Source organism: Haemorhous mexicanus, chromosome 1, assembly GCF_027477595.1.
Source record: "Haemorhous mexicanus isolate bHaeMex1 chromosome 1, bHaeMex1.pri, whole genome shotgun sequence".
Lineage (NCBI taxonomy): Eukaryota > Metazoa > Chordata > Aves > Passeriformes > Fringillidae > Haemorhous > Haemorhous mexicanus.
Window position 1 is genome coordinate 47,085,673 of NC_082341.1, and position 127,746 is coordinate 47,213,418.

General features: G+C 40.2%; 1 protein-coding gene across 1 annotated transcript; it reads left to right on the top strand.

Moving 5' to 3' along the window:
* The first annotated feature begins 35,791 nt into the window (after positions 1–35,791).
* SEPTIN7 (septin 7) lies at positions 35,792–99,084 on the top strand. Its single transcript, XM_059839628.1, has 14 exons — positions 35,792–35,803; positions 38,708–38,810; positions 72,138–72,244; positions 78,243–78,343; positions 78,951–79,085; positions 82,039–82,156; positions 83,843–83,935; positions 85,184–85,280; positions 87,319–87,370; positions 88,207–88,332; positions 92,464–92,484; positions 94,745–94,880; positions 97,395–97,534; positions 98,070–99,084. The coding sequence occupies exons 1-14, from the start codon at positions 35,792–35,794 to the stop codon at positions 98,107–98,109; spliced, it is 1,281 nt and encodes a 426-aa protein (XP_059695611.1). The 3' UTR covers positions 98,110–99,084.
* The last annotated feature ends 28,662 nt before the right edge of the window (positions 99,085–127,746 follow it).

Sequence of the window (127,746 nt, forward strand, 5' to 3'; positions counted from 1 at the left end):
GTACTCTGGACACATTCAAGGATCTTCACATCCTTTTTAAGTTTTGGGGCCTAGAGCTACACAATATACTCAAAATTAGGTTGCAGCAGCTCAATACAGTGGGATAATTATTCGTCTTGGCTGGTCAGTTGTGCTGCGTTTGATGCACTCCAGGATGAGGTTTGCCATCCTGACTGCCAGGGCACACACTGCTGGCTCCTTTTGAGCCTCCATTCAATTGGCACCCCCAGGCCCCTTTCCGTGGGGCTGCTCTCCAGCCACTCCTCTTCTAGTTTATACTTGTGCCCAGCAATATTCTCTCCCAGGTGCAGAATCTGGTATTTCAGGTGGCTAAATTTCATCCCATTAATCATAACCCAATGTTCCTGTCTATCCATATCTCTCTTCAAGGCCACTTGTCCTTCAAAACAGTCAACAGCACTTCCCAGTTCAGTATCATCAGCAAACTTACTAATGGTGCATTCAACTCCTCCACCCAAATCATTAATAAATATATTGAACAGAACTGTTCCTAGGATTAAGCCCGGAGGAGCGCTGCTGGTGACTGATCTCTATCCAGATGTAGCCTCATTCCCTACAACACTCTCAGTTCTACCCTCCAGTCAGTAAAAGTTTGAGTAAAAAATATGTACCTTGCCATTTTTTTCAAAAAAGCAAGCAATGATCTGCATTTTTTTTCTTTGCCAGATGAATTTCTGCAGTAAATGTGTGCTCTTCACACTCTGTCCCCTCAACTGATCTGAGTTTCACTTCAATTTTCAAGACAATTACATCATCCTCTTTGAGCCAAGTATCCCTGGAATGGTAAGGAAGGAAATACAGTGATTAATGGGGTTAAACCCTATCCTGCAGAAAGACAAAAAGAAAAAGATCATTGTTCTGGTTTAAAGCAGTGACTGAATGGGGAATCACTAAGCTGCAGGGAGATATGTTCTGAGCTGTATGTATTTGCCTTTGCAGCTCAAGAGATGCATAGCTATACAGTGGACTGGTTAATACTTCTGAACAGCTTTCTGGACATTTCAAAAGATAGAACATTCCTATCTTCCATTTTAGAAATAGATACAGGGATAAATACCTCAGCCCCAAGAAGCAGGTTGGATTAAGATGGAAGGTGTGTAAGATGGCTTCATGGGTGTTCAAACCCTTTTCAGAAGTATTACCTGGGTGGTGGTATTCTTGATACTCTCTTATATATAATCTCTCCCTAGCAACTGATGAAAGAAGGGGAAAGTCGTGATTTCCTTGAAGTGCAGTACCATCTGTCAGCTCTACTCATCTTTTCTTCAACCTTATTTTGAGATAGCTTCTTTTCTCCTTCTGACATTCTCTATTCCCAGACTTGGCTATAGCTGAATGATTGTTATGTTCAGTTATAGATTATGAGATACACAGACCTGTCCAGTTGAGAAATCTGAGGTATCTCATCAAGTGACATCTCATTGACACAAATGTTGACAACCAGTTTTCCACGAGGGGATGTGAAGCAAGAAGATAACCAATATGATTCTCTCAGATACTTCTGCAGGGAGTACAGATATAGCATGACCCCATTGATACCAGATAGCTTCTGTAGAAAAGCAGCCAGATCTGAAGTTCATTTGTGTTGGGAGCTGATGATAAGCCTTGCAGACTTTCACAAGAGATAAGAGGATCATACTCTGCAATGGCCATAAACCAGGCTAAAGAAGGTTTGTATTCCTGTGAAAGGAACTGAACCTGTTTTTTTCATATTTTTCTTGAACCTAAAAAATACAGTGATTATGCAACACAATAAATAGATTCTTGTATATTTAATTGGGATTCTTTCATTGAGTAACATCTGGATCATGTGTGAGGGAAGAAATTATACATCTTTTAAAACTCTGTGTCTGTTCTGATAATTTTAACCTTGCAAAGACTGGTTTTGACTTTTAAATTTTCTTCTTGCTGTTAGTAGGACTTTATTTAGGGTTTTAATTATTTTTACTTGCCCGCTACAGTATCTCCAACAGACCATTAAGGCAGAAGAGGTTAAAATGACAAAAAAAGGCACACCCTTATACAATCAGGATGCTAAATCCAGCTGAGTAAAGCAAGCAGAGGGAAGAAGCAGGACAGAAATAAAACATGCAACAGATTCAAAAGTGAAAGAATAAAGAAGTCAGTGTGGCAGACAGTGAGAAACTAAGCAAACACTGAAAACACAGCCCACGAAAGAAGCAAACATGCAGCACATATAATGAGGAAGGAAAAGTCAGGCTCAGGCCATCCCCACTCACTGGCAACACATGAAGAGAGTCAGCGAATGCAAGTTGTATGGGTTTCTCTGAAAACAAAGGCTTGGTTTTCAGAAATGGAATTTTCTTCTTCCCATGAAGTCAGTCTCTCCAAAGAGTCAATGTGAATATCAGAATGTGGTTTAGGGTTTTGTCTTCTGGGGAAATGTTTATCCTCACTAACTGGGGGTAATTGGAAAGGAATCATTATAAATTATCTGTGGAGCTTTGAAATTTATCTCTTGCATTGTGTCATGTCCTGGCAGTAAAGTGAAAGTAAGTTAATGCTGGCGGTTCAGGAAAAAAACTGGAACAGGAAATCTCAGGAAAAGTGAAGGCAGTGAGCAGCTACTCAAAGCATAATTTACAATGTGTGGATGTTACACACATACCTGGAGCAAGATGTGCACATGTACACCTTTGCCATGCAGACACTGAGGCAAGAGGCAGAAAGACTGAAGCAGAAAATAGCTTAAATACTCTAAGCCCATGTCCACATGTGGTAGACCTCTGTCCCAAGCCCACCCACACTGAGCCCTTTTTGTTCACTTTGCTAGTCTTGAAAAATGTGACGAAGAACTCAGGCATGTGGGAAAAAGCTAGTGGTTTGCTAAAGCTCTTATGGGTTTGTCTGCTTTTTTAATCCTTTGTTAAATGTGATTGCAGCTCAAAATTCAACCTTTTTTATGTTTTGCAAATTGAATTAAAAATAAATAAATAGATAAAAGGAACTTTCTGGCAAATTTATTTTATGTCTGTGTTGTTATAATTCAGCTAGCAAACACCAAGTTTTTCAGAGGAAAACATCCAGAGCTCATGGCTTAAAAGATCAAAAAGCAGGAACAAGGGATCAAGGAGCTACATCCTTTGCTACCAGCCCAGCATCCATTACTAAGATTTTTATTATTAAGTTATACAAAGGCAGGAGTGAAAAATTATGAGCTCAGGAAGATCTCATATATCACATTGATGGAACTAACAAAATTTTAAAATATGTGTCATTTTAAAGGGTAATGAATAAAGATAAATGTGTCTCGTTCCATACTCCAGAAATGAGCAGCTATTCAGAATGGGGAACTGAATAAACCTATAGTTTCACATCACTTTCAATTCTTCTACCATAATTTTCACAGCCAGAGTAACTTAATGGGAAAGTGACACAGGTCACCAATGTAATAAAAAACTGAACGTCACATGGTGAGAAAAAAATCCTCAGTGGTTTTAACAGTATCAAGAGTATCAGAGGCTTGACTTTCCTGAAGTCAGGGCTATCTGCAACCAGCTCTCACAGCATTGGCACTGGGGGAACTGCTGGTGCAAACCAGGCAAAGCAAAATGAAGTTCAAGTAAAGACCTGTTTCTGAAAGGTGGAAAGGTCTAGGCACAACAGACGCCTCAGCCTGACAATGTAAATTCTGTAGGGACTCAATTAGAAAGAGGCAATTACTGCCTTAAGCTCAAGGTCTAATCTTAAATTATAGGATAGTTTCCTAACAAGGGGGGACACTGCCGGAGACAGCTGTGGTGGATGGAAGGGAACACTGCTGTAATTACAGATCCTTGCACATCAGTGAAAGAAGTTCCCAAACTCCAAGGGGAAACATCTTAATGATGTTTGTTTTTACAGAATCAAATACCATTCTAAGTTTGCAGTGGAATGGAAACATTCAAGTATGGGAACCTTAAGACTGGATTTCAGCCCTACATTACACAAGTTAGGAGCTGGACTGCTTTGGCAGAGGTGAGTTAGTGTGCTGGGATCTTAACTTTGGCTTGGGTATGATAACAATGGTCAACTAGAGAAATGCAAGATTTATCAGTGGCACTGGAGAGGAAGAAAAGAAAGAAAGCCAGCAGACAAGTCTTAGGCAGAGCATCTGATAGGGCATAGTCAGAACAAACTTGTTCCCTTCTTTCAAGATGACTGCTAGCAGCAATGGCATTGAATATTTCATATGCTTTCTTATGACACAGAGCATGTTACCGGACAGACTGAAAAAACGATTCTTGTTTTAACACTTGTTTTTTGCCTTTGTGAGCTATACAGTCATAGACAGCAGTCTAAAACATGTGATCTGCAGACTCCCATGGTTCCACAGATGACTTCCAAGGGCTGCAGCAGAAATAACTAAAGAACAAGCTGTTGTCTAGTCACTATTCAAGGATCTGCATGTCTCCAGTAAAGTTTATAGGGGTCTACAGGTGAAGAAAGCTTAAAATCTTTGCATTTACACTATTACTATTACATGTGAAGAAATGGATGATATTTTTCCAATTAGTACTTCCATGGATGACTCAGCTCCTACTAGTATGATACACAACTATATTTTCAAAGTATCTTTGCTTCAGCCAGTACACAGAACAAGACCTGATTATGTAATTAGCAGCTGTTCAATGATTTGTGTTCTACTGGTTGTTTAATGGGGCTTCACACTTTACTTTGCTGTATTCTTTTGTAATGAAGGAAGTATTTTTTTGTTTCCCAAGATGCTTGTTTATTGGCATTTAACAGTATAAAATCTGACTACTTCACAAATATTTTTTTAAGAAAACTGATGAGTGGATGATAAAAAAATGGGGGGGGGAAATAATCTTGGCAACCAATGTGAGATATTAAAACCTGATCCTTTAAAGCACTTAATGTTTGGGATTTTTTTTTCTATATACAAAAAACATAGCCCCCATTGACTTTGGTTACAGCTCTGAACACAGCACTTTCTCACATCAGGAGTCACGCTGAGCACCAGGGAAATTAGGAGCTTCCGGGTAAACATATACAAAGTTTGCCTGGAATGCAAGGAGTTCTGGAGCAGTGGGACAGAGTCCAAGGCAGCATTTAAACCCCAGGGGCCATTTATCCATACCATATCGTCTCTTTGCCCTCAGCTTTGAGTCCTGTACTTCTGATTGATCCGGTCCTTACCTCCACTCTGTAAACTTCCCACCCAGTCCTAATCTTCTTGCACAGAAAAACCTAGGCCTTAGTAAATCCAAGATTAATGGACCACAGACATCAGCCTCATGCACAGCTTGTTTCTTGGACCAGCACTATTCCCCCTCTCCTTGTCTCAGCATCAGTGTTCCCATTGCCTTTCTCCCTTTCTCCTGTGTCAACTCAGCCATGTTCAACCACAAGTTCTCGCTGTGGGTATTCCCAAGCTCTAATGATCCCTTCCAGCTCCTGCATTGCACTTTACTTCATCACCAGTGTTCTCCCCCATCTCTGATTCTGGTCTAAAACTTTCATCCTTCCTCCTGCCACCTCCAGGATCACTTTCCACTATTCTGAGGCGTCTGCTGTGCAGCAGCTTTCCCTTCCCTCCATAGTGCTAGCCAGGGGAAGCTGGCTGAAAACCAGGCTGTGCCCCTCTCAGTTCAGATCTCACCATTAGGTGTGACCTGACACAGAGCCAGCTTGGTAACAACCATACTGGTGGAAAAGTTATCTTAAATTTGGATTGGAATGTGCTCAGGGAAGACAAGTCATCAGGGAGGTTAGCTGCAAAAACTGTTTCTGTTGAATATTTGTGAGTGTCAAACCTCCAAGGGCCTCCCTCTGACTGAGTGAACTGTAGCTGCATTTGCTGAAGGAGTGTAAAAGAGAGAGCTCTTTCAGCAAGACCACTTCTCCCTCCTCCCCCCAGCCTTCCTGATGGCAAAAGCCAAATCTCCACTCCAAACACCTTTGACCTGACCAAGCCTTTTAGGCTGGATCTGAAAATTACAGCCACGCGTACGTAGGTGTATCCCATAGAGCCAGTCAGCTCTGAACAGCTCAATTCTAGGAGCTGAATTCAGAAGAAATTATAACTGGCTGCAAACAGGGCTTTGTGAGGTGCAGACAATTTTAATAATACCTGGAGCCACCAGACTCACCTACAATAACTGATTTCATTTGAAGAAATCTATACTAAAACTGTTTTGGTACAGCCTACGGTAAACAAGCTTTTGTTTTATCTTCCTCCTCCCCATGTTAATTGTGACAGATACAGCCTAACATCATTATAATCTGGGAAGCAGATCGTTAGGAAAGGAATTGCAGCCACACCAGCACCTAGCTTTCATCTGACTTCTTTCTGCTCTTTGATCTCTTAGGTGGCTAATTAAGAAGCTTGAATCAGCACCCTGCCAAAATAGGTTGTGCCTTTTTTCCATACCTGTGACCCTCAGAAAGAACAGTGTACTCACATTCAGTGAAAGAGGCATTACTTATGAGTCTTTCAGCTCTGTTCATTTAGATGACCATATAAATGTGTGCTGTGCTCTACTGTGGACCCTCCTCTTTCTGCATTTCCTATTCAAAGATGAATTGAGGGGGAAAAATACAAGCATTGACATCACATTTTGCAAGGGAAGCAAATGCGCTCCTCCCTAAATCTAAATGAATGGCCTTTTAAGGTGACTGCTGAATTAAATTCCTGTATGATGAAATCAACAGGAATGAGAAAGTTCTTATTTCCGAAAAAGAAAAATGTGGCAGGGGAGGAAAAAAAAAAAAAATCAGCCAGTATGTGATTGCAGGGCTGAGAGCTGAATAGGAGCTGTTTACACTAACTCTATAAAGATACTTTACTCAGCTTTAGGAGCAAGGCAGCTTCACAGGCTGAAGGGAAATGGGGATATACATACTCTGAGCCTGCTAAGCTTCTCTAATGTAAGACATGTGCACTTCACTGAAGTCTGAAATACCTCACTTAGAAGAAAGATGATTGAAACCCCGAGCCCATCTTTCTGTTTATCATACATTACATATTTCTGACATACTTTGAGCAGTACTGTATGCTACCAACACCGGTCCTTATATATACGCCTGTAAGGTCTGCAGCTAAAACTTAATTTCTGTGAAGATCTAAAATACCCTTAAGACAGAGTAAAAATAATCTCATTAGGGGAATGGGGCATGTCTGGACATTCTCAGAATAGAAGCTCTACCCAAGCACAGCCTGTCACTTTACCCTTGTAGGGGGAAATCACAGGGAACCAAACCACCATGAAATGCAAAAATTAAACTGTCTCCCTGCAGTCTTGAAAAAAAGAGCCAGAGACCTCCACGAAGGCCATAAATTTTGTAGAGCTCAGGAGGTCACTAATGGTTAATTAACAGTTCTGAAGCATTTTTGTCTAATTTTTCTGTGATATTGCAGAAATATGAGAATACAATGGACATGAAAACCTAGCTCCAGTTTTTTACCTCTCCTTATACCTGCTGCCTCCATGTAACCCTAAAACTTGGATCCTTCCTCCACGTCTTCCATTGTTGGGACTTCTCCTGTGGCTGCACTGTTGATAGAAATAGTAGCTTCAGGGCAGGAGAGATCCTTTAAGGTCTTGGTATTTTTATTATTATTCCATCATCCAGACTTGCATTAAGTAAGGTTAGACCAAACAGTGATAAAACATTGATGTCTTAGCTTAATTATTCTCAGTGTTGCTACAGGCAATGGTGCTACACCAGAGATACCTGAATGTTAGGGGAGGGCTGCTATTTCAGACAAGCCTACATGTGCAGGAAGAAAGGGAATGTGACACCTCATTACGGATTTAGTTTTGAGGTAAATGAAGCACAAAGCAATGATTTTCCTTTTTTGAATGCAATTCCTCCTCCTATCACAGATTTACAGGTAGTAAATTAATTATTTGGGCAGTACAAATAAGGAATGGAGAAGGCACTGAATGATGGATTGAAAACCTTTCAGAGGCAAGTGACTTCTCTCACAACAGGCAGGGGAACACTGCAGTCAAAGCTACTTTCTGTGTCATTGTCTGGAGCTAACCCTGAACTGTATGTCTTAGCAGGGGACATGACAGCACTACACCCTTTTAACTTCTCCTGTCTTCTTTGCTCTCTGTCTACTAAAAGAATGAAATCTGAGTTTTGGACCCTACATATATCTTATCCATAGCAACCACAACACTTCCCTCAGATTTGCTAAAATGCAAATCTTGAATTTAGATGAAAGAAGATGGATCTTCCCCCGATACTCTAATTCTGAGCTTGGCTGAAATTTAGAGGTAAACATCTTTGTCAGCATCAGGGCTTCCTGATGGCCCTTCCCATCTTACAGCCTCCAGACTCTGGCTTAGCAACCCATGACCTTTGCTAGCAATCAGTGGGAAAGCACTGAAGAGAAATTGCTGAGTGATGACTCACTCTACCAGAGCTTGGTTGCTCTATCATTTTCTAATGCTGCTGATGGGAAGATATTTTCTATTGTGAGAGGCTTGTTTTCCTGCTCCATAGGAACAATGATCCATAAGGATTTCCTGAGGAGTGACTTCTCCTAAGAGTAAGTCTTCTTGTCTCTTAGCCTCTGGAAGACTAACTGAATTACCTATTACCCAGTTACTTATAACCTTCCTGTGTTTTCAACACCTACTTTAATGTAGAGGAGTCCTCATTGGACACAGGCTCTGGGGAACAGGGAACTAATTAAAAACTTTCATACATCAGTAGAGGAGGTGAAAACATGTAGGACCCACAAGAGGAATCAGGGGAACCCATGTAGAATACAGCATGGGGGATTGCAGTTGGAGTTGAGCAACACAGTCCTGGCAATGCTGGAGTGTGAAATCCAGCTTGGAACTGCTGACCCTGATGAGGGTCATGGCAGCAGACTTCTTTCTTCTCTGATCAGGAATAGCACTGGGGCTTCTTAAGAAAGCAAAGGCACAACGGCAGTCAAAGTTTATCTGTTTGGGCAGAAGTCCCAAAGCCACTACATTCTTCCCCTTTTATTTACAGCCTTCAGCGACAACTCCTCTCTGATGGCTGCAGACTGTAATGTTTCACTGCAAGCACAGCTGGCTGTTTGGGGTGGCTGACACGCAGAGCTGCACCTGCTAGAAGAGACACTAAGAAAAGAGATGTGTTCTGGGAGATACAATGGCATTGTCTGACCAATTGCGCAGGAAAAAGAGTTTGTTAAGACCATCCTGTGTGACCTCCTGCATTGACCATCTGCTGGCTTTCTGGTTGGGTGACAGAAAGCCTTTCAATATGCTACCAAACCTATAGAAATTACTCTGATTTGATGGTGAGTATTGGTAAATATGTGTGTGTGCCTTTAGATTGAAAGAGACGTCAGTCACACTGCATAGCTCACTATTGTCCCTTTTTCTACTCTCCCAGGAGGCTGGGAGAAGCAGCTGTACTGCAGAGATGCCAACCATCAGCAAAATACAGCAATTGTTTAGGAGTTTAATGCTATTTATCTTCTAATTTATTTAACAGAGATACACGTAATGTTCAATTTGCTGAGGAGAAAATTCTTAAAAACACCCATCCATTTGCTAATGTATTTTTCTTATTAAATAGATTTTTAAAATTTTTTTTTAGAATATTTAGCATCATTAAAAAAAAATAAAGGAACAAGCAAGTCAGGGTGGAGAGCTCAAGCTGAGAGAAGATGGGAGCAGGCAATGGAAAGCAGGCCAGCCAGGTCTCATCTTCTAGTTTCTAATGACTTGCCCACCAAGGACAGGGCCCCTGTTGGCCTGGAAGTGTTTGTGCCTGCTCCAAAGGCTCACATGCTTAGGGGTGAATGGTCACTTTGTGTAACTGTGTCTGAAGGAGTTCACTTTGATCTCCAGATACAGGTGAGAAAGTTGCTGGCTTGGTATTTGCCAGCACAGGTACTGCAATCTCTTCTGTCTTTACTACAGGTATTTGTAAAGGCTGGGACTGCACAGCGAGCACTGCCAGCCTCTTCACCAAATGGAATTAATGGCAGGATAGAGGCCCACTGCAGAACAGATAAGAGAGTTCTAGAAAAATGACAGAGGCCAGGCAGCATGAGATAAATGGTGGTGAAAAAGCCTGCATTAATAGCAGTAATGTCACTGTGTTTCCTGAAATGAGAGCAAGAAATTCCCTAGTGTGGACACACTTCTTGTTGGCCAAAACGTTCTGAATTCCTCAATAATCAGACAGGAAGTGGTAAAATCCATCAGACAAAATGAACAAGATGTTATTTTTTCCAACATTAAAAATACATTTTAGGTCATAACTATTACAGAAAAAACATTTTTATGGCAAATCAGGTTTATTTTTTCTGCCATACTTAATTTTTCAGTGATGTACACCAAGTGGAATTTCTGTACACAAAGATGTGTTTTCGGAACTTTGTTTCCATCCAGATCACTACTTTACCTAATAGGTGCATTATTCAAAAGTACTCACTGCTCTTTCAAAAATTTGCTCAAACAGAAATTATGTTTTAGTAGCTTCTTCATCAAGTAACCAGAGAGAAAAGCAGAATTATAGTAGCCATGAGTTTTGTGCTTCATGTAAACAGCCGGAGTTAGGTAATTTCTGATTTATTTTTGTCACTTTGTGTGATTTTGTCTGGCTTGCACCATTACTGAAGTCAGTGTTGACTCTGTACCACAACAAGTCTACAACCTTGTACCTGCCTTGCCTTGGCTGGCTGTTCTGAGAGCCTCCTACCAAGATTTCCTGTTGCCTCCATTTTAGAGCAGTTCTGTCGTTTCTCCAATGAGTGGAGGTTAATAAGACCCAGCAGATGCTGCTGCCTGAGTGCAGTCAGCAGAGGAACACTGTGATTCCTTCCAGCTTCTTTGCTTGTACATCAAGAGGAAGGAGGATGCTAACTTTAACTTCTCCCCATTGTGCCCCAGAGGTTAGGCACCTTGCCATATATAGATGTTATCAAAAATGGAATCATTTTATAAATAAACTGTGAAATAACAACGGACTACATAAATGTATGCTTTGGTTCAAGACTGATGTATTCCATTCTTTGAGAACATTCTCTAAATAAACTGAATATTTTCATTTTATACTTTGTTATGATTTATCACATTGTGGTTTATTTAAGGCTTTCAATGTTCTCTCTTCCATTTGCTGAACTTAAGATATGGAATTAAAATACGTTTGACTGCACAGTCTTCCTTTATATTCAAAGAAGAAGCCATGTAGCTATCACAATGGATTAAGACATACTACATTAAAACCCTGTCACTTTTGCAACTGCATTTATGCAAGAAGACAACAGTAGCTAATGGGTCCATCTAAGACATTGAGTTGAATGGACAATTTTTTCATAGCTGTGGTAATTATGAATACTCTGAAAAAGGCTGCTTTGCCAGTTGTAGCCAAAGAAAACTGAATACTGTTCTCTTGCAAAGAATGCTCTGAAAGTATTCAGCCATCTTATTCCATTACATGCCATTACAAAAAACAGTGATTTGTTTATTAATTGGAAGTTCATGCACATACACTACATCTTTTGACAGTCCATAAACACTGCTTTAGCCTGCTTTCTGTCAGAGGCACAGGCTCAAGCTAAGAATCTTTCTAAAGGATTACTTCTCCATTTGTCCATGATGGACAGACCATTGCAGTAATAGAAGCATGACCCCAAAATTAAGTGATCCACAGTCTTTCACACAGGTCCCAACAGCCAGCTGTGCTGTCTGGACTCAGGCACAACAGAGTTATGGGGTGATACACCCATCTTCAGGGAAAGCTTTTCTTTTGGGGTACATCCACCAAAACATCAGGACCAAACATTCAAGTCTGTCCAAACCAACTCTTTCAAGAAGTAGGGGTTTCCAGGAAAAATATTAGTGGTGTTGAGGTATCTTCATAATAAACTCTTTCTGCTGTTTCCAAACCTATCGACTTCCATTTGGTATTAAGTTATGCCTTAAATAATTTATTTACTGTCTTGTAATGATTCATACAACTATATAGTGCTGCCAAGTGAATTCCATTACCATGGGGACATTTGCAGACATTTTAAATAGTTGAGATAAATACCATAAACTAGAAAAACCACCAAGAAATAAATTGATATAAAATGGGAGATCACTGGCTTATGATCTGGACACAAATACACTACATTTTTGAACCAGCTAGCCAACTCGACAGTAACTGCACAAGTTGCTTAATAATACACTACAAGTAGAACAATACTGCATTCTTTCTGCAATGAAGGAGGCAAAACAATTTTTAAAGAAAGGTAATGTGGACAAGTATCTGCTTCCTACACAATTGAACCCTCTTTCAATAACATTCAATTTTCCAGCTAGATATTTTAAGGAAATAAAGAACACACAGGAACTGGCATGTAAGTGTCAGTCCAATAGACTATTTCTATCACAGTATCTTTGGTCAAAGTGATTAATATCTGAAGACAGGCATAGCCATTACAAATACTACTAAATTTATAAAACATGAAGTCATACATGTAAGCATTTCTGGTCTGTCTGTCTGTCTGTCTATCTATCTATCTATCTATCTATCTATCTATCTATCTATCTATCTATCATCTATCTATCATCTTTTATTTAGTTTATTATATAGCAGAGACATTCCCATGCACTCCACGAGCACAAGATTAACTACCAAAAAGTGCTATCAATTTAAAACCAAACAGTATATGCTTCCCATATATTTGACCAGTTTTTTTACCATCGTTTTTACAGAACTTTGGGCATTACATTGGGCTGTTAAGGGAAAAAGAAAAAAAAAAAGCATTGTCAAGGAGTTTAGAAACATCCTGTGTAGGAAAAGTCCATGCTGCCAGTTTATCCAAGAAGGACACTTAATGAGCACATGACCCAGAAGTTGTTTCAAAAATATATATATTTATGATATTATGTAAATAACCCCAACCCTTATTTTTCCACACTTTCATGCAGACTATGCGTGTTGCATTAAAATTTACACACTGTAAGGAGTGTGTCTGAAGTCTGGCTCTGTAACAACCACATAATTTCTTCAAAAAACTCTCTAACAGCTAACTTTCTGTTATTACAACAACACAAGAACTTTCCTTATTTGGAAGACTAAGGATAAGTTTTGGGTTATGCTAATGGATCTACTTTGAAACAAGCTCTTGAAATATTCTTGGCTTATATAGAGTATTCATCATCAAAAAGACCATTATCTCCCATTATGAATCCCAAATGTCTATGTAACTGATTCTTTCAGAACTGTGCTCTATTTCTAGTATTGATCAGTCATTATAGAAAAATCACTAAGTATTTTTCTCCTTATGTAAAACAGAAGTTCAGAATGTTGCAATTCGGGATATAAACACAAAGAAGTAATCTGAATTAAGTTGCATTATATTCCTTGTTCTATGTTTCTAGGGTTTTTTACATTATTCATCAATAATTTAACTAAGTGGATTGAACCATAATGTATTTTGAGTATTTCTATAATGTTATATTCATATTTTATCAGTTTGTGGTTTTCTTACAAAATATAGTTTTGAGATTTTTTTTCTGTTAATAGTGAGCTTTGACTGAATAACCCTTAAGTTGCAAAACTCCCACTATCACCAATGGCAGTAGCATTCAGTCAGACCCTATGTGTAATCAGATGCCAACTGTCACACATGGTTTAAGTAAAAAATAGAAAAGAGTTTGCTTTTTACTTATTGCTAAGTATTTAATGTCACCTTTTGTTGCAAAAGACAAGTGAGTAGCTCTACTGGATTAACTGGAGCTATATGCATAGGTGTGTTCAGCTTATGACTGCCACTAAATAAACTATCAGCAAAGCCCAAAAGACAGGGACAAATAAGTCATCCTCTGACAAAAGCAGGAGACAAAACCAAGCAGTGAACTATAAAAGCTTCTGTTTATTGATTCTAGCCCAGGGGTTCAACAGCTGGGTTTAGGCTGGAACCTAGAGATCACATGCATAAGGAGAACCTGAAATTTGCAACTGAGTGTCTGAAAGGTGACTTTCAGGAGGTTTTGTAGGGTTGATGCTCTGGTGCCGAGACATCAATAAACTTTTTTCATACAGAGTAGCTACTCAGAAAAACTAGGAAGGATTGTCTGACTACCTTGGACAAATTACATGTGTTTGTGTGGTAGATTAGACAGGAGTGGTGGTACAAGTCCTATTCTGTGTGAAATCCTTCGCTCCTAAAGGTTGTGCCAAGCAATTAATTTTGCTTAATCAATTCATTAAGTGTCAGGTGCAGCCTCCAAGGCCAGATCTGGGAGCCAAGTCATGTGCTAAGTAAGTAGAGTGGCACAAGGGTAAGTGCAGTGGTGGACTCAGGACCTGCTTACCCAGAGGGAGCAGAGTCCAAGCTGGTCCAGCTTGAGGCACAAATGAAGAGATTCGTCACTTCGGAATGAACTTGGAGAGGATTCCAGATTGTAGGCATGCCAGTAACTATAACAGAAGCTACAGTCACATTTTTGCAGGTAAAGGAAACAGAATGAAATGACAAAGTGATTAAAATGCCAGTAAGTGGCACAATCTGCTGCACTTGGCTTCAGCTGTTCAGCATTTCTACCCAAGGCCTTGATGTGCATACTGCTACCTCAAGTCTAGAGTCAAGCACTTAGATGTACTGCTGCTTTAGTGGGTGAAAAGACAAAGCCCGATTCAATGCTCCTAGGCTGATATTGATGACCTTTAATCGAAAGGGGACAACTGCAAAACACAAAGCTAGACACCAGTGCCACAGTGGCTGGGGCCACAGTGGCATAGGGCACACAGTACTTGTTTCCCATGAGAATGTGTCATTCACTTTACTTTTTATAGAAATGTCATAATATGAGTAAAGAGAATAAAGAACTGACTACTGTACACACAGAATTGATGTTTTAATTAATTTTGTAATATTTTATTTATTCTCTAATATTTTCATTCTGTAATTTTTAAAAAACCCACTGTCTTGTGTTTATGAAGGAAATTAATTTTTAGCTCATTAATTCATTTTAAGAAAAAACACTTTTCTTTGGGAAAACATAACTCTTTTCCTGAAATTAAAAAAAAAGGCAATAAAATGTCACATTACATTGCATGTCTAAGTATTTTTTCCCCCCTAATCTAATATGCAAACTGTGACAGCAGTACCTTATTCTGGGCTAGGAAGCACTTGCTAATGTAAATAGGCAGCAAGCCCAGCTGCCCAAAGGCCTGGCTCTCTCAGCAGTGGCAGCCTGAGCAGCCCTTCCGTGCCCTGCTCAGACACAGCAGCCCCTCAGCCCACTCACTGCAGCACTGCTCATGAACGATTACACAGCTGGCTACAGGGAAAGCCTCGCAAGGATCTACCCAGACCTGCCCAACCCCAATGGGGTTTACTTATTAACAAATAATCAAACGGAGAACAGGAATTACAGGACACGTGGCACACACGATCACCTTGCTCCTGGTCATACCAGCAGTTGCTGCTGCTACTGCCTGCAAGCAGAGGGGTGGAAGAGCGAGAGGGGCCTTTGCTCAAGGCTCTGATTCCCTAGAGTAGGAAATGTATTTTTCAGTCTGTCAGCTCACCTGCTTGCATCTGTGACTCTTGTACAAACAATGCATTAGATGGTGCAGTTTTCAAATAGCTTAATACTACTCGAAATGTCCTATGTCTTCCAAGACAGGAGACTTTCACATGGATGAAGAAAACTGCCATGAAGTTTTCATGTATCTCACCTCACTTAAGAAAGTAATAGTTGTCAGTGTGAGTATGGGGCTAAGGGTTAGGCTGCCTTCCTGCTTCTACTGAGCTATATTCCTGCTACACCACTAGAACTGCACAAAGCAACCATTTTCTACCTTAAACAATAAGTGCATGTGTGTGCCTCTCACAAGGATCACATCATTGGGTCATAATCTATCAAAGCCTCTTTCTTTAGATAATTGAAGTAATGGATGTATACCAGGACGATACAGTAAACACACTACAAAACAAGAGATGCTGTATTTTTCCTGTAGCAATTGTTCAATAGAAGCTTGTGTTCATAACTTTTAAAGCATTCACTTGCTGGTGAATGTGGCTCTTTCCTATTGCTGCAGAACACTTTTTAAAAAAAGCAAATGGCAAAACTTAAAAGGGGGGCAAGAGGTGAACATTTTATCTTGCTTTATTTGTGCATCTGCAGAATAATCTTGTAGGTGGCAGCCAAAGACAGCAGTTATGTTGCAGCAGTAGTGATAGGATAGAATAATAGAATGGCCTGGGTTAGAAGAGGTTTTTAAAGATCATCTAGTTCTAAACTGCCTGCTATGAGCAGGGACATCTTCCACTAGACTGGGTTGCTCAGAACCCCATCCGATCTGGCTTTGAACACTTCCAGGGATGGGGCGGCCACAGTTCCCCTGGGCAGCCTATTCCAGTACCTCACCACTATCACAGAAAATAATTTTTTCCATATATCTAATCTAAACCTAGTTTCAGTTTGAAGCCATTCTCTCATGCTCCATCTTCTTCCTTGTAGGCTCCTTTCAAGTACTGAAGGCTACAATCAGGTCACCTGAATCCTTCTCTTCTCCAGGCTAAAAAAAACCAATTCTCTCAGCCTTTCCATGTAGGAGAGGTGCTCCATCCCTCTAACTGGTTATTGTGCTGCTTGTGAGTTCGCAAGGGTTGTTTCATGACAACCCTCCTCCTCTGAGAACAGAAAAGTGCCATAAATACAGGCCTGACTCTGGAAACATTTATTCAGGCAAGTGACCGTACTGACTTGGTAGGTCGCCAAAGGACAGGGTTGAGAGACAAGACAGATGTGACACCTGACGCCTCACACTACTCTGTGAGGCATAATTTGTATCACTGCTGTTTCTTGTGCTAGAGAACAAAGTAGAATGGCAGCATTTACAAAGAGATCATCCAATGTAAAGGGCAACAGGTGTCCAAGAGGCAGCACAGTACAAGGACAAGAGACACTTCTGGTCAACATGACAAGCAGGGGTCAAAGAGTGGTAAAGATGCTGGTAGGCATTATTACAAATCTGAAATGTAAGGATGGGTTTGAAGGAGGATGCTGTGCTCATTATTCCCCACTGAGTATCCTCAGCCTCCTATTTTGCAAGAGTTAGACTGTAGATAGGAGCAGGAATTTGGGACTTCACCCTGTTGCTGTAAAAAAACTGTTGTTTCGGCAAGACATTGCTTGGTACACAAAGATCTGTCACACTTGCACAGCAGCTCCAAAGGATGCTGCATAATTTGGACTGACTGAGCAAACATGACTCAGTCTGGAGATGCACCATGTGCCCTACAAACCCAGGAGGGGCTGAAGTTGCCATGCAGGAGCAAGTCAGCAGACTACAAGCGCAGTTATTCCACCACATCTCATGCTGGAGCTAATGCTGTGTGCAAATTCACCTAGTGAGTCACATCTGCTTGCATTAAAAGAAATAGAAAAACAAAATAGTCTTCCTATGTCTCACTGTCAAGGAGAGACTGAAACTGGCTAGGCTGGTTGGGATCCAACAGGGAGGCAACCCTAGTTAGTAGATTTCCTAAATAAGGTGAGTGGTTTTTGTTCCTGTATCTGGGGAAAAGAGGGATAGAGATGGGGGTTGAGTTACGGCAGGTAGCGTCCTGCATTTAATTTTGCAAAGCTTTTTATTAATTTCACAGAAAGCAGTCACAAAATTGTATCTTCCATATTTGAATCAAATAAATACAATCTACAGAATCCTGAAATTTACTTGTTGAGTTCAGTTTTTTAAAGTTCAATGACATATTTAATGAAGCCTTTGCTTTTGAAGAGGAGCAGCAGATAACTACAGGAATGGAGAAAGTTTGGCTTTATTATATTGTACACAGAACACAGTATTTTTCAAACTTCAGGGACCCATTTGCATTTGCTTTATTTCTCAAAATGAACACAATTTTGCAGAATCTCCCAAAGCCTGTGAATTGCTGTATGAAAAGAGACACCCCCCCCCGCTATTCACAACCCAGAAAAATGGGACATTAACCTCACATAAAACCCTTTGGCTTGCATCTTGCTTCCTCATTAACCCTGTGCCAGTTTTGCAGTAGGTTTCAAAGGTGCAAGCTCACTTTTGTTTTTCCAACAATCAATACACAAAGTAATCTTTTAGTTAAAAGGGAATTCCCCAAAATCATGATTTCCTAGTTGAAGACATCCCCATCAGTTACATGCTATTTTCTCAACATTACATATCTGAAAACAAAGATAAATATTTTTAAGCAATATGAAGCCCTTACTACAAGAGAGAAAACAAGTCTTATTCGTACTGTTTGTTTTCCCACAATGTATTTTTATGGGAGAGCTGTGGGGACCATATTTTGAATTCAGTGAACAACTTCTGTGGTGTAAAATGTGGTATTCTTCGGTACTCGAATAACCACAAAAGCAATGTAGCTCTATCTCATTCCCGTGGACATTACCACCTAAACCAACCAGAATGAAAAAAAGGTTATTTCTTACCTCATCCATTGTGAAAGACATGGATTTACGAGATAACATTTGGCAGTCCTGTGACCAATGATAATAAAAATCTCTTTCCCTTGGGCACCCAAGAACCACAGCATATTGTAACATTTCCAGTTCTTAAAGAGTGCTGAACCACATTGTGAAGGGCTGCATACCTTTCTGAAAAGATTATGCATTTTCCTTGTTGTCATAAAAAGTATTTGTTTATCAAATGCACAAAAAAAAAAAATACACTAGACAGGAAAGAATTGGACGGAACTCTGTGAGAAACAAAGGCAAACTTTGTGTCTTCATTGTTGCTCCTGCCTGCCTGGCTATGAGTGCCTACAGAAATATTGCATTATTGAAAAATTTCCTTTTGCTGCTGAAATGAAAATTGCTATTTTCATCCTCCCAGAACCTGGGCATGATGTTAAGATGTACTTTTAATAATGGCAGCAACAAATTATATAATAAACAGTAAATTAGTGTATTTTTACTTTTTTGCTAACCACGTTTCCCGATTAGAGGGTTGCACGGTGCCTCATGTGAAAGAAAAGGCCAGGAACGGACCATACTTGAAAATCCGTGACACAAAAGAAAGTATGCTAAGTTTCAAATCGCACATCATAAATACAGGTCTCCAGTATTCCAGTTTGGGCATAAAAAATCCCAGATTTTAAAAGGCTCTTGGAGCCTTTGTATGGATACCTGTCCAAAACGTAAAACGGAAACAGAACGTTGAGAGCTCTATAGGAATAGGAAAGGCAAAAGGCATGTTTCTGCCTCTCTTGGAATCCATGTTGTCACTTCTGTACTGCAGTGGATGTTTCTCTCGGCTGGCAGCAGCTTTTCCGAGGAGCCAGTGCAGGGTCTCAGGGACGTAGGGGACAGACCAGCCGAGGAGGCAGGGCTTAGCACTGGGATTCCCAGAGCACCCAAGCATCCCTTCGGCCCCTTAGAAAAATTTTACCTGGCGCCTGCCAACAGCTGCATTCAAATGGTTTGGTTGTGTTTTGGTTGGTGTTTTCTCACTGAGCCCTCATTCATTACGGAGCACTTGGGCACCCAATCGTGACTATGTGGGGGGAGCAGCGAGTCGATCGCCGCAGTGCCGCAGCCCGAGGCTAAGCCCGGCTGAGGGCCTCGCTCTCTCTGCCCATCCCGGTGCCGCTCTCCCGCCGGCCTTTCCCTACGCTGTCTGTGTGGGCGGCCGCAGGCGGCTCAAGGGCCCCGGCCCGCCTCAGGCCCCGCCAGGCGCGCACGGAGCGGCGCCGCTCCGAGCATGGCCCCGGCGCAAGGCGGGGGCGGCGCGACCGCCTCGCCCCGCGCGTCAAGCCCGGCGGACATCTTTGATCCGGGCAGAGCCCGCCGTGCGACCTTCGCGCTCCTGCAGCGTGCGCCAGGTTCCAAAATGGCCCCCGAGCGGTTCCTCTGTTCTCCGGCGCGGCGCGGGAGGAAATAACAGCGTGACCGACGCCGGGCTAGGAGGGGCGGGGTAGAGACGTGGGGACAGCGCCGGGCGGAGGGGCTGAGCCGGAAGCCGCTGTGTGCTCGAAGAGGCGGGCGGGGAGCGTGTGAGGAGCTGGGCGGAGGCGGCGAGGGAGAAGGAGGAGCAGACAGAGGCGGCGGCGGGAGCGGAGCCGCTAAGTCCGTCCGGCCGCGGGAGCGCGTAGGCGCCGTGTGCGGAAGGGCCGCGGCCCCTCGGCGGAATCGGCGTAGGGGGCGTTGGAGAATCGCCGCCGGGTTGGCTAGCGGGAGGCGTTCGGGGAGGAGGGGGCGGCCCGCTCGGTGCCGCCGCGGCTGAGGGAGGCAGGGCGGGAGCACGAGCAGCCAGCCGGAGCTCAGCGTCAGCAGCGGTAGCCGCACCGCCGCCGGCCAGCGCCATGGGTGAGTCTCCAGCCCGGGGCCGAGGCGTGGCGGGGGGGCCGTGACAGTGCGAGCCTGCGGCCGTGGGGTCTCCGCGATGGGTGGGCTGAGAGGCGTCGCGGGGGGGGATACAGCGGGCACCGCCGAGGCTCCCATCCCGGCGGCCCCGCCGCGGGGCCCCCCGTCCCTTTGGCCGCCCCCCGCCTTCCTCGTCCTCCTTCTCAGATGCGGCTCCAGCCCCCCTCGCCGCCGCCTCTCCCCCCCACCCCCCCCCAGTCACTTCCTGCCTCGCCGAAATTGTATAATGCCTGCGCGGGGCTTGGGGAGCCGGGCGGCGAGAATGCCGAAGATATTTCTTCTCCCTAGCTTTTCTCCCCTTCCCCCTCCATCCCGGTCCCTCCTCCCCTTTTTTTCCTTTTGCGCCCAAATTTGGGAGGGAGGAATTTGCTGCTGCAGGAATTAAAGCAGCCTTTCAAATATGCGGGAGAGGAGCGGGTGGGACTGGAATCGCGGGAGGAGGGGGAAGGAAGGAAGGGGGCGCCCGTGCGCGGGTGGGAGCGTGTGTGGCAGCGGGAGCCCGCCAGCCGCCTGCCCGCCTCGCTTGCTGCCTTCTCTTGCCCTTTTTTTTTTTCCCTTTTCTTTCTTTTTTTTTTTTTTTTTCTTCTTCTCTAGATCATTTTTTGAGGGCTGTATCTCGCTTGGGTCTGGCTTTTATTGTCCCCCGCACGGGCGCCCGCCCGTGCTGCCCCGCCGGCCCAGCCCGTGCCCCTGCAGCCCGAGGGGTCCTCGGCCGGTCGTTTGTAAAAAGGAGAAAGTAGAAATTGCAATTTTCGAACAGCTGCCCCGGGAGTCTGCATGAAACGCCTTTTTGAGCAGTTTCTGTTTGATCCGCTCTTAGCGAACCAGTCTTGCAGAATAAATTGGAGGGGTGCTTAGTGTTTCAGGAGGGTGGCTGGGAAAAGGGGCGATTATGCACGAAGATTGTTTTAATGGACGACTTAAGGAAAAACAGCTAAACTTATTTTAGCGTGAAGTTGTTGGCTTCACGCTGAACCAGTTATGTGCAAATGTAATTCCAAGAAAAGACAGCGTTCAGGAATCTTCTGCGTGCAGTTCATGTGCCGCCTCCTGCAGATGAAATATCACTGAACAGAAGACTGTCAGAACTACCCATTCACTGAATGTTTTTTCCTGGCCATTGTAATCTCCCTCTGACTGACAGTGGCTTCAGGTTAGGCTCAGTGCAAGAAATGCTTCTATGTGCAGTAATACCTATGGTCTGTATTAATATCTTGAACGAAAAAATGTCAGTTTATGTAAAATATGCAGGTTTAGTTCCCAGGAAAGTTAGATGAGCCATTGCTGTGTATCTGGGCTTAAAAGGTACACCATACCTTCTTATGGAAGTGAGATTTTTTTTTTTTTCTAGTAATAGCTACTCAGTGCTAAATGATAATTTAATTTATGTCTAGAACTTTCACTGAGGTATCAAACTAATATTATTTCTTCTTTATGATTCTATATATATAATAAAGTTTTTACGTGCTGACATGCTAGGAAATAAGGGAAGATATATTTTTGTGTAGCGTTTAGCATCTTTCAGTTGATACCTGCTTAGTTTGTGAGATTACTAGCATTTTTAGCTGTTGATTTGTGAACATATGAGCAGTAATTCAATCTGACTTTGGATGACTGCATTTTTTTTTAAGCTGACTCGCGAATAACAAAAATCAATAAATAGAAATTTTTTACCTTAGGAGAGTGGGTTTCAAGAAGCCATTTTTTTAAAGTTAATTACTACCTTGTCTGTGTTGAAACCTGAATTGGAATCCAAGAGCGTCACCTGTTCTGTGTTTGCTACTATGGAAGAAAGGGTTGTTACTTAAGTCATTTTGAAATTGAGGCACAGTAACAAGAACTGTGCATATCATCCATGCACTGATGAAAACTCACAGCATTTCCTTCTGCTTACCCATAAGGACGAGTAACTGGTCTCAGTTGAATCAGTGCTTCAGATATGTACTCAGTGCGTGTATGTTTCTGTGTATATGGATAAAAACTCGATTGTTTACCTTGTATAGAAATTAAAGGTCTGTTTTGTCTGCTTTGTAAGCTAAAATACAAGAGGTTTTGCTTTTTTTCTTGCATAGAAATGTCTAAATGTGCACAGCAGAATTTTTTTTTCTTTAAGTGGCTGTCAACTTAGTGGTATTTGGTCTCTTTCATGGGGCAGGCTCATACTTCGTGTGCTTTATTTTCTTCAGATCTAGTAACTCAGTGCTGCTATGGTGGTTTTTTTTATTACTATCTTAAAATACCCATTAAGACAACAAAGATTTGCAAAATACAATGGCTGCAGTTTCAAAACCTCATTTTAAGCATAAAGTCAGTGAAGGGAAATTTGCCTCAGAGAGGGTGTAGGAGAGAGGACTGTAGTATGACACACATTTTTAGCTTCAGTTTATTGCCAGACTCTTCACTTAATCTGTCTAGACCAGAGATGCGTATGTATGTATGAGTGATGTTCTCTTTTCTCTAAGTTGGTGCTCCAGCTCCTGAAATGAGCTAGTTAATTGCAAATGTGTGCTCTGTAATTAGAATGGCATTTAGTCACCATTTAAGTAGTTTAGTTAAGCCTCGTTTAAATTAGTAATTCAAATTTGGGGTAGTGTTAAACTGTAGGCGGTCACAAACTATTCCCTGGGAGGGTTTGAACGTCTTGAGCTGATGTTTGTGGAGTAGATATCTTGCAGAGATGGGGATGGTGGCACAAGCGAGGTGAAGGCATTTCTCAACTGCAGGGGCCAGGAACTCGGCTCACAGAAACCAGTGATTTCCTGTTCACCTTGCCGGAGTGAGTTTCATGTATGTCAGGGATGAGTCGATTTTTTTTTTTTCAGACCTGGTTTAATGGCTGCATTACTGATAACTCTGTAATGTTGTCAGGTGGCTCCTTTCTGTTATGTGGGGTTTTTAAATAGGAAACAATCAGGTCGGTATTTACTTTCATAACTTTAGTTTAATGCAGCAGCCCTGTGAAACCAGGTATTGGCTTCATTGCGTGGATGTGGCTGTGAAACTCCTGTAAGCCAAGGCCTCCTTACTTTGTGTTAAAAAAATCAAAAAGTAGCCAGTAGGTTCATAGGCCCTTCAGAAGCCAATATGTATCCACTTTCCTTTTGACAGAGTTTGAGTTAGAGCAGTGTAAAACACACTCCTGACTAAACCTTGTTCTGATGTACGTCCTGGACTTCCTTCCCCCAAAAGCCACTTAATCTTCTACTTTTTGTGCATCAGTGCAATTCCATGCTTCAGATGTGCCTTACAGGAACCTGCTGGTCTCAGGGGCTGGCAGGGCTGCTGCTCACAGTCATTGCCCAGCAGCCCTTCTTAAAGCCACTCATGAGGAACAGAATACTTCTGTATCTTATTTTCAAATGGCTCTTTGTGTGGCTGTTTCCACGGCACATTTCTGTCATTTAACGCAGTGATAGCTCAGTACGCATTTGAAAATAATTTTGGAAGCAGTATTGCTGAACAGTATCACTCTGGGTGTTACATTCAGAAGCACTTAAACTAAAATAGAGCTGAATTATTTGTTAGTGGCACAGAAGCTTTAGAATTTTTTTTTTGGTCAACATTGAAAATAACATCTCCAGATACAGCTTTTCTTAATTGCCTTTTTTCTTTTTTTGCTTATTACAATTATTGTTCTTATTACTTAAAGCTATTAATAGTTGTGTGCTTCTTATTTTTTAATCTGAATACTTAAGGTGTTGACTTACAAGCAGGGGGAGGATTGATTAAAACATTAGGTAGATTGCTTCCTCCCATGACCCATTGTAGCTCTAGAGGAATGAATTTAAGATACAGCACATACTTTTGGTCTGACAGTTTTAGAATAGAGCTTTTTAAATGGAAAGATTGCATCATACTCACAAAGGATGTGAGACCTGAAGAAAAGAAAAATTACTTTAGACTGCTATTTTGTTTGACAAAAAAGATAAAAAGATGACAATGGTCTTTAGAAGTGTGCTCTTAAAGTAGAGAATACCCCATATGAGGCTTCTTTCCAGTGCTGTGAGTAAAGCATGACAGGAGAATGGCCAGAAAAATAGAAATACAAACTAGGTATATGAGGTGTACTCTTCAGCATTGTTAGTGAATGTTGAACTATGAAATAGTAGTTTATCAAATTCTAATCAAAGCAGTCTCAATATATGCAAGAATCAGCCTATCATACAGTGATGTTATTACAAAGAAACCTTTCAAAAAGGCAGATGAAGTCCTTGATGGCAGAATTTCTGGGGTGACATTTGTCTGAAAAAGCATTGTAGGTCAATGGAGTTGATGCTGAGAAAAATGTAAGATGGCATGGAGGTTGGTACTGCTGCCAACAATTGTGACTGAATTATGGGCAGGTAGATTCTTAGAAGAATATTGCATTAAATACTGCCTGGTTTTATATCTTGTGCATTTAAAAGACCATTCATGTAATAATTCATACTGAACTTTAAATAAAATAAAACTTGACCTAGTGAGGTGGTCAAAATTGCCAAGAATACTTAAGTTAACATTAACATAAATCTTAAATCAAACCTTTTCCAGTGTTGGCCAGTTGCAGTTTTGAATTTCATTTATGTGTAATTCTGTTACAGTGTGCAGAAAATTCTAGTGTGCCCAGCAGTATTCTCTGCTTTCCTTTTTGTTGTTTTGTAAGAACCTTACCATATGATTTTATAGCCTAGACTGATATGTGACTGCACTGCAGTTGAAAAATCCTGTCTTGATTGTATGTGTTTTCTGTGCACAGTGTATGAAAACTTGCAGTGTTCATACGGTGGTGTGATTAGATGAGCTTGCTGATGTAATGGAAAGTTAACCTTACAGTAGAGTAGTTTTCAGCTGGGCGTGTGAGCTATTCTCACTTGTTCAATATGCACTTATCAGAACTGATAGGAGGGCAGCCTCAGCTTGCCCTGGTGGTACAGTTCCTGGTGAATCTTGGCCAGCTCCTTGAAAGGAGGCAGCTCTGCTGCTCTGCCAACCCTGGTGCCTCTTCAACCCAATAGTGAGTCAGTTCGTGGAGCTCAGCTCACAGGGTCTTCCTACTTTTTCTTCCTCAATATGGTTTTTCTTTCTATTAGTTGAGCTGCCCGAACCTTTCATACCATGTGGTCATAGAAGCGTTGGCATGGAAAAAGAAATGCAAGTGGGTTTGAGGCGAGAGCTGGAATTTCAGCTGACCACTTGGGCAGTAGAGAGCCACGTGCAGCCTTGGTTTAGGATGTGCTTTAGGCTGGTGTGACACAGCACTGCTGCAGAGAGAAGAGAGCTTCATTTGCTGTTCCCACCCAAATCTGAATCTTAACGTAGGCTGTCAGTTGCTGTGTTGGTGTGCCCAAGGCAGCAGGGATAGGTGGTAGTTGATCCAGTTGTACAGCTTGTTTATTTCCACTCTGCCAGTGGTTGAGATAGGGAAGGAGGAAGACTGTATCCTGTTGGAGGAATTAGTGCTAGTGGTTGAGAATGTAGTACTTTCCTCTTGGTGAGAGCTGGTGACTTATCTGAGGATAAACACAAGTGGGCAAAGTTTAATGGCCTTTGTTTCAGCTCATGTTGCTCACTCCTTGATCACTGAATGGGTGAGGTGAGGCTTTTTATTACAGGCCGTTGAATCATTGCCTATGACATTTATGGTAATATTATATTAGCATTAGGACTTTTCTAGAGGGATTTGCAAAACTGAGGCCCTCATTAATGATCGCTGCAGAAATCTCACAGTGCCGAGAGTCTTGTAGTCATGACCAGATCCTGTCTGTGGTGCTGTCACAGTTTTAGCTGACTTCCTGTTATAAAAGGAAAAAAAGGAAAAAAAAAAAAAAAAAAAGGCAGTTTTGAGGCATTAAAAGCTGTTGCTGGAGAAATCTAATTCTCTGGAAGCTTTCTGACAGCAGAGGACTTTCTGAATGTGTGATCTTAGCAATATGCACTGTTGTAAAATTCCAGATGCTGGCTTAAATGTAATTTATTGCTTTCACATTTGGGACAGCAAATGTGAAAATTTGAAAGTTTCTAAAGTAGACTGATGCCAAGAAACCCATCATCTTGTTTCTCCCCATCCCTTGCTTCTGGGAGCAAGCATGTCCTTATTGTAGTTAGTAAAGGTATATTAACAAACCAAGAGATTCAAGATTATCTTAAGTTTGTTCTTGGGAGGCTTTGCCAGATGGTGTGAAATCAAGGTCTTAGTAATCCCTTGATGATGGGTAAAGGGAAGGAAGCCATCCTATTGCCTTCTGTGTTCTTTATTTTTGTAGCACTTAGTTGAGGGAGAACTTAGAGGAGAATAGACTGCAAACTGCTGCAATATGGTACTGAAGTTTGCAGTCACCTCCTTCTGTTCAGCTGTGCCAAATATTGACCTTCAGTGCTCTTATTTGCAATTCTGTGGGCATCTGCAAACCAGTAAGTTCTCAGAGCACTGGAAAGAACCTGCAGTTTCTATCTGAGAGACTGAAACAATGAGGAACAAGACCTTAAAGGCACTGGGGCAAAAACCATAATATGTGGTTGTTGTACAGTTGAGGATTGTGAATTAAAAAAAAAAATCTCCTTTTCAATCAGTTAAAAAATGGCTAAATGTTGCAAATTCAAAATAATGCTGAAGACTAGATGCTTGACGGGAGGAGAAGGTAGGGCTAATGAGCCCCCCCCCCCCCCCCCCCCCCCCCCAAAATTTGGCAAGGAAAGCTGGGAATATCAGCAGGGAGTTTTTCCTTACCAGCAGTTTCAAATTCAGCAAGTTAATTTTTGAGCTGGGTGGTGGTGATCCTTTTCATGTATTTAATAACAGGGACTCTATAAAAGGTGTTTTGAGGTTTATTCTGTTCGGAATTCTTGAACAGTTGAAATTTTCAGCTGGGGAGGTCAAAATCATATTAATACTCAGTATTTTGTGCAGACCAAGTTAAGTTATTTGAATGTCAGTATATTAGTAATATACTGACATTCAAATGTAATATACATTATTATGTACTCTATACATTAGTAATGAAGGGTCACTGACATGTTTGTCCAAACTCATGCAAGAGTTAATTTGAAGAAGACTTTGATAGTGATTAAAACACAGCTTCTGCAAGGAAGTATTAATGGATGGCCTCTAACTTGGTTGCTGAATAATGATTTTCAGTTGTCCCTGGCCTTGTGATCTGCCTGCAAGGCATCCAGTGTCCCCCTAGGTAAACGTGACTGTTTTTTGGTATGTTCAATTCTGATGTTCAATGCTGTGAGCATCAACAATGTTCCTGGGTTTCTTGTTGCTTTGAATTGTGTTTCTGGCTGTGCATCTTGCCTGTTGAGTACTCTGGTGTGGCAGCAAGGTGTGGAGAGGATTTAACTCCCACTTGAAAATTTGACAGAGCTAATCATGCAGGATAGCTGCTCAGCTGGTGTACATGTTTCACCATGTAATGCATGCTCTTCACAGCCAGCTTCCTCCCTAAAGCCAAAAACAAAAGGATTTGGGAAGTTGAGAAATCAACAGCTTTGGTGCTGTTAATCACTGGGATGGTTTGCAATCCAGCTGTGGCTTCACTCCTTATTCCTCCTTAGTTTTGTCATCCAAAGCAGTTTGACTGCTGGTGATTTGGTTGCTCTCAGATGTATTGCTTTCCTCTTTGAAAAACATGTGCAGTAAACAGCAAGTTAAAAATTAAATCTTTGACGTAGAATAAATGAAATAAATCTTTAGGATTTCAAAATGCCAAACTGTTTTACAGATCAATGGTAGTTTTATCAACTATATATTGTAATAGTCTTAATATTAAATGAGGATGGTAGATTTTACTGTACATGTGGACCATTCTTTGTATCAGTTGCCACTGCAAGTCACATGGAACAATCTTAACTTTTACTTACTATATTCCTTACATAGTAATTATAATGGGAGCTATCTTTCTGTGGTATCTTTCTAGCTTAAAAATAAAGATAATTAAAAACAATGCAGCCAGCCAGCTGTGTTTCATAACAGCTAAATTTAACACATGAAGTGGTTTTTAATACTTGACTTGGCATAATTCTTTGAAATAACACCTGGGTCTTTTTTAAATCATCTTGGTCTCATTAGAATTCTTTATATTCTAAATAGAGAACTCAGTGTGGAAATAGTTAAAAGGTGAAATTCTCCAAGCATTAGTAATGTAATAATAATCCCTATGGACCCCTCTCAAGGTTTGATAAACCTTGTAGTAGAAGAATTGAAGCATATGATTTCAGCATATCTTGAAAATTGTAATTAAAAGCCTAAATTCTGTGTTTTGGTATCATTGAAATATGGTCTTATAGTGGGAACAGGGACATATGCCTTAGAATTTTAGCTCAAAATATCTGTCGTGGTGAAACCAGCAGGACTTACGAAAGCTTCTCTATGGCAGAGGGTAAGGAGTTCAGCATAGAAACTAGTAGCGGAAAATATGGATATACAGAAAACCAGATGACTTCCATATTGGAACAATATGCATGCACTGAACAGAAATGTATGATAAAAGCCCTTCACCCTAGTTACTTCTCAAATGAGAATTGTCCACGTTAACAGAAGAATCAGGATGAAATACTGTAATTTCTCTCTTTAAGGGAAACACACTTCATTTAGACTATGCTGAATGTGCTTGAGTATTTTTGCATGAATGATTCACCTCTCATTAGCATTTCTGCACCTACGTGTTCAAGAAGTTTTACTAGATCTGATAGTAACCCTTTGGGCTAGAACTGTAATAATGCTGTTTCTTGTCCTGCCATCCTTACAGCTGCTTGATGAGAAGGCAGAATGGGATGTGCTGCTGGGGAGTTCACTTCTGTGGGAATTCCAGGCATTGAACAGAAGGAAGTGCAAAGTGCACACCTGCAAATGCGTTTTTCAGAGTCCCTTGGTTGAAATACTGCCAGCTGGATAGTAGCAATCTACTCTTCCTGAGAAACTGACTTTTGTAACTGCCCCTTCTATAACTAATTGTAGTTATAGAAGGGGCAGAGAGGGAGGAAAGTTGTCAAACTATAAGAGATACCTGTGGGCTTATATGAGATACCTGTGCTGTTGCTACTGCTTCACCCAGAGATTTGGTATGGAATCAGTTGTTTTGGGTTTGTTCCTGGGGTTCTTTATTGGGTTGGGTTTTTTTATTTATTTTTATTTTGGTTTTTTTAATCATCTCCTGCTGATTCTTTCAGTTAACTGATCAATCTGTATGCAAATTTGTAAGGAAAATGCGATGTGAGGGTGAACATGAAGGAACTGAAAAAGGAAATGACAAAGGAACTAAATGATACAATGTGGCAAGGCATGTTAGTTTGTTTCTTAAGACTTACTGTCCTTTTTTCCTTCTGTGTTTCCAGTGCTAAGTGAGACTCGAAATGGACTCCACGTAGAGGCACTGACCTACATGGGGGAGAATATCCATTTATTTAAAAATGGCTCTTTTCAAAACCATAGTTTGGTTGATGTCATAGGAGATGAAAGTAGTGTGAGATAAAACTGTCTGAAAGATGCCACCATTTTGGTATTGGTTGGTAGGGTTTTTTGGGGGGGTTTTAAAATTATCTTAAAATCTTTTATTACATGTCTTTTGGGAAATATCAACAAGCTAAATAGACATGAGACATGTTAAATATGAAGTTGAATAGCAGATAGTTTGTTTTCATTTTTGTTGGAGTTGTTTGTTTGTGTTCAGTGGTTTTTTTTTTCCCTTGGAGGCTTTGTATCGAGAGATCTTGCAAACTAGGGTTTGGGGTTTTTTTTTTTTGTTTTTTTATTATGTTTTTCTATTGTTTCTTTCATCTTCAGCCCTTGGTTCAGTGTTTGTATTGGAATAAACATTCAAGGACAGCAAAACTGAGGAAGAAGAGTTAGGGAGGTTAATGGTTTTGATGGACGCACCAAGTGATGTGTGGTTGGTGCTGTTCTTGACATGAGGTCCCCAGCTGCCATTTCATTTCAACCCCGACTTTATAGAGTGGAAGATAATCGGTCACTTCACTGTCAAATGTGATTTCTAGTTGGTCATTTCAGTTGGCTGCAAGTTACTGTATGATGGTGGTTTGTGTGCTGCTCTCTGCAGGCAGGCAAAGGGGTTTTTAAAACCAGAATAAAGGGGGAAATGCACACTCAAGCAGCTTTAAAGTAGTATTCTTGTACTTTAAAATTTCATCTAAAATGCAAAAAAGGTTTACTTTATTTTCAAGGAATTCATTGCCTAGCTAATTCTAGTAGATGTTGAACTATTACAAAAAATTGTCAACATTTGTGGCTGGCCTGAATTATTCTGTAGAGTCATCATGGGTAGAACTTTTTAATATTGTATGTTTTAGTTATACAGGCTTGCTTTTATAGTTTGACAACTTTCCTCCCTCTCTGCCCCTTCTATAACTATAATTAGTTACTACTTAACTGGCTTCATTTTGCTGTAGTTGTCTGCTCTCTTGCACTTTGGCTGCTCAAAGAAGTGCAGCACTGGCTGTGTTGGCTATAGCTGCTGTGCGTATTTATTGTACACTGCCCCTGAAGTCTCTCAGGTTTCTTTTTACAGAGAACTTCAGCTTTAGTAGTGTGCCTACTACATCCTGTTTGTCTTTTTTTGGGGGTTTTCTGCTTTCCTCCTGGACATGCTGCCTGTAGCTCAACAGATAGATTAAGCTGTCTACTCTTTATAGTGCAGAAATCACATGTATTTCAGCACTACTTTTAATAAGCCAGATGATGGTGTCTGGTATAGGAAAAAGAGGGAAGCCTAAAGCTCATTCTTCACCTGCTCATTCACTATGCCTAGTGTGATTTTGAGGAACAGTGGAATTAGTGCATTCACTGGATCAGTGCTTGAAATTATTACTTATTGACTTCTTCAGCTTGCTACTAGAGACCAAAAGAGATCCTAATTTCTTAATTGTGGTTATGCATTGAAAGGATTTTCTTTTTTTTAATCCTTTATGGAAATATTTTTTATTTTTTCTAATGTTGGCTATACCCTCAGTTCACACTTGGAAACCAAGTTGTTGTCTTGTGAAGAAAGGCTGCAGCTGATGTCTGTTTGAGGGAATAGAAGTGCTCATTTCCTTTCCATCAGTGCTAGACTTCTGCCATGCAGATTACAGCAGATGTTACTGACCCAGCAAATATTTTTACTTTATTTTGAATAGTGAAAGGACAAATGTGTTCATAGATGCTCAGCTTAAGTTTAACTTTGCAAATAGATCTAATGAGTTTCCCTTTTATATTGTTATTTCCATACTTTTTTCTTTTGTTATTTGGATTTTTTTCTGTTAGTTGTTTTTTCAGTATGGATTGTTTTTATCTTAAGGGTTTTTGCAGAGAAAAAAGTCAATGCTGAGGTACTCCATATTATCTTAACAAGTGCTCATGGATTGTAGAAGCATTATTACACTAAATACTGCTACCTAAAGCCTCTATTTTAAGAATACAATAACAAAAACTGTAAGTTGCAAGATGTGCAGTTGTGTCTCTGATGTGGGAGTACAAGATGGGGAGATGTCTGACTTGTTTTATGTATTGCCTCTATATTGACAAGTTGAAAAAATGCAACATTATATAAACTGTAGAAAATTTAAAGGGTTTTTGAAGATGTTGGTAAGGCCTTCTTGCAAGTTTTGCAGGCTTCTCTCTATTGATGTGGAGATTTAAATAACTAGCAGTGTTAGAAAGAAGAAAATAAAAAGTTACCATGTCAGGGATAGTAGAGGAAATAGAGGTAAACAGTGCTCATAGACCAGCCATTATGCATAGAACCAGAAACTGTCAAACTGGTCATATTCCCAGCATGGTGGTAGGATATTGCATAGAAATACTGTGGCTAAAGGGTTTGCAGAAATTCAGTTTAAAGTTCTAAAAATACTATTTTAATTCTTGAAATCATTGTTAGAGCAGGTGCAAATTCTTATGTTTTAGCAGCACTGAGTCAAGTAAATTGTATATAAGGAAAACTTGCCCTACATCTAGTTACCTTACCAAAATAAATTGACACCATAGTAAATATAAATTTTAGAAAAAAATACGTGTTCAGAGGGTGCTTCTGGTTCCAGCTGTGTGAAATGCGTGAAGAATGATCAGCTTTTCTTTTCATTGTTGATGACAACAAACATTGCTATTATATGCCAAATGCAGAGGGTATCTGCCCTTTTTAATATCACTTTGTGTTGTGGTCAGATTTCAACATTTTTTGGGTTTTCTGTGATATTCCTGGGTACTTTTAAAAGCAGTATTTCCTAAGAGGTGACTAAAGGAAAAAGAATTATTTCTTTTTCTTAGAGTAAGTTTGATTGAGAAACACTAAAGGCGACTTTGATTGGAAAGGACAGTGACTCCCTAATGTCACACTGCTTTTCTGTTTGGTCTTCTATTTTCTCTCCAGCTGTCTTCATTAATATTTGCTGCTAGTTTGGCTATGTCATAAATCCTCAAAGAATTTTCATAACATCATATTGCAGGCTGTTGGTTGCTACCAGTGCACAGAAGCTGCACTTACCCGTGTTGAGTGTGAGCTGAACTCTCAGGTTGCACATCATAGAGTTAAAAAATGGCTTTAGCTCGCCTTGGACCTCCTTTTAGTCAGAGGGATAAGGTGTGCTCTTTTGTCAGGCGCTGGACCTTAGGTCAGAGGCTCTGATCTTTTGGCCCAGATGGAAATATCTGAAGAAATACTTTAAATTTATCACTCCTGAACACAGTCATCCCAGAATAAAGGAGAAGTGTAAATTACAGTGTCTGGGCAATAACAAAGATGACAGACTTCTTTTAAAGGAAACTACTTGTTTTTTTTAATATCAGTCATCTTCTTTAGAACTGCTTGGGAAGCCACTGATGCCTTGTTTCTCTTTTCACTCATTTGCATAGTTAGAGCAGTTTGCTGCTGGCTATTAATTCATTGATTCAGATGATGGATCCAAAAACACCAGCTCTGCAGCTGGTTTATGTGGGCTGTGACATTTTGCTTGAGGGAGACATACATTAAAGCAACATTGAGTACACAGAGTGTATGCACTGAAAGTCATCTAAGGCCAAGTTTATAATTGTATGGCTTGCCTTCATTTGTGCTGAGTTGGATTGGAGATAGCTGACAACTACAAGAAGATGAAAATATTTGAAGACTTGATATACAGTGATAGCTGGAATGCATCATGGATGAATGTAAAGTGATACATGTGGACTGCTGTGCTGCATGCTCAGTGACAAGCTGTGAATGTTTTTTAGAGCTCAGGAGTGAGGTCTTGTGTACAGTTCACAGTGTCATCAGCTCAGTGCTTGGAAGGATTCAAATAAGTTTCATGTTGGGAATTGATAAAAGAATGGGAGAGTAAGAGCACATGATCAGACATTGGATTTGTGTTTTGCCTCTTGGATACTGTGTGTAGCTCTTGCCCTGGCTGCTTCAGAAGAGTACGGAGCTAGAGTAGAGTTATGTAAGAGCAGCAGGAGCAATCAGAGGCATGAAATGGCTTCTTTTGAATGCAGTACGTTCGATGATTAGGGCTGTTTTCCAATGAAGATACAACCATGCTAAGAGGAGGCAATTTTGAAATTATAAAGTCATCCTTCTAACAATGTACAGAGGGAGTCCTTGCTACAGGGACTTTTGTGGTTGCTGTTTTTGTGATTATAAGAAGAGTGTGCATGGAAGAGAAATTGGTCAAATGCTGTTTAAGTGAAGAAATACCCTATCCTAAATGCTTGTGAGGTGGATCTTTGGAGGCTGTGGAGGTGTTAAGAGAAACACTGCTGTATTCTGCTGTATGTGCTACCTTAGATGTATGTTTCTAGCTATTGGTGAAGGCAGGAACTTCGGTGTGACCCATGTGGCAGTTCTTGCTGGATGATAGGATTTGAAATAGTACTGTTTTTGTCCAGGGACAGAGGCCTCTGTGTTCACTTGGTGAATTGGTGCTTGATGATTTTACCTTCTTTCACAGTTGAAAGTAGTGATGTGTAACATGATACCTGATAGTAATGTAGTACTTAAGGTGGTTGATATTAAAATCTTGGAGTACTGGGACTGCTGTGGGATCTGCAGTATTAGTTATGTTCCAGCCTGTACAGCTTGCTTCAGTTCTGCTGCATATGCATCTGTCTTCCTCCCAAAACAAAGGGAGCTTCCTCCCAGAGCCACCTTTCTATGAGGTACAGAGAAGGACTGGCATTATTCAGCAGTGCTTTGCTTTTTTTTGTCCTCTCAGAAGAGTACAGCAGCAGTGTGCCTAGTGTGCTGAGCTGGTATGGCTCTGGATGCTGATAGAACATGAAGGGGGCTGTATAAGCAGAAAGCTTATATTGCATTAGGTAGAAAAGCAGAAGGAGACTTCAGTGCCACTTTGAACTGCAGTTTCTATCACAGTGTAAAGTTTCTAAAAATAAATTCAGACTCTGGAACTATGGGATTGATTAAAAATTAGATATTAAGGTGCAGGAGCATCTTAACTGCTGGCCTAGAATTTGATATTAAGATTTTTTTTTTACTTACTTTTTTAGTATCAATGTATTGAAATACTCAAGCATGGGAAGATGTTTAGTGACAAACAGAATCTTTGTGATACACCTTTTAGTTAAGGTATTGTAAGCGGCATGTTGTAGAACGATTGTCGACCTCTTGTCGTGCACAGAATTAGATGTTGCTGAACAGACGCTTAGCTTGTGCTCCCTGCTTTGTTCTTTATTTTCTGGCTGTTGAACCAGGGCAGTTGTGCCCAAAGTTGCAGCAGTACTCTAATGCTCAGTGTTGCAAATGAAGTGAATTGACACTGTTCACTGAATGTGTAAAGTGACTTAGAAGCCCAAAATCCTGGGAGACATTTGCGGGGATGATGGCTTTGATTTTTTGTACCTTTTCCACACTGAAATAAAGATGCTATGTAGTGGTGTGCTGAAATGAGATTGCATATTCTAGTGAACACCTCAGAAGAAGAAACACGCCTGAACCCATTATAGGTTCAGGTAGCATATGGCAAACAAAACCATGTTGAATAACTGAAGTAAAAAGAGCTATTGTATAGCTACCTATATTGATCATTAAAGGGCTGGAGTTCATGTAGTATATTACCATGAAGTTAGGTTGTCTTGTGTATAATCCAAACTAAATTCAGGTTAATAACAAAGTCAATTAAGGAAGCCTGCAAGAAAGGTGAAGCGGGATTTTTAACAAGGGTATGAAGTGAGAGGACAAGGGGCATAGCCTTCAACTGACAGATGATAGGTTCAGATTAGCTATTAGGAAGAAATTCTTTTTTGTGAAGGTGGTGAGGCACTGGAGCCGATTGTCCAGAGAAGTTGTGGGTGCCCCATCCCTGGAAGTGTTCAAGTGTTCAATGGGGCTTAGAGCAGACTGACCTAGTGGAAGGTGTCCATGCCCATGACAGGGGGTTTAGAAGTAGATGTTCCTCAATACCCCTTCCATCCCAAACCATTCTGTGATTCTGCTTAAAGTGCTGCATCCTAAGTATACTAGATGGACAATACTGTGAGTTACTTTGATCAAATGTAAGTAACGTTTTCTTCTATTCTTTTCTTTCTCACACTGCCCTGGTCCTCTCTCTCTGGATTGCGGCTGCACCTGCATGGACTTGTTGCTGCAATGGTTCAAATTCATCATTTTACTGGACTACTTCTGGATGTATTCTCTTGATATCTTCAATTGTGAAAATGATGGAAATGTGTTGTTTACAAAGTAGCTGTAAGTATTACCTTGATGCAGATGTTTTACAGCTAATGTAGGAATAGAATTAGCATTAGGTTTTTAGTAGATGAACTAAAATTGAGCTAAGGTAGCAGCTGGTTGAAAATTAGGAAGGGATAAAAATTAAGGGGAAGGTATTGTAAGTATTAGAAACATGAGATCTCATTTGGCACCATGTTCAAGACAGTAGAACTCAACTCTTTTACAAAAAAAAATACTAAGTTCTTTTAAAAGCTGTTGTGGTAATTAAAGAAACTCAATTCCTAATTTGTTTTGGTCTCTTTAGAAGTGGCAAGTTATGAACAAAGGCAACCATTTAAAAACCAGGATGTTGAAATCTTCAGTTTTAGTTGGTGTACCAGTAATCTGAATTTGGCATCCAGCTGCATTTTTTTAAATTGCAATTTTTTAAAAGGCTTTTTCCTCTTGAGGGAAAATCTCACATTAAACACAGCATTAATGCCCAGTGTAACATTTCATACATCTTTCTCTTTCTCATACTACCATTTTCATATAATTATCTAAAATTATGGGTGTAATTAATGTAGACCCGCTTAATAAAGCAAACAACCCAAAATTTGCCATCTGTTCTTTTTTAGCATTTCATGCTCAGTGATATAGAAGTTTATAGGGGTAAAACATCTGAAGTGTGGAATTCTTTATAAAGGGGAAGAGAAATACCTTTAGAGTTATATGGAAACCTATTCTTTCAAGCAAAGGAATTAGCTAGTGAGGGAGTGAGCTGTTTCTGGTAAATATGACACACATTAAAAGGTATGTAGATACTAAAAAATGCAGGTGGCTGACAAGTAGAGCTATTAGGAGTGTCTGACTGTGATTAGATATTTCATATCTGGTAGGATGAATAGGAGTTCCACATCCTTAATGGTTATTAAGGACCTGCACTGTTAAGGAGCCCTTTAATATCTTTAACAGCACTGACCTGCATGTCATGTAATATCTCTGAAGCACTGGCTCCATCTCAGGCTTTCAGATTGTGATAAATTCCATTCCTTACGTGCAGTAATAGATTGGAAAATTAAAACAAATATTTGGATTTTAAATTCCTGGCTGATTTTTAAAAGACTTTAAAACCTTTCAGATGAGATTATAGCTGCACCAAAGGCTATATTGAAACAAAAAGTTTCTTTAAAATTCCTTGATGACACAACATAAAGATTCCTACATTTAGGGAAGTAATAACATTTGTTGCATTATGAGTATTTAAACTTGAGCCTCTAACTTAGTCTTTCCAATGGTGTAGTTTTGTTTGAGATTAATAGTTTATTTGCCAAATGGAGAAATCAGTTGGGTGACTTAAAACAAAGAGTCCATTTATTGACTGGTGCTGTTGGACTGCCAACAGGTTAGTCCTTCTTGCATTCAATACTTTAAAGGTGATAGTGGTTTTATATCCTTGCTTTAATTGAAGAAATATTTTTACTTTAAAGTTCTGAGGTTATTACTGCGTTGAACTTATTCTGTCAGTTTTAGAAAGAAAAAATTTCAAAATAAATGAGTCAACCACGTATCAAACTTGAATTAACCATACTGTATCCCATACAGAGAAGTTCTGAGCCAAGAGTGCCTGCGGTAAAAACTTTTTTTACGAATTATTTTTTAGAGTTCCTCTGTTTTCATAAAGATAATTTTAGGCAGTGGAATTTGAACTTTGTAGGCAGCCCTTCAGCTGTGTGGGTATGTACAGCTCTCAGACTCTGAGGCAGTACCACCATCAATCACATGACATCCTCTCAGCTTTGCATCAACATAACTCTAAAGGCTGAAATCATTGCTCCATAACAAGCAGTGTGTTGTGCTGTTTTTAGTAGACAGTTGTCTCAAGAGAGCGTTTTCAGAATCTTTTTAAAATATCTAAATTGTCCAGTCTCATATGACAATCCTCAGAGCTGCTGCATTAATAAACAAACAGTTGTAGGATTGTGCTGGAAGAGTGGTGTAAAGTTGAGCTTTGAAAGATTGCTGCGTCTAGTACAGTGAGGAGGAGGCATTTTAAGCACATCCAGCATTTTCATTAATGTGGTGAGAAGAAGTAATGGCTAACATCCAGAATTCTTCTCTTGTTTCACAGTAGGCACTATTTTGGGTAAGTTTTTCAGAGTACAAGGCAACTGAAGTTTTGCCTGTATGGAGGATTTATGCAAGGCATGCTGCGTTAGTGTAAGTCTGGGTTTAACATGAAGGCCTCCAATTGAGTCACACAAAAGCAGAGGTGTCAAGTTGATTCCCATCATGTTGAGGCAGTACCACCATGACTTCAAACTACAGGAAAGGTGCATCCATACTGCTGGCCTGTGTTTCAAATGGGCATTGGTACCAAGTCGATTATGGTTTGATTTGTTTGCATGTGCTCACTGTTGTGTTTATTCAAACAGGCATAATATGTCAATTGCATTTGCCCAAAATACTCCTAGTATACTTCAGTTTCTGTGCCAGTTTTTTGGCCATCCACTCAAAACCAAATTTTTTTTGTATTTTTTGCTGCAGTTCATTCTACTGTCTTGAATGTAGACAATTTGGGCCGTTGAGAGGTTGGGTAGATAGCACTTTTCTACAAATGTGAAAATGAAGTGAACATTTCAATAACTATGAAGAATACAAGCCAATTAAGAAATTACTTGCTTTCCTTTTAACTTTTTTTTTTTTCCTAAATATCTCTTGCTTTAGCAACAGAAGAACCTTGAAGGATATGTGGGGTTTGCAAATCTTCCAAATCAAGTTTACCGAAAGTCTGTGAAGAGAGGATTTGAGTTCACGCTCATGGTAGTAGGTAAGTTTCTTTCTTTGTTTTCAGTGTTGATAGTTAGAAGTAGCTTGTCATAGTTCTTAAAGAAAACATGGATCTTACCCGGCTGGACTGATAAATTTAGGTTGGTTAAAAAGAACACGTCTGATGCACAAGTTAATGAGGAGACAAATAAATGATGAGAACTGTGTAGTTCATATGGTCTTAGGAAAACAGTTTGGTGTGGATCTGGTCTAAAATGCTACTTGCAAGTATGACTGAAGTAATTTGAACCTGACTGTCATTTGAATAAAAAAGAAATTTTTATGGTTGAGTGCAACATGGCAAACCTTGTATATAACCAGGCAGTAGGATCCTGTCTATCCTGCACTTCTGTGGCCACAAAACTGTGCTGCAAAATCAAAGCCTTAATTTAAACAAACCTTTCTAGTTTGTATGGTTGCAAAGAAAACCAAATGTAAACAGTTTGTTCCCTATGGACTGCAGTAAATGGGAAATTACTGTTAGTTTGAATGAATAATACCATTCAGAACAGTTCATTTACGCTTCCGTGATGACCCTAATTTGTCATCTTTTCTGCTAGGGAATCCCGTTTCTTGCTCATATTGAGTACTCATAAAAGTACTCAATTTCTTGCTCTTTTCTGTACTTTTATGTTAGTAAAGTTGGGTACATTTGTGTGTAACTGATACTACTGGATATGTGACCTTGTTTTGGCATGCTCATCAGGAAAATAATGATAATCATTTAGAAAGTGTTTTATAATAGCCATCTGTCACTTTGTTATCTAGTTCTATCTTTTGTAATTTGGCTAGCTTAATAGTGCTTTATTTGTCATCAACACAATAGATTTCTTGTGCAGGCTTTATGTGCATGTAGCATGTAACATAACAGTACTGTTGACAGAAATCAAGGGCAAATTGGTGCAAACTCATTGTATAGATCATATATATTTTTCTTTTGATTACAATAGTGAGCTAGGATTTTAAAACTTGAGGGTTGCTTTTTTCCTTTGGAACCTGATGACAGGTTCCTTAATAGTCTAGCATCCAAGTACATAAATATTTAGTAAAAAACTGTTAAGTCTAAAGTAAAATTTGGTTTTTTGCTATCTACAGGTAATAAAAAGGAGGAAGGGATGAAACTGTCCTCATAAGTGGTAGATGTAAGGATGTGATACAACTGGAGAAAGTCTGCAAAATTACCTCATTGTTCTCTTGTTTCCCTGTAGTATAGTTTAAAGCAATTACATTTAGGAAAGTTGTAGAAGATGGAAGAAGAAAAATTGTTCCAAAATTAGATTGAAAATGAGATGTTGACTAGTTTTACTGTTTTTGTGCTTATTACTAAGACTTCATTTGTTTGCATGGAAATTTGTGCCACTGTCTGGAAGCTTACTAGGAGAGGTGGCAGTATTTTCCTAAATTAAAAATGCCACTAATTCTCTTCTTTTGACCCCCAAGTATAGAAATCAGATACTTGAAAGTGAATGTTTAAACAAAATGATAGCTGATCTTTTAGTACTCTAGGGACATTTGGGGAGGGGTGGCGTAGAGAAATTATTTTGTTTCAAGGTTAAGTGCCTCGTAATAGTATGCCTTGAAAAAATGTGTTCATTTTTAAATATGAAGATGAAATAGTTTATGTATTACTGATCACTTGTGTTGGTAAACACTGTAATGTAATCTGCAAGTAGATTGTTGGGATTGTAATTATTTGTTGCTGTATTCATCCTGTGAGGCAGTGTACTCTAAGTTGGTTTGAAGTCTTTAGCTGACATAATGGTACAAATCTGTAATAGTAAATGGAATTATCTATAATCTACTTGATAAAGTTTGAAAGTTAGAATATAATGTTTATCTGTGTATGGTCAGTGCTGGGAAAATAAGAATACTGGATGTATTATCTCTTGGAGATTATCTAAAATATTCTTTTGCTCTTTCTACTATTAAGAGTTGTGTGCATGGCTACCTTTTACTGCAGATTGCACAACTACTGATCTGCTAGCTCTGCTTTATTTGGAAGTAGTCAGTGTGTTACCCATTTGTTCTGAAAGGCAAAAAGAGCAAAACCATCCTTGTGGTTGGTAAACAGATACAACAAAGAAAACAGAGATATTTGGGATCTGGGATCTGTGTCCAGCTATTTTCAGGTGTCCATGAGGTTTGATATTGCATCTAATGCATTTGTATAGAAACTGTTTTCCTGTTGTACATTTAGTCTGGAATTACCAGTTAAACTTAATAGATGTGCATAGTGATATATCTGGCTTTTTTGTCTTTGGAATGTGTACAATGAAAATTGACCAGAGCAGTGTTTGGGGGGAATTTGCCAGTATGGTTGTACTATGGTATGTGTTTCTACTGCTGTAGAAACAATTGTTTTCAGTTTAACAGTGTAAGATTTTTGTGACTGAGTAAGTAGTGAGTATATCATCAAACAGATCTGATGTTTCCAGTAAGAATTTTTGCAGGGAAGTAGATTAATTTTGCAGAACATTTCCTGTGCCTAAAGCATGAATGTGAGTACATAAAATGTATATTTCCCCAGTTATTGTCGTTGCCCTGGAATGATGGAGCTGCCCATAGCAGTGTGTGGTGGCTTCCTGCTCTTCTTTGTGCCAGTGAAGTTGGACAGTGGGCTTTTAAATGTGGACATGCATAATGCCAAGTAGTTGTTGAATAGCCTAAAGAATTGTTTCTGGAGCAGGTTTTCTCCTCCTGAGCGGAGTTGTTTGGTGGCATTGCTTTGGACCCATGTGGACAGTTTTCTGTCTATAACTTGCTCTTCTGAGTCAGGACTTAGTAGGTTTGATGTATCTGAGACTTGTAATCTTAGTGAGCTCTTTTCTGTAAAGTACAGTTGTCGATTTCCAGATGTTATGGTGTTTACATTAATATACACCTGATTTCCAGGTGTTATGGTGTTTACATTATAACTAATGGGTGAAGTGATTATGAACTACATACATACAATTATAAAAAGAGGATGTCAAAATACCTTTTTTATATCAAATGTTTTAAGAATAATTGAAAAGTAAACCTTAATAGAAGCTGGTGTTACTCTATAATATTTAGCCATAATAAACATTTTGACATTTCTATCTCTATTTCTTTTCTGTAAATTGTATTGATTCTTTTGTTAGTGTTTATAAACTTTTCTTGAGAAACTGAAGACTGAGATAGCCCTTTGTTTTCCTTATTAATCAGTTTTCATTGATTTGTCTTTCATCTTCATGAGACAATTTCATCTTAGTTATATTCTCAAAGGCTAAGCAGTAGATTTCATCATGCTGCCTCTGCAGCAAGTTGGTTTTGCAGAATAAAAACTCACAAGCACCTCCCCTGAGGATATGACATAAAATCAGCAGAAATATACGTTTAACGTTCTTGATGCTTTCAAAGACATTTAAATCGTGGTTTAAGGCAACTGATTCTACATCTGAAGCTTTAAAGCTCAGCAGTGGAAAAAATGGTAAGTTTGCCTTGGTAGCTTGCTTCCTTCATAATCTTGTGTAATCTCTTTAAGTATAAGACATTTGTTGAAACACTTGAGAACCCGACATAAATATTTAGTCTGTCTGAAATCCTAAGAGTATACTCTGTATTTCTCTGCTGTACCGTTTTTTTTTGGAGGAAAGTACATGTTTAAGTCAGATGTTTAAGAAAAGAAAACTTCCAGAAGTAATACCACTGTGGTTAGTAACTCACAATTAAAGAAAGTCTTAATTGTGGAATTGTAGTTCTGTCTGTTTGTTAATATAATTACACTTGCTTAAGTAGTGGGTGTGTGTTTTTGCTTTAGTGTATATGAGGTGTGGAACAAATAGTTATTTTTCAGTGTGTCGTCCTTCTAAACACTGAGTCAGGAAATCCCTCTTTTGTTGTTGTATTGAAATGACGCTGGTAATGGGATTTGAACCAACACCCAAGTAGATGCAAAGTCATAATTCTTAAAAATTCCTTTCTTCTATAGACCTTATGTACTTAAGAACATGTATTTGTGGTGACTTTTCCTAGAGCTGTGTATTTCAAAGTGTTCAGGCTTCATGAGTTGCATTAGAAGTTGGACTTTTAAGTTTGGGTTTTTTTTAAAGTGATCTGATTTCCAAAGTACAGAACACTTAAGAGCTGAGTGGTTTCCACAGGACCTTTCTATGCAGTTCCTCGTTCTTGAGCAACTGTTTGGTAGCTGTGACTTTGAAAGCTGTTTTGAAACCTCTCCCATAGTAAATTGCCTGTTTTGTTTCCAAATTGTTCCTTTAGCCTTGTAGATCACCTGTAGATTACAAGTGGAAGGAAAATGCCATGCAATATTGTTGGAGTCCGTAATTTGTAGTTATATGCACGCTCACATGGTTTTTTGGAATGGATGCAAAGAAAAGGACTGTATTTTGCAAGACTTGAAGTTACCTTAAAGAAGTAGCACACCCTGATTTTAAATTGCTTTTATTGTTCACTGCAGAAAGCTTGGACCAGTTTAATACTTGTATCTTCTGGTGATGGATCATGTTCTGATTAGAATTACCCCTTTCACTTGTTCCCCTTCTGAAGCAATCTATTTATCAAACCAACCAGTAGTACTAAGACAGCTACTCACAGATACTTATTTTTTACTTGCTGTCAGTTTTAATGCCAAGAACAAAATAATTTATCACAGGATAGGAAGAATAATTAAATGTAAAGTAACCTGTGTGTGGGCAGTACAACTAAGTAGGAAGAGTTTTGGGATGTTGCCAGTTCTTGTTGATCTACTGTGATTTGAAATGCTCCTAGTTAAGGTTTCAGTCGTGTCTCTACCGCAGTATCTGAGTAGGTGTTTGGCCTTTGGTGTGACCTTCATTACCTGGCTGGTGAGGATCCTGCACTGCCAATGCTGAGTGTGCGGTGCCTTGTGCAGAGTCAGGGGAGTACAGGACTGGAGTAGATTCCTCTTGTTTTTACAAAAAAGAAGCATGTGATGGAAAAAAACTAGCAAGATTTCTTGCAGGTATCCTGCCTCCATTCCCCTGTAAGTTCCTTTCTTCAGAATACCTGTATTTCTCTAGTTCTCTCATCCTCTGAAAACTGCCCTGTGTGCCACTGGATGTCCTTGGCTGCAGCCCCTTTTGGGCTACTTGTGTGGTGACTGCCTGTATGGTACAGCTGTGCCAGCGGGCTAGGCCTGGGTTAGTTAGACAGCACTCTTCCAGTTCTCAGGGGACTTCTATAATGAGATGTTGAAGTCTGCGTTCAAGTGTCATGGTATAATGGAAATAGATCCTTTAGAAAAATAGATAAAAAATAAAATAAAGTTGTGGGAATTCCATTCACAGGATTCTGAGGTTTCCCTGAAGTATACATATAGAAAAGATTGTTTATAAGGTTACAGAATTCTTGAAAGAAGTAATTTATTTTATTCCACTGATGATGCCTACAAAGTATAAAAATTGGTGGCTGAATATGTTAACATGTACCTGAAGGGGATGCCAAAGCAAAATAGGTTGAATGTAGGAGAATTGGCAGAGGTAAAACCAAAGGAAATTGGAAATTGGTGGAACTCAGAATGGAGCTAGTGTATGCCTAGAGGTGACATGCTCCTCTGGTGTAATCTCTGTTTTGGAGTAATGCCTCATCAGTTGCCTGTTACTCCTTTTTGTGGAAAGAGGTTGATAAACACTTTTTTAAGAGGGCAGAATAGATGAATTATGAAAATCTTTAATGAAGAAATAAGTATCTCTCCAAGATGCGAAAGATCAGCAACTTAACAGTGAGTTGACTGTCCTGCATGATTTTCCAGCGACTTACTTTTACTTCGGAGCTTGAAGTACATATTCATATACATGGCTTCAGTTAGAAAATCTTCTCTCATACTTTTTTGTTGGTTTATGGATGGATTTTTTCTTATTTTTCCCCCTCCTCTTTCTTTTGTAAAGCAGTGAACTACAGCTGGCAACATACTTGCTGTTTTTGCCTATTTTGTAGTGTTTTGCTGTTTCTTTTTTCTATTGCTGGGAAAAGAAACCTGCACAAAGTGTTCAACCCAATGGAAAAGAGAAACTTTTTACAGTGGGTTATTGTTGAAACTTATTGTCAGGGAAATTCAGTTAATCTACCTATTTGAGCTTATCTAGAAACCATAGTTTTTCAAGTACTTTCACAGATTGCTTATAGCATAGTGGCTTTTAATCACTCGATAGGAAAAAAAAAAATCTTAATTTTTGCTAAGCTCATTTTAAACATTTTCCTCTCTGTGCAGTAGCTTAAAGGCTCTAATGAACAGAACTAAAGTTGTCATTTAATAGGATTGGTCTTCAATTCTCATTTTTTAATTGTTTGCAATTACAACATTAATTGGAATTGTAGTGCTTACTGGATAACTTCTAAAGAGCCTTTGGATTTTTGTTTTCTTAAGTGTTTGGATGCAAAGCTTCTTGAGTAGATTATATGAAAGCCAACTCCGGTAAGGTACTTTTTATTGGATGCTTGCTGTTACATGACTCAAGTTTTGACAACTAACCTTAGGTACCAAGTATTAGTATATTAAAATACTACTTGGAAAAATAAAGAAAATGTTTTTGTAAAGCTTTGGTGATTGTAAGTAACTGATCTGTTTCTCATGTGGCAGTATTTTAGTCAGATCCTAATTTATCTATTAAAATTCTTTGTTTTTTATGGGAAGAGACCAATATTTCCAAGTGTGTTGCTGTGAACCATAATTTGGCAAAAATCTGCCTGTAATCTAAATGGCTTTTATTTTTTTAAAGCGAGTGTTGATTCTGTTGCAAAATTTTTTTTTTCTATTCCATAAATTGTTTTTTTGTCAGTCTCATAACAAATGCTGTGAATTATTTTACTGGATCACTAATAGATGAATTCAGGAAATTTCATAAAGAACATCTAATGAAAGATTGTGCTCTGTATTGTGTAGGTGTCATTTTCACTTTTGAAGCTTTGTGGATTTTTTTGGTGGTTCCCTGCATAATCAGTCCTCTCACAGTACTAGCTGTCTTCAGGCCATGTTTGCTGTATTCCTAACTGCATAAATAATTTTTTCAGTTTTTTTTTTCTTCTGCCTTACTTTTTTTCGTTTTATTTCTAAATAAAAATGAGCTTGCTGATTTTACACATCCAAATATGTGTGCATATGCTCACAGACACACAGTTACTCTGTTGTTATTTAGTTTTTTGTTGTAAGCTTGTTCATTATGGTGAGATCAGCATTTGAACCTGGTCCTTGTTGTTGGTGACAGGTCTGTAGATCACAGTTTAGCTGCAATGAATGCGTCTGGCATTTTGGTATCAGAATAAGAATAACCAGTAATGTGTGAACTTGAACAAATCTTAGAGAAGGTACCAAACTAGTGGATGTTTTATTTCTTAAATTGATTATCAGGTGGCCAACACTTGTTTCCATGCTGCTCAACAGATTGTCCTGAGCTGTCACATGCATGAGCAGGGTGAGAACTAAATGTTGCGCATCTTGTAAGCAGTTAGAAGTCGCATTAATACTGTTTCCAGTTCCTTAGCCCAGGATAATCAGGTGACACCATACTGCAGCACTGGTTTTTGAAGCCATCATTGCTACAAGCCCAGAGTGAGATTTAAAGTAGGAGCCAGTTTTTTGTACAGATAAATATGCAGTATGAATTTAAAACTACTTCTTATTCTCATTTCTTGTTGGCTGAAAATGTTAGTCTTGCCTGCTGTATCAAGAAATGCTGACACCCTTTTCAAGGAATAGGTTCATATTGTAACCAAAGTGATATTTTTGGATGGAGTATTTGTGGTCTAAATATCCAGTTGTAGTAAAGCCTATGTGACCCATTGAATGTGATTCAATGTGATTGTTTTCCCTCTGGCTGATTTTGCAACACTCAGTTCAGATCTTTCTTGTCAATCCATTTGAAACAGTTTTTCTTCCTTTTCCAGTTTTTTTTTTTCTTTATGTAGTATGGCTGTTATATGCAACTGTTTCATTTTGGGTTTTGGATATTTTTCTCTTAAGGTTCTGAGCATATTTACTGATAAATTAGAATTTATACCATATTCTTGTCTTGAATTTCTCTTATTAAAGAGAATGAGAATCTTCTAATATTTTTTCTTACTTCTTATGGTATATCTGATGGTATTTTCTAGTAATTTTTACCATAATGCAATACTTTAAGGAGACTGTTTAGATTTATCAGTGGCTGGAGGGGAGAGAGGCTGCTGAAGCCGACTGTTTAATCAAATTGCTTTTTTCTGTTTGAGTTCTTGTCATACTTTACTTTCATCCTGATTTTTCTCTGTAGGTAGTTTACCAAGAGCACAAATTTGAGAACTCTTAAGCTATCTTGGAATAGTGCTAATTTTCTGTCAGTGTTGATTTAAGCTATGTTAAGTTTGTAATGCCATTTAATATAGTTCCTTCCCTTTGTTAAACTTGACGTGAAAGTTTTTTTTGAGGGTCCTGGTTTCCTAATTTCACAGTAACTTCTAGCTTTTTATCAGTGAAACTTTGGTTTTGGTCATAGATGGAACCTTAAGCCAGAATTGTGCTGTTATCTTCAGACTAGAACCACATGTCTGTCAAAGTTAATGCAAAGTGCGTAATTCTGGTTCTTCTCATGAAGCTTCTTCTTTAAAGGCTAAACAAATGTGTTTTATGGAGCAGAGACTTCCTCAGAAGGGCAAAAATGGTCTGTGATTCGAGGGGATTAAACTCAGCCTTCTGTGGAGTGAGAAGTAATGCAATGGAAGGACACAGATAAATGTGGGCTGGATAAAAACATCAAGTGTCAATTCTAACAGCATCTGGCTATGCTGTTTCACTGCTTGGGATATATGAAGTGGTGTTGCTTTCTGTATGAAGTGACAGCTTGTGTTTTTGAAAATAATCTGGAGCACTCCCAGGTGACATCTCAAACTGCAAGCAGCAGAGCCTTTTAAAATAGCAGTCTGAGGTCATTATATGTTGAATTTTGAATTTATGGGCAAATCCAGAATCGTGGGTCCTTTTGCTGTTGCTCAGATAGTGAAAAAATAGTAATTCAGTGGTCTGAAGTGGAAAGAAGTTGTTGGATGATTGTGGAACACTTTTCAGTACAGGACCATGAGCATTGTGTTAAACTGAACAACTGTGAAACAAACCACTGCTGAAGTATATAATTATCAGATCAGCAGTTGCTGATGCTTGATCAGATCAAATGGCATGCAGTAACAAAGGCATTCACAGCACACTTCCGTCAGTTGTTCTTGCCTTCATGCACATTGCCTGTGTCATCTGTCTTTCAAAATAGAAATATTATGTGTTGTATTCACAAGTATGATAGGGAGGAATCTCAGGAATATTCCAAGTTTGGCTCGTGAAAGATATGAGTGGTTCACCTGGGTTGTAATAATCTGGTAAAGAGCTGGTTGATATTTCATCTGTAACTATCTCCTTGCACCTTGTGATGTAAATCTGTAAAACATTTACTTTCTCTCTGTGTTAAACTGTGATCCATTAATTTGCCTTCACATCTACATGACTTTTCTGATGACAAGATATTGTTGAAGTTTGTCCCACGCTGCAGAGTTTTAAAGAGAGTTGTAGGTTTTCTGAGAGGCAACTTCTTTGTCTCAAAAGTCAGCAATTCTCTTTTACCATCTGTTCTTCCTTGGTTTGATGGATGGAGACAGTTTATTGTCAGTTTCCGGTTATTTTTTGCTCTGCTGTTTTCCTTATTAGCTATTTTCATCTGACATTGATGAAGATTATTTGGTTTGTTTTCTTTTTGTCATCCAAGAAAATGCCTTACATGACGTTGGCACAGTCTGTCAAAGAAGCCTTTGAGCAAATAATGTAATACCCTGCAGTAAAAACACCCTCTCTTCACATAGGCCTGAATAACAAAAATACCACAAGAGGATTTTTAAGGACCTGAAGATGAGTTTTCTTGGCTCTGGGATGAAATGTGAGGGTGTTTTGCTTGATAGGTTAGCAACATAATGTTCAAGTTTATTATAATTACTTCTAAGGGGATGTCCTTTCTGAACATTTTGGTATCTCCAGACTTCTGGCCAAGAACTTGGAGAATGTAAAAACCCTTTTGATGTTTGCACAGGTTTATGACTAACCGTTCTTCAGTGCTCTCAGCAATGGTAGTTATGAAAAGAAATCATATAATCTCTTTGTATAGGTCCAGTGTATGACACTCCCAGCTCTGAAAAAGCTGAGGTAGCCTTGTTAGTATGAATCTTCCAGTGCAGAATAAACTAGCTTTAAACAAAATCATAGCCACCTTGTTTCCTTGTACTCTGAAGCCTGTGAGGGAACTGGTGCAGAGGTTGGTTTGAGCAGGATAAAAGAAGCCGCTTGTCCCAATCCCCACCTATGTTCCATGGCAGCATTTGTGATGCATTGGTTAACTTGAGTGAAACTACAGCCAAGTCAAACCTTGAAGAGCATCATCTTAGTTGCTCTGTCAAAACTGCTCCTATAAGTAGGTTACTGTATCAATAAAAATAGCATTTTACACTTGCTTCTTCTGTAAAGTTGTGCTAGAATTTTTCAATTTTTATTCTATTACTATCTTAGAGTAAGTAAAATTTTTATTTGAATTATTATTTCAAGGATATATATTGTCTCCTGTTTCTTTCTGAGTAACTGAAACTAAAAAACTAAACCAATTACCACTGCAGGGCAATGTCTTCTGTCAGTGATTTTGCAATACCCACTTCTGCTTCAATGCAGGTAGACCTTAATCCAATAATGCACGGTGCTTACTTATCCACTTAATAGACTAACACTGTCTAGTGGTTAAAAAACTGAATCTATGTTCTTAAGAAAAACATGCTGTGTTTCTGAAATACTGGTCTTGGTCTGTACAGTATGATCCTTTTAGCCACTGTTGTTTAATAGTGAAGTCATTCTATGATCAGATACTTTTTGGTGACTGAATGCAGAGAAATCAGTTGAGACCTGAATGATTGGGCCAGATTTTACCTTTAAATATTTGTCAAATTGAAACAGTTTGGCTTGAATTATCACAGCTATTTCAGTCTACAATAAGTAAAAGAATGTGATTTTTATATACTGTTTGTCTGTGCTTTGAAATGAGGACAGTGTCCAGATTTTTGACTGTGAATTTATCTGCTGTGGTTGATTTATGTCAAATGGAAAGCATTCAGATAGCTGAATAAAATAAAAGTGACTCAGAGGAAGTATTTTATGAGTTTTGCAGATACTTGGACAGTTTGAGGTTCTACTCAGAAACACCTTCTTCTTTAAGTAACAGTAAATGCATTTATTCTACAACTATTTGCATGACATTTTTATATACCTGTCTAATTAGAAAGGAGTTGAGATCCACCATTCAAGGCATCAGCTGTGCTGTGTAATCAATAGACAAACTTCTAGGCATTGTGTGTGTGTGTGTGTATATATATATGTATTCATATTCATTCTTGTTCCCTATTTTGGCACTCACATGAAGCTTTCTATTTGGTCTTTTTTCTATAAATAAACTTCATTTATGAGACGTAATTTGCTTTTAGGGCACAGTGTAGAGTGCTGTAATTGTATTTCTAGTGCCTATTAAATGGTGTTGAGTGGCTGACTAAGACCAGGCTAAGATACAGACAGCAGGATAAGTAGGAAATCAGGAGGAGGATCATCATAATGACTGTAGCTGAAATCATATCATGGTACTAATTTGGTGAAAACAGCTCACTGTAGAGATGAATGAAGAGGTCTCCAGTTTTGTGCCTCCTGCAGTTTCTTGACTGTTCTTCTATAGAGCTCTTTTGAAAGGCTTCAAAATAGCCCTCCTGCAAATAAATGTTAAGCAGCCATTTTGTGCTTGAAGTTTGTGCCTTGCTGAAGTCTGTGCCTTGGGTTTTTGAGAAACAAATTTTGAGTTTAATAGTGTGTGGGCCTGGCTGTTGATAGTTTCTTGTTTACTATTTATAACTTTTCAAAAACACATGTTGTGAAGAGGTCAAAATAAAGATTACTGTCAACTAGCTCAATAAACTTTGGGAGGTAAGTGGTATTTCAAGGAAGCCCCACTGTTTGCTTGCATGCCTTTTTACAGAATCATGGAATGATTTGTTTGGATGGCATCTCTCAAAAGTCATCTGGTCCAATCACTGTTCAAGGCACTTTCATGTGGTTTCTCTTGAACCTCTGTTTTTGTCCTCTCTCAGGAGGAGGGTGCTGGATTGGATAAAATAAGGACAGTCCCATTTTAGAGGCACACTTGATGATAGTGGTCTGGTGTCAGTTGCCTTCTTGAACTTGTGGTGACATGTAGCCTCACTAGTCTGATTATTAAAATTACTTGACAAAGGACTCAGTAGTCTAAGCCTTTCTAGAGACAGCATTGTCATGTAGAGATTCATCATGTGGATGAGATGCTGCAAAGATATCTTTGCCATTCAGGTTTGTCATTTTGAGGTGGTTTGTTTTTGTTGCTCAAAAAAGGCTGAACTGCAAAAATGCTTTTATACCATTTCAACCCGAAGCAGAGCTCAGGAAGATGGAAGATGTTGATAGTTTGATAGGACTCTGAAGTCTTTGTGAATCTAATACCTTTTAGAATTGGTATGTGGTTAAATTTGTGTTCTGACATGATTTGCAGTTGCTAATCAGGTGAAGTTAGGCCACTCAAAGTATTGGGTTAATGAGAAAGTGAAAAAATTTACCCAAAAGTAGATTTTTTTAGCCAAAGATGAAATTGAGTTGCCTCAAAACAGATGAAAATTAATAGAAATCAGCCATTGATTAAGTGCATAAAATGACAGTTCTTATTTGAATTACATTAATTTGAATATGCAGATTATGAAGATCTTTCTTGGTGTTCGTCTTTTTAATAAACTGCTACAGAAGAGTTAATGCAGTTAGTGAGTAAATCCATAGTTCATTATCTTATTCTTCTAGCATCTTAAAACTGACATGTTGTTGCATCTTTTCTTGGATTTTTTTTTTTGGTGTTGCTGAAAAGCAGGGAGACAAAGGCTTCCCTGTTACTAGCAAGATGAACTGCTGGCAGATATAGAGAACTTTTTCTGCTTACTCAAATAAGGCTGTTTGTCAATATGTGTACTTAACAGTTTCCTTAAAATTCCTGCTGTCAGCTTAAAAAAAATCTGTTTAATGCGTGTTGAATGTGATTAATATTTAAATAAGTAAATTATTACAATGAAATACTAATAATATAAAAAAAAGCCCAGTAGCCATGCTTCACTACTTCACTAAACATGTGTTTTTTTACTTGTTTGCATATTTCTGAGTGGTTTGATATAGATATATCACATTAAGATCAGGATATCCTCAACTTGCCAAGTGCAAAAATAAGCACTCAGGTTCAAGCTCTGGCTTCAGTAGAGATGATTCCTTTCTTACTGCATTCAGTGGTTTTGGGGAGACTTTTCTTAACTTCCATGTCCTCTTCATCTTTGTGCTTTACAGAACACTTTTATGGAATGCACTCCTTCTTGAGAAAGTGCCCGTGCCCATATCCAAACATTAATAAAGTGATGGGATTTTTTTTTTTTTTTTTTTTTTTTTGCGTTGTGTTTTTCATGTTGTTATTTGTAGGTTTTTAATATGGAGCAGGATAGTGCTTACTAATTCTCCAGCTCCTTGGAGCTATACCTCTGCAAGTAAAGTGAAAGAGTCACATCCTAGAGAGGTGTCACAGCTAAAGCTGCTTGTTTTTGTTCATGCAAAAAACCCCAAATGTACTGTTCTAACAAACCTACTATCCATCACTTCAGATGAAGCTTGAGGCTGGCTCTTCGTGGGTAAGAAGAGAGAGCCTCTTAGCACTTTTAACTCAATGGAAAGATAAAAGATAAACTTTGACACAGAAGTACTGCAGATTGCAGTGTCTTTTAGAGAAGTGGGTGTATATGCCCAATTTAGATTGGCAGTAATTGCCATGTATTTCCCCATAAAGTATCTATCCTGTTAAAACACCTGGGTTTTGTCATGTCAGATACTGCTGTCATAATGCTATTCATTACTATATGAATAGTATTATCTGAGTGACATGGACATCTCAGTTAATGTTACCTATTTATTACAAAGAAGCATAAACGTGCCGTTTCTCTTGCTTGTAATAATCTGTAGCCTCAAGTTGCTGATTGTCCTTTTTTGGCTTTTGTATAATGCCTCTTTGTAGATAAAGTTCTATGGTAAATTCTGCTACGTGGAGGTGCAAAAAGATGTAAACTCAGATGGGTTTTCTTGATACAGTGAGAAGCTTTTAAGTGAAGTGTCATTGAAACAGTTATTAAAAATAAACCTAAAAAAACTGAGTAATTTTTATTTTTCAGCTAAGACTAAGATAACTAGAGAGAGACTGTTTTTGTTTCTGTAGATATTACGTGTGACTTCTTGGTTAAATTGTATCTTGAATATGTTTATGCTTCTGAGAATGGAAGATCAAGGGCTGTCTCTTGTGTGCCTTTCTACCTGTTTAGTTCAAGCTGCTGTGTCATAGCAGTACTGTTGAGTGTATTTAGCATTCTTTCATGCCCAATAAATTGTAGTGCTCTTGTTTCTGATGTTTCTGGCTGCAGCTTTTTTGTTGATGCACTTTGGACCTTTTCCGGAAGACTTTTTATTACTTAGCGTTCAAAAACCATTTTTAGCTTTTTCCACATACTCTGACAAAGTGACTGCATATGTCAAAACATATGTATAGCTTCAGAGTTATCTGCTTCTAGCAGCAAGCAGAAGCTGTGCTTCTTTGAGCTATTCTTGGAGAAAGTGAGGACTTTATATGCTGGGTGTGAAGGTGGGAAAGTACCGAAGGGGAAGGTGAAAACAGGAGACATAGGAAACTTTTTGTATTGTTCTTGAGATGTAAATTTTGATTTGCAAAAATAATTAGTAATTGAATTTCCATTGATAAAAAGGTGGAAAAAATGTGACTGGGACAGGTATACCTGCTGTGTGCTGCTCTCTTGTTTTGAATCCTGTGATTCGAATTCAGCACTGGGTGCTGCTGAAGAATTGGAAGCCATGTGACTGGCTGGTGATAAGGTGGGCAGGAGCAGCAGAGAGCTGCGGCTCATGGAGGACCTTCTTCCTTGGCTGAATCTGCTAACAGGTGAATTTCTGTTCATCCTCTGGCAGTTTGCTAAAAGAGGTTGTTAGATGGTACCCCGTGCCCCACAAGGCTTTTTCTTATCTTGAATCTGCTGAATACCACAGCATTTTTTCATCAAACTTTCAGGTGACATCAGTTTGGAATCAGAAAATTGTGTGAAATAGAGGTGGTATGATCCATGTTTCCCTAAAAGATTAGGATAAATGAGTTGCCACTTAACAGGTAATTACGAAGCAGATTTGCAAGGGGAGGCTTGTGACCTGTCTTCAGTCAGGTGTGCTTGGGACATGGTGCATAGACACTGTTCAGAATTAATGCAATTCCCTATATTCTACTTGAGCTTTTTGGAAATGCGCTGAATTTTGAATCATGGGGAATTTTTGAAAGCATGAATTCTCTCTACCTCTTTTATCAGTTTTTTTTTTTTTTTTCTCCTTTTGTTACATGTGAGCTGGTGGGTGTTTGCTGTTGAAGCCTTCGATGAGTTTTGGTCCTGCCCTTTCTGTCATCAATTACCACTAAATCCATGCAGTAATCCTTGGGGTAACTCTTCATCTGACTCATGTGATTCATGTCTCACAAAGACAGGCACTGTTAAAGGTGAAGTGCAGAATTGTTTCTTGCACAGATGTGGTGATCCATTGGCTCACAGTCATTCTGTGGATGTGTTGGCCTCTGCCGTTCTGAAGGGTTTTCTCACTTATTGCCCTGAGAAGTTTCTGCACTGGGAAGTTGGTTCAGTTTACTGCTTTTAAATGGTGCTTGGATCTGAAGTCTGTCTAAAACTAAACATGGCTGAAAAGAATGCAAGAGAATATATAGAAGCTATTCTGAAGCTCTTTGCCCTCATTAGTTCTCTTGACAAGTGTAATCACAATCTCATTTACTTATAGAGACCTTGAGAGCATCTGGATTTTGTATTGTCTTTAATAAACAAAACCTGGATATGGAAATTATGATTCTGTGTTTTGGCCGTTTTTTAAGAGTCTAGCAAAGAAAATTTTGAATACTTTGTTGGTAACCTTTTTAATATAAAGTTTTGCTAAAATGCAGTAAAACCTTCCTTTTTTACTTGCTTATATAAGTTGTTGTGTAATGCTGGTTTTGGGTGGTTTTTAGGATTTTTTTCAGCATGTCTCCATTTGCTCTTGGGCATATTTGAGTTTATGCATAATGACTATGACTTGTACTATGTTGACAATTTATCTACTCAAGCTTGTCGAAACTACTGTAGTTTGCCTTTCAGAACAGGCTTTTTAATATCTCTGTTCTAATCCTGATAATTAGTAGTCAGTGTTGACCATAAATCAAAACTGAGCACTATTGTGTATGCTCTGAACAGGATGAAGTAAAAAAGCTTTCTGCCTTGTCACAGACATGTTTTTCTTGGCGCTTCTTGTTTGAGGATATAGGAAATGTAGTAGTTGTCTAATGTTGATCCTTCTCAGTTAAATGCACTGAAGTTGTAAAACAGTGTTTCTCCTATGCTCTAAGTCCAACAGTGATTATGGAAAGAAGCAAATGAAAAAAGATAGATGACTTAAAAGCTGCAATGTTTCATGGGATTTTTTTTTATTTTTTCAGTAGTACTGATACATTTACTTTTATATAAAACTTGTATGCAAAAAGGTGCTCAAATATGTTGGTTTTTTATGAAGTTTCATGAGATCTGTTATATAATGACGCATTTCATGTAGGAGTTTGCTATACACTCTGTCATCCTTCTTTTTCAGAATTTTAAGATCCAGATGTACTAAATTCAGTTTCTTTTAAGACATTCCTGTGTACTTGCCAAAATACTACTGAAAATAGCCTAACCATATTCTGCAGCATATTGCTGCCGGGGTCAATGGACCAGTGTTAGAATTGTAAATAAAATGTATTCAGTGGGCTATGAAATCTCTGAGGGTAGAAATGTGGTTGCAAAAATTACATAATATTGCATAGACTCTTTCAGGTTTATTTTCTTGAGTGGGATTCATTAATAGAATGGAATAGAACTAATTTCTCATCCCTCCCTAATAGCAGAGTCAATGGGTTGCTCCTAGTAATTATATTCCAAGGCACTAAAATTAGAGTTCTCAGCTTGGCTCTGGAAGGGAGAGTCTCTGCTATTTTGTGTGAATGCTGCTGCTTTGGTTGGCAAACCAGCACTGTGTTTTGATGGGGTCAAGAAAGTATCTTTTGACTCACTGGTGGCTGCTTTAGGCTATCTGAGGGCTTGAGGACTAAAAAGTGCTGTTCTGCTGTAGATGAAACAATGCTTTTGCACCTGTAGGGAAAAGAGGTAAACAGCAACAGCAAAGCTCCTTGTGAGGAAGCTGGAGTCAAAAGCATTAATACAGATATATGTGAAATAGAATATAAGGAAAAAACTGTTTTGGGTGTGTTCCTTGTGGTTGAATAAAGCTTACTTCCTTACTCCCAATTCTGAGTGTGGGAAGGCAGAACCTCAAGTTTTGAGGAAAAGGGGAGAAGGGAGGTTTGTTTCCTTTCTGGATTGTATATAAATTATGCCCCTATAATTAGAAACTTTATGAAAAAAACTTTGAGATAACTAAGGCCAGGAAAGTGGTCATGCAAAACAGCTCCTTGAGACTGGGGAAGTATTCTGCATTCAGTTAAAATACTGCTTTGATCGCCTAATTCAGAATTATAGATGTTGTATGAAGTACTGGAGCTGTTTTCTTCCTTTACCTTTTGTCTGGTACCAGAATACTTGTTTTTGCTTGTGGATGGAAGTCACAGTGGTCAAGCTGCCTGTTCTCAGATCCCTTCTATTCTACCACCTCTTGATGACTCTCAGAGTATTTAAAAAGGTGTTGAAAACTAGAAATGTCAGGTAATTACACAGACGCTGTTCCTGAACCTTTTTTTTTTTTTTTTTTTTTTTTGTATAATTGTGTGAGCTTCTCTCCCTGGGAGGGAATAGAAATAAGCTTTTTCTAGTCTACGTTTGGTGTTAGTTGGACAATTAGTCAGCATAAGTGTTATGGGCTACCAAGTCTCACTTGTGTGCTAGATGGTTGCATATGCAATTCATTTTCAGCTAAGATTTAAATTTATCTTTAAGTAGATCTCCCAGTTGTTCCCATTTACTGGGATTTCATTCATGTCATGGGGCAGCCTGGCAGCATGTGAACTCGATTTCTTTCAGAAAAAATATTAAATCAGAAGGTCCTATCAAGGATTACAGGTAATAGGGTCAGTTTGCTGATTAGAGTTCAGTCCATCTGCCTTGAGGCTTTTATCCAGAAAGAGAAAGAGTTAAGAGGGCTAAAAGAGGAACCTGTGCTAACTGCCTGATAGGAAGGGATGGCCACTAGTGTCTAGAAAACCAAACTTGATTTTGTCAGTTGTGGAATAACATGTGCAATAATAGAATTTATAAACTTTTTTATAAGTCTATATTTGCAGTTAAGCCCATAATGACTGCTTACAAATGAAGGCAATTTTTCTGGGCATAGCTGTTTCCAGTAAAAGTGTAAGTGTGGCCTTAGGTGTAGTAGTAAAATCTGAGTTCCTGTAGTACAACTTTTTATGCAAATTTTGCAGTGTTTGGCTTTTCTTGTATGTAGGAAGTAGTTTGTATTTTCTGTTAGGTGAGTGTGATTTCTTTGAAAGGATATAAGGAAGTAAGATGTCTAGTACAAGCTTTGGACGTCTGGGGGATTTTTATGTGTAGAAACTCTGAGAAACCATAAAAGCACGTGGCATGTTTAACATGCCATTGAACATTTCAAGTTAGATTGAATTAGCCAATGCACTTCTTACTGCATTTTATGAATAGATTACTTTGTCAAGTGTTGCAAACTTCTCAGTGGTGAAAGATTAAAGCTTGTTCATCTAAATTCAATAAATGTCAAGGTGCTTAGCATAGAACAGGTTAACATTTCAAGGTTTGCTATGGATTTGCTGTATTTGCTTTTTCTAGTGAGGAAATCAGCAGATAGTCTCTCAGATTGATGGTGGGATTTTAATGATTGCCCCAGTCCCAGGTTGTTCCCATTTGTGACGTTTCAAGACGGTTGAGTAAGCATGAAGACAGATACAGGAACATAGGTGTGGTGTCACTGTAGTTGGCTTGAGGAGCTTACAAATATTTGTTAAGTAATAATTGTATAGTCATAATGATCTTTAAGATAAGGAAATTGATTCTGACAGCAAAAAAGCCAGTAAAAAGCTCTTAAAAATCTAGTTGGTATTAAAAAAAAGACCAATTTATTTTGTGCTACTGTACAAGTGCTGTGAAATGAATGTAGCTTGGAGCAGATCTGACCTGACTTGAAATAACAAATTTAATGGTAAAAGAGTATCTTGTATCAGAGTCACTATAGCAGAAAATGGCTTTTCCATTTCTTCCTGTGCTGCAGACATCGCTGTTGTTTATCACATTAGACATCTTAATGTAGCTTATTGTGGGCTATTTAAACTTAAATATGGCTTTTTTAAAGTTCTTATTTTGGGACTGAAAGATGCCATCCAGGTCACTTTGTGGTTTCCCCCAGTCATGGTAATTATCTCTTTTAATCATTGAAATGAAGCTTTTCAAGTTAAAAAACTCTGTGGGCCCCTCTCACCAAGACAAAACAAACCCGAAATACCCAACCTGGGAAAATGTATTTTGTTGGAGTAACTTTACTACACTTGGTACAAGGACTTCAGGAGTGGTAGTTGAAGTACTTTATTTTTCAAGAAACGTTTCCGTTTAAATCTTCATTGTTTATCTTTTAAAATGGCTCCTTTTAGGATCAGAGCTTGGTAAGTTTTAGGAAGAGTTTTTTTGCAGGAATATGCCAACATTGCATCTAGTCCTGCAGGATGGTTTCAAGCAGCAGAAAAGGCACAGGTTGTGGTCATGGAGGGGAGGACAGGAATACACATCTCATACTGTTTTTGCAGGGAGCTAGGGACCCCCTGGATACTCCTTTTCTAGTAATTGGGCAGTCAACTAACAGAGAAGGATAATTTTTACTTCTTTTTGAGTTAACCGGTATGGTTGAAAGAAACAGTGCAGCATCCTGATAGAGATTACAGCCCTGCATCTCCGATTGAGGGGATAGAACGCATAGAATGTGTTGTGAAATGTAACTGTGGTGTACAAGTAGCAAGTTGGGTCCAATTACAAATAACTTCTGTCCGTCACTTCAGTACCTGAATTACTTCTGGAGCAATTTAGGCCTATATTCAAATGAAGCATTATTACAGATGAGTGCGGAGTTAAAAATTAATCCTAATGGAAATTTGGAAGAAAAGATTATGTTTTGCAGGAGTGATAGTGCCAGCCTTGGTCTTTATTTTACAGAATAGAAGAATTACGTTCAAACTGTAAAAAGTAGTTAACTTGAAACACATTATAGAAAGAGGGAGTTTGTTGTGGTTGTTTATGGTGAGTTTATTTTTGGAAAGAATGCTATTGGGAGAAGAGGGCTTATTGATGTACACTGATGTACCCAGCTCAGCACAACATATTTTTGCTGAAGTTTGAATCTTGCCTAAAACCATTTTCCACAGCTTTTCAATTGATTTTTCTGCAGGACTGTCTTACTGCAGCATATAACTGGATGCTGGGGTCACTGATGCCGATCTCCCAGTATTATATTCGATTTGGGACTCTGTCCATGCTTTTTCTCTGACCACTGTGCATGACTTAGGTGCTTCACTGTTGAGAAATCTTGTTCAGAAGCAGATGGATTTGAGCTGCCTATGTGTAACTGCTGTTTTCACATATAGTTAGCAGTTTATTCTTCAGTTTTATTCAAACTGTCTTGTACTTTTTGAGCACTTACCAACTTTCTCTTCTCATAGTTCTCCTCATTCCAACCTCAGGTTTTCTGTTGATTCTGGTATTTGCCTGCATGCTAGTTTACCTTTGGATGGTTATTGATGTTTGAGACACCTTACAGTGCAGCATAATGACTGAATCTGATGGCTTCATCCTTTTAATTCCCTATCTTTTAGGGTGCTTAGTTACATTCTCATTTTTCTGATGCTGACTTGGCTGTTGTTTTGCCTGTTCTTTTGAGGTTGGAGTTCCCAATAGCACTATAGGTATTCAAGTACAAAAAACCACGCTGGTTTTTTCATCATAGTAAATTTGAACGATAGCTGATGTTACTGAAATGGTAAAAGCCTCCCTATTCCCCACTCTTTTTATAAGGCTGTTATACTACTATTTGATAGAATTTGGAAATGGCTAGGAAAACCCCAGAACTGGATCTTCCTTTTCAAAAGTGTTAAATTCAGCAGAAAGTCCTTGTCAGTCAGTGCCTTAGGTACAACTCTGTTTTGGAGTTCTATGTGCCATCTGGCTGCTTTTTTCTTTTTAGTATCAATACCTGTGAATTTCTTTGAATGGCATTTTTTCCACCAACTAATGGGATTGGTGGCAAACTGTCTTTTTCTAGGCTTCCTTCAATCATTTCAATGTTGGTAGATCTGTAATGGGACCAGCATAAAGTTACCTCTGGAACCAGAGCTGCTGTCTTCAAGACTTCTGGGTCCTTTGAGAGGTTTCCCATCAGAACATGGCAAGGATGATGTGCATTGCAGATGTTAATGGATAAAACACTGTGAAGAAAGAAGACTACTTTTTGATTATGGCTCTGGGCTCACTGTTAGACTTGTTTATTTCGAGGTCTGTGTTCTTCTCATTTTCTTCTAGCTTTTCAATAATTGCACATCTTTCAAAACTATAAAACCTGGATGTGTATTTTCATTTAAGTATTGGGTGCTTGTCAGCTGCTTTTCCTAGGCCAGGTTATGGTGGCTTTTAGGAAAATGAGACTTGCATACTTTCCTTGCCAAAAGAACTACAAAACCAAAACACAAACACAAAAAACCCAAACACGCACAAAACAAAAACAAACAAACCCACATAAAACCAGCCCAAAACATAAAAGGTTTGCTTGTTTAATGAAAAACAGAACAAAGTGAAGGGAGAAAAAAATTATACTGTGCATTCCATATGTGGTCAGCCTCCTTTTGACTACTTCTTCTGTAGAGCTTTTTTTTTTTCAAGTCCCTGATTTTTTTTACAGATGCTGGAATTCTCTTTTTATGCTGTTTATTAATGCAGTGGACAACTGTTTAAAGATGCTTGGATGGGAAAATTTAGTTGATGTAGAGGGTGTCAGTGGCATGAGTAAGAGAATGGAAATGATTCTTCATGATTTTTAAGTACTGGAAAAGTCATAATATCCTCAGTGGTGTTTATCAAGTGTCCTTCTGGTTTAATTAGAAAAACTGTGATCCAGCAACAGCAGCTGTTCCTCTAGGCTGAAGTTCAGATTTTAACCTGGCCTAAGTCTGTGCTGCTGCTGAAAGAACTAATAGCACTTGGCCTGAATTGGATTAGTGTGCAAATCCAGCTAGAGTGTTTTCTGGGAGCTGCAAGGAATGTTAGTTTTCAGTCTGCTTGCAGCACAGCAAAGGAAAATTTGTGTCAGCACAAAGGAGGAATGGCTTGGAGGCTGGGATTTAATTTTTTTTTCAGTGGCAGTACTGGTTGATATGACAGTCATATGAGGCATTTGTTTCAGAAAGTTGTTAAACTGAGCCTTGGTTGCATTGAACTTATGTTTTGACTAAAAATCTTGAGCATTATGTAATGTTGTGGTTGTAACAAAGGATCTGTGTTTATGTCTGAGATTTTTTTCCTTGAAGAATTTTGACTTCTCTAATTGGAAGACCACTATCCTATGGATAACTTCCTACTAAAAATACTAAATGAGGCTATGCAGAAGTCAGTCTTGTAGGGTGGAATTGAAAAATATTACTAGGTAAATGTTTAAAAACATTTTTTGTGAATTCTGTATGCATCTGAAATTTTTACAAGCTCAGGGGAAGAGCACAACATGTAGCACTGTTCAGCTTAAGTCACATGTCAGATCAGCTGATATTAGTGGATGTATGTAACTTTGGCAACATCCTTTTGAATTGACACTTTTTTTAAGCACTGGTTGTTGCAGCTGCTGCTCAGTGTGGTGTAGGATGAAGGGAAATATTTGTTCTTGGTTTTAAAAGTACAACTTAAATGTTTGTAAATGACACATCCTTTAGCACTGTGCAGTCTTGGCTTTAAATTAGTTGCATGTTTCCAAATGAAACATTTGTGGAATATGGAAATCTTAGTAGTATGCATTTTCAAATGGCTCCCCAAATGGGGAGCTTTTACATATAAGCTATAAATAAGTAACTACATGTTAATCAGGTCTATCTCACTTGGACTTCTATGCCTCACTGAAGTTTAATTTTTTTTTTTTTTTTTTTGTCTTATTACTAAAACGACTATTTTGGGAGAAATATGTATCTGATATGTCATTTTGGACAACAAACTTGAATATGAATATGATAATTGCTCAAATGAATTTTTAAAGATAGCACATGAGGTGTGGAAAGATTTTTGCTGTGGGAGAGCAACATTAGACTTCTTCAATTCAGATTTTGAAGTCCAGATGAAACAAAAATGCATAGTGGTGCAAAGGTGGTATCATTGTATTCTAATTTAAGGAATATAGAAATTATGAGACTGTTTCATGTCCTTCTATCCCTATAGAGGCAAATAACTTTAGATCCACAGTGTAACTCAGCCTTAGCATAGCATAAATATTGAAATAAAAGATGAGGTGAAACTGTTTTATATAAAACTGATGTTTTATATAAAAAAGGTTAATTTAGAGGGATACCATTACATTGTCGTGGAGAAGAAATTGCAAGATGTCTTTATTTTTTGAGGTCTTAGAGATATACACTGCTGGCAAAAGTGTGGAATGTATATGAAGTTGCTAACTTAAAGGAAATTAGCTATTGGCAAGTATTTGTTCAGCACTTTTCTGCTACGTCAGTGCCAGGCACAGCAGAAAACAATAGCTGCAACTCAGCAGGCATTGAGACAGAAAATTTGAGTATGTCAGATTTTCACTTACTTACATGTTAGGGGGTTTTTTTTGCATTGTATTTGACTGAATGATTTAAGAATTTAAATGAAAAATATTTTAAGAATTATGATTTGTATCTCTTTTAACTAAACTCAAGGTGTATCATTCTCACCTTCTGTAAAGGACGAGCCTATCACTTAGCAGATTCAGCATCCTTGACTCTGGGCTGTGTTCTCTGTAGCTGGCAGGAATTCCAGGATTCCTGATCCACCTCCCATGTCTGTCCTTCAGACTTATCCACTGCAAAACATAGCAAGCATTCTAGACAGGTCTTAGGATATGACCTTATCAGACCTGTCCATTTTCCTTTCCACTTTGTAAACGGATGCTTCTGTTGGCTACAAAAGCAGCTCAGTTTTCTTCTAGACTTAGAAGAAAACTGAACAGTGCTGGCAGCAGTTTGGAAACAATGGTTTAGCACTTAAGCAGAACAGTTCTTACCATATTAAAAAGGGTGTAGTCTTGACAACACAAGCTTATTCCACACCCTTTTTTAGAGCTAAAATACCCATTTTTACAATTCCAGTGGGGGCTGTCTTAGGGAAACAAAAGCATGTTTTGCCAAGGTTGCTTAGAAGTGGCAGCAATGTATCCAGGAGAGCACTCTCTGTGATCCTCTTGCTCCTTGGTTGGCTAACACCAGACCAAAGAAGCAGAATTATCCTAATTTGCAAACAACATTGCCCTAATTTTCCATTCCTTATTGCCACAGGAATCATATCACTGGGGTGTATTTTCAGAATTCTGTCTAGCTGTCTTTATCTTCCTCTTGCACTTGTGCCAGTTAAGGGGTTTGTCATAACATAGTTTCCTGTTATAAAAAGTGTTTCCAAGGATATTAAAGAGAGAAGGCAGCAAGAGGGAAGGTATAAGGTATTGAAAGAAAATGTTCCTACCGCAAAAAATATTCTAAGTCCTCTGACAAATTTTGGTGGATTTGCTTAATAGCAGAGTGTCCCATCTGGGATATTTTGAGAACACTCAATATACTTCCAGTAGCTTTTGTTCTGTTATGGTGTAAATTTTCAAGGGAAGATATGATGAAGATTTAAATAAGTCAGTATAAGTGCTCTTTGTACTCTTCTGTAGAGACTTATTGGTTCCATGTAAATAAAAATAATTTTGGTTTTTGTCCTTCTGAAATTTTTTGTGATACTTATGCCTTAGATGTATCAGTTTGATGGTGTTTTGAGGCAGATGCTGCCTAAAGTGCTTCACCTTTCTTTCCTTTTGCTCAGGTTGATGTGTAGAGCATCTTGTTCTTGAGTTGCATGCATGCCACACTCAGATGTTGACCCTGTATCTGTACAAAGTGTTTTAATCTTAAAGATTAGGTAAACTCCATCACTCTTTTCTTATTTCTTCATTAGCATTTTGATAGCTGTGCCAGTTTTGTTTTTGTCTAAGTAATGAAAGAGCCTACTGTGATTAATCTGTGATCACTGTTCATTATTATTCTTTAGTCAGCAAATATTAGCAGTTACGTACTGGAAATGCTGTACAATTGGTTGTCAGCAGTAATGTAGAGATGACAAATTTCATGTTCCTATAATCTTCCCTCCCTTTTTTTTTTTAATAATTTGTATAATCAGGGAATTCAATTCTATTTATCCTTGCATTTGCCTCCAGAGAGCAAGTCTAGTTCTGCAGCAGTAGTGGTCTCAGATGTTTGCCTTAAACAGAGCATCCTGCTTTATCATTTTTCATTATAGGTTATGTTCCTCTTGACTAGATTTTTAAAGCAATAATTTTTTTTCTTCTCTTGTGAAGGCTCTTTATTTTTGCTTTGTCAAAGCCTGTGAAAATTGATGTTATATCCTGGTTATGAGATTTCACCATAGAAGATTTTTCCTGGAACTCTTCAGCGTCTGTCATTTCCAATTGAATTCTTTAACCCAGTTACTTCACAGAGAGCTTGTGCATTGAGATTGCCCATGTAGGTCAATTTTTACAACTTCTTGTTGCTTGTAATGTCTCTAAAACTGCATTGCAGTATGACTACAGCTTAATCAGACATAGGAGTTTTATTTCACCTAATGCAGAAAACAAAGCACAGTAAGCTTTGGTGAGCCTGGACTGCAGCTGCTAATGGTGGGCTTGTAACTCTGAAGCTCAGATTGTTACGTTTCAGCTGTTCTTGGTACTAGATAAGAGTAGACCAATGCCATGCAGTGTTTTTGTCATCTGCAGTAATGTTGAAGAACTGGAAGTGAAGAGAAACTCATGGTTTTAGTTCCTTGGCTTTACTGGGCTGCAAATTTTTGTCCAAAATGCTGAAAGATTTCTTTCCATGCCTCATGTTAAATTAGGTAACATGTCCTATTTTAAATGGCTACTTTGCAGACATGCTGTTTATCAGGAGCAAAGCCTGTATATCCAATTAGAGGAAATAAGACTTTCTTCAGGAAGTGCCACAAATTCTTTGACTTGTGAATTGTTAGAGATTCTTTTGTGGCAGAGAAGAGGTCTAGTTTTAAATGCAGATTTTTACGCTTACCCTTGTTTCCAAAAAGAGAGGAGAGTATTTGACTTAGCTCATCAGTCTGGTGTCATCTCCCCCACGTTTTCCCATCCTGAAGCCCTGTGTCCCCTAGTTTGCTGGATTGCTTCTTGCTTCACATGCTGTGTTGTGAATTCTAATGCAAGAGCTGGATTGGAAGTAGGGGACCATTTTTCTTGGCAGTAGCCAAAATTTCACCTGTGAGGTTAAACCACTGTTTCATGGCAGCTTTAATGTGTCAGTTGTAGAAAGCTGGACCTGCTTCTGCTTTGAGAGGAAACAATAGTACTTGGAAAATGCTGTGTAGAATCTATTGCAATATTCTTCTGAGGTATTTCCCATCCCTGCTAATGGCTTTTCTGAGTTATTTAAATGTCATCTCTGACAAGAATGATATACTAAGAGTCTGCCCTCAGTTATTGCACTTTAAATTCTGCTCTAAGAAAATTGATTAAATTGTCTTGCTGTATCCTAAATGCTGAAATTATGCTGCTGTTGATGCAGCTGCTGACAGGCAGAAATGGATTTATTGCTGCTAGAATTCCCTGTTCTGTTATGCTAGGAGCATCTTTGTGGCTCTAACATATGTTGCTTCCATAATTTATGCTTCACATTCAAGTTGTGAAATGGTGGAGCTTTGACTTTCTTCCCCTTATAAATGTCTGTAAAAGACAGAGTTGATAATTTGCAAGATTTTACATGACGCCATCCTACATGGAAAAGCAGATACGTGGTAGCAGCATGGTCCTGCTCCCATCCTCCTCCTGATGGGTTTCATTTAGATGTTCTTACAAGTTTATTGGACTGTTGGTTTGCATTTTGTAGAGCACTGAAGGCAGGAACTAGCCTTTACGAAAACTTCTAAAATCAGACTTGAAATTAAAAGCATCTTGTATTCTCCATTTTTGTGGTTGTCTATAATGACATGACAGAGCATCATTTCCCCTTGGCAAGAGGACAGTTCTGTCATACCACTTGCCATAGTTCAGGCTCTGATTATTCCTATAGCTTCCCTTCTGTATGAAAGCAAAAGCCTGCATGTTACAGTGCCATCAAAGCCATTACACATTTGCATAAAGCTGCAGGTGCTGTCATGCACATAAGCTGTGAATTGTACAAGGATGAAAGAAGATGAAATGCATTATTTTTTATGCCTTCTGACAAGCTTTTTGCCCTTCTTTGAATCACCAGCATCAAACTAATGGGATTATATTTTAAACAAAATCTGTCACAATAATTAGAATTTATAAAATTGAAAAATTCTATGAAAAAACTTCCTCACCAGCTAAAAATAAAATATGGCTTTGATGTGAACATTCTGTGTAAGTAGGTCGTGGAGAAGTACAGCATTTTTCTGTTGAAGTTGATCACCTTGTGATAACTCTTTGTGGCTATCAAATGTGCTATCAAATGCACTTCATCACAGAAGAAACGTTTTGTTGGATATCTTCATTCTGCAAAAGCAGTGAAGCAACTGCAGCTTATGCTTGACTGTATCAAGGAACTCAAAATACAGATGTCTACTTAAAATGTTGTGGAAGCTTCCAAAAACCCTGTGCAATTTGTAGAATCCTTTTTACCACGGGACTTACTGGCAGCTTTTCTCTAATGAGCTCCGAGTCCTACTGGGACGAGTTACCTTCTCTCAGCCATCAGAACTAGCAGTTAATGCTTCTTTTCAACCTGCAGATTTTGCAGTGTCTGGTTAATAGGGACAGTGGCAGAGACTGGGCCATCTTCTTGGTGATGGTATATGAAGCAAGTCACTTTGAGTAGTTTAACTAAAGTCTCAGCTTCCAGTGCTGCAAAACATTTTTCTTGCTGGTGGGTGGTTCCTTGGCGCTCTTATAGTCCCACCTGGAGTTTGGGAAAGCAACTTGAAATTCCTAATTACACGTAGCACTTGTGGTCGTGTTCCCAGTGGTGCAGTTGACTGTCACAAGTCATAAGCTTGAAATACTGTTTCAGTGGTAGATAGCCAAGTGATTGTTAGTGAAGAGTAGAAAACTTCTGGTTATTTCTGCAAGAGTAACTTAAAATGAAGAGGTAGGAAGTCATGCAGAGAGCATGCTGAGAATGTTTGAGATTGATTACTCACCTTGATCACTTGATATGTTTAATAAGCTCTCATGTGAGGTCAGAAATCTAAGAATGCAAGTCATGCTGATTTTGGGGCTTGAGTTTTCGAAAACAAGATACTAAAAATATAGTAGAAAACTGATCCTGGATTTTTAGAATGATGTGGTATCTAGAAGATGTGATGCACAATTGAGAGGGGCATGATGTGGTTTCTAGTGTGATGCACTATTGAGAGGGGCAATATATGAGTGAGAAAACTGCAGTGTCCGCCAGAAGTTACAAATAAAGCTGGAAGAAAGAAACCTAGGTTGGACTTCTGGTCCATTTTTCTCATAGATATTTGAGTGTGAATGGCAGGGGCTAGAAAGTTGGAGGAGGTTGGAAATATGCTACATGCTCAATGTGCCACAGCAATGAACAGTGAAAAAAGCATCATTAAGGGTAACAATTCACTTTTGTTATTACAGGGAGCAGATGCTGGCAATTTGAGGCTTTTTGTAGTAATAAAGTCGTAGCAAGAACTGATGGAAACGAGTTAGCTGTGAGTAGATTTTCTGATTGTTACAGATTAGGATTTCTGGTTCATTTATGAGGAGGGATTTGGAGATGAAGGTGAAAGATTTATGTAGTTCAGTTGAGCTACTTATTTTTTAACCTGAGCACTGCTTTCCTCTATTCACACGGATTGTACACCATTGTTCCAGTATTTTAGTTGTTCATTTCCTTTGCTTACTTGCTTTAGTACTATTCTGGAGACTATTTACATGGTTTGCAAACCATCCCAGTGATTGCCAGTGGTCTCCTCTGACCCTCAGAACTAGCTTTGAGATCTATATGTTTGAGAAATAAAAGAGGAGACTGAATGTGGTTTTTGGTTTTTTTTTCTTGATCTTTCTTCTCATGTTAACAGTTAGTCTTATATGTGTAGGAAAGAAGGAAGGTACTTGATCAGTGTTTTGTTCACAGAAGAAAACATTTTGCTATCCAAGGTTAGTTTAAAGTGAGGTACTATGAGCTATCTTTACAAATATGCTAATGGTCAAGAGGTAATTGTTAGCCCAAGTGTATAAGAAGAGTTCCACTCTATTTGTACAACTATTTAGAAATTCATGGACTTGAGAAGAGTTGGAACTTTAGCTAGTCCTGTGAGGGCTCACAAAAGGTATTCCTTCGCAAAAGTATGTTATTAAATGTATGTGGTTATTTCTACCAACAAGAGTGGCCAGCTTCCTGTGTTTGAATGTGACTATACAAACAGTTTGATAAAATTTAAACATTTGGAAACACTAAGTTGCTCATAAATGTGGGACACAAACTAATAAAGAAAAAGAACAATATTCAGAACAACATTCTGAATTTGAAGCCTATGTGGAATATTTAGTGGGAGAGCAAGGGGAAGGTAAAAGTAGTACGTGGATACCAGAAATAATTAACATTGTGAATTTAGGATTACACTGCTAAAGAAATATTTTCCTTTTTTTCTTCTTTTTAAAACAAATTTCTAAAAATTGATCACTCTAAATTAGGCACCTAGGTGCCACATCATAATTCATTAAGTGATTGGAAGTTATTGCTGTTGAAAAGTTTCTATTACATTGCATTGTTTTGCCAGGTCATGCAATGGTCAAAGGGCAAAATCTCATTAGAAGTGCTCACTGAAATGGGAAGATGCATTTTATTTGAGATGTACCACTTTGTTTCTGTAAAGGCAAATTAAATTTCACTTGTTTGGCCTTCTCCCTTGCGGTTTTGTTAGTCATATTCAAAGCCTGTTGCATCCGTGGAAGCTGATTTCCCAGCCTTTCCAGTAAGCAATCCTTTTAGGTAATTTTGGGAAGGACAGAGGGTTTTGTTAGGCTGTGGAGTTAAGGGTGTTTCATGTGTGTGTGTGTTTGGGGGATTTGGGGGGGTTGTTTTGGTTGGGGTTTGAAATTTTTTTTTTTTTTTTTAACTTCTTACCATACTTCTAGTGAAAATTAGAATATTTTACTGTGTTCAGAAAGGCTGATAGAATGTTCACTTACAGTTGACCTCTCTAATTCTGCTTTCGCGGTAGTCATCAGAGAAACTCTTGTTTTATTACAGTGAAGCAGCACAACATCCTGTAGTACAATATTAAATGTTCCAGCTAGAGTTTTTACCTACAGTTTCAGTGCAATTGTTTTATTTGATGTTATAGCCTCTTCCTGCTGTTGCAGATGTTGACCCTTATATGGTCTAAGGCACAACTGCATCCAGGAATGGTTCATTGATGCAGACTCTTACATGTGATACCTCAATTACTGCTAGCAGTTAAGCAGTTTAAACTGTTATAATCTGCCCTGGCTGATTAAAGTTAGCATGATGGGTAAGGATATCCAGGATGCTGGGCACCTTTGGGAACAAGATTGAGCATAAATATCTTTAGCATACTTTCTTTTCACTAATTTCAGCTCAAAATTATCTTCACATCCTTGCAGCTGTGAGGACAGTGAAGGGTGAGGAATGGAACAAACCTCAGCTCTCTCAGGGTGTAGTGCTTCAGCAGTTCAGAGACTGCTTGGGATGGAGTGCCACAGCTGCCCAAGCTGTCTAGGGCAAGCTGCTGGTTTTCCATTACACTCTTTTGAAGCTGAAAATCTTATTTCTATATGTTGAATTTCAATTACAACTTGACAGGCATTCATTTTCAGAAGAAGTGGTTGTTGTCAGTGTTTTTCACCTGAAATTCTTCAGCATATTAAGACTGGCAGTAACCCTAATAGAAGGGAGAAAGAAGGAGCGGCCCTTTTTGTATACTCAAGTAGATTCTGATGCTAAAATCTTTCTTCAATACTGTAGTGGGGTGCCTTTTACAAGATTAAGGTCAAGTTAAAAAGTAAAGGTCACTGAAAAGATATGAATTGTACATTTCAAAACCAGAGCCACCCTCCTGAGGGCTTCAGTAGGGTGGATAAAGACCTTCAGTTTAACTGTAATGATGTCTATCTCTTGAGCGGGGTTGCGAGATGGAGGTTAAGCTTTAACCAGGATACATCTATGAGAATGGAAAGTTGGGCATTTCAGAAGCTTCTTTCTGTTGTCAAATTGGTGGGGAGGCCCCTCAACTTCAGCTGATGCTGCCCTTTTAGTCTTGCAAATGCAGAGTAGAAAACCTGTGTCTTTTATAACCAGACTCAGAGGCATAGTTTGTAGGCGTCTCATGCATCTGACCACAGAAAAAGGCAAAATGTGCAGGGCAGTGATGAAATCTTGTCAGCAAGCATGTCCCTGCTGGCTTGCCTAAACCTGTCCTGATGGGGTTAGTGTTCATTGCTATTTTGACACCCATACCTTGAGTACCTATCTCCCTTTCCATCAGCCTGGCTGTGGGCAGCCGCTGCTCGCAGCGTGGGTTAGCTCATCTGTCCGAGAGGGTGGGGTTTGAAGAGCAAGCACTACTGAGAGCGCAGACAGCCGGCAGGAGCTCTGGTTGCAGTTTTCCATCAGCTGCTAATCCGTTTACAGTGTAGTTAATGAGATTGCTCTGCTTGGTTCTGCAGACACTTTGTGATACACCACTGTAATCGAGATGGCTGCTGTCTGTGAGCCAGCTCCTGTAGGAAACCCAGATACTTATTACAGGGGAGACAGCTCCTGACTACTTTGTTACATAACTCTCTTGCATTAACTCAGGACATTTATCTCATGAAGGGGTTGGAAGTTTTCTCATTTCAGTCTCTAAATCAAGACAATATTTGTTGGGGCTGGAGTGATTAGTGCTTTAGTTAAGTTTTACCTTTCAATTATGGGCCCAGTTCAGCTCATTTTCCTTCCTCAGTGGAAGCACATGGTTTGCCTTTAAATTTGTTAGCTCAAAAGCAAATTTCTCTGTGTCTGTTTCTGTTTAGGTCAATGTACTGACAGACTGCATATGAAACCTCAACAGAAAGAAAGTAGCATTTTTTTATACTTTTTTCCTTAATTCTTATGCCAGTGTGAATTGTTGTGTTGAAGTAATTTCTTAACCAAAAAAAAAAAAAAACCAAAACCTAATCAAAAGATTTTTCTTTTAAAATAATGAATAGCTGATCTGAAATTCTTGCCCTTGTCTCCGAAGAGCCATAAATGGAGGGTAATCTTTGTTGCGGTGTGTTTAGCTGTATTTGCTTGGATTGTCATGGTAGTAGTATCTCCAGATTGTTCAGCAAAGCTGATTGACTGTTGCTTGTGAAGAAATTATCAAAAAAAGCCTAATAAAATCCAGCCCCGTTCTGTACCCCAACAACAACAAAATTCCCAGGCAAGCCATGTAGTTTGAAACTTCATTTTATCTCTTGTGGCTTTAATAGTTATAGCAAGCTAATCTCAGTCTTTCTCCCTCCCCCCCACTCCCACCCCCACTTCTTTTTTCCCTCCCTGGTAATAAAGACTCTCAAATAAATAATATTTGAAATAAAGGAGACAACTTAATGTGCTTTGGCATTTTGATGAGTTATGCCAGGAAGATAGCTTGTGTATAAAATTCAATGTAATATCATCTTTGCATCTTGTAATGGGAGAAATGGACAAAAGTGCTGAACACACTCAATACTTAATATGATCAGAAAAATTAATGTCTGTAGAGCCCAACAGTGACAGTTGGATTTGGAAAGTTTTCCTTGAACTTGGAAAAGATTATACATTCTCAAAGTCTTAGAGTGTGGTGCGTGTTTTCAGGTACTATGTTTAAAGAATGTTTGAAATGCGGATCTAAATGCTTGTATTTGACATGATACTCCTGGTTTTATTGAAACTGTTCTGTTTTCTTCTAGGTGAATCTGGACTGGGAAAATCAACATTAATCAACTCATTATTCTTAACAGAATTGTATTCCCCAGAGTATCCAGGTCCTTCACACAGAATTAAAAAGACCGTACAGGTATGTCTGGGGGAAAAAAGGTACAGCCTGAATATTGTAACTTGCAATTTAGTAATGTAAGATGATGTAAGTTGTCACATAAGCACCTGAAACCTGAGTTTCAAGATACTTTTAGTCATGATATGAACCACTAAGAAATATTCAATGTCTTTCAGTGTATCTGAACAGCAAAACTTTCAGGTTTTCAGGCCTGTAGCCTGTAGAAATGTGGGAGCCCTGAAGTGTTTTTCCTGTAGATTAAAAAGCACATATATGAACAGAACTTTTTGAAAATGTGTTTTTTATTATCAAATAAAATAATGAGGAAATCTGTAGAAATACATAGATTGCAGTACAACCTGTCTGTTTAAAGGCAGGCTTTTAGAGACCAAATAGTAAATGATTTGACAGAAGTGCAGGGACCTGGGTATAAAAGTATCTGTGAGTCTTCTGCAAACTGTATCTTTAGTGGTACCTTCTTAGTTTACCTGTTACAAGTTGTTATTCTAAAACATCAAGGACTAGGGTGAACCTGCCTGACTTGAAGCGCTAGACTTAGGCAAAGATGACATTGCTCCAAGTGCATGATGCAACTGAAATATTAAGCCAAAGACTGGAAAACTGAAGTTGATCCATTTTTTTTTTTTTGGTGTAATAACTTGCTACTTGCTACTTAAGAAAAGGAGCGTATTTTCTGTCTTATAAAAAGATTACTAAAAATAACAGCTACCTAATGCTAAGAAATAATAATGCTATGGGTAGTTTAGGAAATCATTATGTTTGTGAGGTACTTTCTGCCTCCACAGCTGAGCAGCTGAATTAGGATGTGTGAGCTCTGCTTACCTCTCTTGATGTGCACTTGCTCAAAACTTTGATGAAGACAGCTTGTGATAATCTAACTTTGTACCGGTGAGGACCATAGGTGCTCACCATTGCTTCTGTTGTCTAGCAGAATTCCTCCAGCTGCAAAATTCAGCTGTGGCTGGACTGGGCAATTGCAAAGTTGTCATGAAGTGATTAAGCCCTGTGTTGAGTTAGGAGGGTATGCAAGGTGCTAAACAGAAGCTGTAAAGTAGAGTGCTTTTTTACTCATTGGAATCAAGTAATGAAGTTCCAGTGTCATGAACCACTGTCCTTATTGCTTTGTGGGACCTCGGGGTTTTTTTGGTTGGGGTTTTGGGTAAGACATTTTTTAATCCAATGTCAGAACACAGAATAATTACTACAGTAGAAGGAAAAAGTTAGTTATTATGTTCCTATCGAGAAGTTTAAATTGCATTGCTTATCAGTTAGCTCAGCATTAAAGCTTGAATACTATTACAAAATGAAGTCATTGCAGAATATCAGTTTTTCTTATTTGAGAAAAGCTTTTGAACACCCAGAGTTTGATTAACGATATATTAATAATTTCTAAGCTTTGTTCATATCTGTTATGCTGCTTTATCAGTTTGATGTAAAGCCCTAGTGACTTAGAAAATTAACTTGAAAGCTTGTTACCAAGGGCATCAGACCATTATTTGAATAAGGTCTTGAAACAGCTTACTTGTTTCAAAGAGATGTTAAGTGGGATGGAAGAGGTGTGCAGAGAGTTAAACTCTCATATAATATCCTTATTACTGAGCCAGTCAGTGACTGTTGGAAAACTGAATAGATGGGTGATTTTTTTATTGGAAGAGAGATGTAGCATGATATCATTACTGATGATTACATTTTAGTTTAGCAGAAGCTAAACTGATTCAGGTATTCAGGTTATGTTCATTGAATTTTAGTTTAAGTAACTGTGGGATGGATTCCCTGTCATTGGAAGATTTTTTGGTTTTTCAGTTGGGAAAAATCTTTGGTAGAATTTGTACACAAGCTAAAAAGAACCCAAACCAAGACATCTTCCAGAGAACTTACTTCCCACAGCGCCCCCCCCAGTTAAAGGTGCATCAGTGTAAGGAAAAATATGAACATCTGTGTGGAATTTCTGGAATTTGAGTTAAGTACTTTCATCTGTTAGGGGGCAAGATTAGATGATCTGTTGTTCATTCTGACCATCAGGGTGATTTGATTTGTATTGATTTACTGGTTTAAGAAAAAGACACATACTTTCAAGAAAGCCTCACTTAATGATTTTTTTTTTTTTTTTTTTTTTGTATGTAAAGCTGGAGAGGGGAAGAAAAGGGTTTGAACAGAGCTCAGGCTGAAAAGTTGCATTTTCTTCTTATATCCACTATGTGGGCTAAAGTTTGAGGCCAAGAGCTTGCCAAAGCTATTTTCAATAGTGAATTGGGGTCTGACATGACTTAGAAAATAATATGGTGGGAATGAAATAGATTTAAAGACTGTCTTCCCCTCTAGAAACTAATTTTGACTTTATCTAATAAGTCCTTTTTAAAAATGTACTTAAAATGCAGCTTTGCTTTCAGTTTCTTGGGATGAATGAAAAGTCAGTGTAGCATTTTAAAAAAGAAACTGAAGCTATCTTATTTCATTGTCAGTGTAAGTGAGGATAAAATTGTTCCCCCCTACAAGCTTGAAAATTGTGTGTAGCAGCAGTGTGTATGATGTAGAGGTGTTTCCTGTCAAATATTAAAGAACAAGCAGTGGGAGTTGCTGTTTGGATCCACTGGATTTGTACTCTGCCAGTGAAAACCTTTTCAAGTTGAGGATTGATAAAAGGGTTTTGTAGGGTAGGGATGAGAGAAACCACCTCACTTGAGCATCCTCAAATCTTGGTTGTAATAATCACCTGTTCTTATATGGTGGGAACAACTTACTGATCAGGATTTGTGTATGAGGCTCTCTCATAGATAAACACAAACTGTGGTTTGGGCTTGAAAACCATTGCAGTTTGGAGTTGTTGGCAGCTCCTTTGCATTAATCTCATGGAAAATGCAGAAAAATGGTTAAGAGTAAGTGATTTGGTGTCAGATGAATTCAAAGGAGACATACTCATAAATGAGTCTTCAATGTGTTTTCTCTGATCATTATCTGACTGCCTTAAATGCAGGATGGCAAATGCGTGTTTCATCCAATAAAAAGCAGTCAAGCTGTAACAAGCACCAAGTGATGAACGCTGTGTAGGAACTGCCAAGGAGACCCGTGTGACCCAGCTGACTGGAGTGCGTGGGAAAATGGCTCTTTGGAGGAGACTTTTCTTAAAAAGTCCTAAATTCCAAGCCTTGAACTAATGTTTTCTATGAATCCCTTGGGAATACTTGTAAATCAGATGATGGGATGCAGTTGGATGCTTAACTGTGAATGACACTAGTTTACAGTGATTTTCTGGACCTTTTCCAGGTGTTGCTGCTTTCTGTGACTTTGACCATGTATGGACACATCCATTTAGGTTAGAAAAATGCAACTTTGCGGAGGCTTTGTGGCAGGGTCTTCATCTACTTTTCCTACCAGTAGAATCTACTGCTTACAATATATCCTGGATGTGGTCTGATTGTCCACAGCACAAGCATAGGAGTTTTAATTCATCAGCTAATGTCTCTTGTTCTGTAGGTTTTTGAAAACCGTGCTCTGATAGCAAGATACCTACATGAATTTATGAAAAGTAAGAAAAAAATTTAAATCCTCACAACCCAGTACTGTATTAGCACTGTCTGCAGAGATTCAGTTGCTGCAGACCATTTGTCGTAAGGTGACTTCAGCCACAAATTCAGCTGCACTTAGATTTTACAAGCATGCAGAATCAGGGAAAATGCTTGGCGTGACATTTCTGAGATCTTCTGACCTTTCTTTTCCTTTGTTATAAACATATGTTCAAGATAATGTTTTATTAATTGCTTCTTTTGTAAAGGCATTCCACTGTGAGCCCATAATAATTTAATGGTTCTTGCTGGGAATTTTTATGCTGGAGAATAAAGCTTATACCTTGTAGCTCTTGGCAAGAGTACATCTCTTAACATTATCATCTCTAGTATTGTGCAACTGTTGTGGGTTTTGTATACTTACAGAGAGCTTGGTAATAGGAGGGCTGTGTGGTTACTATATGCAAGATAGCCAAAAGAATGCAAGGAATCAGAAGTTAATCTCTTGTGTGCTAAAGCTTGTGAGTAGTAAACTCTTGGCTGAGTTGACTATGGCAGGGTATTACTATCTCGAGTTCTGGTATCAATTGTGTACAATAAAATTTCCTGATAGAACTCTAGAGGATGGGGGAAATACACTCACCATGATTAAAATGTATGTTTTTAAAGCAGTGAATGTATTCCTAGGTTCTCATGGCTTTCAGCTGCATGCTTTTGGAAGGATGAGAGTTTTATAATTTGTGAAAGAGTAACTTGGTGGTGGCTTAGGCTGGTGTGTGTACAGTTTTGTTTGGTTGGTTTTAATTCCTGGTTTTTTACACCTTCCTAACCTTGCAGTAAGGCCTGTTCATGTTGGAGTTTGAATTGGGTGGTCTTGAAGTCCAGCCCAACCTGGATACTTCTTTGACCAGTATCCTGGTAGTCATTAAGTGTTTGAGAACTAGCAGTGAAAGGCACTGATCCAACTTGGGTAGGATCCCTACTGATGAGTAGCTAAAAAGAGCATCCTGCACACTCAGAGATTAAATAGGAAGCTTTCTTTGTAGGTAGTTACTGTTTTCTGTGATTCTGGATAGTCTTTTCTGAGTTGGAATCAGTGTGCGAGATTGGATACACTTGTGCAAGAGGGATTTAGTCCGACTTTCTGCAGTGTTAGTTTATCTTGTGGGTTTACACTGCATCACATAAGCAGTGATTGCAGAGCATTCGCAACAATGTTCAGGTGTGGCTGTGAGAGTCTACTTCACTTGCATAACAATTAGAGATGTGCAAGAGCTTAAGAAGCATTAATATGATATTTCTCAAATCTTGAACTGGTAAAGAGACCATCCAGATAGGGTTTATTATAAATAGAACTTTCTTTTCTCTCCCCAGTTAGGGTCTGTGATGCTTAAAGGAATATTAAGCAATGAGCAACAAGGTGGCATCACCTTGAGTCTTCCAGATCTTGTTTGATTCTGGATAAATGGATTACATGGATGAATTCTTGAATCCATGTCTAGAAAACGGTGTCACTCATGATTTAATAGGAATTGTTTTAATATCGGGGAAAAAAAAGGATGATTAAATGTCTGAGCAATTGGAAAGAAGTCAACATGGTTTTGTCATTTCATACTGCTGTGCATCTCACTGATAGTCCAGTGGTGTACAGCACCTTCTCAGGCAGATGGGCCTGATATTGGCAATATCAATGATTACTGAAATATTAGTAGGAAGAAGGGGGTAGTAGTCCCTGTGCTGCTTAGCCTAGTTCTTCTCTGTCGTGACATGCTTAGTCTGTTGGGCGACCTGTTCAGTGCAAGCTGCCTGAGCTGTGCTGCTGATGGGTGGTCACAACTGGAGGCATGAAGTCCCACACCCCAGTCTTGCATCATTCCTTGTGCTGATGCAGTTGCCTTCTGAGGCGAGTTTCCATCAGTGACTTGAGCTAACAGGAAGCCAATCCATTACAGTCACATGAGGTCTAGCTCAGCAGATTGCAGCCATATTGTATTACTTTCCAGTATAATTCAGTTTGCAATAGGAAACCATCACTTTGAGATTTCCATTCCCAACCATTATGCTAGCTGAAAAATAAATGTATTCTTAAAAATACATTAACAGGATTAGAAGTGTCTAAGGTGCTTGTGTGGAGGATTAGTTTTGAAAAGTGTCATTTTCTTTGAAGTGACCAAGTTTGCAACTTTATCATTATTAGTTTAATGCCTGGTTAAGGTTTTTCCTATTTATCAGGTATTTAAATATTAAGCTATCCCATATACTTAGAGAGTTCTTTTATCGCTGACTTTATTTAAATAATGATCTTTTCCTTTAAAAAATATTCATTATTGTAAAATTATTTTGATTTTATAAGCAGAGCACAGACACAGTGTACCTCTGAAGCAGGAAAGTTAGGAATTCTTTGTCAGGCTTCTTATTCATTGAATGCTTTTCCGAGTGTTTAAGATAGTTGACTAAACTGCTAAAAATTTAATCTTACTGTATTTGTTTTACAGGTTGAGCAGTCAAAAGTTTTAATCAAAGAGGGTGGTGTTCAGTTACTACTTACAATAGTTGACACACCAGGATTTGGAGATGCTGTGGATAATAGTAATTGGTAAGACGTTCTTTGTATGTTGTCCCATGATAATTCTGCATTGTGTTTTCTGTGTGTCTGAGATGTAATACCTTGTGACATATTTTAAAATGTAGGCTTCAATATTCAGTTAAAATATTAACACTTCTAAACTTTGTATTTAGCTGAAAACTTCTAACTGCTGTAATTCCAAGTACCTTTATAACTTGACTGAAGTGCTGTCAGCCTTTCCCCTTAAACTGAGTGGTGAATTTGGCTCTTTATCGACACATGCAGTGTGCAGAACCATCTTCTATGCTGTCACAACATGTGATCAGTGAAGCATATTACTTTAGCTACAGTTCTTAAGTATTCTCTTTAATGCTTTGACAATGAAGGTGATTGTATTTGAAAGGTTTTTTCAGTGGACTCACATATTGTATCTTCAGAACTATGTAACTCAATTTTACGTTGTGGAGTTGATCAGTTGCAGTGTTAAAGTACCTTAATTTTAAAAAAGCAAATGAAAAGCAAAAAAAAACCCCACCCCAAGCTGTGGGGAATTTGTGAACATGTATTTCTTAGCAAAATCAGGTTTCTTTATGTAAATCATGTAACTTACAGGTTTTTATTCATGTAATCTCTGCAGCTGGCAGCCAGTTATTGACTACATTGACAGTAAATTTGAGGACTACCTGAATGCAGAATCTCGAGTGAACAGACGTCAGATGCCAGATAATAGAGTGCAGTGTTGTTTATACTTCATTGCTCCTTCAGGACATGGGTTTGTATTAGTGTATTTTATGTTTTCATTCTCTTGTCTCAGATAAATATGCAGATTCGTCAGTCTGAGTTCCAAATTGGATTTTCTCAATGGCTTGCAGCTCATGCTTAATTTCAAAGATGAGTTTACTTTGGCTTGTCAAACGTTAGCAAACCAAACACCAGTAAATATGACTGCACATTAATTGCATAACAAGAGAAATAAAATTATAGCAATGAAAAATACAAAGATGTTCACAGGTGCCACGTCTGTTTGTGATCTATACGTCTTTAGATCACATTAGGAGAAAGTGGTTCACATGTCAAGCAAAAGAATTTTTCCTGTCCATTCTTCCTCTCTCCCATTAGTGTACATTGAAGATGGAAAGTTTCATGCATCCTTGTAAGCATACCACTAATTCACGTGGTGTGTAGTATTTTCTCTAGTGGCAATTCCAGTATAGGCATTGCAGATTTTTTTTCAGTTATTATGTTATCTTCTACCCCTGCATGGTTTTTACTAGATCAGACTTCTATCTAGTGGTAGGCAGGGAGAACTGCATTTCCAGGGTGTATTAGGTACAGATTAACTATCTGAAACTGGTTGTGTATCTTTTTATCATGGTATCATGTTTAAATTTGTCAGACTCTTGAGTTATACCTTCAAAACCAGGAGTCAAAGATAAATTTAAGCCTATTCTGTTGTATTGATCAAAAGTAGTAAAACTTGTTGAAGGGAGTGATGAAGGAATTTAAAGAGTATTCCTCAGGCAGTAAAAAATGCCAGCTATTATACTTAGCTTCTGTAGCTAGCATTGGAATGGGTCTAATAATTTTGAACTGTACAGATACTTCCAAATATGGAAAGAAATGCCAGAGGGAGGAAGTTTTTTTTATGTAGACTTGCCTTTATTAAGTATTTTGCTTTTGTTCAACAGGCATGTTTGTAATGCCAGTTTTGCTCAACATGCATGTCAGTTTTAAGTGCAAACAACTTGAATTCTTGACATGCTGTTTTACTAGTGTGCAGAATCCAAAAGGTAATTTAAATAAAAGGAAGATGATTCCTTGTGTTTTATTTCTGAGCTAATTTTCACATTCTTCAAAAAGCATGTCTTCCCTGCACGCCCCCACATCTGTTAGAACTTCCTAAATCAGTGGGAGGTACAAGTTGTTCTTAAGGAAAAAGAAAAGTAATGTTTCCAGTGGATTAAAATTTGGTCACTAAATTTGTGAGGCCAAAAGCCGTAAAAGTATATTCCTTGTGCAGGTATTTCATGTTATTTTTAGGGGAGACAAAGGTGTACAATTATGCTAGGTTTTCATAATGTTTTTCAATTCCTGGAATAAATGCTTAAAATTGTCATTTCAGTAAGGAAGTAAATGAAGAAAATTGGTGCTGCTTTTAGCATTCATTTCCTCTTTTAAGATGCTGCCCTCTCTGAAAGGACAGAGCTCACTTCCCACCTGGTTTTTGTGGTGATGCAGTCTTTACTCCTGTTTCCTCTGCAGACAGCAGCATATCTAACCCGGCAAATAGTGTCCTCTTTGCTCTTAATGCATGATTATATTTACGTTGAATTAAAGCATTTGTGGGTGAGCTTACTTCTTTCTACTTGTCATTTTAATACATCTGTAAAAGCCTGCTTTAGAAATTTAAAAATTAAAAAAAGAGAGCAGTTAAAGTCCTTCCATTTAATACATCCCACTGTTTTTAGCTAGTATTCCTATAAACACCTGAAATTATTGAATTGGTTTCAGTGGAAGCAGGGGGAGAGAGTGGAGGGGCAGGAGGAGCCTTCCAGGTAAGTGAATGAGGTGATGATGAAATTTGCAATCTTTCTGCAGTTTTGGAATCTTTATATAAAGCTTTCCTTCTTCAGTCTCCTCTGTAAGCACTCAAGTCCTTAGGTGAGCAGACCTTTTGAACAGCTCTGCTTTGGCAGCTGCACTTCAACCCAGTGTTGCTGCCCTGGCTTTTTGAAGCAAGTAGGGGGAAAGCATATTAAGGTGAATGGATAACCAAAAGAGTGCTTATAATATAGATGTTCTTTAATGTTGGCTATTTAGTGGACACATGTTGAGAACTGGTGCAATCAGTGACAAGTAGAAAATGTTAAAATGAAGTTAAATATGTGTTCCTGAACATTTTCTTCATTCTTTTTTGTATGGTTTTCAGAAATTTCAGTACCAAATTAATCTGGTTTTAATGTTCCTCATACTAAATTTTTTAGGATGAAAAGTAATCTTGTTAAATCCTCTAAGTGAATCCTTTAAGCCTGACTAAACTTGCTGTCATTAATGCATCAAAACCTCTCTAGTTTTACTTCAGGAAACAGGAAATAGTGACCACTTTGATCCACATAGACAGTGAATATACTACCACACAGCCACCCTATACCCATATGACAGTTTAGGTTTTGTCACTGTCATCCACTTTCATAACTGTCTTTTTGTTTTACATACCAATTTAGAAGTGAGATATTTCTAATTCATTTGTACATAGGCTACAGGAGTTACCATCTTCAGCAATCTTAAGGTCTTAAAAGAAAAAGTCTCCTAGCCCACTCTCTAGAGGAAGCATACTGAGACATGATTTTGAGAACCTGCAACTGTAGGTGTGAACAGAGCATAGTTCACAACTGTGAGCTCTTATCAGTTGGGCCTTAAGTGGGATTATCTTCCAGCTAATAACACAAACTTTACTACCTTCATAGAGTTCTTACCTCTTGCTTAAATGAGTGTACTTTCAGCTAGCACAAGACTCATGACTGCTAGTAATATTAACTTACCACTTATTCCTCTTGCATTATACAGTTTAGGGGATTTGCTGTAATAATTGCAGGTAACCTTTTCATTTTCAGTCATCTGTCACTCATAAATCAGTCTTAAGAGTAGTTGTCAGGACGAATCTCATCATTTGTACAGTCTTGTTTAATTAATATAAATTGCAAAGCTCTAATGCTGTGTTTCAGACTTAAGCCTTTGGATATAGAGTTTATGAAGCGCCTGCATGAAAAAGTGAATATTATTCCACTTATTGCCAAAGCAGACACACTTACACCCGAGGAATGCCAACAATTTAAAAAACAGGTGAGTTGAAAAATTAGTATTTACAACATAGGATAATTTAGTAAGTCGGTCCCTATGGAAATGGTGAGATTTAACTTACATGCAGAGTTTAAACCCTGAAGCAATAACTTGAGACAGCAAAGTTAAGTAATTTATATCTCTATATTTAATTATAATTCTTGGTGAAATAATCTTGTTTCTGTCTTCAGGGGAAGAGGTTTTAAGTATAGTATGTTTCTTGGCAAGTAAAATAATTCACTGCTGAGATAAAAATCAGTAAGGGAGGAAAGAAGCTTTCAGGATTTAGGTGCCTAACCAGAAGCATGTTAAAAAAAATAAGGTATTCAACAGTATCACAGTTTTACTTATTGCATTGAGGTATCTATTTCTATGTTGATGCACTGTAATTATTAAAGATACCTCAGGTATTATATGAGAATCAGTAAACTCGTTCACTCTTGGGTGTGATAATGCATTTTAAAGATAGTGAGATAATTCTAGCATTGATACAACTGATACAATGTCTTTGTATTTGTAGAATGTTCTTGCTATGAGTGTCTACAAGTGGTTTATGTTTTATTTTCAGCTACATTATCAGAGTAGAACAGTTAAGCTTTGTAGTATTGTACAAAGAGGACAAGGAGGACACAGAACAAGACAATACTAAGTCTTTTTTTATTGAACTCTGTCCAGTCCTAGTTTAGAAGAACACAGTTCTGAAAAGAAGGTGGCATTAAGAGGTGTTGAGTGTAAAAACTCTTGATTTAAATAGATAAGATTAAAAATTAGTTGACTAAAAGAAAGGAAAAAATAGTTGAACACAGAATATTTCTAAGTATATAAGCAGCTTTATCAATGAGTGGATGTTGAATAGGGGGGACTTTCCCAAACAAACTTTGAAAATAAGTCCTTGCATGATTTGGAAGCTTAACTTCTCCTAAGACTGCAAACCCATGAGCCAGAAATATTCCCCACAGCTCTGCAGTGCAGCTGTCAGCTAAATGGTCTAATATTTTTCCATCCTAAAATTCTGCAAAACTAATCAGCTTGTTTTTAAAAATACCCTTCAGACAAATATAGTATCAAAACAGGACAGTCACTTTATTTTCATTATTGCTTGTGAATGTTTTTCAACAGTACTAACTGCTAGAGTTAGTCCATCAGTCACAAGCTCTGTTAACATAGGCAGGTGATCCTGCTTCAAGCAGGTGCTGCTCAGGTATGATGGAAACAGAAAAGGAGTGACAGCAGTAGCTGTTGTGGGAACTCAAAGAGATAAAGTGTGCCTGCAATGATCTATTAAAGTATCTGGTTTTTAAAGATCCCAATAGCAAAACCAGTCTGACAGTTTGTATTAGGTTTTGCATCTAATTCTATGCAGGCAGAACTTCCATTGGAGTAAACCTCTGTTTGTCCTGTTGTAGAAACCTGTATTAATTTTTGCTGTCTTTTTTTGGTGAATAATATTCTGGTAGCTGGGAGTTCTAGCTCTGATTGTGTCTTCTCTTGGCTAAGGAGAGATGATCACGCTATTAACCCTTTGGGGTCACCTGAGGGTGTTAAATGTGCAAGTTATGCTGTAATTCAAGTCAGGGTAATCTAAAGGATTTTATGTATCTAACAAAATGAGGAGAAACAGACTGCAGCAAAAAAATCAGGCTGTTATAAAGTATGAAATCCTCAAACATATAATAATTTTGTTTCTAGATAATGAAAGAAATCCAAGAACACAAAATTAAAATATATGAGTTCCCAGAAACAGATGATGAAGAAGAAAATAAGATTGTTAAAAAGATAAAGGTAAAATAATTTTCTTTTAAAAAAGTGCTTATGGAGGGATAAGGGGGGGTCGAGTTTGAAAAGCATTCTGTCATTAATGAAGAGCCCACCAAAATGTTTAGAATATAGAAATCAGATGTAAAGCTGTCCTAAGGGTCAGTGTTCTTTATCGGAAGCAAAGAATGACATTATTAAGTCATCTAAGTCCTTCAATGGCTAAAATTCAGAATGAGAGCACTAGATCACATGTTCATTAATGAACTCTTAAAGATCACTTTTAAAAATTCATCCTTATTTGACTTCTATCCACCCTCCACAGCCTGCCACTTTTTTTTTTTGTTTGTTTTGAGCTTTGTAGGAGGCAAGGGTTTTCTTTCAGACAGAGGTGTGCAGTGGCATAAAGTGTGTGCATTACAGCTAATAGCTCTCTGGCTGATTGATACACTGAAACCTTAATGGAGATAAATGACTAAAGAAAATCAAAGGACTGTCAGGCTGTTGAAAGGCTTTTTCTTAGTTTACTCATGTTTTCAGTTTGTTCTTTCATGTTGGAGTCCATCTTGTGTATGTTTCTTGAGCCTTGCTTCTGTTTGTTCAGTAGCTGTAACAGTTGTAAAGCTACTGAACTGTTTGTTCAGTAGCTTTAATTTTTTTGTTACAGGGGAAATCTCCTAGGATAGATAAACACAAATAGGACAAAAATTGGAAGATATTCTGGGACTAAGCCTAGAGAGGAGCAGAATAAAAGCAGAGACAAAAGTGCAAAATACTGAGCTCAGTACTCTGTCCCTTTCTGCCCCTTGAAGCTGCTCTTGGCTCCTTTGTTGCTTGTTACACTGGAGGCATTCTCAGTTCAGCTGAAGACAAGAACTTGATGTAGTTCTTTGCCAAACCTTTGAAAACTGGGTACAAGATCCAATCAGATTACCAGCCCTTGTAGCCAGTAGGTGTATGACTTGGTAAATAATTGTGCAGTTGAATAAATATGAAATGGCTTGCCTCTTGCATAGCTTACTAAGTAACAGTAGTGTCTGTTCCTTAATTAGATTTACAGAATGCAGCAGCATAAGGAATTCAGCTGGAGTATGTGTATATATAAGTCATTAAAGTGGGCAAAGGTCAATAAACATCACTATTCTTGCACTTTTGGGTTAGCTGCATTGCAGTGTTACAGCACTGACCTAGCTTATGTTAAGTTGATACGTTGGCATGCTTTCAGTATCTTTTGGCAGCAGATTTTGAATTTTAAAGTCAAACTTTATCTTGTAGGACCGTTTACCTCTTGCTGTGGTAGGTAGTAATACGATCATTGAAGTCAATGGCAAGAGAGTTAGAGGAAGGCAGTACCCATGGGGTGTTGCAGAAGGTAAGGCTTTCTTGTGATTTTTTTTTTAATCCTTTTAAAACTTACTAGATATGAGTCTGTATTTGAAATGTTTGAAATGCTTAATTTCAATGATCTTTGGTCTGGAAATTATTTGACTATACCGATTTGTTATTCTGGCAATATTGGAACAAGGTAAAGGTTTTGGCAACATGTAACTTTGCTAGCAGATTTCTCTTGAAGCCTTAGTGAGAAATTGTAAAACCTGTAGTAATTTATTGCAGGTAGTGATGTGACTTAAATTACAGTTGTTTTCTAGCTTTTTGACCTTAACTACCTTAATCCAAAACCTGTGTATTGAATTCTTCTTTCTAGAGCATTCACATTATAAATATTAATTTGGTCAGTTCAATTGCCAGAAATAAAATTTTTCCCAAAACATCGGAGTCTTAAGTGCTGGGGTGTCACAACGGAAAGGTACCTGCTAATGAATAGAGTACTTTTTGATTTTTTTTTAAATTTGTTTAAAACTTACTTTCTACAGCTATAGAGACTTGAAGATAATTGCATGTTCTTCTGGCAGCCATTTCTTGTGTTTTAAGGCCGTTCATATATTTCAAATGCCACATGGCATGACTTGCACCACACTGTAGTAAAGCAATCACTATTAGACTGTTTTTCAGTGATCATTGAGATTTTTCCTTTGGTGTGCATGTATTGAATAAAGAGGAATTTTTTTTCCCTCACTCTTTCTGCCTTCCAAGTGCAGTGGACTGTAAATTGGATGCAGTATAAAACAGACAAAAAAACCCCAGCCAACAAGCAGTGTATGGACCAATACTTTAAAAAGGAATGCTGTAACACTTTGAAGTGCATGTCTGGCAGGAAATGAGGTTTGGCAGAAAGTAAAAACCAGCTGCATCAGTGAAGATCAAGCTTTATTTCAGGCTCTTCTGTTGGCATTTGGAGATGTGCAAAATCGTGCTGCTTTTCTTTATTTTAAAACAAAATTCTGAAAGGTTTCATGTTCACAATTGTATGACTTTTGGAAAGGAAGAGCTGCCATAACTAAAAGGAGCATCTTGAAGTGGCTTTCAGTCTGTCAGGACAGAGATGTTGCTTTTTTGAGAGTATGACTTCATGTACCATCTGAGTGGAATTTACCAGTCTGTGTAAAACCATGGAATAAAATAATGCAGGAGTTGCAGATACAGGAATGCACACACAAAGTGGCAGTGTTCTGCATTTTTCTGTAGGATTCACTGAATTTACTTGGGCTATTTTAATTCCTTCATCTCAGTTTTTTCCCTCCTTGCCATGACAATGTCTGTCTTTACTTCAGAGACACATTGGAACCTGCACTATGCCTTTCTTTTGTGCGTGCTAAGAGCTTTGTGTGTTGCCTTCTATGTCTGCACATCAGAGTTCTGGAGAGTGCATTTTTCTCCAGTGTCATTTCATGATCTCTCAGGGAAATGCCCCTCAGCATCAGCCTCTTCTACTTTAGTGGGGTGGTGGCACAGTGGAATAGGTGGCGTCTGTAATGACAGCTGCCAGCTCTCTCTTAATCTGTAGGCTGATGCATCAAATTCAGTACACAGCCTTTCTTTGCTTCAGTAATGAAGAACTAAATCCATATTAAAATTAAAATGGAGACTTCTGCAACTTATTGGGCAGGGATAAACAGGTTGAGTCTGTCTTTTAAAGGTTTTTGGATATAGCTGGATCTAGACTGAGGTCTTCCTTTAGTGCCTGATCCTTACACAACTGTGCTGTGAGGCAGCCAAAGGATGAAACAAGTTAACTGGCAAAACTCTGCTTCTGTTGTGGTAGCTTATTCTGCTGCACTTACTCAGTACAGTTTGCCAGTATGGCTTAGGGGAGCATAGGAACTCTACTAGTAAGACACATTATTATAGTTATGTTAATGCTTTCCTTCTGCTAATACACATGTTGTTTGAGTAAGGAAAGGCTGTGGGAGTAATTTGTTGTTGGAATGAATGTAGACAAGTGACATCTTACCTCTGTGTAAAGCACAGATTTTTTTGACATGTCAACAAAAGCTTACTTCTTCTTGCAGTTGAAAATGGTGAACACTGTGACTTCACAATTCTGAGGAACATGTTGATAAGGTAAGTAACTGATAGGTAACATTAAGTTTTCTGGTATATCTGAGAGATTGGGAAGTCATATATTGGAGAAAAAGGAATTTGAGATAGTGAGTTCGTATGAATTCCCATATTTTTAATTGTAAACAGTTATCTTACATTTTATGATAACTTGTTTAATCACATACTTAGCAAGCAGTGGTGTTGGTAGTGAATTTTTTTGTGTTTACTTTTTCTGTTACTTGTTACTAGTCCATAGGAGCCTGAGTTATCTCTTAGTGCTGATGTGCACGTAGTTGTAGGCATTTTGTAAAAACTTTAGCGCTGAAAATTTACCTAAAACAAGACTGCCTGTGCTTTGTTGTATTAGGTGCTGAGTCCTGTGCTCCCAGCAGTCCACTAGGTGACATCTGCTGTAAAAACTGTTAGTTTGGTTCCTAAGCTTTGCTTTTCTCCCGGCTGACAATGGAAAATTATGAAAAGAAGTGAATGCTTTTGACTTAGTCTTGAACTAAATATTTAGCTTTTGTAGAATTAAAAGATAGAAACTAGGAAGTTTTGGCTTGTTGTTTCTTGCCTGACATTCTTTTTCTCACCTACTGTAGTAGTAATATACAGTTTTCTTATCTGCCTACCCCAATACCTGCAAGTTTATCCACAGAACTCAAACTTTCCAAAGGCTGGTTTGGTGCAAAATAACCTGGTATTTCTATGCCTTTGCTGTCTTGAGAGCTCCCGTTTAAATGGTAGAATAAAAACATTGAGGGAAATGGGACATTAATGGAGGGATATAATTTAATTCAAGTCAGTCTGCTATTTTGTATTTGTGCACTAAGCTGATAAATTACACTTGTTGACAGAACTCATATGCAGGACCTGAAGGATGTTACTAACAATGTACATTATGAGAACTACAGAAGCAGAAAACTGGCAGCTGTTACATACAACGGTGTTGACAACAACAAAAATAAAGGACAGCTAACAAAGTAAGTTCCTGTTAAGGCTGAATTGCACTTTAATCTTTTTACTTTTTTTTTTTTTTGGTCAGCTGGTTTTGTGAATGTGTGGTGGTGTTTAGGGTTTCTTGGGGAGGGGTGCTGATGGGTTTGTATGTATATAGCCTTCAGTCAGTTGTCTCTTTGCTGTGTTTGAAAAGAGACAGCCTCTTGTTTACTTGTAATTTGGGGTTTTTTCCTCTGTCACTAAGATTGACGCTAGTTTCACTGAACATGCTAAATAGTAGATTTAGTTTTGAAGATAATTGTTACATTTACTCAGAGTTTTACTTCATTGATACTGCAAAGTTCTTGTGCATTAGTTTCTATTTTGGTTTATATGTTACTTGTGGAATTTTTGGTTCTTCTGCATTGAATGATCAATACTATTGTGTCGGGGAAGTTTTTGAGAAGAATGGGTTAGTATTTATTTAGAAACTCTGAAAAAGTAGACCTGCTACTGTCATCTTTGAAATGCTGCTCTAGCAACTCATATGGCTGTTTATCATGGCAGGGGAATTATTGCAACATCATTATCTTTTGTGAGAAGGGAGTTGCAATGCAGTGTTTGGGGGCTTTTGTAGCTGGATTTTCAAAGTGTGCTAATTTTATTATTATTATTTTTATTATTTTATCTCGTCATTTTTATTACCTTTGACGAGAAGTTATTTGCCAACCAGATGAAGTTAATGAAAGATTTACAAGTAGGCTCTGCTGTATTCTGAATTGTATAATACTATTTGTGAATAGCTACATTCAGATATTCTGCTCTGCATGTAGCTACTGCATCAACAGTAATTAGTGATTAAATAATTATTAATTAATGGTGTTCTTATTTTGTACTATATTTAAATACAAATTTCTCAATTAAGTATAGGGGACTGTTCTTTTCAGCCAATGGTATGCAAAGTTACAGCTGTTCTTCCTGAAAAAGATCTGTGAAGTTAGTTGGAAATACCTGCTATTTGCATCCATATGACAGCGACAAAGCCATTTTTCTCTAAAGAAATGTCTGTTCTACACTCTCTTAATGCTTTAAAAGTGGTGAGGGAATGGTTTACGTGGATGTGATTTAGTTTCATCTAGTGTGAGTCTACATGAGACTTCGCTGCACAGCCCTGACAAAAAATGTAATAGTTTATGTCAGTTATAGCAACTCTTCTTCAGAAGTGTTCTTGCACTTAAGTAGCGTTTCTAATGAGGTCAAGTCTTAAAAATACTAGTTTTCAAATATATGTGTCCATAACACTGTGGTTACTTCTTCTCACTGTCATGTTTCTTGCTATCACATTATCCCTGACTCGTAACTCAAGGTTTCTGAGTGCACATAGCAAGTATGTCAGATGAAAATGTAGTAATCGGAGTGCAGAAAAGAAAATTCTGCATTTTCTCCAGGACTTCTAACTTGCTATCATTGTGCTTTTTACTGTATTATTATTTGCTATTACTGTACTGAAAAGTGAAACTTCTCCCCCCCATCCCCCCCCCCCCCCCCCCCGTTGTTATTTGGACTATCAAAGGAAGTTGTTTGCATTTTTCTCTGTGTGTTGTTAAATACTGGGGTTTCTTATATACCTTTCAAAATCTTAGTATGTTTTCCCTAGATTTTGGAAAATCTGAATTTACCGTTTTTGTTTTGTACCTGCTTAGATTTGTGTCAGTCTGCACCTACAAACTCAGTCTGTTACCTCATCCATGTAAGAGGACTTGTTATTCTGCATTCTTAAAAATAACAACAGAGTCGCTATTTAAAATTATTTTTTGTTCCCGTATTGCAGACACAATATGATGTTACTTTATACAAAAACACATCTATGAGTAGGTTTCAGAACTCTTTGTGACCTTCATGTGACCCCTTTGTGACCCCTCTACCCCACTCAGTTTCTGATAGCATTCCTGATACTTCTTTTTGAGCCAGAACCTACATTATGAGGAATTACTTTGCTTTCTGAAGCATGCTCACTTTGCATCTCCTGTCACTTCAGATCACTGTGCTGTCCCACCTGAATATTTCCAGGTGAATGTGCCTTCTGGAACTATTTTCTCCTTTAGAAATCTGTTGCTTGGAGCAGTGCAGTACTGCAGCTCAGAGATAAATAAATACAATTGGTGCTCTTTGCTATCAGGGTTTTTATTGTTCAAGAGAATTAGTAAATAATTGCAAGTTTGATTCAGCCATCTGAAAGATGGCAAAGTCTATTGCAAACTTACGAAGACTCTTTTGCATATTTTGTGAGAGTTTGTTCCCCAGAACACAAGGTGACTTAAGTAAATACATGAAATCCTTGAATGCATGTGTTGGTTATGAAGCAGCTGATGCTATTTTTCTGGTTTTACCTTAACCATATGTTGAGTTGCAATTTGGGTTTGGGTTTTTTTTTTAAGCTTCAACACACATTTTTGACTTCCGTGTGTTTTTGTAGCTTTTGATTTTTTTAATCTAGTATAGTTGAAGCAGCACAGAAGGAATCTTCCTAATAACCATGTGCATCCTGGAAACTGAGGGGGAGGAACAGATATTAACAGTTTATCTGTGCCTTCCCTTAGGAATTTTATGTTTGCCTGCTGGCCTTTTGAAAGAAGTGTCTGTGTCTCAAACTGGGGCAATATCAATTCTTGCATGGGAGACAGATCCTGTATCTCTGTGTGAGAATGGAGACGTGCTCTGATGCTGTCTGGTGGTATTATAAGCATATGGTTAAACACAGATACGCCCCCTGACTCTGGAAACTCCTAAGCTGCTGTTTTTTGAGAGACTGGGAGGTCAGACATACCGGAGACATGCCGTGGTGCTTGTACTTTTCCAAAAGTATCTCCTGCTGGCAGCTGTTGGAGCTGTTGGACTGACCTTTTGTAGCTTTAAAACAGCTGTATTTTTATGATCCTAGCAGATCTCAGTTTTTCATGCAGCTGTTAACTTATTTCTTTAGACAAAAATCGCATTTGAAAACAAATAGAAGTATGTGCTACAAATTTTAATAATACTGTATGGATTAATTGAAGCATTTTTCTGTCCATTTCTCTGATTTGGTGAAACTTGACTGTTCTGTAAGTAACTTGTTAACTTAGGAGCAATCCAAAGCATGTATTTTCCATGGTTATAGAGGGTTTTTTTGTGTTTTAAGTTTAGTCTGCTTTGTCAAATTTTCAATATCATCCTAACCATTAAAAAAATAAAATGTCAAGGTAGTTTTCACATATGTAGATACCTTTAAATCATGTGGTAATTGTAGTTTCACATGTGTACTATGTGACATGTGAGAAAATTGACATTTGCTCTGAAATTCAGATGTTGTAATTAGAGAAATCTTTTTGGTTTGCTGTAGGAAACTGTGATCTTCAGTGAATTTAAAAGTAAAATCTTATTTTTATTGAAAGTCATAGTGTATGTTGTAAAGACTGGTCTTATCCATCATCGATCCAGAGTAACAGAATGCACAATGCTCGAGTCCCTTTGTCTGCTAAGCCTGGCCACTTCCAGCTCCTCTTGCCTGTATTCTTGGCGGGTTCTGTGAAACAGCCCTAATGCCCTGAAGCCCATGTGAGAGGATGGTGAGATCAGAGCCTGTTTGCATCCCGTTTTCCGCTGAGCCGAGGCACGCTGGGTGCAGCATCCCTGTGCCCGGGGGAGGTGATGCTGCAGCCGCTGAGACCTCTGGTGGCCGTGGGAGCCAAGTGCTCTTCCTGCAGTGTCAGAACACTGCCGGGTGTTCCATACATGGGTCTCTGCTAGCTGACAAATTCTAAAAGAGGAGATAAGCCTCCAGGTGGCATTGGTTTCTGAAAACTTGTATAGAGCAAGTAGTGGTTCGTGTCACTAAAATATTTTAAATCTTTTTAAAAGCATAGATGATGTAGAAAAACTGTTCCTGAAAGCCTCTGCACATCAAACCTGCGTTAATATTGACATAATGTAGTGATCAACTAACTGAATTTGAAATAAATATAACAAGCTTTAACTAACAGTTTCTTCTTTTAGTATGAAAAATTTGCTTTTGGGGAGCACATAATGAGCTTTAGGAATCTAATAATATTGAATTTACATTTTTAAATTATTGCTTTTTGGTTTTGTGGTTTTATTTAAGCATGCTAAGCTAAGCCTCTGTATTTTTTGTTTTTTAGATTTGACACAGTTGAAGGCATGTAAGTGGTGATTTAAATTTTTCCAAAAAACTTAAGACAAAAATTCTATAAACACAAAAAGAATTTCACTGTTTGATGTTTCAAATTTAGAACAGATTCCTGGTATCCCGCTCTTGGCATTGTTTTTTCCCCTAGCAGTTGGTTTGGGTTTTTTTTCCTAAAGCTGTGCTGCTGTAAATTTTAGGAATTTATAAATGCTTACAGTGACAAATACCTCTGTAAAAACCCATCCTCTTTAGAAACCTTTTGGCAAAGATTCAAGTCAAATCTGGTCAAATTTCAAAAATCAGTAGAAGTGCATAAATTATGGAATTCCCCCAGATTCTATCCATGGCTTAGTCATCTTTATATAGATGCTTATAAAGAATTAGTGGAATTTTTATCCTTACCTGTAAATTTACAATTCTTCATTGAATTGGAGATTTAGTAATTTCAATAATTTCTTACCATGATTTTATCTCATTACCTGCTTGCAGAGATTCTACTTTGCACATATCTAGATCATTTTTAATTTTTGCAGAATAACTTAGAGGACTGTTATTAGAGCACATGTCCTCTGAAATCAGTTAAATGTTTTACATCTTTGTTTAGTGGTTTGTGGTTTTTTTTCCCTTCAGCTCATTTTTTTGTGTTTGTGTCTGATTTTGTTTGTTTGGTTGGTTTTGTTTAAATCCCTTGTGTCATTTTGTCCTTAAATACAGAGTGATGTGCTTTTACCCGTGTCACATGCTTAGGACCTCATAAAACCAGTTGTGACCTAAGTTGTAAAGCTCTCAGCTGTAAATGCTCACTTGTCAATTAATCAGATTTTTCTGTGCAGACTGATTTTTACCACTTTCTCAAGTACAGCTTGCACAGCATCCCCATTGAATTACTAAGTTTTCAATCAAAGGACAGTTCTGCACCGTTTTGAAGTCAAAACTGCAGCAATGATTCCTCAGTATTTATTCTGCTTTGTAGGTTAATTTTTGAAGAGCAGATGCATTTGAGAACTTTACATCTCTAGAAGAAAATAGTATTGTTTTGACAGCTGCTTAGCTTCCACAAGTACTGCTACTCACCTCTTCTTTCACTTCTTTAGTATTTTCTGCATTATTGTACCTCAGCTGTGTTTAACCATTAATTTTTTCCTTGTAAAAGATTGCTAGCAGTTGGCCTTTTGAAGGACTAAAGTAAAAATTAAATGGAAAATCAATTTCAGTTCTGTATATTATACATTATTTTACTCACAAGTCCAAGCATTGCAGCTATTAATTCAGATTCAGTTTAATATATAGATTAGATGTTCTCTGCTGATTGGTTGTAACAATTCCAGATACAATCAGTTCTTCATTTTCACCAACACAATAGTTAAAACTTTGTCCTTTTAAGCCATAGATACTGAAATAAGAGGCCAGTGATTTGGTTTGATTACTCTTTGAGGAACAGCAGAATCTTAACAAAACTCTGTAGCAATCATTACTAGATCTCAATCATCCTGTTTTATTAGATGTTTACAGTGAAACTTACTATTTAAAACCCATATCACCATAACATGGATAGCAGGCTTATACAGCTTTAAAAATTCAGTACAATCCAGGAAAGTATACCATAAAGTATATGGAAAAAATAAATATAATGTACATTATTTTTGTACATTGCATTTATTAATAGCTTTCTAAAGGAAAACCTTCCAACTAACACTTTGAAATATTGATGTTCAGTTGCCCAGACCTTTTTTTCAAAGCTGATCTCTCTTTAAAACTATGACCAGAGCATTCAACACAGTTGCAATGTTAAGTGTCTCTTGGGCTCACTTGGGAACAATGGAGGTTTAGAGAGAAAATAGAACTTAAGTCTGCAGTGCTCGTAATTTTCTTATTATGTCCATTAATTTTTTTATATATTTGAATTATGGGGAAGAAAAAGATGCCTGAAGATCACTTGGAAGATGCTAATATTCTTTTTCTTGTTTTAACATTTCCTCTCTTCCCATGACCAGGTGGTTCTACATATAGAAAGTCAAGAGTTTCTGTTAACCTAAATGTAGTATAAATCAATTGTGGGGGAGGAAAAGACATTGTATGAAATATCTTTTTGAGTAAAGCTTATCTAAACAGTTAATATAATAATGTAAATTGAATTTAAGCTAGCAGTGCCTACAGCAATGTGTTTATATTACTGCTTCAGCATTTTTATCTTGCTTTTTCCAGATGTCCTAATGTAACAGACAGGGAAAAAAGTTATTACTAGCTAACTGCTTCTTCTGGATTTATGGCAGGAGCCCATTGGCACAGATGGAGGAGGAAAGGAGGGAGCATGTAGCCAAAATGAAGAAAATGGAAATGGAAATGGAACAGGTGTTTGAGATGAAAGTCAAAGAAAAAGTTCAGAAACTTAAGGACTCTGAAGCTGAGGTAATCAAAATGTTTTAAACACCAATATAACTTGAGGCTGACCAAGTGTAGAGGTGGGAGTTTTTGCCAGGACTTTGCAACATAATTGATTCCATAGTTGGTTTATATGTGTAAAGACAACATCGTTCTTCTTCCTCAGCTTGTTGCCTTTTTGGAATAGTAAAAGTCTAAAGCTAAAATGGAATTTAATGTTCACATGCATTCTATTTTTATTTTCAGTCATAGCATGTTAAAATACTCCTTAACTTACCCTCTTCTTCTCCCTTTTCTTTAGGATATTTTGTGCTTATTCTTCCATGTGATTTTAAAAGTTCTTGAGACTTTTATGGCTTACATAAGCTAATGCAATAATGATAGTTTATTGTGTGTATTGAAAAAGCATTTCAGGAATTGGACGCAATGCCTATAGGCATCTCACCTAAATGAGAATTACTAGGCTAAGGAAGAGTCAGGGATTTGTTTTTGTCAGTGTTCTGGTGCCATTTGAATAAATTCTGTGGATACTTAATTCTAATTTCTGTCATCTCCAGGTGAAGTCCTCACAGTGAAACTGGTTTTTTACAGGCTTCAATGTGCTCCGAAAATGATCTTTTTAAGGGACTATTATAGTTTAAAGTTTAGGTAAAACATCTAAAGTAAAAGATAAAAATTAAAAAATTATTTAAGTTTTGGGAAAGCAGTTTGTTACAAGAAGCCTAATAGAAAAGTTCAGAACTGTCAAAGTTCCTTAAGAAAGTTTGTCTCCAAATTTGAGGAAAAATGAGGAAACTTGGAAGGGTAGTTGAAATGCTTGGCAGCCTAGGCTCTGTAAGGTGCCAAGGCATACTGGATAAAGGAAAAAAATTAGTCTAGATTTTTTTTTTTTTTTTGAGAACTGAATAGATAGGGATATAAATAGTAATATATGCCAGTCAGCAGTTTGAGGATTTTAAAGCTATATGTTCTGTCTGGATAATTTATCCTTTCTTTGCGTTCTGTCTTGAATCTCTTTGAACCCTTTAATACTTCTGGCATCCACATTCTCCTTGTTATGTGAAATACAAAAATATTTCTGGTTTTCCTGTACTATCTCATGACTTTTTGACTGAGTGTATCCTGTGATACCAGGTTTTTTATGTTCATTGCAATTCTTTCTTCTTTTTTCTTCACCATTCATGGCAAGTAGGCAGCAGACAATGCCATGTAAAAATGTGTAAAAGGAAATAGGTTTTAAAGGGCTGTGTAAAACAGGGTTATGCAAGAGAGTAAAAAAGAAAGAGGGAGTTTTATATCACTTTCTCTGAAGTGTGGACATCAGTTGAAGGGAGGGGATTCTGCCCCTCTACTTTGCTGTGGTGAGACCCCCCCCTGCAGGGCTGCATCCAGCTCTGGGGTCCCAGCACAGGAAGGATGTAGGACTGTTGAAGTGAGTCCAGAGGAGGCCACCAAGGCAATTAGAGGGATGGAGCAGCTCTTACATGAGTGAAGGCTAAGAAAATTGGGATTGTTCAGCCTGGAAAATAGGAGGCTTCATGGTGGTCTAATTGTGGCCTTCCAGTATTGAAGGGACCCAACAAGAAAGATGGAGAGGGACTATTTACAGAGGTATGGAGTGACCAGACAAGGGGAATGGCTCTAAACTGAAAGAAAGTAGGTTTAAATCAGATATTAGGAGAAAGTTCTTTATTATGAGAGTGGTGAGGCACTGGAACAGGTTGTCCAGAGAAGCCATGGGAACCCCAACCCTGGACATGTTCAAGGCCAGGCTGGGTGGGATTTTGAGCATCCAGGTCCCTGCCCCTTGGCAGAAGGGATGGAATTAAATGATCTTTAAGGTCCCTTCCAACCCAAACCCTTCTATGATTTAACTCAATTCAAAAAAGCACTATTCCACATGAAAGGAATCACTTATCCTGACAAGTATTTCCATCCTTACATACAACATATTGGATTATCTGTCTGTCCCATCAACTTGCAGAAGAGAATTCTTATTCTCTTTTAGAATGTAGACAATTCACTTTCTCAATAATAGTAATTCATTTAATTAGGGAATAAATGAATCCACTTAATATTTTTTCCAAATAGATCCAGAATATTAATGCTATAGGATGCAATCCATATTTTGGGGGTTTTTTTGCCCCCCCCCCCCAGAAAGTCAAAGATGTTGCTCTTTTATGCATTAGTGATACTCAAATGCTGTGCAATTTACTGCTTAGTGTTTGCATCAAATACCAAAGTATTTTTTAATTCCCTTTTATTTGCCAAACATAGCTGCTTCCAAATTCTGTTTGTAAACTGGGTAGCATTTGGGGCATTTTCTGTTAACTGTAAAATGAAGCTGTGGGATTAATAACCTTTTGGTTTCTGTTACTAGCAGTACCTATCACCTTAGAGTTTTTAGTCTGAGCTACTTTCTCTGAAGAAAAATATAACACGTAATTTTGTTGCATTAGTAAGTTTAGTTGCTGATGTTTATTAGTTCCATAAGTTGCTGTGTTTTCTGCACCTACCGACTCTGTTCATAATCTTCTACAGCTGCAGCGACGCCATGAGCAAATGAAAAAGAATTTGGAGGCACAACACAAAGAATTGGAGGAAAAGCGTCGTCAGTTTGAGGATGAGAAAGCAAACTGGGAGGCTCAACAACGTATTTTGGAGCAACAGAATTCTTCCAGGTAAATTGGAGTCTTGTCCTGCAGTAAAAGTTCTGTAGCTTTCTGAGACAGTAATGGTCCATCCATGGCTGTTGACCACTATAGAGGTGTCACTTAAAAGCCAAGAAAAATCTTGAACTGCTTTTAATTACAAATGACCATATTTCAGCAATAGTGGGAAAATTATTAGCTTCTAAAACTGGTTTTAGTCAGCAAAAACATGGTACCCACACACACGTGTATATATATATATATATATATATATCTGGAAAAAAAAATTATAGTGATAGATGGCCACAAGACTTCTGAGGGATGGAGAATTAAAGTTCTGAGAAGTAAAATGTTTAATTCCCTCCGTCCTTGGGAGGAGAAATCTGGTGATAACTGCACTGCTTGATTCACACAGTACAAGTACTGTGCACTCAGTAAGTTTCATCCATTGTAACCAGTAAAAGCCTTATTAAAATGCCTGTTTAAAAAGGTGCATATTTTTTTTTTAAAAATCAGAACTTGCATGCATTATTTAACAAACTTTTTTTTTTAAATGTCATTTTAGAACCTTGGAAAAGAATAAGAAGAAAGGGAAGATATTTTAAATGCATCATTTTGACCACCAGTTGTGTATTAGTTGCCAATATGCCAGCCTGGACATCAGTGTTTGTTGGATCCGTTTGACCAATTTTGCACCAGTCGTATCCATAGTAATGGATTTAACAGCATGACAAATTTTTGTTAATTTTGATGGAAAATGAGATGCCTTGAATTGTCTAGGGTGTTGTGTACTTGGAAAAATAACAGCTCTAAGTACCTTTTTTCATTCTTTTTTTTTTAAACAGGTGTCATTTTAATGCAAAAGAAAACATTTTACTGTTGTACAATCATGTTCTGGTGGTTTGATGGTTTACAGGATATCAAAAAATGCAGGACTCTATACGGTTTTTAGTGAGGATAAATTGCCATAATATGATGCAAACAATGCTTCTCTATTATTATAATAAAAATTCCATTCAGTGCAGCATATACAATAATGTAATTTAGTCTAACACAGTTGACCCTATTTTTGACACTTCCATTGTTTAAAAGGACACATGGAAAAATAAAAGTTGTAAGGTTACAGTGCACCTAAGCTTTTTATAACAACCCTTTTACGTTTTGGATTCTTTAAATATATGCTATTCTCATTTAGTAACTTCTTTAGCCAGAAGGATCTCATTACTGCTTCATTTTTTGTAATAACGTTTAATTTAGATATTTTCCATATATTGGCCCTCCTAAATAGAATATAGCTTCTTTCATATGGTAGGAACCAGTGAGTAAAACTTTCCTTTAACTCCCTTTTTACATTTTATGGTAAGTAGCAGGAAAACGCATTTATAGGTCATTTCTAGGCAAAATTGTGGAGTTAACTACCAACCTGTTTCTACCTGTGTGCAGTCTTTATTTTACTAGAAATGGGAATATGGCCTCGAGAAAAACATCACCATTTTGCATTTAGCTGTATTCATATACTGCATTTCTGTATTTTTGTTTGTATTGTAAAAAGTTACATAATAAACAATGTTGTGATGTAACACGCTGCTTTGTCAGGAGTTGTCATGGAGTTGAACAGCTGAGTAGTTCTCTGGAAATATGTGAGCTTTCTCTCTGATTGACCTGTGCTTTTATTTCATCTGAGGAATGAGTTTAAGATGTAGAAGACCCCATTTCCATGGCCATGCTCTGAATTGGCTAAACACGGATCTTTCTGTCATGCCCAGGAGAGGGCACTAAGTGCATGCACACCCTGTGCTGTATCCCACCAGCTCCCCTTCTGGCAGTCCTGCTTTTCCTGCTGTTTTTACTGCCTTCTGCAAGCTTTTAGGAGGATCTGGGTGGGAAATGACACATTTGTAAGTTGCTAAAAATTGATGAGGATTTCTTATGTCTTATTTGACTATGGAATAATGAAGAATATATCTTTTCTTTTGCAGATGTTCCATGTATTATCCCTGTTATCGCTCTATTTCTGTTAAGTTTTCTTTTACATGAGTTATGATTGCAAAAATATGTTTTATTCAGCTAGCTTCTCAAAGAAATTGCATTTTCAGTAGCCTGCATAAGGGCCTCCTTGTAACTCATTTCAGATATTCTGCCTATCTCTTTTTTAGAGAAGACACTGAGTATCAGTAAGTGGACATTTCTTTCTCTTGCAAGTAAATAGAATTGCAAAATCTGGTCTGTGATGCATCTCAGAGGATGCACACTGCCTGCACCTGCCCCTCAAGTTTCAGTTTAATTCAATAAATTGAATAATTTAATAACCAGGCAAAAGTTACCATCTAGGACAGAATTCTGAACTGCTTTTTGGACTCATCAAAACTGAGGATGCACTCTAAATGGGTATATGCTGGTACTTCAGCATCCCCATTTGCTCTGAAGTAGAGATGTCATTGATCAGGAAACTTGGTTTCACTATGCTGGTCTTCATTCTCCTCACTGTTACACTGTAGCCTCTCACACACACTCAGGGTGATCAGAAATTTACATAAGCTCATTGGATCTTCTGTATTAATAATAGAATCATGGAATGGTTTGGGTTGGAAGGGTTTTGTAAGTTTAGTTCCAGCTCCCACATCAAGGATAGGGACATTTTCCACTATACCAGGTTGCTCAAAGCCTCAGCCTGGCCTTGAACAGCTCCAGGGATGGAGCATCCACAGCTTTTCTAGGAAATGTAATCTATTACTTAGCATTTGTATTTGAATGAAAATGCAGAGCAGGTGTTAGGAGTTCTCTTCTGAAACAGAGCATTGCCCTTTTGGGGAAGACTTCTGTCACCTCAACTTGTCTTTTAAATGCTTTGGCTTTTCATGGTGAGTTTGGGCTGCACTAGGGCTTTTGTATTAAAAAAGTAAAATTGGGAATGATGTGTAAACCTCCTGTAACAGCAGCTTTGTAGCCAGTACTTAATCTGTAAGCTGAAGAAGCTCTATGAGACAGCCAAGGTTTGTATTTTTTTTCTTCCACTGACAAAACATTTAAATGTGTTATTTCTGCAAAGCCAAAACTCATTTTACTTGCTAATATTTGGGTCCTAAAATTTCCCTGAATTAGTGTCAGAACTCTGAGCACATGCAGCAGAGGTTTGGTGGTGTATATGCTGATCAGCCAGAAACCTGTTGCATCCAGGTGTCACTGCATAGTACTGGACTTGTCTCCTGTTTCTTTTAAAGCGTGCAGGAAACACCACCTGCTCTGCAGAGGCACAGAGCAAGAGCTGTTAAGGAGCAGTTCTGTGCATCTCTTGGGTGTTTTCTGTATCAGTAGTTGCTCCAATAACATAGTCCCAGGTAGTTGTTGGGCTGGACATTTTGCTGCTTTCACGTGAGAATGAAGCTCTCCATTCAGCTTAGTGTATGTTCTGTGAAAGAGGTAGTGAGGGAGAGAAAATAATCCTGCTCCTGCTAATTGTGGCACTGCAAACAGCCCTGTTGAATGTGCAATTGCACTTAACTGTGGGGGATAGGTATATTCCATTTTAGATAGATATAGGTATGAAAATGCATTTATATTTTTTTTATATGAAGAAGTGAGTAAAGACTGCAAACTTGGGGTTTTCTTCTGATATAAAATACATTCCCACATTGGGTAGCTTATCTGGTTGGCTGCAATGGAGGTTCAGTATCCTGATACTCAGGATGCTGAAATTGCTGCTTCCAGTATGAAATACAAAGTTCTGATGGAGCGATGTAGTTCTTTTGGCTTTCACTGAAGTTTTCCCATTTGATAAGCAATGAGCTGCTGATGCCTTGACTCCTTGAAAGGCCGCATGTTGGACCTCTTTGGTTCAGGTGACATCAGAGTACTCTTGTGGTCAGGCTGCCAAAACCATTCCTCAATCGGGCACCTCAGGGAATGAGGCAAATTTACATTTCCCCTTCATAATTCCCACAGTAAGCATAAGAGATTCTTAATTGTTAGATTGCTTTTGTCTTCATTGATTCAAGAAACCCCTCAATCAGATTTAAATATGGCTTTAAATAAATGGCTTGAAATAATGCTTTCAAAGGTTTCAATACAGATAAATCATTATAGGTGTCAAGAATTGGGCTGGATCACTGGTTCATGCTTTGACAATGCAGAAAGTGTAGCTGAAGTTGTGGAGTAAGCCAGTACATGAAGGGTTCATTTTCTTGTCTGCGCAGCATTGTCAGGCCGATTTGTCTGTGGGTGGTGGGGACAGGCTGTGTTAGTGCCCAAGGAACGGATGTTCTTTTCCCTGTGAACTACCTGATGAGATTGTTTTTGCACACAGTTCTGGGGTTTCCAAGCCTCTCTCCATGCAGTTGATGTTTCTCCATTGCCAACATCTGTGTTTCCTGACATTAAGCTGTTTAGGGCTCAGCAAAGGCAGTTGCTCCCTTCTCCACAATCCACACCTGCCTCATCCTATGTTCTGGTGAGTATCCTGTTCTGCTGGGTGGCTGGTGGGTTTGGTGGCCAGCCATCAGCATAGCCTGCTCCTCATACCAGGTTCTGTTGTGCTACTCTTCCTGAAAATGGGCTGCCCCTGCCAGCACATTCAGGAATGGAGCAGTTCTGGAGCTTTGCTCCATGCTGTGGGTTTGCCCACCCTGCCTTCTTGTTCCCACATGGTTACTTCTCCCAGGAACTACTCAGCTTGTTCCTCTTGGCAGCTTCCCTTGCTTCTAACTAGTCACAAGTGTTCATCGTTAGAAGTGTGTGTTATGTCCTGGTAAAAATGGCACAGGTCACCTTCAGGGGATGCCAATGGGATTCCTCCCCCACACCCAGATCTAAACACCTGCTGGTGCTGGAAAAAAACACTGTTCCCATCCTATTGGCTTGATGGAGGTTATTGGCTGTCTTTGGCTCTGGGTAGCAGAGAGGCAGCCCAGTGAACAGAAGGCTTTCCCTTGCTGTGGTCCCAGGAATATATAGCTGTGAGCCTGGAGAGTTTGATCCATTCATTGGGTATGCACAGCTGCCTGGGGTGTCCCTGCATATGCAGGAGGGCATCTGAGACTACAGGTGGGGACCCAGCAGCAGCACTGGGGGACCTGCAAGTGTCTTGGGGTGCCAGGCAGTGTTGCTGTGGTGGCTGCAGCTGCAATAATTCCTGCGTGCTGCCCCCTGTTCTCTTCCCTTGCACTATTAAAAGGGGATGGCCAGTGGAACAGAGTTTTGAGCAATATCATAAGGAACTGCTGACTGACAGGAAACCAAAATTTTTATCCGTTCCCCTCCTGGTTGAAAAAGCAGCTCTGGTTCTGTAACATATCACTTATGCACTGTCATCTGGAGAGGTCTCTGAGGCAGCCAAGATGTTTGCTTTGTGCAGACTGGGCAGTTTTTTAATGAAGGTGATCATATTTCAGCCTGCCCTGGGACAGCTCGACCACATAGGTCGAGATAAAACTTGTGCTTTTGCTTTACTAAGGGAATATAATTCCTCTGGCTTCTCAGATACCCCCTGCCCCAGTCAGCCTTTCACAATGAAAGGAAATGGAAAAAGCAGTCATGTCACAGTGACCAGATTTTTGTAGTGTAGCAAGATTACAGAGAGGCAAGAGGAATCCTTTTTCTGCTCTCAAGACTTTCTCATTTGGGAACCTTAAGAATTTCCTTCTCTCCTTGGGGAGCTGCTGAATTACTTCTCAGACTTGACTCCATCTGAGGTCCTGCATGTGTTGCAGCAGTCCCAAGGTAAATATAGGCTGGGCAGAGGAGCAGCCTTAAGAAGAAGGATTTGGGGGTGCTGATGGATGAGAAGCTGGGTGTGATCCAGCAATGTGCCTTTGCAGCCCAGAAAACAAATGTGTCCTGGGCTGCATCCAAAGCAGTGTGGCCAGCAGGGAGAGGGAGAGGATTCTGACCCTTTGCTCTGGTGAGACCCCTCCTGCAGTGCTTCATCCAGCTCTAGGATGCCAGCAGAGGAAGGAAATGGAACTTTTGGAGGAAGTTCAGAGGATGCCACAAAGATGATCAGAGGGATGGAGCACCTCTCCTGTGAAGACAGGCTGAGGGAGTTGGGGATGCTCAGCCTGGAGGAGAAGGTTCCAGGGAGACCTTAGAATACCTTCCAGTACCCATAGCGGCCCTACAAGAGAGCTGGAGAGGGACTTTTAACAAGGGCATGGAGTGATAGGACAGGGGGGAATAATGGTTTTTAACTGACAGAAAGTTTATATTAGGTATTAGGAAGAAATTCTTTGCTGTGAGGGTGGTGAGGCACTGGAACAGGTTGCCCAGAGAAGTAGTGGGTACCCCATCTCTGGAAGTGCTCAAGGAGAGGCTGGATGGGGCTCTGAGCAACCTGGCCTAGTGGAAGGTGGCCCTTCCTGTGGAATGGGGGGTGGAGCTAGATGGGCTTTAAGTTTCCTTCCAACCCAAACCATTCTACGATTCCTGGTGAAGAGGAAGGCTTGCTTTGTATGTACCATGCCTGAGAACTGTGTTGACAGCATTCAGGCCTTCACATGACTAGTAAAGGCCTCTGAGAACTTTGGAAAGTCACCTAAAATTGTTGTTTTCCTCAGTTTTCCCTCTGGAAAGAGAGATTTGTGCCTCCCTGCAGAGGCAAAATTTTCTTTACTTGCAGGAGATGTAGGCAGGGCGAAGGAGTCTTGGCAAAGTAGATGAAGCTAATTTAGCCAGCTCCAGTGAATGAACGTTGGGTCACCTGGCATGGCATGACCTCCCTTCCCTTTCTGCTGCTGTGTTGGTGATTTTAGACCCTGCATGGAACAGGTTGAGACCCCAGAAAATGAACCAGTGCAGAGTAATTTCATCATATCTGGAAACCTTACAGAAATTAAGATCAGATTAAATCAGCATGATTCCAAGGCTTTGCATTTCCATTCCTGTGCACCAGACCCTGGTGAGGTTTCACCCTTGTCCCCACAAATGGTGTAGCATAGTCCCTGCTGTTCCTTCCTGGCCACAGCCACTGTCCCCAGTATCCCAACTGCATCTGCAGCTGAGGCTCCCTTCCAGATGGTTGTGTTAATAGATTTTTCCCCAGAAGCATTTTACCAGAGGGAACAGAAATTCAGTGCTGCTGTTTCATCAGCTCTGACTGCAGAGCAACCCAGGCTCATTTTATTTCACTTCTCATTGTCTGCCAAGCTACTTCTCACAGAAACACCAGCATTTTTATTTAATCCTGAACAAAGAATGAATGCTCTAATAATTCTAATTCTCAACGTTACCCAATTCTTTGAATTGCAAATAGCAGCAGTTTCACTCCTATTCCTAGTGTGTGTAGGCCATACACTTTTAAACAGTTCATTGAAAATAATTTTAAAAGTCCCTTCTGTCTTTAATTTGCTTTTGGGCACTCAAGATTTGTCTCTCTCCAAAGGTTTGCACCTCATGCTGGGTTGACACCAGGGAAAAAGTGGCAGCTAAGTAAACAGCTGGGCTCATCTGAAGACTTTTCAGGTGATGTTTGCTTGCTGTGGTAGCCCACCTGATGTGCAAACCTGATTACAGAGAAGAGTGCAGAGAAATGAGTGTTTTGTGGTCTGTTGTGTTTGCCAGCAGTGCAGTGGAAGAGGAGTTGTTGGCACCTGAGTTATGAGTAGAAAAAAAATAACCTATTAGTCCCTGGAACATGCACAAAAATTCAAATCCCAGGAATGACCCAAACCATAGGGAGCTTAAATAGTCAGCCCTTACTTAAGCAGCAGGTGGCAACATCCTCTGCCTGATGAAATTCATCTTAGGTTTTTATGAAGGGTTTCTTTTTCCTACTTTTGGAAAAATAGAAACCTCAGGCTCTTTTTTGCAGCCTCTGCCATTCTTGGGAGCACCTTGCCACTGCCTCCAAAGGAAAGTCTGCTAGAAGCACTGTAGGAAAGTGTCTTGACTTTTGTGCTATTCCTGCTTAGAGAAGGTGTTTCTTCCCCTGTGGTTGAATGGTCTTCACTGAGCATAACCTGAAGTCAATCAGTGATGTGTGCAAGGACACTCGGGAGTGCCTCCATGTGTACTGACAAATGCTTTCCCTACATGCTGGCTTTAGTTGGTTTGGGAAAGATGCAGAAAAAAAGATTTCCCTAAATACAAGAACGTGAGCAGGTGTGTGTTTTAGTGGCTTCTCAAATCGGCAATTGAGAAAAACTTATCTGTTTTCCTATTCCCAGCATTTCCCTGCAGAGCAGCTTCGTGAGCACCAAGATTTTCCTCATCCAGCCCTTGTTTCCCCGGCCTCCTGCTGCCTTCCCTGTGGTCATGACCTGATTCTCCTGCCCCAGCCTCTTCTTCACCTGCTATAGTGATTGATGTGTCTGTGGAAAATGACCCCACTGAGCTGCCTCCTCCCCACACATCCTGCTCTTCTCCTCCACCTCCCCACTGTCCTCCCCGGCCATTACCTCATCTTTCCTCTCCTCACTGTGCCTGCAGCAGCTCCTTGTACTGAGGGTTTTGTTGCTCCAGTGAGCAAGGGGATAATGAGGGAAAGCCACTTGGGAATGGACCGCTGTGCTGGGCAAGCAGCACTCAGCCCTCATGTTTTCCTGTTCATGGCTCCTCATGTGCTCCAGCTCTCCACCTTATTTTTCCAGCTGTTGGGCACAGGGATACTGCTCAGCTGTCCCAAGGGTTGCTCTGGCCTGCAGGAAGAGGTGTCCTGAAGCTGAGATGGGAGGTAGCAGTAGTCACGGTAGTCCCATATGTTTGGGATGCATCTGATTGCAAGCTGGGCACCCCTCCTGGATGACGCTTTAAAGGCACATGACTCCATGTGTCTTGTTCATACTGCCTTTAATGAAGCATCAAGCCTCTTGTTTAAAGGGGCTGCTGCTGCTGTTCTTTCTGCTCCCACTGCTAAATCTCAGTATGCTCCTCAAGTCTTGTGTGGGCCTGAGTGGGCCACAAAAAAACCACTTGTAAATGTGAATTCAAGCCCTAACTTGAAATATCCTGGCACTACTCTGATATCACAGTGGTTAGGCCTGACATATGTTGGCTTTATTGCAATCCTTGGAACCACAAACTCATAAATAGTCCACAGCCTACCTCAGGCATTTCTGAACCTCAGCTTCTCAAAAAAGCTCCTGTAGACCCACTGACCCAATTCACTGTTTGTTTCTGTGTGCTTCATCCACCACCTTTCTCAGTCTGGTGGGGTGGGGAAAGACACTTGGGGTTTATCTCGAAGTGGGGAAGGCTAAAGCTAATTTTTAAATGAAAGCTGCTTGAAGAAGCCTAAAATTATTATATTCCTGGCATAGGAGGGCCCAGAGTCCAGGCCAAGTGTTTTAATTGTATGATTTCTGGTGAATCAAAGAGAACCCCAGTAATTTCTTCTATGTGCCGTCTTCATCTTACATCTCTGTTCTTATGAAGCACACTTGGTCTCTGCTCTCAAACTCTTCTTATTGACAGAGAATATTGAGGGCCAGAGGTAAGGTTATATATTGTTTTAAACACAGAGGACCTAACAAATGAAGTGAGTCTATTATGGAGAAAGAAGCAGCCAGAAAATTATGTCAGATCACAAGATTGTGGTACAACAAAGATTATGTCTGTAGCTGTGCAGACAGTAAAGGCAGCCCAGAAATTCCTGGAAATTGCAGAAGAGACACACATGACACTGATTTAAGAGATACTAAAATATTTCTGTCTGTAAAGACAGATGATCAACAATAAATGCCTGGAAGCTCAGGGGACTTCATTTGATCTGGGTGAGGAGGCCAGCTTATGAAGTCACAAAGTGTAGGGAGTGAGGATTTCTATGGGCATTGGCAATAGACCTGTTTCCACTTTCTATTTCACCTTCTGCTCTTGTTGTGGTTGTATTTCTGGTGTGTGATTCATACTGCTCTTTTCCATTTGCCTTAAACGTTTCCTTTTTGAAACCTCCTCTAACCATTGTTCTTCCTAAATCCAGGTTTATATGTCTTCCTGTCTTTCTATTTACAGGGACAATCCCTAGCCACATGAAGCTAGAGAAATGCAGTTGCATGGAGAAAGCATGCAAAAAAGTGGTCTTGTGTACTTAGAAATTTAATTTTCACATTCAGAAAAGGCAGGAGCAGGTGTTAAACCTGCTCCTTCCTACTTGCTGCAAGGGGAAAGGACTAATTCTTGAGAGCACACCTGGGGTGGGACTGGCTAGGGAGCAGCGCTGTGGAAAGTCCTGGGGGTGGGACAGGAGCTGAATGTGAGCTCCCAGTGTGCCCTGGCAGCGATGGAGAGCAGCGCCTCCCACCCCCGTGGGCAGAAACACAGCCCATAGGTCAAGAGAAGGGGTTCTCTGCCTCCACTTGGCACTTTGTTAGACCACATGTGGATGCCACATTTCACATTTTACTGATACCTGATGGATATCAATGAACTGCAGTGAGTTCAGGGAGGCCCCATGGTGGCTGTGCAGGTGCCCAGGTGATTGGGAAGGCTGTGAGGGCTCCATGCCTGGAGGTTTTACAGCTCAGCTGGATACAGCATCACAAGTACCCTGCTCTGAGCTTTGAGCAGGGCATTGAAATACAACGTCTTACTCTGCGCCCCTCAGGTTGCTCCGATGGAAGTGGCAAAGACAAAACCCTGAACTAAACTGGCTTGAAATCCACAGCTACACAGAGCAGCCCAAGCTGGCAAGAGCATTGCAGAATGTCTGGAAGGGACCACCTGGCAGTGTTGCTTGCTGCTGCTCTGTAGTCAAGGAAAAAAAACAACAAATAACGAAAAACAAAAATAGCCAAAACCACACAGAAAACCTAATTGCCTTCTCACGACTGAGAAACGAGGAAATTTGAGCTGCTTAAAATGCTAATCAAGGGCAATGTCCTTTATGTCTTTATTTATGTGAGTTTATATAGAGACACTGTTTACATACAGGATGTAAAAAGTTGGCCCTGGTTTTGCATGGTGAATGGGAATGTCTCTCAGCAGCTGGTGTCCCCCCTGCCCATGGCCTTGTCCCATCACTAAGCTGGGTTTCCTGAGTTCCTTGGTAGCTCTTTTGGCCAATGCCTACTTTCTGGCGCTTTCTCCTCGTTTCCCGGGAATGTTTGCTCACGTTTGCGACTCCTCCCATGGTACTGCAGTGGCTCACAGGTGACTGACCCCGCAGCCGCCCGGGGGAAGAGCAGTGCCTCCGAGCAGCCTGGCTGGGACAGCACCATGGGACAGGCGAACGCAGTCTCCCTGCTGGGAGGAGCCCCCGAGCCCCTCGGCCACAGGGAGAGCACAGATGTCCGACCCCCGCAAGCTGCATCTCGGGGTATTTGTGTCGCAGTGCCTGCGTGGCGCCTGTGCCTAATCCCCTCAGAGAGGCAGCCTCGGGGCCAGATGTTGGAACTCCACTGACCTAATTCGGGATCCGGGCGCTGGCGCCGGCCCTTCCCACATCTCCCAGCTCCCCGGAGCAGCAGCTGCCAGAGCGGGAGCAATCACCGCAGGTTCAGGCCCCTGCAGGACGCCTTGTCCCGGGGCACCGCTGTTGAGTGTGCCGCCGGCAGCATCCCGGCTGCGGGGCAGCCGTGCCCGGCCCGGAGGAGCGCCGGAGGACGGGCACACGCCGTGGTTTTCAGCGACCTGAGCCGATTTGCTGCGCGCCGTGAAAGGATGGATGGCGTGCTGGGCTTTCTTTGAAGGCTGATTTCCCAGAGGAGGGATTTCTGTCAGGGATATTAACTCCCTGCTGCTTCAAGCTGAGTGCTTCGAGTGGCTCTCGTTGATGTCTTAAAACTAGAGATATCCTTATTAATGTATCCTAAAGAGGGAAAAGGTTCTTGTTCTTCAGCATAATATGTAGTCACCCTTGCATCAAGCATCATCCTTCTTGCCACAGCCTTGCTGGCCTTTGACTTTGTCCAAATGAAAGTCAGGAGGCTGCGTCGTTTTCCTCAGGATCATTGCTTTGTCAAATAAGGGTTTGGGCTGATTGAAACCCCAGGGGTTTTCACAGACCTTGGCTTTATTTTGATGCCTCTCGATAAAGCCAGTGATATACACCCCTCTGTTCCCCCACCCATCAGTCTGAACAAACTAGCATCCAGCGTGGGCTGGGCAGTACCCACCAAGGAATAGGTGTGCAGAGAGAATCTCCCAGAATCACAGAATCATCGTCAAGGCTGGAAGAGACCTTTGAGATCATCCAGTCCATGTGTCCATCCAGCACTGCCGCTGGAACACCTAACCCACATCACCCAGAGCCAGAGGCCTCATAAACACCCAGGGATGGTGACCCCACCATCTCCCTGCGCAGCCTGTTTCAATGCCTGACCACACTAACACTGATTGTTTTTTCTAATATGTAATCTGAATCTCCCCTGTCTGATCTTAAGGCCATTCTCTCTCGCCCTCTCACTGCAGGCCCGGTAGAAGAGATCGGCCCCCACCTGGCCACAGCCTCCTTTCAAGTGCCTCTAGAGAGCCATGAGGTGCCCCCAGAGCCTCCTCTTCTTGAGACTAAAGAAGCACAGCTCCCTCAGCTATTTCTCACAGACATGTTTTCTAAACCTGTCAGAGCCTTGTTGCCCTCACTGGACAGTCTCCAGCCCCTCAGTGTCCTTTTTAAAGTGTGAGGCCCAGACACGGATGCAGTGCTCAGGGTGCGGCCTCACTGGTGCTGAGCACAGGCGGTGGTCGCGGCCCTGGTCCTGCTGGCCTCGCCATTCCGATTTTTCTGTGAGGAATTAGCCTTGCAGGGACCCTTGCAATGCATGGCTTTGTCTGTCACACCAAGGGCAGCAGCACGGGGACAGGGAGGCTGGATTTGGAGTTTTGGGGTGCTGAGTGCTGGCTGAGGTCCGACCCCTGCCTCTCGTTTGCTGTTTTATTGGACAGCTCTGCCTCTGGAGGGCTCCTATGGAGCCCAGCTCTGGGTACAGCAGCTCAGGCATGTATGAAAAAGGGCTCTGCCCAGCAGGAGAGCTGTGGCCAGCCTTCACCTATTGTTCATCTGAAAAATACCCGCTTGATTTTGCACTGTTTTGGTCCTTAATTCACATTTGCTGTTCCTAATCATCTCTGGTGTTGTTTACAGAAGCACTGGGGGAGGATTTCAAGCACACCGCCGTGCCTCTGACTCCAAAGACTAAACCCCATGGGGAAATGGGGTGGTTGGTTCAGCTGTGGGGTCCCGGGCTGCTGGGAGCTGGAAGTTGGCAATCCTGGCAGTGGGCCCAGCTGCTGGTCCTGGCTCACAGCAGCCACAAGTGAATGGCTCACACTGCAGAGGCACCAGCTGTCCTGCCTGGAATGCTGAGGGAGGAAGGTAAAAATACCTCTTCAGTCACACGCTTGTGAGATTCTTGGATGGAAGATGCTAAAAACAGCACAATGGTTGTGGACACACTGGGTTTCTTGGCAATGCTGTCAGCAATTAGTCTTCCTCCTGGCTTTGCACCAAAATGGAGGTGTGGGGAATTAGGGCTGGGAGAAAGCAGTGCTGCCCTAGGGTTGTGTGCTAGAGGATGCATAGGTGGAGCAGCCTTTTCCCAGCTTTCTTTCTGCCTTAATACATCCTGATAGAAGACCTTCATGGCCAAAAAAAAGAATGCCCTGAAATCATAAGGCTCACTGGAGCAGAACAGAGGCCGGGCTGGACCATCCCATACTGGTTTAGAACATCCTAGGAGAAAAGGCATTGTCGTGGTCAGACATGGGCTGAACAGATTTGCCCCATGCATGTAGCAAAGAGAAATTCTCAAGGACATAACATAATGGGGGAAAAGCTGGGGTTTTTCTCCACAGCCCTGCAAATCCTGCCTGTAGCTGCTCAGAGCCCTGCAGATGGGCTTCCCCGCAGTATAAATGCAAGCAGATTTGGTAGGTGTGCAGCCAGATAAGCCCTGAAGAAGGCAGGTTGTGCTGTGAAGAAGCTGGGTTGCGCTGAGACCCAGTGGCTGGGACATGGGCAAGAGGTGTCTCTTGACAGTGCTGCCCCACACCAGTGATGGCTGTTGAAGCCCTGCTGTGGTCACTTCCCAGGATTGACAGGGAGCATGGAGCAGTGAGAAGTACTGGAAGGTTGAGCTATTAGTAGGCAGCTTCTCATCAACTCCTGGAAGAGGACTGTGTCCCTCTCCCTAGCCAGCAGGGCTGCAGCCAAGGGAATAATGTGGTGAATGCCATTTTCTTGGCAACTCTGAATGCTGAGTTGCTACCTCAGGGAGGCAACAGCCTGTGAAAAATGTCTTTGAAAACCAGTTGCTAGATAGTCATCGGGTGAAGCAAGATGCAGCTTTGGGCTGAGTATCAGAGCTGCTCTCCACAGCTCATCCTCACCCAGCAGGTGTACAGCTCCCCTTCCAATGAGCTGGGGACATAGCTGGCATTGCTGCAGTGTCCAGCTCCCAGCAGTGCTGCTTCTTCTCTCCATCAGCTCCTTGGGAGCCCAGATTCCTGCTCCTCATGCAGGGAAAAAGGTCTCTTTACCCAGTGGAGACAGCTGAGATACCATCATGGATGAGTATCATCCATTATAACCTTGCTCTGTGCTTAGATATGAAGTTTCTCAGCAGTGCTCACCCTGATTATCTTAACTAGCATGCATGGACAGGGGAAGCCAAATGGCTTTAAAAACATCCATCTACAGGCAATGTCAGCTGGCTGCAGTCCTGGAACAGCTGCTATGGAAAGCTGTCCATCCCAGCTCTCACAGTGCAGGAATGAGCCTGGTGGATGGGAAGTCACAGGAAGGAATAGTAAATCAGGAACCAGCACCCTTCCCATCTATTTTTAGCAGCAGTATCAGTGGTGTTTACGGGAATTTCCTCCTTGTCCTCCGTGTTCCTGTTGACTTCCTTCTCGGGGATGTTACAGCTTCAGTCAGTGTGACCTACAAGCAGATGCAAAGCAATCAACAAGCCCTTCCTGGCCGTGGGGAGGTGTGGGATGAGGGGTTCTGCCATGGTTACTGGTGTGGGATGCTTCCATCTTTTATGTGCCCATGCTTAGCCCGAATAGCTTAATCCTTGGTGATGCTTTCCTTAAGTCAGACGTTGCTGAGAGTTCAAATCATCCCTCTGGAATTGTAAATGTTCTCAAATCTCCATCCCCACCTGCAGGTAAGAAGGAGTGGGCCAAAGCAGTGCTGGTGGCAGGAGCTGCTCATGTGCTGGCCCTTGGTCACTAGTGGCAGGTGGCCACAGGGGATGCTCCATGAAGACGCTATGTCCAGGTAGAAGTGGAAAAGCAATCACAATTTTATGATGTGTTGGGCCCTGCTGCGCATCTGTCATGCTGATCCAAATTGTGCAACTTCAGTACCATTTAGCAGCACAGCCTGTTTAATTAGCCCACCCGCTCAGCAGGGGGAAAGGGATGGCATTCACAAGCCTTGCACATCAACCTTTCTGGGCTCCGCAAAGCCTTTACACCCAAGAGCTGGCAGGGAGCACATCAGGCAGCAGGATAACGTTCCTGATTTCCCTACACTGGCAGGCAATAGCAAGCCTTGCCTTCCTCCTTTGCCAGCCCTTTCTGCTTCCCCTCTTCTGGCAGGGCTCAGAAAACCTATGCACACCCATCCCTGGCACGACAGGACATTCCAATCCCTCCTCATCTCATGAGGGCAGCAGTAGGGCAGCCAGGCTCCCAGCCTAGCACACATATCTTTCAAAATATGATGTCATGATTTGCCCTTTTACCATCTACCTGGTTTTACTGATCAGGTAACAGGCTGACCTTGCCTCCTGGTGGGCTTTGCTCTAGGGGCTACAGAGGGAATAGACAGATTTAGGGCACAGAGAAACCCAACCCTATTCCATTCTGCTGCTTTCTGGCTCAGTGCATCTATCCTCTCCTGGCACAGAGATCCCAGCACCTTCCTGGAGAGTTACTGCTGATTTCCTTCTGCTGGGGCTTAATCCCCAGTAGCTGCCAGTTGTGGGGCCAAGTTATATAAGGTTCTGAAGGCCCTTTCCCAGGTAAGGAGTTTGAGGTTTTTTTGTTGCTGTGGATGTTTTTATGGTCTGTTCCATGTGCTATTGTACCAGGGATCTCAGAAGCCATTTCAGCATCTGAGAGCAGGGATGGCAGGTAAGTCAGATTCCAGAAAGGAAAGAAAAGTAAGGTTTTAAACATAGCATACTGTTTCCCATTTTTATTTCCTATAGATTAAACCCTAAAATTTTAGGTGCTCATGCTCTTACTGTAAGTGCTTATTTGTGAAAGATTTGGGCTGTAAGTTGTTGTGTTAGAGCTCCTCTCACAGCATGCTTTACCTTCTAAATATGCCTGTGGGTTGTTATTGCTGCAGTGGAAACCAAAAAAGAAGAAGATTATGAAATCTGGTGGAAAAATGAAGCAGTGAGGGTTAAGGTTTTAAATCTCCTCTGCTGTGAGTTAGCTGGCACATGGCTTAGAACAGTTTTTCTGGGCAGATATAGGGAGGGAGGGCAGGATGGTGTGATGAGATGCTTTGTGGCTTACCTGGAAACCATTTCAGAAAGATGTAAAGGGTGACAATTTTCTGTTGGCAAAAGGGGCTGAAAATAATTTTTCAGAAAACAGCCTTGGGAGATGTATGGAACCCTAGGAATGCAGTTTGACTGGAGGAGCACTTGAAGAGTGCAGCACTGCTGAATGAGGGGTGTGCAAGAGCTGTGTACCTGGATGCTTAATTCTGTGCAGCTGAACCCGGGAAGCCACTTGAATCTGGCTCAGCTGATTTGTGCAGCTGTGCAAACTCTTGGTGGCCTTCTGGCCTCTGGAGGCTTCATTATTGCCTTCTTTATTTCTTTCCTCACATTAAACCAATAAAAGAACATCTTCCAGTATAACAGTTTGAATGGTGAAGGGTGGGTGAGATTTTGGGGTGCAATTCTCTTACTGGTTTGAGCCTTTGAACACCAGCCGTTGTGCTGGAGTTGATGGCTGTGACTCTTTGGCTACCAAAGGTTTTGCTTACTAGGCTTGTGCACAGCACAGCTCCTAGACTCTGGCTTGAGGTGATGGTTTTAAGCTGCTTTTGGAACACCAACCGCTACCAGTTGCTCGGGTGTTGTGCAGAGCGGGGGAAAAAAATCCAGTCTTCATGGAAAGAAAAGGGAGCAGCAGTTTCTCTAGTCAAACACTGCCATGGCAGAGCTTGGTGTTGCAGTAGGTGATGCCCATGTGCCTGCCCAAAGGGAACAAGGGCACATACAGGTTGTTTCATACAGTTTGGGGATACTGGACAGGTTACTGGCCCTTTTCTTCAAGTGGTTTGGGATCACTGTATGGAAAGTTGTTACTGATTTGAGGACAAGGGACTTTGAAGGACCCATGCTGAGGTGAGTCACTTCCTAACTTGAGAGGGCAATGAAATGAGCTGCCCTCAAATCTGCTCAGGGAGACTCTGATCAAACATTGCCTCACCTGCTGGGCCCACAGGACTTCTGTTGCTCTGCTCCCTACAAACATGTGCAGGGCTCCAGGGGACCTTGCACCTGTTCTTAGGAGCAATAACAGCAAAATCAGTCCCCACTCCAAAAGGTCTTGTCTGGGCAAGAACCAGAGTCCTTCCACATCTGCCCTGCCCACTGGCTCCTGGCATCTTGTTGCCTTTCTCACGAGCGAGCTGCACAGCCTTGCTTTTCAGAAAACACTGGTGTTTTGTAATTTTTTTGGCAACTGGGACAAGTTCTTTGCAACTATCTGAACTTTGCATTTGTTTAAGCAATTTACTGCCATGTTGCTCAGAGGGGTCATTTGTTCAAAGCTGAATAGCTGCGGGGCTGGAGAATAAACATCAGTCTCCCCACTCTTGCCTCCACAGGGTATTGGCCAGCTGTGGGTGATGCAAAATGGGCTTAGCTTCACCCTGTTTAATGAGTCAATGAACCCTGTATCTCTCCTGACATACAGGGTGACTTCTAAAAAGAAAGCTGGTCTCTTTGTCCTGCCCATTCCCCAGGCATCAGGAGCTGTGCCTCCATGCCTGCCCTGCTGCAATGGGGCAGAGAGTTTGGCCCTGGGGTGCCAGGGAAGGACATGGTTTTGTGGTGGTGACCTGTCTCCAGAGGCTCTGTTACAGCTGGGTGTTTTTATCCTAAATAAAACTGCTTTAGAAATGGTGACAAACAGCACCATTGGGAACTTGCAGGCAGGAGAGGCTTGTGCCAGAACCACAACTGGAGAATCTTTCTCCTTGTTCCCTAGCTGAGACTGATTCCTTCTGGGTCTTATGGCTCTCCTTGTCTCACTCAGCAGCCTTTAAAATCTGGAGGAAGTCTCTCTTATCCCATCCTCCAGGACAGCAATACAACCTCTGCCAGGTATGTAGGGATACTCAGGTCAGGGCTTTTTCTGAGACACAGGGTGAGAGACCAAATGAAACTTCTCTATCCATGCAATGGAAATGTCCAACAGGTGGGTGTTCACTCTTTATAAATGTACAATGTTGCTGAGAACTCTTACTACTTCCTTGAGGTCAGGCAGCTTTAGGACTGGTAAGATGTCCTGCTGCTTCACCCCAAAAAGAGCACAAAGGCATGTCTCAGAGCACTCAGTCAAGACTTCTGTTTGCTTCCAGTTTATAACTAGCAGAGCCCTGATGATGATGACTTCTGGGCTTAAAATAAAAGGGACCAACCTGAAACTGGCAGGCTCTGCTGGGCAGCCATCCCCATGGCTTTGCTGGTGCAGTACAGCTTGATGGCTGACAAGAGGTGTTTGCCAGATTGCCAGCCCCTGTGCACCCCAGCCACATGGCAGAGCCCAAATTGTGAGTCATGCTCCATGGCTGAAAAGTGAGACACTACCTGCCCTGACCACTGCCAGGCTGCTCAACTGATTTGCATGACAAGAGGATGTTGGGCTTCCCAAAATTATCTTCAGTGCATCTCTAAGGTTTCATTTCCTTGTGGCGGCTGCTTTCTCAGACGCCTACACTTCCACATGCACACGAACACATCTCCTGCTGCAACAGTGAGCACCCCAGCAGCCTGGGCTCTTAAGGCCTAGAGCCAGACCTCTGGCTTTTGCTGGAGCAAGCCAAAATTTCTGCTTTGCCCTGTGCCAGGGCACTGCTCCCCTGTCGTGCTCAGAGACCCAAAACGTGCAGTGCACAGCAGGGGAGGAACAAACCTGAAGCCTGTACAGCCTTCCTGGCTGACCAGCACTCTTTGGCCACGGCTTCCTTTTGGGTTCATAAAGCAGTGGAATGGCAGCATCTTTGCAGGCACCTCTTTGTACCATCTGCAGTGTTATGGCCTCTGTGTTTTTAGGTTTTCCACATCGTGAAGCACAAAAGCAGGAGCAAAACTTCCCTAAGGATCTGTCAAAACTCCAGAAACTGGAGCAGAACCTGCACCCCCTTTGGTCCTTGGAAGTGCCTGTAAGATGCCTGTGATGGGCAAAGAAGAATTTGGGAGGTGTTGTTGGCTCCTGTGGGATGGCCTTGACAGAGCTGGGGTGTGCACAGATGTTCCCATGCCACCAGTGGCAGGATCAGAGCCTCCACCATGACTTGGGGCTGTGGAAAGAGTCCAAACCACTGTCTGGGTGGGAGCTCAGGCTGCTCTGAGTCTTGCTGGGGCAAGAAGGAAGTGACATGAATGCTCACCTCATTGAAAACCCCAGAAAAAGACCCGGATTTTTTTCTAGCAAGACTGAAACCCTAACATGCATAGCACAGCCCCAACCTGGCACATTGCCCAGCACTGAACTGGCAGGGGAGTCCCTATCCCCTGAGCATCCCTCCATGCAAGTTAGTCCAGCCAGCCTTCATGCTGTCTCCATAGCATAGGCATGTACCTGCAGCACTTGACTCCAGACTTTCAGCCTCCCACATGCCAAGAACAGGACCACACTTGAGGTACCCTTGGTATTGCCAAAGAAAGGATGTTCTGCTCTTGCATGTGGTAAGCTGGGGTTTCTCTTCCAGCCTTGATGGGGCTGGTGACTCATGATACTGCTTTGAAAACTATGGCTGGATTAGCAGCAATAGGCTAGTTGTTGTTCTCCCCTGTCCTTTGTGCCTCATTTACCAATTTATTGCCTGATCTGAGACTTTCTCTTTGTTCCCACCAAGACCTTTGTTCCTGTTGTCCCAGCTTGTCTTTTCCTTGACAAATCTCATTTACTTGTTTCACTCACATTGACTCACTTCATACCCTCAATCATTCCAGAACAAACTGAATTTGAGGGCTTCTAAAAATCTTTCTAGGAAAAGAGAGAGGGAGCTGGAGTACACTTGTCTAGCTCCAGCTCCACGCAGGGACATGCACACACCCCCAGGCAGTCCCGGCAGGGAGAGTGGGGAGATGTGTGGGACAATGCACTGGCAGGGCTGTCAGCAAGGCTGTGTGGGGTTTAGTAGCAACCCTCACCAGGCTTGCTGTGCTGAGGAAAACTTGGTTTTTTGGCTTCCACCTGCTGCCCTTGTCACCTCCTCTGTGGCAGTGAAGTGATCGGTTATTTCATTCTTCAAATTTTCCTGTGTGTGAGGATATGGCAAACCCAAGCTATGATGTGATTTGGGAAGAAGAATGAGGCATTTCTCAAGGGAATATTCCAACCCCTCTTCATCACCAGAGCTGCTCGTGTCCAGCCAGCATCATGGTGGGGTTTACTACTTCTGCAGAGTAGGAAAGGGAACAGCATCCCAAAGGGCTGTTTCAGAGAGGAAAAACTTGCATGATTTTAAGAGAGTAATAAAAGAAGTTAAGTGCAATTATTCATCCGGGGGGTCTGGTTCCTGCAGAGACAGCAGCAAAAGCCAGCCTATGCTGTCCCCTCTCTCCAGGACCAAAGACTCTGGGTGTTGGGTCTTGTTCCCATCAATGGCTGAGGCAGGGAGCATGGAGGTGGCTTCTCAGGTCATCATTAGCACCCCAGGGCTTGCCAGGGATGTGCTTCCTGCCTCCTACGCAACCACACTTGAGGTACCCTACAGAGAACTAGTGCTCTTGCAGTACCTCTTGCAGGGAGGTTGTTGTCCTTGTGTTCAGTTTTCAGCTACAGCTGATGAATGAGCTGTTGGGGAGATAAATGTGCCATTTGGTGACTGGCCAGAGCATTATTTACCATTTATGCAGGGAAAGCTCAGCCCTGCACAAGGTGGTGCATGACTGGCATTACCAAAAGTGCAGGGACAGCCAGACCCAAAAGGCAAAGTGGCTGCCTTTGCCTGTAGGAGGTTTCTTTCTGAGCACCGCTGGCAGAGCTGGGGCAGTTTGTGCTTCCCAACAGACTGGATCAGAAGCAGTGAGATACTGGATTTGCAAACATGATGCAGGGAAGCAAAGGCCTTTCTGAGCTGGCTTAAAGCTATGAGAGGAGAAAGATGCCTGAGGCAAGGTTTAGCAAGATTGTGTTTCAGGAGTCCTTATTTCAAAAAATGCATGCTGTCTGAGAAATAAGCTAGGAACTCACCAGACCTTACCTGTATTGTTGCTGCTACTACAGTGATCCTCCAGAGTTACCAGCTGTGTGTAGCTCTGCCGCAGCTGAGCTCAGAGGTGCTGCAGCACAGAGAAGCATTTCACAGATGGGAAAGCTGAAGCAGGCAGCAGTGCTGGTGCTCAAGGGCCACTAAACTCATCTCTCCTGTGTCTCTCTGCTCCACTGGGTGGGCTCCTCTGCTGGCTGCTGCTCCAGAGCCAGAGCAGCTGTTGCCTGTCATGGGAGAAAGAGAGTGGAGTTGGGTATTGATGTTTCTTAATTAACAGGATTGTCTGAGTTTCTTTGCTGGCATCACAATGTATTCCTCACATAGCTGTGCTCTCTGCATTGCAAAATGGACACTGCTGCTATTTTTATATGTGTTTTCCCAACTGTTTTTCATTTTTCTGTGCATCTGTTCCTTGCATGATCTTGCTGTGTAGCCAGGAGTGAAGATGAAGTAAGAAAAGAGAAAACACTGCAGTTTCTGATTTGGGCAGCCATCTGGAGGCTTTCTCAAAACATTAAGAACCCCCTGAAACTTTGATCTTTTTGCAGTGCTTACGCTGGGCACCCCCCAAAATGGCATCATCTTAACTCACAGCTTTGAAACATGAAGGCCAATCTGTGGTAGTTGGCAGAGACATGACAGTAACCAATACCAGCCTTCCTCCAGAGCTGCTCTGCTTCTCCCACTTCCTCCTTGCTCTTCTTCACCAGCTTCTGCAGGGTGCGGTGGAGCCAGGCAGAATTGGATGGGACCCATTTAATATTTTGTCTTAGCTCAGAGTGACTCTCTGAAGTGACAATTTGCTCCTGGCAAAAGGAAGAGCTGTGCAATGCAAGGCCTTTCTGTCCATGCTCCATGTCCCTGTCCCACACCCCTGCACCCTATCTCAGCATGGATAGAACTGGGCTTTTGATGGGCACAAGGTGCTGCAAAGCCTTGAAGTTGCTGCTTGTGGGGACAAGCAACCCCAGCAAGGCTGTGCTGCCTTTTTCTGGACAGAATAGCAAAACACAGAGGCCTTCTCCCTCCCTCTCTGTTATTTTTCCCTTTTGAGGGATTTAGATAACCAACAGTATATATGGTATTCCTTCAGTGTGGTGGTGTTTTGTGGCTGGCAGATGTTGACTCCTTAGATGTGTGAGTGAATTGAGCTGCTCCTCATTCTGTGCAAGCATTTTCCAGACAAATGTTTTTGTCTAAGATTGCCTTCAGGTACAGGGCACACCAAGGTGACTTCAGTAGCTGATGGAGAAATGTTCCTACTGAACATAAGTCCTGCTCAAAATCCCATCCTGGTCTCTTTTCTCTTCAGAAATTATAATCTTTAATAAATATAATTATTAAAACCAATCTCTAACAAGAATGATTAAATAATTGCCTTGCTATAAAACTGCATGACAGGAAAGGCTGAAGAAGCTGTAGGTAGAGATACAGGTTGTATGGCAGTAAACTCTGAAAACTGTAGAGTGCAGGGAAGTTTTGTTTTTAGGCAGTGATGACAGCTGGAGAGAAAGTGCTGGACTTTCTCTGCAATTCTGTCACCCTCTGACATCTGGTGGGGAAGCTATTTCTTCATTCTGTGTTGCTATCCATGCTTGGACTTCCAGCTTAATTCAGAGTGAGTAGGAAACCGAGACAAAATGCTGAGAGGCGCCTTCGCAGAACCCGCATCACACGTAAGATCAGAGATGGACTTTCTCTCCCAGCTCTGCTTGCTGGGATTTTTTTTTTTTTTGCACTCCATGTGTGCAGAACACTGTTATGAAGCATGCTCAGGTTGCTTTCTTCCCTTGTCCCTTGTTCCCTTGTGCACCTCTGGCTTGTTCCCTTAAGACAAAAGGACAAAGGAACTGAAGTTCCTCAGCTACAGACCATGTATAGTGTCTGTCAAACTCAGCTTTTCTTTTGCTGGTATTTCTAGTACTGGGTTTGGGCTGATTCACAAGCCAAAGGCTCAATCTAGGCTTTGGTCCCAGAGGAATTCAGCAGTTAAACTTCTCCCTGCCTTGAAGGGAGGGAATAAATCCCATCCCCTGAGTGCCGTGCTGTGCAGAGTTTAACACCCCATATTTGGGGTGTTAAGGCTGGAGATAGCACGTTTCTAACCCCAAGGAAAGAGTTTGGAAAGCACAAACCATTGGCAGGTTCCACCAGAGTCAGGTGTGTAACTCCAGCTGACCTTTCTGGAGACAGTGCTAGGCCAGTGCCCAGCAGTTTTGGAAAAATCCTACTCCTTTAAAACTATCTCAGTTACTGGCATCTCTGTTCATCATGGAAAATCCTCCAAGCCTTCCCAGTCTAAGAGCAGTGAGGACCCTGTGGTCCCCATGGTACAGGAATGCTTGGGGCTGGTGGGTTATGTGCTCCAAACATGCTATAAAGCATGGCAAGAGCTCAGCCCTGGATGCTGCAAGGCTGCTGGGGCTGAATGGGCTCTGCCCAAAACTGCTGCTGAGACTGTGTCCAAAAGAGCATGGAAGAGTCACTGTTTGGCTGGAATATTTTCAATTAACATCAGGATGTCATGAGTTGCCCTATAAGGTTTTTGAACATGCTCATTTTCATGTGGGCTGGGGATGATTTGAAGGTGTCCTTGAGCATGGCACTCTATTGGTCGGAAAGCAACCCAACTGTGCAATGTTTAAAGCAGGAAGGAGAAAAGGGGAAGCCCTGCTGCTTTGCAAGGAAGGCAGGCTTTCACTGGGCTTTATTTAATTGGAAATGAATAATATTCCCTTGTTGCTATAGCTCCTCTGGGGCTCTTCCCCCTTGTCAGGATTTTCATTTAGCATGTTTTTAATGCACTCTTTGCATATCTGCTATCACATCTGAAAGTCACCTCTGCAATATATAACAGGCAGGTGGAGGAGGAGGATGGAGAGGAAGGAGCACAGATGCCTTTTCAGCATGCACTGAGCGCTGTCTCTGGAAAAGACCTGCTGGCAGGTAGTGCTGGGAAGCTGAGAAGGCTGTGCCATGAGCCAGCAGGCAGGCAGTTGGGAGGATGGCAAGCATTTCAGCATGTAGCAGTTGACATCTGGTGCAGGGAATGAGTGGGAGGGGAGGAGGGGAAAAGGCATCCTGATTTCTCAGTTAGCTGCCAGCTTCCTCACCCTCGCCACCTTGCCAGATCCCAGAGTTCAAAGTCGTGAGGCAGCCCATCCTTTGCCTGAAACTATGAGTTGTTGCTACTCCATAAAAACATCCTAATCTCCTCAGCAAGAAAGCAATACGAAGTGCCTGGCTCTTTTTGCGGTGGGAGTAAGGGCATGTTTTCAAGCACTGCTCTCAAGGAGGTGGGCCAGAAATGCAGGGCTGATGAGTGAGAACTGATGCCCTCCCACAGTGCTCATGGGGACTGAGCTGCCACTGCTGGGATGCTGCCTGTCAGCTGTGGAGGCAGCAGAAATTTCAGGCAGCATGTGTTCCATCAGTGTCCAGATCCCTCACACTTCGTATGGATGGTTTGGGTTTGGATGACCCCAACCCAAAAGTCTAGCATGGTAAAATACCTGTCATGTATAGATGTACTCCAAGCAGGGATTGAGTGAGAGACATGTGGCTTCACTTCTGTGTTAGTAATACCAACACAAATTCTGAGTGGGTTGTGGTTTGTTTTTACATTAAAATTTATCTTTGTTCTCAATGAAAGTTAAAGAGAAGAGGATTGGGGTTTTCAAGTGTTTAGGCCTACCTACCCTATTGTGTTTTGTTTCTAAGCAGTAAACACTGCTTGATCAACTGTTCCTGACTGCTGCCACCTCCTCATCTTATGTTGCTAACACCTGTCAGCTCAGCCAAAATCTGTCAGCAGAAGTCCAAGTGCACTTCCTGACTTGCCAGCCCACCCAAAACATCTTAGCCATCCCAGCTGGCTTTCCTCAACTTTCACACAGTGCTTACTGGATCCGATAAGTCTTTTTCTACTGATGACAAGGTGTCTATGTCTATATGGGTCATTTGTGCACACCTTAAAATTACTAGGAAAAAACCCTAAACCCATGTTGGCCACTGGGAGAAAAGGGGTTTCTTGGTAATTCCAGGAACAGTCTAGCATTGCAGCACTCCCCGTTTGGAAGAGATGTGGATGGTCAAAATTGTGACCCCAGCACAGGGTAGTTAACAGCCTGTCATCAGCCCTTCCCACTCCCTGCCAGCAGAGACAAGTCAGGAGGGCTTTCAACCCCCAAATGGAATGTGTCCCACTTGTACCTGTAAAACTTTTTTGATGTTATAACTGTTTCTGTGTGGGTATTTTCACCTTCTTCAATGCATGTTACAAACCACTTTTGCATATGGAACCAAGCAGCACACAATAAAACAGATCTGTTGAGCAGACCCTTGTACCACTAGACTCCAAGGCAGCTTTAGAGAGAGACCAAGAATATCTCAGTGATAAATGTCTTGTCAAAGGATTTTCAGCCACCTGTAAGGAAATCAGTGATAGCCTTATATTTGTCATCGATTTCTGGGCTGAAATACAAAGAGCAAAGGCTTGGTTCAAGGGACCATGATGATTACAGTTGTTGGCTACATACTGAAAAACAAGCCTGTTTGGTCAGTCATTAACCAGAAAGAAGAAAACAGAAGATAGCTCATTCAAGAGGCAGTTAGTGCTCACTGAGTTGAAACAAATGCCTTTATTTAATTTTGTGAAGTAATTTTCTAAGCAATTAGTTTCATCCTTACCCCTTGTAGTTGTGATATGCTGACAAATAGTTTTCCACAGCCAAGGAAATTGCAAATGACTTTTCCATAAAAACTCAGCTGGTCTTCTGGGAATTTTGTTTTGAGAAGAGATGGCAGTTGAGTGGGTTTTTCCAAACCCTTTTTTCCAGCTTTAGCTTGGTTGGACACTACTGCTAGAGACCAGAAGTTTGGTCATTGTGGTTTTAAGAATCTCTGCAGACTTGAGCTTGTGGGATAATGAGTCACTTTAACATGGTTGCACCCATCAAAACTACCTACTGCTATTCTTGTCAGAACTTTGAGATGTAGAAAAATATTTGAGGTTTTTCAACCTGAGTGTAACTCCTGCACTGAATAAGGTCTTGGAGTACTGAAGCACTTGAGCATACTCATAGACCCAAGTCTTATTAGTCAAAATATGTAAGGTTGTGGTTAGAGCCAAGGCTCCAAGAAATATTTATTTCTAAGAAACCTGATTATGGAGCTTTGGAAACCCAGAGTCCCTGTCACAGGGAGGCCACTTGCAGTCCTCTCAACCAGAGGCATTCTTAAAGGTAGCCTTGTGTTGAACTATTGTCTTGGATCAGGGCTCAGGAAAACACAAAGAAAAGAACATTTTTATTACTGAAGGCCATTGCAGGAGCTGTTGTGGGGAAGCTGCTTTCACTGAGAAATGTGTGTTGTATGAAAATCGTGATTATGGCAAGGATAATGTTAGTTCTTGCAGGCCACATGCTGGTGCCACCTAAGGGATAGCGGCCTTGTGACAGGCAGTCTGTTGAATATTGATTGTCTATTAGCTGAGGCTTGCTATTGATCTCACATATCTGTCTTTTAAAGAAAATTAGATGTGAGCAGCTTTCAATGGAGGAGAGAGCAGAAAAGAAAGGCTGGTTCCAGCACTAGCAGCATTCTTCTGTGCAGATTTTAATGCCCATGATTCTAGGAAACTATTTGTGCTTTAAGTCTGCCTTGCCTAGAGGCTGGCAAAGACAGGATCTGTGCGTGAGGGGTTTGCAGGATTCCTGTCTTACTTTTTTTTTTTTTAAGGAGAAAAATTTACAAACAAGACAGTTGCTATTTCTTAAGTTTGTATCAATGTGAAAAACGGTCAAAGATAAATATCTTGATCTCTTCCTGACATTTGTGGTGGGTGTTCAAGGAAAAAACCCAGCTCCTAACCCCCTAACCTTGCAGGGGTGGGCAATCGCTAGTAGCCAGCCAGGATGGATTTGTTCCAATGTCATGATGAGAGGAGGTAGCATGGACAGTGAGGTTTGAGCTCCTTGCTGAGGACCCCCTCCTGCACAGCTTGGCTATGGATGTATCCCCCATCTCATTCCCCAGCCTTTCCCTCTGGCCACATTTACTACAACCACCAAGTTACCCATCCCCGTGTTCTTCCATGCCTGGGGATCTGTAATTAGACAATGATGGCTCTGTAAGGGTGATGAAGATCTATTTTGGGGATGCAGGTCAGATTTGAGTGAGAGTGTGTTGGATCTCTGTGTGTGTCTGCCACAGCAGAGCCCACGGATGGGCTGACATTTCAGTGCATCCTGTTTACACTGCAGCCCAGACAGCAGGAGAAGTATTTTTAAACAAAAATGCAGATTGCATTGTAATCACCCCATGTTAAGGAAACAAACATTTTTGCCACAATGAAAAACCAAACATTTGCTCAAGATTTAGGATTCCTTTCCCTTAAGCTATCTGCAAAACATAAACTCTGACTTTTTCTCTTTTCTTCCATTGATTTCCTCACCGCTGTCCTGTGATACATTAAATGGAGAAATGTTTGCCATAGGTAACAGTTTCACATTTTTGCATTTCATAGCATGCCAGGAATTTGGTTGCTGAGCATTTTGTGTTTTGAAATGTCAGGCGTGTCTGTCTGAATCAACTGACTGCAGTTTGCACTGTGAGCAATGCCTGTATTTTGACAACATCTTTACATCGAAAGAGAGGGGGGAAAAAAAACAACAGAAGAGCACAGGCTAAAAATTACCCTGGTTGCTAAAAATATTGAGGACAGGAATAGAGAATTCACCACACTGTTTTTCAGACTCACGTGTGCTTTGAGTTTATTACAGGATTAGAGCTGCCAAACTATGCCAAAGGCTGCGGTTGAGTTTCTATTATAAGTCTGCTTTCTGGCTTCTCCCCCAGACTGTGAAATGTTTCATATAAGGAGGCAAAATCCATAGGTAGGAAGCCTTTAGGATGAAGGAGTAGATATAAGGGAGTTGCTTTGCTTTCTCCAGAAAATTTTGAAGTAGGGTGTCTGGAGCAGCCGGGGTATTGGGAGCATCCCAGCCTGGTGTGTGCTCTCCTGGTGGCCACTGGAATGGGGAGCAGCTGCTGTTAGCCACCTTGGCTTGGAAAGGTATTGTCACTGCAATGAAGGGTGGGTTTTACCTGTCCCACATTACAGCCCTTGCTGTGCAGAACCACAATGGCAGAAACACTTGTCTGGAAACTGGACTTTGTCCTGGCACACCTTTTTGTCCTACCTTTGTCCTCCTAATGCTGGTGAAGAGGATTGAGAGGCAGGTGGGACAAAAGAGCCTTTTGTAGAAGACACTTGAAGGGGAATAGAAGTTAAAGACAGCACTAGCATTTAACCAAAATCATATAGGAAAAAACCCCACCCAATCCATTGCTGCCTTTTCATGTGATAGGAATCTGAAAGAATTAAAGTTTCAAGACGCGTTCCAAGCAGGGATCCCCTTGAGGTACTGCATTGGGCTGATGCTGCCTTATCATACATTCCTGCTTTCCCTTCTTTTTTATTGATTTCATGTGATTTTATTCTTCAACATGCAGAATACATTATTTTGGAGAGCTCAATCTATAAAAAGCAACAAGTAAGTTGGAGCCTTGACTCAGCTGGGAGCAGCTCTGCCACTCTGAGTTATCAAGCTCCGTTTGCAGAGTGTGTGCCAGGAAGGAGCAATACCTGAGGGGACTAACCCAGATAATTTGAACAGCACCATCTCTTTTGCTTCTAGCAACAAGGAATGGCTGCTGCAGGTCATTACTGTAAAGAATCAAGCAGGCACACAGGTCCCAAAGCTGCACACAGAGGCCAGCTTGTCACCTGTGCTAGCACCATTGTGTCTCTCGGTCAGGCCACATCTGCAACGCATGACAGAGTTGGAGCACCTTGCAGCTGGCAGTAATGATAATAAGGCTAATAAATAGACTGGTTGCTTGTGAAATGATAATTTGTTCCAAAACACTCCTTATTAATAGCCCACGGATGGCAGTGGCCATCTGGGGCCTCAGCTATGCAAACTGCTACAAGAATTTGCTCTGCAGATGATGGGGAGCCACAACTGCTGCTGCCTTAGTCCTAGGTGAAATGCATGTGAAAATGGCAAATTGCTTCTTTGGGGAAATCTATTTCCAGTCAAAATATCTATTTGTTGCCTTGAATATTTCATAACACAGTTACAAAATATGCAGGAAGAATATTGACCCCTAGAGTACAATATGGGTGACTCCATGAGACTTACTCCCTTCACAAACTTGGCCTGCTTTATTTCCTAATGACATTTTTGAGCTAATTAAAACCCTCTCATGCAGATAGCTTGCTTTCCAAGCAAGAAGGAAAAAAAAAAAAGGAAAGAAAATTCCTTGAAGCCTCCCCCAAAGGTCAAGCAATGCCACAAGCTGTGATGAATGTGTCCATTTATCACCTCGGGTGTGAGGCTATCCAGAGCTGTGACATTTCCCTGGTAGAAGTCAATAGCAAGTCCTCAGTTTGTTGCACGGTGTGAAATTTGCTTGCTTTTCCTTTTTCCTTCTCCCATTTCTGTTTAAAGGATGTGATGGTCTGTAGCAACCCCCATTCCTGTACCAGCAATACCTGCTGGTCTCAGACATGCAAGGAGCTGCAGAACCATCCCAACAAGACCTGCCCTTGCTGGGAGATGATGGGACTGAGGGACCAGCTCCAGGGAGAGGGCAGATCCAAACCTGCAGGAGCCATTATCTGCCCAAGCTGCATATTAGCAACAGTACAGAGCCAGGCCTGCTGTCTTTGTACTCGACCCTGCTTTTCCTCCAGCACAGAGATGCAAGTCTGAGACTCTGAGTCTGTGCCTGCTGGCCTCCTGCTCACCTGGAACAGTTGTGTGCTGGGATGTGAGGGCTGGATGCACCTGCAGGGTACTTTGGCTTATTTGACCCAGGTGCCTGGGAA

Coding starts and splice junctions, on each gene's coding strand:
- SEPTIN7 (XM_059839628.1), top strand. Junction 88,333..92,463: donor AATAAAGGACAGCTAACAAA/GTAAGTTCCTGT, acceptor TTTGTTTTTTAG/ATTTGACACAGTTGAAGGCA. Junction 97,535..98,069: donor GAGCAACAGAATTCTTCCAG/GTAAATTGGAGT, acceptor ATGTCATTTTAG/AACCTTGGAAAAGAATAAGA.